This window comes from Ochotona princeps, chromosome 6 (genome assembly GCF_030435755.1).
Source record: "Ochotona princeps isolate mOchPri1 chromosome 6, mOchPri1.hap1, whole genome shotgun sequence".
In the NCBI taxonomy this organism is placed as follows: Eukaryota; Metazoa; Chordata; class Mammalia; order Lagomorpha; family Ochotonidae; genus Ochotona; species Ochotona princeps.
The window spans coordinates 3,856,529-3,991,353 of record NC_080837.1 but is presented as its reverse complement, the minus strand read 5'-3'; the positions used below and the strand labels follow the sequence as shown (position 1 = coordinate 3,991,353).

General features: G+C 56.6%; 9 protein-coding genes and 1 non-coding gene across 14 annotated transcripts in view; 4 read left to right on the top strand and 6 right to left on the bottom strand.

The window, feature by feature from the left end:
* The first annotated feature begins 10,355 nt into the window (after positions 1–10,355).
* Positions 10,356–23,518, top strand: LOC101529724 (cytochrome c oxidase subunit 5A, mitochondrial). Its single transcript, XM_058665480.1, has 5 exons — positions 10,356–10,553; positions 17,818–17,934; positions 20,374–20,495; positions 21,542–21,661; positions 23,345–23,518. The coding sequence occupies exons 1-4, from the start codon at positions 10,451–10,453 to the stop codon at positions 21,653–21,655; spliced, it is 456 nt and encodes a 151-aa protein (XP_058521463.1). The 5' UTR covers positions 10,356–10,450; the 3' UTR covers positions 21,656–21,661; positions 23,345–23,518.
* A 2,848-nt stretch (positions 23,519–26,366) lies between these two features.
* FAM219B (family with sequence similarity 219 member B) lies at positions 26,367–29,195 on the top strand. Of its 2 annotated transcripts, none has more exons than XM_036495600.2 (5): positions 26,367–26,624; positions 26,757–26,844; positions 27,148–27,225; positions 27,428–27,476; positions 28,757–29,195. In XM_036495600.2, the coding sequence occupies exons 1-5, from the start codon at positions 26,417–26,419 to the stop codon at positions 28,916–28,918; spliced, it is 585 nt and encodes a 194-aa protein (XP_036351493.2). In that variant the 5' UTR covers positions 26,367–26,416; the 3' UTR covers positions 28,919–29,195. The 2 variants fall into 2 exon arrangements, with proteins under 2 accessions (XP_036351493.2, XP_058521461.1); XM_058665478.1 differs by having other exon boundaries at positions 26,369–26,624; positions 28,754–29,195.
* A 2,502-nt stretch (positions 29,196–31,697) lies between these two features.
* Positions 31,698–37,407, bottom strand: MPI (mannose phosphate isomerase). The gene is made up of 8 exons (XM_012929684.3): positions 37,269–37,407; positions 36,723–36,850; positions 35,764–35,964; positions 35,023–35,164; positions 34,718–34,900; positions 33,271–33,444; positions 32,484–32,692; positions 31,698–32,240 (listed from the first exon to the last, which is right to left on the bottom strand). Exons 1-8 carry the CDS (start codon positions 37,285–37,287, stop codon positions 32,022–32,024), a joined length of 1,275 nt encoding a protein of 424 aa, XP_012785138.2. The 5' UTR covers positions 37,288–37,407; the 3' UTR covers positions 31,698–32,021.
* On the bottom strand, positions 34,045–34,144 carry LOC118759379 (small nucleolar RNA U13). Its single transcript, XR_004996169.1, has one exon. It is a non-coding gene; the product is annotated as a small nucleolar RNA U13 (small nucleolar RNA).
* Positions 37,408–42,065: 4,658 nt separating the features above from the next.
* Positions 42,066–62,310, top strand: SCAMP2 (secretory carrier membrane protein 2). 2 transcript variants are annotated; one of them, XM_058665475.1, is made up of 10 exons: positions 42,066–42,241; positions 51,459–51,527; positions 51,908–52,006; positions 52,638–52,766; positions 53,685–53,802; positions 54,211–54,339; positions 54,681–54,840; positions 58,405–58,506; positions 61,199–61,319; positions 61,404–62,310. In XM_058665475.1, exons 1-10 carry the CDS (start codon positions 42,185–42,187, stop codon positions 61,536–61,538), a joined length of 1,119 nt encoding a protein of 372 aa, XP_058521458.1. In that variant the 5' UTR covers positions 42,066–42,184; the 3' UTR covers positions 61,539–62,310. The 2 variants fall into 2 exon arrangements, with proteins under 2 accessions (XP_058521458.1, XP_058521459.1); XM_058665476.1 differs by lacking the exon at positions 52,638–52,766 and having other exon boundaries at positions 42,069–42,241.
* Positions 62,311–62,745: 435 nt separating this feature from the next.
* Positions 62,746–67,815, top strand: ULK3 (unc-51 like kinase 3). Of its 2 annotated transcripts, XM_004594624.2 has the most exons (16): positions 62,746–62,920; positions 63,246–63,386; positions 63,478–63,598; positions 63,873–63,977; positions 64,541–64,684; positions 64,847–64,929; positions 65,266–65,421; positions 65,509–65,614; positions 65,765–65,805; positions 65,983–66,085; positions 66,181–66,245; positions 66,349–66,427; positions 66,505–66,545; positions 66,865–66,912; positions 67,160–67,226; positions 67,354–67,815. In XM_004594624.2, the coding sequence occupies exons 1-16, from the start codon at positions 62,819–62,821 to the stop codon at positions 67,368–67,370; spliced, it is 1,419 nt and encodes a 472-aa protein (XP_004594681.2). In that variant the 5' UTR covers positions 62,746–62,818; the 3' UTR covers positions 67,371–67,815. The 2 variants fall into 2 exon arrangements, 1 of the variants encoding a protein (XP_004594681.2); XR_009245570.1 differs by lacking the exon at positions 66,505–66,545 and having other exon boundaries at positions 62,763–62,920.
* Positions 67,816–71,722: 3,907 nt separating this feature from the next.
* On the bottom strand, positions 71,723–74,038 carry CPLX3 (complexin 3). Its single transcript, XM_004594625.2, has 3 exons — positions 73,869–74,038; positions 72,756–72,843; positions 71,723–71,983 (listed from the first exon to the last, which is right to left on the bottom strand). The coding sequence occupies exons 1-3, from the start codon at positions 74,030–74,032 to the stop codon at positions 71,759–71,761; spliced, it is 477 nt and encodes a 158-aa protein (XP_004594682.2). The 5' UTR covers positions 74,033–74,038; the 3' UTR covers positions 71,723–71,758.
* Positions 74,039–74,858: 820 nt separating this feature from the next.
* LMAN1L (lectin, mannose binding 1 like) lies at positions 74,859–82,547 on the bottom strand. The gene is made up of 13 exons (XM_058665269.1): positions 82,370–82,547; positions 81,091–81,245; positions 80,874–80,981; positions 80,735–80,793; positions 79,559–79,658; positions 79,214–79,334; positions 78,926–78,981; positions 78,413–78,548; positions 77,999–78,150; positions 77,012–77,136; positions 76,265–76,388; positions 75,750–75,877; positions 74,859–74,988 (listed from the first exon to the last, which is right to left on the bottom strand). The coding sequence occupies exons 1-13, from the start codon at positions 82,545–82,547 to the stop codon at positions 74,859–74,861; spliced, it is 1,572 nt and encodes a 523-aa protein (XP_058521252.1).
* Positions 82,548–92,499: 9,952 nt separating this feature from the next.
* On the bottom strand, positions 92,500–106,946 carry CSK (C-terminal Src kinase). Its single transcript, XM_058665471.1, has 13 exons — positions 106,807–106,946; positions 96,197–96,276; positions 95,885–95,998; positions 95,672–95,784; positions 95,338–95,557; positions 94,695–94,788; positions 94,502–94,567; positions 94,318–94,417; positions 94,148–94,238; positions 93,941–94,014; positions 93,647–93,842; positions 93,455–93,541; positions 92,500–93,325 (listed from the first exon to the last, which is right to left on the bottom strand). The coding sequence occupies exons 2-13, from the start codon at positions 96,209–96,211 to the stop codon at positions 93,143–93,145; spliced, it is 1,353 nt and encodes a 450-aa protein (XP_058521454.1). The 5' UTR covers positions 96,212–96,276; positions 106,807–106,946; the 3' UTR covers positions 92,500–93,142.
* A 26,283-nt stretch (positions 106,947–133,229) lies between these two features.
* Positions 133,230–134,825, bottom strand: part of LOC131480510 (cytochrome P450 1A2-like) — a 4,576-nt gene continuing 2,980 nt past the window's right edge. The window contains exons 5-6 of one of the 2 annotated variants that reach the window (XM_058665464.1): positions 134,425–134,511; positions 133,230–133,863 (exon numbers count right to left, since the gene is read on the bottom strand). In XM_058665464.1, the coding sequence (XP_058521447.1) occupies positions 133,566–133,863; positions 134,425–134,511 (385 nt within the window). In that variant the 3' untranslated portion in view covers positions 133,230–133,565. The remainder of the gene's footprint in view (positions 133,864–134,424; positions 134,512–134,825) is intronic. The other variant, XM_058665465.1, reaches the window with a different exon arrangement.

Here is a 134,825-nt window from a genome sequence, read left to right as displayed (position 1 = left end):
TCCAGAAGCCTTTTAGGGAATAAGCAGCAAATGGAAGACCTTCTCTTTGTGTCTCCTTCTCTATAAATCCACCTTTCAAATAAAAATAATAATAATAATCCTAGACAAGGGAGAATTGTACTGCCCTTGCATCCAGGAAAGGGGACTTGCATCCTTGCATCCAGGAGTCAGGACTCTCTTTAGGCAAAAACTCATCCTGGCCAGGACCTGGCCTGCTTGGATGACAGTCCAGGGCACCTGCAAACAGGGAGGGGGGTTGTCTACAGCTTCAAACTGTTCAAAGTCCCAGCAACTATAGTCCATTGGCCCCAAGTCAGCTCAGGGAAGGAGGAACCCCACCTGCGCTTGCGGTTTGGGTCCTTGCTCTCCCCACATTGGCCTCGAGGGGGTGCTCTTGCTCCCTTTTCCATTTGTGTGGTTTGGATGAAACACAGCAAGTCACCCAGAGGGCCCAGGCAGAGAAAGGACGGGATAGAGGGATGGAACTACAACAGAATGGAGAGGTGAAGGGTTGTAGAGATGGATGGGGGAGCGATGAGAGGATGGGATGAGGAAGGGAGGGAGGGAAAGATGACAGGATTGAGAAGACAAAGCACAGATGCTAGTGTGTAGTGTGCAGCGTGACCAGGCACTAACTTCTTCATCATCCGGACCCCCACAACTGCCTGTCTTGCTCCCTGGCAGCACCTGGCCACAAGAAGCCTCCACAGAGCTGTTCATCGAATGCAGAAAGATTTGCTGAGCTAGCTCTCCCAACTGTCCTAATGCCATGACAAAGCCCTTCATGTACACTTCAGGGGCAAGAAAAGCAGCTGCCCTCGTCCCAGTACAGCAGTGTTCCAGGAGCGAGGGCTGGGGCTGCCCCTACCAGCACTGGCTCCGGGGGCGAGGGCTGGGGCTGCCCCTATGCCCAGCACAGCACTGGCTCCGGGGGCGAGGGCTGGGGCTGCCCCTATGCCCAGCACAGCACTGGCTTCCTCGAAGCTCCGAGACCTCCTTGTATTTTGGAGACACTGGGTCTCCTGCTGGCTGAGCTTCTATATTCAGCCTGAATATGCCCGTTGTTGCTGCTTCTCCTTCTTTTTAAAGATTTATTTATTTATTTTATTATTATTTTTTAAAGATTTTATTATTATTGGAAAGCTGGATATACAGAGAGGAGGAGAGACAGAGAGGAAGATCTTCCATCCGATGATTCACTCCCCAAGTGAGCCGCAACGGGCCGGTACGCGCCGATCTGATGCCGGGACCAGGAACCTCTTTCCCGGTCTCCCACGCGGGTGCAGGGTCCCAAAGCTTTGGGCCGTCCTCGACTGCTTTCCCAGGCCACAAGCAGGGAGCTGGATGGGAAGTGGAGCTGCCGGGATTAGAACCGGCGCTCATATGGGATCCCGGGGCTTTTAAGGTGAGGACTTCAGCCGTTAGGCCACGCCGCCGGGCCAGATTTATTTATTTTTATCGGAAAGGCAGATATGCAGAGGAAGATCTTCCATCTGCTGATTCAACCCAAGTGGCTGCAATGGCTGGAGCTGCGCCAATCCGAAGCCAGGAGCCAGGAATCTCCTCCAGGTCTCCCATGTGGGTACAGGGTCCCAATGCATTGGGCCGTCCTCGACTGCTTTCCCAGGCCACAAGCAGGGAGCTGGATGGGAAGTGAGGCTGCCGGGATACGAACCAGCACCCATATGGCATCCTGGCACGTTCAAGGCGAGGACTTTAGCCACTAGGCCACGATGCCAGGCTCCTCTTTTTTTTTGTTGTTGCAGACAGAAAAGTTTATTTGCGAAGGGACCAGGTAAGCAGGGAAGGGAGAGAAGGGAAAGCACCTCCGAAAAGCCAGGAGGTGGGGTGCCTCTCGAAAGAGGAGGGAGAGAGAGACACCAAAGGTTTGAGGAAGGGTCTTGGGATTTTATGCCTTCCTTGACCCCTCCTTGTTGGGCGGGGAACCTACAGGTAAGATGGTCCCCATTGGTGGTCTCTTAATTAATTAGAAAATGGGTGGGCAATGCTCGGGCCCCTCTTTTTTAAGGTTTATGTATTTGTTTTTAATTGGAAAGTCAAATTTACAGAGAGAAGGAAAGGCAAAGATCTTCCATTAGCTGATTTATTCTACAAACGGTCGCAATATCTGGAGCTGAGTCAATCCAAAGCCCGGTAGCAGGAGCCTCTTCCCAGTCTCCAATGCAGGTGCAGAGTTCCAAGTACTTGGGCCATCATTGATTGCTTTCCCAGGCCACAAGCAAGGAGCCAGATGGGAAGCGGGGCCGGTGCTTATAATGTATCCCGGCACATTCAAGGCAAGGACTTTAGCCACTAGGTTACGTTCCAGGCCCAATAAGTGAAAATTAATTCAAATCAGGTAATTCTGGGCAGAGCTGTGGGTGTGGATCATCCATGTGCCTGTGGCTGGGAGTATCTGAGCTGCTCCAGGCTTCCTGCTGGGGATTCTAGGTCTCCATCCACTGCTGCCAAGTGGTGGGAGAATTCTGAGCTTGTGGATGGCCAGAGCAACAACAGAGCTGGGCTTTGCCTGCTGGCTACCCACCGATGAGCCCTGGGGTCTTAAGGGTGTGGCATAACTGCCTAGGGACATCTGCTAATAAGGCCACAGTACATGTAGGTGAGGAATGAATCCTAAGGGACACCCTATGACAGGCCACTGTACTTGCAGCTATGCGAGGGGACTGAGACCTGGTGGTTTGGAGGGGAGAGACTGGAAGATCTGTTTGGGTCAGACTGATACATCAGCCCACATGGCAGTCCTGAGGTGGGCTTGTTGGCATGGAACATGGTTGACCACCACACGCCTTTCCATGTGAAAGCTAGGGCTATGGGCCTGTCTACCAGAGCTTGATTCCAGTACCTGACTGAATATCAGAACAGGGGATGGGTCACATTAGGCAGGGTCATGACACTAACCAGCCCACGAGAGAACCAGGGGTAGATTCTGTGGGGATGTGTGGGCCAAACCCTGTGGAAATACAAGTCCACAGGTTAGCTCAAGAGTTGGGGTGTTGATGGGTTGAGAGTTAGGGCCACAAGAAGCCTCCACAGAGCTGGGTTAGGGCTAGGGTTAGGGTGATTGACCATGGAACCTGCCAACACTCACGGGTACAAGAACTGAGAATAGTCTGGGCAGGTCCAGGCTGTAGCACCCTCATGTGCATCCTAAAACGGTGTGGAGCAAGCTGGGATGCAATATTTACCAGCTTATACAAGACCCAGATGGAGGGGGCAGGCTTAGCCTGGCAAGGGCCTAGCACCCACTGGCATGCATGAGATCTGGGTCTGGGAGTGGGCCGAGTAGGGGAACTTGGGTAATTCCCCTAGTAGGTCATTAGTTCCCACTGGTGAGCCTGTATTCTAGGCCTGGGGATCAGGCAGGTTGGATAAGGTAGCTCCAGCTTTTGGCAAAGGTGTGGGTTGATTTTGGAAGTGGGCAGACTGGGAAGAACCAAGCAAACCTTAGCTCACTGGCAAGTGCACAAACCAGGCTGGAGTGCAGGTCATGTCGGGCTAGGCTGTCACACCTGCCAGTCTGCATGAGCTAAGGATGCAAGCAGGCTGAGCAGGGTCAGGTTCCAGCACCTGCCAGCAAGAGTTGGGACTGGGGGCAGGCCAGGTCAGGCCAGGCTACAGCATCCAAAGGCAAACGCCAAGACAGGTTAGGGTCTGACCAAGCTGGGTCAGAGCAACCACAGGCACGTGCAAGATCTATAGCTGGGAACAGACTTGCCTGGGGAAAAAAGGGGATGCTCTGGCTGGGTTGTGGTTCCCACTGGTGAGTGTGAGAGCCAGAATGAGGGCTGCCGTCAGGTCTGGATATGGCTGCAGTGTTCCTCGGGGCACAAGTGTGGACTGGGTCTGAGATGTGCCAGACTGGAATAAACTTCACCCACTGGTGCTCATGAGAACCAGGATAGGTATGAGACAGACTGCATTAGGTCTCTGCCCCCTGCTGAGCTGTGTCTGGGTGTGGACCAGGTTTGGCTGTGGTGTAACACCAACAGTAAAAACAAGAATGGGTGAAGGCTGGTCAGGGAAGGCCACTGTTCTGCTAGAACAGGAGGTAGACTAAGTTGGGCTGGCCCGTGGACCCACCAGGGTGTGCTAGATCTGGAACTGGGAGAAGTTCTGATGGAGGAGCTTGTGAAACTCCTCTGTTGGGATACAGTCCCTGCAGGTGAGCACAAGAATCATGATAGGGAGCAGCCCAGACCAGGCCAGGGGATGGTACCCACTGGCATACAACTGGCGCAGGTTGGGGGCAAAACTGGGCAAGTTCATATCATCTGCTAGCAAATCTGAGTATCAGAATGGAGTATGAGTCAGGCTGGGCTGGGCTGCAACACAAACCAGTTCACATGAGGGCCAGGACTGGGGGTTGGCTGGGCTGGGCTAGGTTGTAGCCTCAACCAGTGTGAGCTGGAATTGGGGGTGGGCCAGACCTGGCCAGGCTACACACCCACTGGCAAATACCAAGGAGAGGTGGGCCATGCCAGACTGGGCTACAGCACCCAACCAGCACATGTGAGACCCAGGGAAGGAGGGGGCGAACCCTGGTAGGGGGGCTGCATGGGGTTCTACTGCTGCACCACCACTCCCTCTTGTGGGCGTGAGAGTTACGATGGGGGCAGACCAGGTTGGGCAGGGCTACAACACCTATTGGCCTCATGTGAGCTGGATCAGGGGAAAGCCAGGCTGGGTTGACTGTTCCTACTGGTACATGCATAAGCCAGAGTGGATGTGGGTTGGTTGGGCTTTGCCACAGCATCAGTTGGCAGATGCTGGCACAGGGGGGGTGCAAATTCTGTCAAGTTAAACTACAGCACTACCTGGAGAGTGCAAGATCCGGGAATGGGAGAGGGCCCAGTAGGGAAACCTCCTTCTTGGGTTGCCACTCCAACCGGTGAGCATGAGAACCATGACTGGGGCAGGCATGGCTAGACAGAGAGTGGCACCCGTTGGCAGGTGTGTGGGCTGGATAGTGAGGCTGGTTGGGTTGAACTAGGCTTCAATACACATTGACATGTATGAGAGATGAATGGGATGTGGGATAGACTGGACCAGTTTGCTGTACATACTGGCAAGCATGGGATCCAGGGTAGGAAGCAAGCCTGGTGGGGGTTACTGCTGATTGCTTTGACTAGGTTGTAGCTCCCACTGGTTTGTCTGAGGGCCAAGTGTGTGATGGACAGATTGGGCTGGGCTGCAACACCCATTGGTTTGTGTAGAAGACAGGGCTGGAGACAGAACTGATCCAGCAATTACAACCACCAGCATGTGCATAAGCTGATTGGGGCGAATGACTGTGCCAGACCCTATATTGACAAGCACATACAAGAATCAGGTCTGGGATCACCTCAGATGAGGTTTCTTTGGGCATCCCCCCAACTGAACCACTGGACTCAGAACCCCAATCATGGCGAGAAGTGCAGGTTCCATGGTCTGACCGTGGAGTGCATGTGTCAGAACTGAGCCTCCTCAGTGGCTCAGCCAGAGCAGTGGACAGCATATCCAGGTGCACATGGAAGATGTGGCAGTACATTGGAGTCTGCAGAGGACACCTGCTGCCACAACAGAGGATGGAGGACAGAACAAAGGGATCAACTATCCCAGCCAAGTGTTGAGTGTGAATACCTGGGCAATTGGAGACTCTAGGATGGACTATGTCAGCCAATGGAGAGATTTCATCGTGATACGAATGGCAAGACTGGCAGTAATTCAGAACTGTTGAACTATGGAAACCACTTGAGCAGGACCCTCGGAGCATGCCCCACATCAGGGACCCCAGGGACACCCAGGTGTTGGATGGCTGTCCTCCATCCCAGGGTACAAAGGTGTTTGGGAGGGACACCCAGGTGTTGGATGGCTGTCTTCCATCCCAGGATACAAAGGTGTTTGGGAGGTTGAGTTTGGCTTTTCCCCTTATCTCCCTCCTTCCCCCAGATACAGGAAGAAAAAAAAGAGAATGTGGAAATAATGGTCTCACCCACCTTCTTGTAGCCCTTGGCCCTTATCACCCTAATCAACTATGTAAAATCATCAAAAAATAAAGATAATTCAAACAAAAATTCATTCAAATAATAGAGATCATCCGTTCTCTGGGCTCACCGCCTCCACTCCCCCAAATGCCCACAAGAGCAGGTGGTGGGCTGGACTGAAACCAGCAGCCAGGTGTCCCACGCGGATGAGAGGGGGTTAAACACTTTGGTTATCTTCTCCTTTTCCCAGGCCACTAACCAGCACGCGAGAGAACTTGGTCTGGGGTAAACTCTGTGGGGGGAATATGGGCCCAACCCTGTGGAAATATAAGTCCCACAAGTTAGCTCGCGAGCTGGGGTGGTGATGGGCTAAGCTAGGAGTGACCACGGCACCTGCCATCACTTACAGGTAAAGGAACCGATGGCAATCTGGGCAGGTCAAGGCAGCACCACCCAAAGGTACATCCTAAAATAAGATGTGGGGTGGGCCGAGCTGCAACTGGAAGGGGGTGGACCGGACAGGGCCAAGGAAACTTCAACTCACAAAAAAGATAAGAAATCAGGATGGAGCACATGTCATTCCAACCTAGGTCCTTACCCCAGCTTGTCTTCATGAGGCAGGGATACTATGGCACAGCATCGAAGGCAAAGGCTAAGACAGGTAAGGGGCTAAGCCAACTGGGTCAGAGCACCCATTGGCAAGCGCACAATCTAGGGTTGGGAATAGATTTGGTTGGGGAGCTGTGAAAGTACACCCTTGGGCCCGGCGGCGTGGCCTAGCAGCTAAAGTCCTCGCCTTGAAAGCCCCGGGATCCCATATGGGCGCCGGTTCTAGTCTTACCAGCTCCACTTCCCATCCAGCTCCCTGCTTGTGGCCTGGGAAAGCAGTTGAGGACGGCCCAATGCATTGGGACCCTGCACCCGCGTGGGAGACCCGGAAGAGGTTCCTGGTTCCCGGCTTCGGATCGGCGCGCATCGGCCCGTTGCGGCTCACTTGGGGAGTGAATCATCGGACGGAAGATCTTCCTCTCTGTCTCTCCTCCTCTGTGTATATCTGGCTGTAATAAAATGAATAAATCTTTAAAAAAAAAAAAAAAAGAAAGTACACCCTTGCTGGGTTGGGATTCCCATGGGAGGGTGCAGGGGCTGGAGTGGGGGCTGTGTTCTGGTCTGGATATGGCTGCAATCTCCCTAGGCACAAATGTGGACTGGGACTGGGCGCACCTAGCTGGGCTAGAGGCCAGCACCATCTGGCGTTCTGGAGAACCTGGGTAAGATGTAGGACAGACTAGGCTGGGTCTCTGCCCCTACTGAGCCATGTGTGAGCAGTCTCTGGGTATGGACAAGCCTTGGCTAGGGTGAAACAGCCAATACCAAGAACTGGAATAGATGGAAGGCCAGCAATAAGGGCTGCCCCATGGAACCACCAGTACACACAAGACCTGGCATAGGGAGAGGTTCTGACAGAGGAGCTCGGGAAACTCCTGTCGAAACACAGCCGCTACAGGTGAGCGCAAGAACCACAATATGGAGCAACCCAGACCAGGTCAGAGGAAGCAACCCACAATCATACATATGGCATAGGTGGGGGGCAGACCAGGCTGAACCTGTTCACATCAGCCGCTGGCAAATCCGAGCACCAGCATAGAGTGTGGATCAGACCAGTTTTGGTTGCAACACATACCAGTGCACATCAAGGAATGCCAAGGTGAGGTGAGCTGTACCAGATGTGGTTGCAGCACCCAAACAGCACACGCGAGAACCAGGGGTGGGGGGTAGGAGGCAAAGCCAGCAGGGGAATGTGCACTCCCCTGCTGGACAACCACTCCCATTGGAGAGCATGAGTTGGGATGGGGGCAGACTAGGCAGGGCTACAACACCTGTGTGCCTCATGTGGCCTAGATCAGGAAAAAGCCAGGTTGGGCTGACTGTTCCGACTGGTGCAAGCAAAAATTAGAGTGGGTGAGGACTGGTTGGGTTTTGCCAAATCATCAGATGGCAGAGGTTCGCACTGGGGGCTAATTCTGTTAAGTTAAATGCCAGAACCACCTCGAGAGTACATAATCTGGAAGTTGGAGTGGCCTAGTAGGGAGATAGTGGGTAACCACTCCCATTGGAGAGGACGAAAACCAGGACAGGGGCAGGGGTGGCTAGACAGAAAGGCACCTGCCAGTATGTGTGTGAGTTGGATAGTAGGTTGGTTAGGTTGAACTAGGCTTCATTGACAAGTACGAGAGCTAACGGGATATGGGACAGACTGAACAAGCCTGCGGTACATACTGGAATGCATGGGAACCAGGGTAGGGGGCAGGCCTGGTGGGGGTTATAGGGAGTTGCCCCAACTAGGCTACAACTCCCACTGGTTTGCGTGAGGATCGAATGTGAAGTAGGTAGGATCGAGCTGGACTACAACACCCATTGTTTCAAGTGGAAGACAGGGCTGGAAACAGAACTGACCCAACAAGTGCAAGGACCAGCATGTGCATAAGCTGATTGGGACGATGGACTGTGCCAGACCCTGTACTGGCAAACTCACGCAAGAATCAGGTTTGGGATCTCTCAGATGAAGTTTCTTTGGAGATCCCTCCAACTGAACTGCTGATCTCAGAACCCCAACCATGAAGAGACTATTTCAGCCAGGGGATTCTGAATAGGTTTTATCATGATTGGAACAGCAAGACTGGCAGCAATTCAGACCTGTTGAACTATCAAAACTGCTTGAGCAGGACCCTTGGAGCGTGCCTCACATCAGGGACCTAGGATGGGTGGGAGGCTGGGTGGGGCTTTTCCCTTTGTTTCTCCCCTGACCCAAGATACAGGGGAAAAAATTGTATTAGTATGGAAACAATGGTATTGCCCACTTCCCTGTAGCCCTTGGCCCTTTGTACCCTAATCAACTAAGTAAGATTATTTAAAAATACAAATAAAAATACATATATTAAAGAAATCGGCACCAATATAGCGTCCTGGTGCGTGCAAGGTGAGGACTTTAGCCACTAGGCTACCACCCCGGTCCCCTGGTATCCCATCTAGGGAGTGTGGGAGATCCCAGTCCTGGCTACTCTGCTTCCCACTCAGCTCCCTGCTAATCCATCTGGGAAAGCAGCAGAGGACGGCCCAGGTGTTTGGCTGCCTGTCATCCTGGAGAGTGAACCCGCAGGTGGAAGACATCTTTTCCTTTCCGGTTTTTCCCCTAACTGCCTTTTCAATGAAATGAATAGATAAATAAGCAAATATGTAAATAAAACTCCTATAGTACAGTGGACTGGGATTCCTTCAAAACACAATCCAGTGCTTTCTTGCTCGTGGGTGGGCTGCCAGCTAGCAAAGGGCTTTCCTGGACAGCAAGTGACCCACAATGTCCTTTGCCTTCGGTGGGGGGGTGGGGTAGGTGCGAGGCTATCAAACACACCTTCATGGTGACTCAGGCAGGTTCACATCCTAAAGCTACACTAATAGGAAGGAATACTGACAGACACGCAGGCCCAAGAGGGAGAGAGTGTGAGCTGGAGATCTAGCCATTGAGCCATCACGCTGGGCCCTGAGCCAGCTGGAAGAAAAGGGGCCCCAACTCTATCTTTCCATTCCCCAGTGGGTGCAGGGGTTGAGGACAGGTCCAAGATCAGTGGGACAAGCCTTGTTACCTCTGGGAGGCATCAAGCCAGTTCCAGCCTGGGAAAAGCCCCTGATACCTAGGGGCTTACCGCAGGTGGCTGTTAGTACGGCCAGGAGGGACCCTCCTAGAGCAGCCCTGCCAGCCAACAAACAAGCGAACAAAAAGCTTCTGAGTCTGTTTCTGCCGTCCGTGCTCCTATTTTTAGTGTAAGCATATCCACCATCGCTGTGGACCCCATCCCATTTTTTTTTTTTTTTTTTGAATTGCAAAGTCAGATATATAGAGAGGAGGAGAGACAGACAGGAAAATCTTACGTCTGTGCGTTTATTACCCATGCAGCAACAATGGCCAGAACTGAGTCTATCCGAAGCCAGGAACCCGAAGCCTCTTCTGGGGTCTCCCACGCGGGTGCAGGGTCTCAAGGCTTTGGGCCATGTTTTGCTTTCCCAGGCCACAAGCAGGGGGCTGGATGGAAAGCAGGGCTGCTCAGGATTAGAACCGGTGGCCATATGGGATCCTAGCGCGTGCAAGGAAAGGTCTTTAGCCGCTAGGCCACCGCACCGGGCCCACCATCCCCATTTTTGAGGGTGATGCAGAGATAAGAGGAAGCGGGCCTTCCGGTTGGGCCAGGGACTCGAACTCCGATCCTCACCTTGCCGGCATCCTCTCTCCTCAGGGCGTATGTCCTCAGCGCGCCGCCGTAGGTCGCGGCGTGGGCCGGCCCGCGCGCCTCGCACGCCGTGCGTCGCTGCGTGCGTCGGCTGCGCCCGTTCCCCGCCGGCCCGCCGGAGCTGCCCGCCCGCCTCCCCGCCGGCTGCCCTGCGCCCCGCCGCGCGCCGCCATCGCCGTCATGCTGGGCTCCGCTCTCCGCCGCTGCGCCGCGGCCGCGGCTGCCCGAGCCGCACCGCGAGGCCTCCTCGGGCACCCGGCCCCGGCTCCCGGCGCTGCCGCCGGTAAGGTCCCCTGCCGCCCGTGGCCGCGTGTCCTTGCGATGACCTGGGCCGGGCTCCTCGGCGGCCTAACCTCCGGCGGCCGAGCCGGCTGGCCGTGTGCGCCGCCGCCGGGAGCGGAGGACGAGAGGACGGGGAGGACGGGAGGGCGCGACCTCCGCCACCGGCCAGGTGTGCGGGGCTCCCGGGGGGCGCACGGCGCTACCCCTGCCCGGCCACCGTGCCCCATGGACGTGTCCCGGCCCCTGGCGCCCCGGTCCCTGCCGGCCCTTGCCCCGGGGTCGTGCCCCGGGGTGTCGGGTTCACCCCCACTGCCCGGCGGCGACCTCTGGGCGCCGTGGTGAAGGTGACATTGAGCCTCCGGGCGCAAATGCGCAGGGGTGCAGGTGACCTCCGCGGGGGAGGGCGGACAGCGTCTCGCCACAATAGGCTTCCTGTTTTTGTTTTATTTAAATGTGCCTTTGTAGGTTAGCGGTTTGGCGTGTGTGTGGGGGGGGGGGGGGGGAGTGTGTGTGTCACCTTCCCAGCTCATTCTGTTCTTCTTAGGGGTCTTGTGTGAGACACAGACGGGGTGGTGATGGTGGTGCGCATGAGATTGTCTTGCCATAGCTGGACACCTGCTTGTCCGTCCCTCTTGGGATAAGGCTGCTGCTGTTGGGAAAGCGCTGGGCTTTGACCACGAGGAGCGCCCTCGCGGGTTCTTGTCGTGGCTCGTTTTGTCTCTTCCTTATATGCATTTGGGGAGCGGGTGGTTGCCTAGCGCCGAATGGGCACCTTAGACCTTAGTCCGTGGTGACGGCACATGTTAAGTTACCGAAATAGCAAATAGTGTCTTGGTCCCTTTGGGAAATGGTGGAGGTTTGGGCCAACTCTTGACTGCTGGGTTTTCTTGCCTTCCCAGGCACCCTGTTCAAAAACCAAAAAAGCAAAACACTACATACACAAACCCACGTTGTTGTAGACGTCTCTGCCACAGGGAGGCAGTGTTGGTCCTAGGCCACTGTGACCTTGGGTATTTTATAGAACCTTTTTAAGGCTTTTTTTTCCTTACCTTTTTTTCCTCCTTAAATACTCCTAAGCATTGTAGGAAATCCCATAGCTCTGAACACCTCGCCTGGCTGTGTGGGATTCACTTCCTTCCACAGCGCGGCTCGTGCGTGAATGTTCTGGTTGGGGTTTATTCACTGGTGTGAGCTGAAGAGCCCTCAGGTCATACTGGTCAGAGGTTGAGCCTCCACCTGTGACCCTGGCAGTCCCAGCTGTCCCACTTCCAGCTCCGGAAGGTCTCTCTGCTTGCCCCTGGAACTCTGCATCGAGACAGAGAGAAGGAAGGTTCTCTGGTGACTGACAAGGTCGTGTACTTGACAGAGCAGTCTGAGACCCAAGAGACCTCCAGTTGGCAGTCAGCACTCCATGTCGGGGTGGGAGGAAGCCTCCAGCTTAAAGCTTGATTGTGCCCCAGGAACTGCTGAGTCCAATGATTTACTGCTTTAAAATGCTGGTAGGCTCTATTTGGTGCTTAAAATCCAAATTGCTACCCCAGACCTCAGGAAGCCCCAGGGAAGTGGGGTTTCCTCTCGATGCAGGCGCCACTTCTGCTGCCTCCCTGCCCTCTCTTTTACACTGCCACTCCTGGCCAGACGGCTAGCCCAGGTCCCCGAGGCCCAAGGCTGCAGCTGGCCAGCCTTGCACTGTCAGCATCCTCACGAGCTTTGCGTGGGACCGACCATTAGTGTGCCGTCCACGTCACCAGCCGCTTCCTCCCGTGCCTGCAGAGACGGGTACCACCTGAGCTCATCAGCTGCCAGTGTCCTTGGACTTAACTAAGTATAAACCCAAGGAATTACTGAGCCCCTGTGTTTTCTAAATATGTTAGCTTTTCAGCATTTTTAAAATGTATTTAAGGGCAGAATGACTAAGAAAGAGAGTAGAAGCAGATCTTCCCTCTGCTGTTTATTCGGCCGATGATTGCAGCAGCCAAGCTGAAGCAGTCAGGGACTCCATCGTAGTCTCCCATGTGACTGGCTGGTGGGCAGGGCTTCTCAGTCAGGTCAGAGGGAGCAGGATCTGAAACCAAGTAGTTAGGGATTGCAGGTCGGGGTTTGCTTGACTCCCTGGGCTACAATAGGGGCTCCTCTCCCACCTGCCTTTGTGTTTTATATAGACCACCTGACGGAATGTTGAAAAGCAATGTTAGAAACTTGAGAAACATTCCTATTTTTCTTTTGAGATTTGATTTTTGTTGGAAAGGCAGATATACAGAGTGGAGGAGAGACAAAGATCTTCCCTATACCCATCCGATGATTCACTCCCCAGGTGGCCGCAGTGGCTGGAGCTGAGCCAAGTCTGAAGCCAGGAGCCTCCTCTTGAGGCTCCCACGCAGCTGCAGGATCCCAAGGCTTTTGGCCGTCCTGGACTGCTTTCCCAGGCCTCAAGCAGGGAGCTGGATGGGAAGTGGAGCTGCTGGGACACATACTGCCACCTGTATGGGACCCCAGCACTTGAGGGTGAGGATTAGCTCTTTGAGCCCCTGCCTCAGGGTCCCAGTTGCTCCATTTCAGGATAAGCTCCTAGATGATAACAGTGCTAGGGCTCCTGGCGCCTGGGTGACCTGATGGAACTGCCGGCTGCTGACCTCAGTGTGGCCCAGTCTTGACTGCATGGCCATCTGGGGAGTGAGCCAGCAATGGAGGATTTCTTTCTCCCCTTCTGTGTCCTCTGCCTGTCAAATAAAGCATTCAGTCTTTAAAAATTATAGAATTTTTTTTAATGTATCTATTTGTGTACATGAGTCCTGGTTTGCTTGGACGTGACATGTGGGAATTTAACTCTTTGGCAAGATTGGAGACTTGGGTTCTTTTTTTTTATATAAGACTTATATTTTTATTGGAAAGGCAGATATACAGAGAGGAGGAGAGAGAGATCTTTCGTCCAATGGTTCACTCCCCAGGTGGCCACAACGGCTGGTGCTGAGCCAATCCAGAGCCAGGAGTCTCTTCTGGGTCTCCCACACGGTGCAGGGTCCCAAGGCTTTGGGCCGTCCTCGACTGCTTTCCCAGGCCACAGGCAGGGAGCTGGATGGAAAGTGGGGCAACCAGGATATGAACCAGCACCAATATGCGATCCCAGTGTTTTCAGGGAGGAGGATTAGTAATTGAGCACAGCACCAGGCCCTGGTAAAATAATCTAAAATTACCATTGCTTTATTGGGATGTTCAATTTATTTTGGAATATAATGAGGAGGATAATGTTTTGGGGAAAAAAATTAAACAGAAAAAAAGCCTATTTGGATGGCAGAATGGCAGAAGGGGAGAGGGATCTCCCATCGCTGTTTTATTTGCCGGATGGCCACAAAGGCCAGGACTTGCCAAGGCCAGAGCCAGGAGCTCATGTTTTCCAGGTTCCTGCTCAGGGAGCTGGATTCAAGGTGGAGTGCCCAGGACTCAGACCACTGCCCAGGGTGGGGAGGGGCTTGGCTGCTGCTTCCCACTCGCAGCAATCATTTTGGGTCCTCTGGAGCTGTAGGGGGTTGTGTTTTGGGCATAGTTTTCCAGGAATTTGGTGGCTGCCCAGTTTCTGGCCTTTTCGTGAAGTAGCGTCGTGTCAGGTGTGTAATGGAGAGGCGTGTCAGCCGCCGTGGTTTTATTGTGATGATCTTGTGATAGGCTGGAGGACATTGTGGGAATGGAGTCAGCAGTCCCTCCCACCCCCACCCCTGCCTTAAGATTTATTTTCTTTATTTGAAAGGGAGAGGCAGATCTCCCACCTGCTTGTTCACTCCCCAGATGGCATCAGCCTGGCACAGCTTCAGCCAGCACGGCCCGAAGCCCCAGCTCGGTCTCCCGATGGGCAGTCTTCTCTGCTTTGCCAGACACCTACCTCATCAGGGAACTGATCAAAAGTGCAGCACCTGGGACTGGAACTGGTGTTCCAAGATGGGATGCGAGTGCCAGCTGGGGCAGGACTTAGAGGCAGCCCCGGGGAGGCTGTCCTGACAGATTCCCTCTGGCTGTTTCAATGATCCCTCACCTCAGAGATATTCACCCTTTCATGGGAAGTAGAGGGAGGAGGTCCCTCTTCTGCCTCGCCAGTGAATGACACCCCTGCGTAGGTACGTGGGCCAAGAAAGAGCAAGAGTGAGGACCGGCTTAGATCGGATTAGCTTAGATCCGGCCATTGTGGCCACTCTGGGAGTGAACGGCAGATGGAAGATCTTCCTCTCTGTAAATCTGACTTTCCAATAAACAGAAACAAACCTTTTAAAAGAGAAAGAGAACCACTTTTTTTTAAAAGATTTTTTTTTATTATTATTACTAAGTCAGATATACAGAGGAGGAAAGACAGAGAGGAAGATCTTCTGTTGGATGGTTCACTCCCCAGGTGACTGCAATGGCCAGTGCTGAGCCAATCCGAAGCCAGGAGCCAGGAACTTTTTCCAGGTCTCCCATGCGGGTACAGGGTCCCAAGGCTTTTGGCCGTCCTCGCCTGCTTTCCCAGGCCACAAGCAGGGAGCTGGATGGGAAGTGGAGCTGCTGGGATTAGAACCGGTGTCTGTATGGGATCCCGGGTGTTCAAGGCGAGAACTTTAGCCACTAGGCCACACTGCCGGGCCTTCCCACATCCCTCTGCTACCATCCCTGTGAGCCTGAGTGCGACAGGGCATGCTGACCACTATGCGTCCTCTGTCGGTCCCACTGCACTGCAGCTAGGAGGTCTAAAGGGCCTGGCTGGTGGTCCTGGTGGAGCCAGTCAGCGGGGCAACAGAAATGGAGACTTCGCGGCTAGCGGAGTAGATGGACCACGTGGGAGAGAAGGGGAGCTGCAGTGGCAGTTTACTGAGGAGGCGGGTCAGCTGGGAGGTGTGGTAACCCTCTGTCTCCGAGGTTATGGCGAATTTGCTCAGCTTCTGCTCTTTGAAAGACAGACTGGAGGCCTTGCGTTGGCTCCCTGGGTCGACCAGGACCCCTCTTGGCTTTCCTTCTGCTGCCTGGCTTGCTGGAGATATTAGGGGGTGGGAGGTCCTGGTCTTGTCTCTGACCCACGAGACAGCGGAGGACAAGTGAAGGTAAATCAACACAACGTGAAAGTCCACAGACCCACACTGACGCGCTGCTTGAGAATGTTACCAAAAAAGTTACGTTACAGGTTTATTGAAAAGGTTTTTTCTTAACAACTAGAATATACCTTATTTTTTGTTAGAAATTCATAGTCCATTAAATGTGAACATTCAAACATTATGGATTTTTTAAAAGACTTATTTATTGCAAAATTAGGTATACAGAGATGAGGAGAGACAGTAAGATCTTCTGTCCGATGATTCACTCCCCAAGTGACTGCAACAGCCAGAGCTGAGTCAATCCAAAGCCAGGAACTTCCTCCAGGTCTCCCACGTGGGTGCAGGGTCCCAAGGCTTTGGGCCATCCTTCACTGCTTTCTCAGGCCACAAGCAGGGAGCTGGATGGGATTAGAACTGGTGCCCATCTTAGATCCCGGGCATGCAAGGCAAGGGCTTTAACCGCTAGGCCACCGTCCGGGCCCGGATGAGTATTTTTTTTTTAAAAGATTTATTTATTTTTATTGGAAAGGCAGATATACAGAGAGGAGGAGAGACAGAGAGGAAGGTCTTCCGTCTGATGGTTCACTCCCCAAGTGGCCGCAATGGCTAGAGCTGAGCTGATCTGAAGCCAGGAGCTCTTCCAGGTCTCCCACGCAGGTGTAGGGTCCCAAGGCGTTGTGCCATCCTCAACTACTGTCCCAGGCCACAAGCAGGGAGCTGGATGGGAAGCAGGGCTGCCGGGATATGAACAAGCGCCCATATGGGATCCCGGTGCGTTCAAGGTGAGGACTTTAACCACTATGTTATTGTACTGGGCCCCCAGATGAGTATTTTTAAAAGCCAAAGTTTTCCTTCCCAAAGATAGCCATTATTAACAATATGAAGCTAGTATTCCACATGTAGCAGAAACATAACAAATATACTTCTGTAATACCTTTTCTTCTATTTACTGTTCTTATTTTTTTTTAAGATTATTTTATCAGCAAGTTGATCTTGTAGCTGTGACTGTGATAATTTAGGGAATAATAGTGAGGGGGGATGGGGAAGAAAAAGGGGAGGAGAAGCCCTATAAGTAGGAGTCTGTCATGGTAAATAATAAATACACCTTATGAGAGATTTATTTACTTACTTGAAAGGCAGAGTCACTGAGGAGGGGCAGATGAGAATAGTCTTCATCCACGGGGTCTCTCCCCAGCTGATTTTAGTGGCCAGAGCTGGACTTGTCTGAAGGCAGGAACTTCCCTGGGGTCTCCCACATGGGAGCAGGGATGCAAGGACTGGGGCCATGTTCCTCTGCTTATATGGCAGATTATCAGGGAGCTGGATCAGAGGAGAGAAGCTGGGACTTAAGCTGGGCACCACAGATGGCGGCTTTACCTCCTATACCACCACAGACCCGGTTAATTTATAAGAATTATGTGTATATCTATTTATTTTAAAGATTTATTTATTTTTATTACAAAGTCAGATGTACAGAGAGGAGGAGAGACAGAGAGGAAGATCCTCCGTCCGATGATTCACTCCTCAAGTCACCACAACGGTCGGTGCTGCGCCGATCCGAGCCAGGAGCCAGGATCCTCTTCCGGGTCTCCCACGCGGGTGCAGGGTCCCAATGCATTGGGCCGTCCTCGACTGCTTTCCCAGGCCACAAGCAGGGAACTGGATGGGAAGTGGAGCTGCCAAGATTAGAACCGGCGCCAATCTGGGATCCCGGCACGTTCAAGGCGAGGACTTTAGCCGCTAGGCCACACTGCCGGGCCCTATATCTATTTATTTATGTCAGTGACAGAGAAAGAGCACTTCATCTGGTGTTTCATTCCCCAAAATGCAACAGCCAGGACTGGGCCACGGCAAAACCAGGAGCTGCATCTGGGTGTCCCGCATGGGGGCAGGGCCCAGGTATTGGGACTATCTACTGTTCTTTCCCAAGAGCATTAGCTGGAAGCTGAATTGGAGGCAGAGTAACCAGGACTCGAACTGATGCTCTGTATAGGATGCCTGCTTCACGGATGGCTGTTTAAGCCACTGTGCAGCAGCACCTGTGTGCTGCATTCTAAAGGCGTCTCCTCTATCAGTGCGCAAGAGTTCTTTCGGTTGGCTTCTGGAATATTATTTGCCACAGCACATAGGGTGACTCACAGCTGTCATGCGCTGTGGGAGGTGAGTCGAGGGCTGTTCCAACCTCTCATGGGGCTGCGCTTTATGTTACAGCTTGGCAGGCCGCCCGCTGCTACTCCCATGGCTCACATGAGACGGACGAGGAGTTTGACGCTCGCTGGGTGACGTACTTCAACAAGCCAGACATAGATGCCTGGGAACTCCGCAAAGGTACATGAAGCTGTTTGGTGTGCAAATGCCAGCTGTTTCCACTGCTTTGTTCAAAAATGTACATCATGTAAAACTGCTTGCTGTCCTGTGGCTTGTAGTTAGGAAAATGTATCTCTCTTATTTTTATATGTGTGTGTGTATTTATAGATAGATATAAATCTAGTTTTGTGGGTTTTTTTTTTTTTTTTTTTTTTTTTGGAAAGGCAGAGTGACAGAAGGAGAGACAAAGAGAAATCTTCCATCCACTGGGTCACTTCCCAGATGGCCGCAGTGACCGAAGCTGAGCCAGTCTGAACTTGTGAGCTTTGAGGTTCTTCTGGGTCTCCTAAATGGGTACGGGGAACTATGGACATGGGCCATCTTCTACTGCTTTGCCAGGCCATTAGCAATGAGTAGATTGGAAGTGGAACGGCCAGAACACAAACAGTGCCCATTTAGGATGCTGACATTTGCAAGGGGAGGATTAGCCAATTGAGCCATTGCTCTGGGCCCTGTTTATTTTTTTGTTTTGTTTTTATTTTTTTTAAGATTTATTCATTTTATTACAGCCAGATATACAGAGAGGAGGAGAGACAGAGAGGAAGATCTTCCGTCCGATGATTCACTCCCCAAGTGAGCCGCAACGGGCCGGTGTGCGCCGATCCGATGCCGGGAACCTGGAACCTCCTCCAGGTCTCCCACGCAGGTGCAGTGTCCCAATGCATTGGGCCGTCCTCAACTGCTTTCCCAGGCCACAAGCAGAGAGCTGGATGGGAAGTGGAGCTGCCGGGATTAGAACCGGCGCCCATATGGGATCCCGGGCTTTCAAGGTGAGGACTTTAGCCGCTAGGCCATGCCGCTGCCGGGCCCGGCCCTGTTTATTTTTAAAATATGCTATTATTTGAAAGGTAGAATGGCAGAAAGAAGGAGACTGAGAGCCACTTCCATCCACCAGTTCTTTCCCCAGATGCTTGTACCATTGGAATCTGAAGCCAGGAGCCTGGACCTCCATGTGGGTTTCCCATGTGGGTGTTAGGAGCCCAAGGATTTCTGCCATCATCATCTGCTTCCCAGGCCCACCAGCAGGGAGCAGGATGGGAAGTGAGGATAGGCCATGAGTACAACAGGTTTGTAGCAGGTGCTGTTGGCATTTGGGGCCAGAAAGTTCTTTCTTGTAGGAGGCTATCTTTTTTTTTTTTTTCATGGTAACATTTCTGTGATTTCGCTGCCTTTTACCCGCTGGGTGCATTACATGTCTGTAGTTATGACAACCAAAAATGTGTCTGTACTGCCCAGTGTCCCTGGGGAATGAACCCACCACTGATTAAAAACAGTTGCTACAGGGCTCAGTGCAATGGTTCAATTGACTAATTCTCCCCTTTCAATCACTGAAATTCCATTTGGGCACGGGTTCATGTCCCAGCTCCTTCACTTCCCATCCAACTCCCTGCTTGTGGCCTGGGAAAGCAGTCAAGGATGGCCCAAAGCCTTGGGACCCTGCACCCACGTAGGAGACCCGGAAGAAGCTCCTGGCACCAGATGGGTTCAGTTTTGAGCATTGTGGTCATTTGGAGAGTGATCTTTCTCTCTCTTTCTCTCTGTAAATCTGCCTTTCCAATAAGAATAAATTGTAAGAGAGAGAGTAGCTGAGTGACAGAACTGGGTGAACCCTCAGGTCACAGCTGTCTACACATTCATCTGTCATTTTCCCTGTGGATAATGGTCTGGATTTTTCATCAGTCAGCTCTTGAGTATTTAATGTAAGCAAGTGATGTGACTAATAAGTAGTCACTAATTTTTAAGTATTGGGTGATTTATGGTCAGACTACCTTCAACATCCTAGCATCGCCTGCTCCTTCAGTTAAATACTGTTAGGATGCTGACGACAGCAAGTCTCAGTGCTTCCACCTGCCTGCCACAATGTCATGATTCTTTAGTGCTGTAACCAGGGGAGACCTAATGAATAATCTTGAGCAGAGTGAGGAGGCAGGTGTGCCTGCCCGAAACAAGACCTTCGATGTGTCATTTGAGCAGAGAGCAAGTAATGGGGCCCTGGGATTTGCTGGTTGAATGTGTTGGAGTCTGTGCTCTGATGTGTCTGTTTAACATCCCCTTAATGTCCTCATTCAGGCTGCATTAACTCTCTTTCAGCACTTCTCTCACTGTTTTTAGATCGCTTTCCAGTTGAATCTTTTTTAAGGCTTCCAAAATCGACACTTGGTTTGGAAGTTAGAGATCTGAATTGGAAGTGGCCCTCTTGTTTGGAAAGAACCAGGTGTCTCCCAGGTGACCCCCTGTGGAGGGTCCCCTGTCATACCATCACCTGGTGGTGTTCAGAAGCGCAGGAGGCCCCAGTGGGTGAAATTGCATGGCTGTGCCTGGGCACAGGTAGGGACAGCTCTATTGCTGTTTACCTTAGGAGAGTCCCCGCTGACCAGCCCTTCCCTTTTATCTTGACAGGGATGAACACACTTGTTGGCTATGATCTGGTGCCAGAACCCAAGATCATTGATGCTGCTTTGCGGGCGTGCAGACGGTTGAATGATTTTGCTAGTGCAGTTCGCATCCTCGAGGTTGTTAAGGTCAGTGTCACCAGTGTTCCGGAAGCCGGTTTGGTTGTTGTTCAGGTGTCAGAATGCTGTTGTGCTTCTTAAGATGGGGCCTCCCAGGGTGGGTGTTTCTGCGCAGCTGTCAGCAGGCACCTTCAGACATTTCAGGGGAAATGCACATTAAAGAATTAGCCTTGGACTGCAGATTGTTTTCCCATCAAAATAGCATGTTTAATTACATCTTCCACACGTTTAAAAGCACTCTTGTATACAACTCCTTTCCCTTTTGTTCCGATTTTGTTTATTTTCCCATATGGAGCACATATAATGCATTGTTTCTCATGGCCTGAGAGCATACTTTTTTTTTTTTAAATCAAAAACAAAAGGGACCACGGCCAAAATTATGACACATACTGTGCATTGTAAGGAAAAATCTAATTGTAAGAATGCAGTCGAGGAGACCTAGAAAGTCACGCAGGTAGAGGAACAGCTGCTACTTCATGGCTCATTTCTCTTTTTCACATTTGCTGCTGAGGGAGTGTGCGCCGACACAGGTGTGGGCACCAGGCACTGTGGTCCCTGCAGCTCCCCGGGACGGGAGCGGCTGCTCCGTGAGACACGGAGAATCTGTCAGGAGGGGCCTGCCTTCACCCCAGTGCCAGGGGTCTGTAGGCTGTCAGTCCGCTCAGCGCTGGGGGCTAATTCAGTTAAGGTTTCAAATTGGAGGCAAATTACAAAAACACTTTTCCTGTGTTAACTTAATTATCGCTGTTGCCTGCCGGGCATGTTCAATTACCACTGTAGAGTTCTGTCATCACCACATTCTTTCCTAGGAATTCCAGGCTTGCAGATACTCTGTGGATTTCATCCAATTGTCTGTTACTCTCTGGGCATCTTAACACCTGCCGTAAGCAGTACCTCTCTAGGATGGCCGTCTCTGTGGGTCACGGGCAGATGGAGGGACATTAAAGTAGGCAGCCTGTGATAGTCCTGTGCTGCTGGCCTGTGCACCTGTGATCAGCCAAAGTTCATCTCGCTTCTCAAGACAGTGCAATGTGACTGTTCTCTCTCTTGGCCAGGACAAAGCGGGACCTCATAAAGAAATCTACCCCTACGTCATCCAGGAACTGAGACCAACTTTAAATGAGCTGGGAATTTCTACTCCAGAGGAGCTGGGCCTCGACAAGGTGTAAGCCCCTGTGAGTAAGCCTCTGGTCGCCGTGGGCCGAGGGTGGAGGGGGGCCAGCTGTTCAGTGTGAGCACTGCAAGGTTTTGGGAGGGGGCCGCCTGAGCACGCAGGGTTCAGAGTGGCAGGGTGCGATGCAGGGAGCTGCAACCATGGTTTCCAGTAAGGCAAGTACAAGCCGCCCTACCTAAAGAAGTGCATTATCAGATGTTGAAGTATGAAGGGAAGCACAGGTGGGAGTGTCCCACACTGAGGTCTCCGGGTGGTAGCCTGCCACGTTTCCTTTGAGTCCCTTCATTGTCTCCCTCCTCTCTCACAAGAAATGATTGGGCTCGTATGGACTTGGAGGTGTCTAAGTGCCCTTGATTTTAAATATCAGCGTTAACGTGAACTTTGATAAAGAACATTCACATTAGAATTTAATAGTCAAGTAACTATCCACCATTCAGCAGTAAAACTTCCTTGATATCTTATTGTCTGTATAAAGAGATTATTAGGTAATGAAAGCAGTCATAGGGTTATTTAGGCAGTAAGGATGTGGAAAATCATTCATAAAACAAAAATGTGAGCAGCAAGCTGTGTTTTTATTAAGTAAGCACATGCAGTGTCTATAGCTGTGACTGTGCCAGGCACTGTGTGGAGTGCCCCTGGTGTGGACCAGCTGCCAGTCCTTGGGGTGGCTCTGTTACTGTTTCACTGAGGAGACAGGAGTGCCCTGTGCAAGGTTGGGGTGGAGGGTTCCAGTGGCAGGAAGTGGGCAGCACCCGGAGTCCGGGGCCCTTGCCACCCTCCCTGCGCAGGGCATCTCAGGCGAGTGTTTCAGGACTGGGCCCTTGACCTACCATGCTGCTGTTCCTCAAGTCCAGGAAAGAGCATCCAGGGGAGGACTTACTTCCGAAGAGCCAGAGGAAGTTTATTTTTAAAGGTGGAACTAAACTGTTCTTCAGAAGTTTCCGCTTCAGTGGAAAAAAGTTCTTCGGGAGGCTAACATCAGATTGCTCAGGAGGCAGCCGGCTGAGTTGGGAGCTTGCAGCTAGCAAGCCCCTCTTGACACACCTCCAAACCTCCGAGCTCCCCATCCTCCCAGCAGCCTCCAGGCTGGCCGACCAAGCAGAAAATGCAAGGGCTGGGTCATCTACTTTGGGGGATCCTTCTTGATGCCTGTCGTCAGGCAGTGGGGTCTTTTCATTTTGTCCCTGTCCACACGCCCCAGCACATCTGCTGGGATCCCCAAGTTCTCCTCGAGCACCTTCAAGGTTTGTGTAGTTCTGAAGCTCTCAGTGAGGATGTGGAGAGAACACAAAGGCCCTCAGAGTGAAGGCTTTTCCAGTTAGAAGGCTGCAGCTCCTGCCTGTGGTGCCTGCTCCATGGTGCTCTCTCCCCGGCGGACTCAGCCATGCTCAGCTAAGTGAGTTTATCCGGAGTACAGGAGATCTTCACACGAGATACAGTCTAGCCACGGGTGTATGTCTGAAGAAAAATCTGTTTCAGAAGAGGGCAATTGCTGAACACTTTCTGATGGAAAAGATGGGCCAGCACCAGGGTGTAAATGTTGGTGAAGCCACACGGCTCGGTCACGGGTAAGGCTGGCAGCAGGAGTGGCTGCTGGCCCGGCCACACCCCGGTGGTTTTCATCAGAGGCACACCTTCTCTCTGCACTTTCCTGGCTAATAATTCTTTATGCTTTCTCTTCCAGGTGGTTCCCAAGCACTTCCTGGTATTACTACTTGATTGTAACCATCACCTGGAAATACTGATGATAACATATTACCTTATTCAGACCCGTTTTCCTTTATTGAGTGCTAAACCATATCATGGTAATGTGAACTTTAATAAACGGGAAATGAGTTTGAACTGAACTCACACGTCATCCTGTGTGTTTGCATTGAGAAGCAGAAGATAAAAGTGCTGACAGGTTGTTTGTGTTTGTTACCGCTGCTGTTTTTTGTTTCTTTAAAAATTTTGTTATTTTTATTGGAAAAGCAGACTTACAGAGAGAAGGAGAGACAGAAATATCTTCCATCCACTGGTTCACTCCCCAAATGACTTCGATGGCTAGAACTGAGCTGACCTGAGGCCAGGAGCCTCTTCTGGGTCTCCCATGTGAGTGCAGGATCCCAAGGCTTTGTACCATCCTCGACTGCCTTCCCAGTCCACAAGCAGGGAGCTGGATGGGAAGGAAGCAGCTGGGACATGAACCACACCCATATGGGATCCTGGCACATGTGAAGTGCAGGCATGGGTTCCTTTCTTGGTGAGAGAATTATGAGAGCAGGAATTTCATCTGGCCTCCTGAGCAGGGACTCTGGGCAAGGAGGCTGTCTATGCTTTGCTATAGAAGAGGCAGAGCCCAGGAAAGAGCGCACATCTGGGATTACACAGAGGGGCTTACCTGTGTGGTCTGGTGGCCACAGGACCCAGGTCCCTGTCCCCAGGCCAGGACGGAGGGTTTATGTGTGAAGCTAGGCAGTGATGGCCCAGAGCTAACCTAATGAACCAAGGACTGCCCCCCACCCCTGATCTTAGATAATGGCCAATCTTGGGGCTTGTGTGTGGGACAGGCTTACAGTTATCTTGTTGACTCCCGTTACTCCATGGAGTTTGGAGTCACTGTCAGGGTTCTGTCCCGGGATGGGTGGGTGACTACTGGTGTCAAGCTGAAGCCCCACCTGCTCTCTAATTCCAGTGGACACAACGGTCCAGCTTGGTGAGCTCCAGCATGAGTGCCTGCATTGCAAAGATTTTTCATCCGGCTCTGTGGGTGCCTGCTGTAGTAGCAGCAGTAGCCGTATCGTGGTCCATGGGACCTGCCCTTCCTGTAGCTTCCTGGTGAGATTGTGATGGGAATGAAGGATAAGGAAAATGTTCTCGTACTGGATAGCCATCATGTTCCGGTGGTCACTATATCCCTTCCCTACACCAGGTTAACCAGACACTGCGGAGCTTGTCCTAGCTGTCTGGCGTCCACCTTCCACTTAGCAAGGTGAGGAGAGACATTCCCCAGCTGTGGCCGGGACTTCGCAAAGCATTTTGTCAAGACCTAAGTGTTATTTTGGGGGATGTTATTCTCTCTATTGCTCTTTGAAATAAACCTTTTTTTTTTACCAATACTTTATTTTTATTGGAAAGGCAGATTTACAGAGAGGACAGACAAATCCTCCACTCACCAATTTACTTCTGAAGCAGCCACACAGCCATAGCTAGCTGGTCAGGAGCCAACAGTTTCTTGCAGGTCTCCCATGCGGGTGCTGGGTCCCAAGGCTTTGGGCCGTCCTCCACTGCTTTCTCAAGTCGTAAGCAGCGAGCTGTATGGGAAGGGGAGCAACTGGGACACAAAACAGCACCCATATGGGATCCCAGCACTTGGAAGGTAAGGGTTCAGCCATTGAGCCATTACAGTGGTCCCAATTTTTTGGTAATGATTTATTTCTTTTCATTGGAAAGGCAGGTTTACAGAGATCATCCATCCAATTTTTTCACTCCTCAAATGTCCACAATGGCTGAAGCTGAGCCAGTGCAAAGCTGGGAGCCAGTGATTTTTTTGGGTATCCCACATGGGTGCAGAGGCCCAAGAACATGAACCATCCTCTGCTCCACTGCTTTCCCAGGCTGTAAGATGGGAGCTGGATCAGGAATTAGAGCAGCCAGGACAGGATTCAGCAGCCAAATGCAGTGTTGCCATTAAAGGCAGATTAGCCGATGAGATCACTGTGCTGCTTCTGAAGATTTGAGAGTGGCCAACATGGTCCAAGTGGCCACAACAGCCTGGGCTGAGTCAGGTTAACCAAAGCCAGGAATGGAGAACTCCACCGAGTCTCCCAAGTGCATGGCAGGGACCCCAGCTCTTGGACACTGCTTCCCCAGGCCCATCATCAGGAGCTGGATGCTAAGTGGAGCAACCAGGGCTCCAGGCTTGGCCTAGGATGCTGAATGCAGGCTGTGCCTTAACCCGCTCTGCCACAGTACAGGCCTGTGCACTTAATGCAGTTTTCAGGCTTTCCCCATGTTCCATCACAGAGCAGCCAGACGAGTCACGTGGCCACTAGTGAATGCAGCAGCGAGTGGGTTCACCTCCCCGTTTCCCTCATCCGACTCACAGGCGCACAGACATTGGAAGCGGGTTCTGGTGCTGCATTTTCCACCTGGTCAGACTGAACCCCATTGTGTGACCCGAGGGCATGAGGAGTAAGGCTGTGTCACGTGATATCGGTGTTTCTGGAGGTCTTGCAGGTGGTCCCCTTGCTCCACCCAGCCGGCTCTGGGATAGATCCTCCCTGTGCCCCAGCCCGCGGGACTCCGAGGGTGCAGGCTTGACCGGCCCCGGGAGGCCGAGCAAGGCGCCAGGCCCTGCAGCCGGCTCCCTGGGGCCTCCAGCGCCCTCTTGGGAGTCCTCCCAGCTCCGCACGGGCTCCTCCCTCTCGTCCAGCGCACGCCGCGAGCAGCGGGGAGAGCGCGTGCACATCAGAGCCTAAACGCCTATTTCCATGGGAGACCGGCATCCTCCGCAGTTCGGTAGGTGTCCCGGCTCGTGAGACAAGCGGACCCGGAACAGCCCAGCCCCTGGAAAAGCGGAACTTTGGGGGAAACCTCCCGCCACAGCAGACGCAGCCATCTTGCCGTGGCAGGCCCCGCCCCGCGCGCCAGCAGTGGGCGGGGCCACGTCAGCTGTGGGTGAGGCTCGTCGGCTGTGGGCGGGGTCACGTCGGACGTGGGCGGGGCCTGTGCCGCCGTGAAGGCCGCGCCGCCGGCCGCGGGGAGGGGCCGAGCCATGGCGACCGCGGATCCCGGCGTGCGCGGGGCGCGGCCGTCGGTGCCCGGAGCCCGGCCTGGCGGGGTCCCGGCGCGCGCTGCGGGAGCGGCGGGGCCGGCCCTCGGACGGAGCGGACCCCTGCGTTCGGGAGAGCGCACTCCCGCCGCCGTGGAGAAGCGAGGGCCCTACATGGTGACGCGCGCGCCTTCCCTTCAGGCCAAGCTGCGTGAGTGTGCGGCGGTACGGGGAAGGGTCCCCAGGGGCCTCGCCGGGCTCGGCACGGGGAGAGGGGTCGGGCTCAGCCCTCTCCGCCCCGCGTGGCGGCCGTCCGGCTGACCCGGTTCCCTTCAACTTCCAGAGAAGCACCGGGACCTGGCCAAGGCCGTACTGCGGCGGAAAGGCGTCCTGGGGGCCCCGGCGGGACGGCCCGACTCTGCAGGGAGAAGGTCTCGGCGGGCCCGGCTCGGGCGGGGGTGTCCGGCTGCCGCCGGCCAGGGAGGGGCGTGGAGGCCCGGGCGTCTTAGGGGCTGGAGCAAGTCCGGTTGCATGCGTTTGACACATTTGCGGGAGGACCTAAGTGAGGCGGGGGTGTGGGGTGGGAGGGGGTGAGCTGGAGGGCCTCATCCAGGAGGCTGGATCTCCGGGAGTGGGTCCTTTTCCCGGGAAGACGAGGCCTCTGGCTTCCCCAGAGGAAAGGCCGGCGATTTCATCTGCGCTTGGCCTCCGCCCCCCCATCTCGCCCTCGCCAGGCCCGTGAAGTTTAACAAGGGCTACACGGCTCTGAGCCAGTGTCCGGATGAAAACCTGGTGTCCCTGGACTCGGACAGGTGAGTGGTCGTCTGCGTCCCTCGGGCTTGGTTGTCGCCGCCTTGGCGCGCCCGGGCCAGAGTGGCTGAGCTCCTGCAGGACGGTGCGGGGAGGGTGTGGGTAGGATCGTCCCTGCTCCCATGGGTGTCCGCGGGGCGCGGTCTGGGCTGCCCCCACCACTCCTCCTGCCCGCTGCCCACCGTGAACTGTCTCCTCTTGTAGCGACGGGGAGCTGGGATCCAGATGCTCATCCGGGTACTCCTCCTCAGAGGCAAGTCCGGGGCGCCCTGCTGCGGGGGGCACCGCCACTGCCAGGGGCTTGTGTGGTGCCTGCCGGTGTGCCCACGGCACTGTCCCAGGGCTTCCGTTTTGTTCTCCAGTCCTCCACTCTGCCTTCTTACCCCAGCAGAGGTATAAGACACCGAGGAAGGCTGTGGAAAAACCCTCAGGGCTGTCAGTATCCAGGCCGCACCTTAGGAACCTTCCCATCCACTTGAGTGCTTGTTGTAATGGGGTGCTCACCACTTCCACTGCCAACCCCCCTTCCCCTCGTAGTCACACAGTCCCTCTTTGGAGGTGGACAAGCCTTGTTCATCACAGCTATTCCCAAATGCAGCCTGGACTGACAAGGCCTAGGCTTGCCTTCCAGCAGCACACAGTAACCCTAGCAACTTTTCAGTTGTTTTGAAAAGTTATCTGAAACGTTCAAACACACATCCACACATCTCCTATCACTTGGTTTATTCCCCAGATGCCTACGGCAGCCAAAGGCAGGCCAGGCCAAAGCTGGGAGATGGGAACTCTGAATCTCCCACCTGGGTGTGCAACCTGCTGGCCCCCCAGGACACGTTAGCAGGAAGCTGGGGGGGGGGGGTGGAGCCGAGACTCAGGTCTGGGTACCCAGCTGTGTGCTGCCAGTCTCCCAGGCATCTGGGGTCGGCTTTCCTGGCCCGCTGCTGCCCCTGTGCCACCAGGCTGTGTTCCTTCAGGGCTAGTTTGTGTCTCCTGTGTCATCCCTCCTTTGGGAATTCGGGCAGGGCTGCTCAGACGGGCTGTTTCCTGTCTTCTGCTGGACTTTGGATTTCTGAGTGTCTGAGATTGTTCAGTCTTGTGCCTGGGCCACAGGAAAGCTACATTTTTTTTTCCCTCCTGCTCAAACTAGGCTGACTGGTTCCACCCTGCACAGGGGAGGCCACAGCGCCACCGGCCTGGAAGAACAATGTGAAACAGGCAGTGCGCACAGCACCCCAGCCCACTCTGCTGGAACACGATCCAGCCCATTCTGTCTGCCTCAGCCTTGAAGGAGGCCATTTTGACCCCCCACTTGGGATGGTAGGGGTACTGTGATATTGCCATCAGCAGCCCAGGGTTCTTCAGTGGAATAGCTCAGTGGTGGGGGTGGGGTGGGCATTGCAGCCTGGACAGTGCCAGCTGGAGCTCCTGGGTGTCCCTCTCCTGCAGCCCAGGGCCGTGTGGACAGGATGTCCTAGTGGTCACAGCGGGATGCAGGCCTGCTCCCTGGCTTATGCTTCCCTCCTCCACTCTTAGCAGGTGAACCAGGACGTGAGCCGGCAGCTGCTCCAGGATGGCTACCACCTGGATGAGATTCCTGATGACGAGGACTTAGACCTCATTCCCCCGAAGCCCGTGGCCGCCTCGGCTTGCTCCTGCTGCTGGTGCTGTCCTGGGGACTCTGCCTGCACCCTCCAGTAGGCGTGACCCTCCCTGGGACCCCTGCCCACAGCCTGTGACAGGGCCACTGCCACCTGGCAGCTTCGGAGTTGCTGACCTATGCTGGCCCCTCCCTGGTACCTCTCAGTCCAGAAGGCCTGTGGGGGCCACGGAGGGGCAGGTGGAGTTCAAGATCAGGCCTCCGAGAAGCCACTGAGGACGGAAGCTTCTGAGGAAAGCACTACAGACCTCTTGACTGGCTTCAACACGACAAGCTCAGGGAGGGCGAAGGAAGGTGGCCAGGCCCGGAGTGCTGTGTGGTGGCACTTCGTGGGTTCAGCTGAGAATGGAACTGTTGGGGCCCAGTTCCTAAAATCTCACATACCCTCCTTTAGCTTGTACTTGCCTGGCTGTGGTAGGAACACAGCAGGCTGCCCCATGGCTTCCACAACCCCCAGGCTTGGAGCTGTCCCAACTGAGGCAGCCCATGACTGGGTGTAGTGACTGTTCAGCCCCTCCCCAGCTAGAGAGGAGCTGCTCTGTCCTGACATGCACTTATTTATTTGTATTTCCTTGGCCACAGTGCAAAGGTGGTTGGTTGTGGTGCAGGCCCTGGACACCTGCAGTTGTTCTGGTCACCAGCAGAGGGCACCTTCCTTCACAGCTGTTGAGACTTTGGAAGATGAGAGATGCGGCTGCTGCTATGCAGCATGGGTTTAGGCCTACCCCGGGGCTTGCAGACAGGATGGGGAGAAGGGAATATAAAGCAAGGCCTGCCCGAGGGAATCCACGTGCCAGAGCAGAGGGTCCTCCAAGATCCCCAGGACCCCACAAACCCTGGGACAGCATAGCACAGCACATGGACATCGTTTCTGCACAGGGTTCTCAGGGCAAGGCCCAAGGTAGTCTGGAGCAGGAAATTGGGTCCACAGGGCTTTGCTCAGTGTCACCCAGCAGGAGAGGCCTCCCGTTACCTGCCAGCTGTTCTCAGGAGGGGAATCCATAACAGGGACTCCCTGGTGTCTAGGCCCATGCTGACTTGTCCTGCTGGTTATGTCACATTGAGGAGGAGCTGACAGCAGAGCCTGCCACTTGGGGTCTGGGCTTCTACAGCTCCACCCAGCTGCTCAAACCCCTCCATTCAGAATCCTTGTCCCAACTGCAGGTCCATGTCCGGCCTTCCTGGTTCTGCAGAGGCCAGGTGCCCATGTGGGAAGTAGTTAGATGTCAGTGCAGCCAGACAGGCTCTGGTGGGGGTGGCCAGGGTGCCAGGGAGCTGCTGCGAGCCAAAGTGGTAAGCCCCCTGGGTGGCTATTGCTGCGGACAGCCCCATGTGAGCTTTATAGAAAAGGCAGCAGGCACCTGGGGTAAGTGACTGCAGTGAGGCCTGGGGGGCCACACTACCACCTATAAAGGTACCCTGTGCCCGTGTCACACCTCCCTGCTGGGTGACTGCAGGTAGGACACCACCCAGGCGGTGCTTGCTCCTCACACTTGGCTTGCGCTTGTCTGGCTCTGTACGTTACAATAAACAGTCCTGCTGCTTAAGTGCTTGAGTGGTGTCCCTGTTGCAGCAGGTGTACCTGGGGTGCCCGTGCTGTTCCCCGTGGGCACCCCAGGTTGTGAGGCCTGCACTGAGAGTGCAACAAGCTTTTGCAGTCACTCCTCCTTAGAGCAGGCTGCTTTTCTAGCTCATTTTTATTCTCTTAACTAAAGGGAATTTGGAGGCCAAAAACAAAGAAAAAAAAAAAACAAGCACTTTCGAAGGTGGCTTCCTGGGGCTCCAGCACATAGGAGTCTAACCCCACCCAGGGCCTGTAACAGAACCCAAGACTACAGGGCAGTGCCCTATGTAGCAGCCACCAGCAGAGGGTGGCAGAGATTCCCCCACACCCTGAGGCACTGCCTGATGGCTCTAGAGGAGTTCCTTTCTCCTGGGTCCACTCCTGAGGCCCTGTGACCTAGGAAATGAATGGTCCTGGGATGGGGCTGAAGGTCAGTGGTGCTGGGTTTGGAGCAGTGACCCAGGTGGCCTGCAAACTGCCAGGTGGTGCCCAGACCCACAGAGCAGCAGCAGAACCTCACACTGGCACCTGGTATGTGTGCCGAGCCTAAGGCCCACCTGTAGGCTGTAAGGGAGGCTACAGCTGGCCTCCCCTCCCACCCCAAAAAGTTCCTGGAACCCAGAACCCCAGGAGGCTATGTGAATTAGAGTAAAGTAGAAGTGATAAGGGGTGGGCATTGAGTCTAGCAGTTACAGTGCCCTCCTGTAGGGCCAGCATGGTACACAGGCTTAAGCCACTGCCTGCCATGCTCACAACCCCTGGGAGCACTGGTTCAAGTCCTGGCTGCTCCACTACCAATCTAACTCCCTGCTAGTGTGCCTCAGGAGACAGTAAACGGGGCCTAAGTGCTTGGTGTCATGCCACCCACAGGTGAGACTTGGTGAAGTTCTGGCTTCTGGCTTCAGCCTAGCCCAGCCCACAAGCTGTTGTGGCATCTGCAGTGAACCAGTGGATGGAAGTTCCTGTGACCCTTTCAGTCAGACCTTCAAAATAAGATGCCCTCATCCCATTGCAGTCCCAGCTTGACTTCCTGCCTACACAGCCCTGGAGGCAGCGGCAATGATTGGGTTCCCATGATCCACGCAGGTGACCCCAATGGAGTTCCAGCTCCCTGCCCTGGCTATCATGGTCAGATGGGGAGTGAACCAGCAGATGCAATCTAACTCTCCAGTAAAACTTCCCAACTAAACAAGATCCAGGGTAGGGGCCTCTTTCTGTTCACTCCAGGGACAGGAATGTCAAAAGCCACACAGGGACCACTCACACAGGTGGCCTTTAATTGCTTGGGGCAGGCAGCACACCGCCAGCTCCCCCTTCTCCACAGTGACAACTGTCCTTAGAGGCTGACCCAGAGCCTGACTGTAGGCCAGGGCAGGCCTGCTGCCTTCTGAGCTGAGGCCTGGCCCAGATGTTGGTGAGACTAACAAGTGGCACATGGGGTTCTCCTCCCTAAAGGTGGCCAGCCTGAGGCTGCTCTAGATTCGCTACCTACAACAAGCCCACCCCCTCTACTCTTACTCAGGAAGGGTATGTCTGCAGTCCAATGCTGGGCCTGGGCTGGGCCCGAGGGTGCCCAGCTCTTACAGCAGGCAACAGGCCCGGAACATGAGTAGGTCCTTGGGTGCGGTAAGCTGCAGGGAGACACTCTCGTTGGCCCCAATGAAGAGCACCCCACCGCGCTGCAGGGCAATGGCTGCTGGGGCGGTGGGTGTGATGGCCATCACCGTCCCCTGCACCATCAGGAGGATGCTGGCAGAGTCCAGTGGCAGCACCTTGTACTCCAAGACAGAGCCAGGGACCTGGGCAGGAAGAAGCAGTAAGACAGCATGGCATGGGCAACCCCCAGGGTAGCGGAGGCTGCATCTGTGTGTCGCTGGAGGAGAGGAGAGGGCGGGTCTGGCCACACATCCATCCATCCCTCCCCTCCCCAACTGGGCAACAGGTGAGCTGGACAGGAAGGAAAGCCAGTCCCAGGGGGGACCTCACACCAGGGTTCAAGCCACGTGAAGGATGCCTGCCCTGCCCGCACGCCCGCCCCTCACCTCCATCTTCATAACAGTGAAGTCTGGCACCGGGGGGTCATAAATGGAGAGGTAGGGATCTTCCTGACTCCGTGTTGGAGCAAAGAGCCTGTCCCGGCTGGGGCTGGGACTGTAGCTCAACATCTGGCACAAGGTGGGCACATCGATGAACTTGGGCGTGAGGCCGGCACGCACGGTGTTGTCTGAACATGCCATGCATTCCACACAGTCTGGGAACACACAGGGACCTGCGCTGAGCTGCAAGAAGATGGCTTGCGAAATTCTAGGCTCCTGGCCTGGGCTCTATGAATGCCCTGCAGACTAGTTGAAGGTACAGGACTAGCATTCTCTAGGATGGGGCTGAAATGGCGGGAATGCAGGTGACATGTCAACCCGCCTTTGTGATGGACATCATCCTAACCACGGGAGGCGGGGCCCAGTCCTGGACCCTGCGACTTCCCACGCTTAGAAGTTTAGAATCCGCTACTTGAGTGGATGGATGATCATTGGCAAACCGAGACGCCCCTGGGTGTCTACACATGTGCTATATTGTCAACAGTCCCAGGAAGACAGAGGACATGAGCTAGACAACCAATGGCCTCATGCCACAGCAGCCTGGGACCCAACAGGGAGGATGCAAATGGCACCCCACACTAAGGTAGCACCCACCATCCCTCCTGGCCGTTGCTCTGTTGAGCCAGGGACCCTTGGAGGGCAGAGCTCAGACCAGGCCTCCTCCCTCTCCCTCTCTTTGTTCAGATGTGGACATGGACTTGGATAGTGGACTCGCTGCGCAAGTAGAACTCACCTCCCTTCAGGTAGGCATGGGGCACGTTGGCCTCCAGGAACATGGCCTCGCCGGGCTGCAGGGTGAGCAGGTTCAGGAAGTAGATGGCAAAGCAGCCGATGTCCCCCGGGTATTGCTGGTGCAGCTCCAGCAGGAGCTCCCCGTGGATGTCCTTCATGTGGTTCCCAGCAGACACTGGAGGCCACAGCACACCCCACGGCCACTCATGAGGGTGTAAGGGGTCTCCCGGTCCCAGCCCGTCCAGCTCACACAATGCCATCTTTCACTGCAGCATTGGCTAGCACTGCCCGGCAACACACCAGCCACTCAAAGGGCTGGAGCTTGGTCCCTCTCAGCACTGGCAATGCTTGGGGCCAGACAATTCTTAAATGTGGGGGGATGCTTCCTAGGAACTGTGAGATCCCCCCACTGCTGCCATCTGGGTCTGGCTCCTGGTGACAGCAGCTGTGCCCCGGCTGTACACCACTGCCCTGGGAATCTGTGAGGGGAAAACCCATCTACAGGCTGTGCATGTGGGGGACCCCAGAGAATCTATGGAAACTCAGAGTCCCACATCTCAGGCAGACTCAGTCCTGGGCAAACTGCAGGAGCAGAGCATGCCAAGGGGACAGCCTGTGTGCCGGGGACCGAGCAAGAGGGTGAGCTTGGCTGAGCCGGAGGGGTGAGTGCTGGCTTCTGAGGGTGGGCTGAGCCAGATGTCCCCGCCTGCAGCCGGGGGCAGAGCACCAGCAGGTGAATACCAAGTGGGTTAAGTGCCACAACATGTCTGTTCCATATCAGGCGGGTCATGTGCCCCTGGTGCAAGGCCTGAAGGAGGCACATCTCACACAGGGGTGGGAAAATGACCCACCTTACTTGAGAACCACAGAAGGACCTGCTGATGGCTGACTCTGCCACGCACAGGAACGAATCCCCCAGTTCAAAAAGCCAAGCTGAAGAACCTCAGTGTTAACAAGTGCACATGACAATATACCTGCTCACAGGAGCCATGAGCTGTGCCCATGTGAGCAGTGCATTATGGGAACTCTGAGCAAAGGCTTATGGAGGAGGGCCTGTGCCACTTACTGCCAGCATGGACTCCGGCCCATGGGGGCATGGTCACACCCTCACAGGCACTTCCTGGCCTCTCCTTAGTTAGCACAAGGTTGGGCATGTTGGAGGAAAAAGCTAATGCATCAGCAATCCAGGCAACAGATGTCCTGAGCAGAGGGAGGCTCCCCGACCCCCTTCCTGCTCTGGCGCCCCAAAGTGTAAGCTCATGTGTGCAGGTGGGGGGCAGAGCTCAGAGTGCCCCAGGTCAGGACAAAGGAGTGGTCCCACTTTGCTCCAGGCTAGTGCACTTACACCCCACAGCAGGAAGCAGCACCAAACCCAGGGCCTAGTAGTGCCAACAGGCCATGGTGGGTGAACCACACCAGGACCCACCCCCGACCCAGCCCCAGCCCACCTTGCTGGGAGACACGCATCACCAGCAGTTTGAGCTGCTCCACCACCACTTTCTTCTCACTGGTCATCAGCTGGGAGAAGCAGCCTCGCAGAGCCGAGGCCACAGCCTGGGGCCCTCGGTCCACGCTCTGCTGCAGCTGCGTAGTCTCCGCCTCGCCAGTCAATACCTGCAACTCGGGAACCTCTGTGGGAAGACCGGGCCCAGGCTCGGATCAGGACGGGCAGGGCAGGGAACCTCTCTGCCTAACACCCTCTCCATGCACAGAGACCCAGCACGCATGCCCAGAGCATTCTGCCCAACCTTACTCTGCAGAAAGGCCACAATCTCCTCCACTGGCCGGAAGCCACACAGGCCCTGGAAGGGAGTGAGGGCAATGGCCATCTCGGGCTTGTGGTTGGCATCGGGGTAGTGCTGGGGAGCCTGGAGGTGCAGCCTCTCAGCCAGCTCCTGTGGATGGGTGGCCAGGGGGAGAGCACAGTTAGGACACGGCCATCACGGACAGCATTATTCTTCAGCTACCAGTGGCTGCCTACGCTGGCAGCAAATCTCCCACAGGGACTCGGAGTTCAGCCACCCCAGGGCAGGAGGTAGGCCCAGCTCCAACACTGATGGGCCATGTATCTCCCTGCTCTGCCTCTGTCTTTGCATGCCTGGAGTTGAGTGGGCAACTGTTCATGCTGGGACTGAGAGGCCCACCTGGGACGACTCCACGGCCCCGCCCTGGAAGTGAAACCCTTCTGAGAGCCAGGTGAGAAGGCGGCAGGCAGACAGGCTTGTGGGGAGCAGGGGAGGGGAGTAAACCAGGAACAGGTCCTCAGGGCTGAGCTTAGAGAAGCATGCCTGGGCCCTGGTCAGGCCAGCTGGCCCCGCGCAGTTAGCTGCTTTTGCATCTCAGCATTAGGCCTGCAGGGCTAAATTGGGAATCATCACATCTAGATTTAGCACTGGGCTGGAGCCTGGGCTGGGGCAGAAAAGGACAGTAGGCAACACTGCCTTTCTCTGCCATGACCCCTGCCACCCACCCCGCCCCGCCCCACTTCCTCTACCTTGTTGGGGTGCGCCTGGATGGACAGAGCCGTCTCCACCGAGAGGACTTTGAAGAGGAAAGGCAGCTGGCCGTGGAAGGTGGCCCGCACCTTGGAGCCCAGGCTGTCCTGGTTCTCGGCGATCCACTGACCTAGGGTCTTTGGCATCATGCCGCTGTCCAGGATCTTGGCATCCCCCCGGGGGTGTGTCCCCATCCACAGCTGGAAAGACAAGAGGATCCTGGAAGTCCCAGGCTTTCAGGACAGACACCCAATCCCGGGGCAATAGCAAGGACGGCTGGGCCCTGGGTCACGCTGGCGCATGAACCATCATGGACACACAGGCAGCAGAAGACCCAGACCCTTGACAGGGCTCCCTATGGAAGGAAAGGATTACTAGCCCTCTGGGTGTGGGGGAGGCGTGTCTCTTGTCTGACAAGGAGACCACCAAGTAAAAAACACTTGAATTGTCAGCCAATAAAAACTCTACAGGTGCTGGGCCCGGCGGGATAGCATAGTGGTTAAAGTCCTCGCCTTGAACGCGCCGGGATCCCATATGGGCACTGGTTCTAATCCCAGCAGCTCCACTTCCCATCCAGCTCCCTGCTTGTGGCCTGGGAAAGCAGTGGAGGACGGCCCAAAGCCTTGGGACCCTGCACCCACGTGGGAGATCCGGAAGAGCTCCTGGCTCCTGGCTTCGGATTGGCTCAGCTCCAGCCATTGCAGCCACTTGGGAAGTGAACCATCAGATGGAAGATCTTCCTCTCTGTCTCTCCTCCTCTCTGTATATCTGACTTTCCAATAAAAATAAATAAATCTAAAAAAAAAAGATTTATATATAAAAAAAAGAAAACTCTACAGGTTCTCACAGCTGCTGGGGCAAGGAGGACACAGGGAAGCCCAGAGGCCTCCTCCACCCTGTCCCCTATCCCCACCCTGTGCGGCTGACCTCTCTGACTGCCCAGGCCCTCCCCTCTCACCTCGGCATAGGGTTTGTCCTCGGAGATCTGGACCGAGGGGTCACTACTGGCCAGCAGCCGCGCCACCTCGCTGCTGGAGCCTGTCTTCCCCCAGGCATACTGCTGTACCACGCAGGACAGCGCAAAGACTGCGAGCACAGATGGGGAAAAGGGGTCGGCTGCCACGCGCCTGCACCCGACCCCTGCCGACCCGGGACACCCGGCGCGCGCTGAGGGCTGACGGTTGCGGGCTGAGATTGCTCCCACCTGCCCCGCCTCCATGTCCCCTAAGTGGGATGGGCAGCGGTCATCCTCTGCTGCCGCCCTAAGTGGAGAGCTGCGCTGGAAGATGCAGGCCAGGGAAGCCAGCGCAGCCGGGGGACGGCGGACAACCCCCGACCCCACACCGCACCCCCAGGCGGCTGCAATCCCCCAGTGGCAGGTGCTCCCCCTCTGTGCAACGCCCACCCATCTCTCAGCGGAGCATCGGGGCAATGCGAGGGATGGGGTTCGATCTGGCAGATCTTGCCAGGCAACGACTCGTCACCAAGGCGTCGCACAGCTCACCTCGCTGACCTGTCGCCATCCCGGCTGCTGAGGACCTGGCTAGGCGCACGTCGACCCTTCCCGGCGGCCCCGCGGGCTGCGCCCAGAGCTTCACGGGAAATGTAGTTCTCCGAGCGCCCAGCGCCCTCCCCGCGCCTGCTCCAGCCTGCACGTCCCTCTCCTGGCCTCTGCCCATAAATGGTACCTTGGGACCCAAGGGTTTCTGGCCACAAGCTGCGATCTCAGAAGCAAGTTCCTTCCTTCCTTTCTTCCATTGTATACTTATACAGAATCGGCAAAGTACCACTGTTTGAGGCCCGAGAATAAACAGAGAGCAAAATAACAGAGCTTAGGTTCCGATTGTCAGGGGAAGGCAGGAGTAGTAAACTATATAGCACAGAGTAAGCTAAAGGCAAACTAGGGCTGGTGTGGTGTACTTTAAAATTTGAATAGTTGAGGGCCTGGCACAGTAGCCTAGCAGCTAAAGTCCTCGCCTTGTACACGCTGGAATCCCATATAGGCCTTGGTTCCAACCCAACAGCTCCACTTCCCATCCAGCTCCCTGCTTGTGGCCTGGGAAAGCAGACGAGGACGGCCCAAAGCCTTGGGACCCTGCACCCACGTGGGAGACCCTGAAGAAACTCCAGGCTTCTTGCTTCAGATTGGCTCATCTCCAACCATTGTGACCGTTTGGGGAGTGAATAATTGGATGGAAGATCTTAATCTCTGTCTCTCCTCTACTGTGTATATTTGACTTTCCAGTAAAAATAAATAAATGGTTAAAAAAAAAAAGAGTGGTTGGGCCCAGTACAGTAGCCTAGTGGCTGAAGTCTTTGCCTTACATACACCAGGTTCTTAGATGGGTGCCGGTTCTAACCCCGGCAGCCCCGCTTCCCATCTAGTCCCTGCTTGTGGCCTGGGAAGGCAGTGGAGGACGGCCCAAAGCCTTGGAACCCTGCACCCGCGTGGGAGACTCAGAGGAGCTTTCTGACTCCAGGATTCTGATTGGCTCAGATTCCGACCGTTGTGTTCACTTGGGAAGTAGATTAACAGACAGAAGATCTTCCTCTTTCTCTCTCCTCCTCTCTGTATATCTGACTTTCCAATAAAAATAAATAAATCTTAAAAATCTTCTTTGTTTCTTTTTTTTTTTAAGATTTATTTATTTTTATTGGAAAGTCAGATATACAGAGAGGAGGAGAGAGAGGAAGATCTTCCATCCGATGGTTCACTTCCCAAGTGAGCTGCAACAGCTGTGCCGATCTGAAACCGGGAACCAAGAACTTCTTCCGGATCTCCCACGTGGGTGCAGGGTCCCAAGCCTTTGGGCCGTCCTCCACTGCTTTCCCAGGCCACAAGCAGGGAGCTGGATGGGAAGTGGAGCTGCTGGGATTAGAACTGGCGCCCATATGGGATCCCGGCACATTCAAGGCGAGGACTTTAGCTGCTAGGCCACTGCACTGGGCCCAAAAATAAAATAAATCTTAAAAAAAATTTTATCTCCTTATCTCTGTAAATCTGCCTTTACAATAAAAATATTTTAAAAAATAGGTTATTGGGTGGGAGACTGGAGTTGCAGTGCTATGGGTTAAGCCTCTACCTACAACTCCAGTATCCCATGTGAGTTTTGGTTCAAGTCTCAGCTACTCTACTTCCAATTCAGCTCCCTGTTAATGTGCCTGGAAAGGCAGCGGACAATGGTTTGAATGCTTGGACCTCTGTCCTACTGCCCCCCACCCTGGGAGACCTAGACAGAGTTCCAGAAGCCTGCCTTTGGTTACTCCAACCCTGATCATTGCAGACAATTGGTGAGTGAAGAGTGAACCAGCAGAGAGAAAAATTCTATTGGCATTCAAATAAAATTTTGTAAAAAATGGTTATTGGGAGGGGCATTTGGTGCAACAGTTAAATCACTACTTGAGACACTTGTATCCTACAACTGAGTATCCAGGCTTGAGTCCTGACACTGCCTCGTATTCCAACTTCCTGCTCACGGAGCCCTAGGAGGCAGCAGGTGACAGCTTAAGTACTTGAGTTCCTATCACCCACAAGGGAAATCCAAACTGACTTCTAGGCTTCTGCTTGGCCCAGCCCTGGGTGCTGCTGACAATTCAGAAGTGAATCAATTAACGGAAAATCTGTGTTCCTCTCTGTCTTTGCCTTTCAAATAAATATTTTTAATTTTTTTAAAGATTTATTTATTTTTATTGGAAAGTCAGATGTACAGAGAGGAGGAGAGACAGAGAGGAAGGTCTTCCATCCATCGATGATTCACTCCCCAAGCAGCCGCATTGGCTTCTGGGTCTCCCACGCAGGTGCACGGTTCCAAGACTTTGGGTCGTCTTCAACTGCTTTACCAGGCCACAAGCAGGAAGCTGAATGGGAAGCAGAAACACCAGAACTTGAACTGTTGCCTATATGGCATCCTGGCATGTGCAAGGCAAGGACTTTAGCCACTAGGCTACATCGCCAGGCTCAATGCTTCCTATTTCTAATTAAATCTTTCAGTGCCCATTTCTCAGCCTTGTGCCTGGCAGGACCATTGCGTGCAGAGGTCAGGGGTGGCAGAGTCCTTGAGGAGTTTGAGGTTTGTCTCCGAGACACTGGAAGTCCTACCAAAGAATTGGTGCCATCATCAGGGGCTTGGTGGCAACGGTGATGGCAAACGTCACAGCATGACCCTGAACTTGAGTTTTGGTCCGTAGCCTCTGCAGAATTTGGATGACTGTGTCAACCTGACGGGCATGGTGGTAGGACCTACGGCCCTGTAGGGACAAATCATGCTCTGTCTCCCCCGGTGTCCCCTATGCTGAGTGCAATGTGAGCTCAGAACCCTGCCCCTCCTGAGGACTGCGTTCACGGATGTTGGGTGTCCCAGCTGTGGAAGCCCGGGGCCCCGGCCTCGGCTGTGTGGCTGCATCCTATGGAGGAGAGCCTGCTTGGTCAACGGCTCCAGCTGGCAGTATCCAGACAGGAGCAGGCTCCTTGCCCCCACCACCGTCCCCAGGTGAGGTCGGCCCGCAGCAGGAAGCCCCCAGATCCCCATGACTCCTTCTCAGCTGCCTGTGATCCCTCCACCCCTGAGTCATACTTAGGGGAGCGGGGTGGAGTGATGGGTAATGAAGCTCAGAAGGTTCCCAGTGCAGCTCTTCCACCCGCTTGACCAGTGAGCAAGGACCAGGACAGCTTTCCCTGAGGTCTGTGGGTTCACTTACTGAACCCGAGGCGGTCGCGTTGTGAATACCGATTCTCAGCTGGTTGCTCAGAAGCTACAGGTGGGGTTGTGACTAGCTTCAGAAACTAGGGTCAGTTGTGACTAGCATCAGAAACTAGGGTCAGGGTGGTTCTGCTGGAATTGTTGACGGTTGTTTGAGAGACTTGGTGTTGGGGAAGTCACCCAAACCATCCCCTGCCCAGACGGTGTCAGGAAGAGCTGTGTTGGGTGCAGGCCTTCAGGTTAGTGGCTAAGATGCCCTCAGCCCATACTGGAAGCCCTGGGCTCAAGTCCCGGCTCTGCTTCTTCTTTTTTTAAAGATTTACTTATTTTTATTACAAAGTCAGATATACAGAGAGGAGGAGAGACAGAGAGGAGGATCTTCCGTCCAATTATTCACTCCCCAAGTGAGCACAACGGCCGGTGTGTTGGAGTATAGGTTAATGCTATGATAGTATATTAGTATGCTAAAACAGTATGTTTTTGTTGGGCAGTGTGAGAGTCCTTTGTGCTAAAGAAAACTGCTACTTTGCTAGGCCAGGAGGCGCCTGGACTTTGGGAGGATTCCGCTTTAGCGATAAATCTGTTCTTTGCCCCCTTCCAACTTTGTAATCCTGGTGCAGGGGGTTGGGGGGGAGCAAGGATGCAATTCTTCTCTGGTCCCAGGAACAAGAGGAAGATAAGGGTGTGAGAATGGGATGAGCCATGAAGATAGTGGGTATGGGAACTGAATGGGCTCCCTGTGCCTGAAGGCCATAAAATAATGAACATGTCTAAGGTTGTTACTTTTGATGTATTTCCCAGCCCCAAAGGGCCTATATAAGCTACTGTCTTGGCTGTTCGGGGTCCAACCGCCCGGCTTGGCTGGCTTGCGTGTCCCAAGTGCGGTCTGTCCCCAGCATGCTGGCGCAATAAACTGTTTGCTGTTTGCATTACCAGCGAGACTCTTTGTCGTTCTCTGGGGGCTGACTAGCTCACACCCTGACGTCCGGGGGCTTTGGCAGGGACGCTAACAGGTGTGCTGCGCCGATCTGGAGCCAGGAGCCAGGAGCCAGGAGCTGCTTCCAGGTCTCCCATGCAGGTGCAGGATCCCAAGGCTTTGGGACATCCTTGATTGCTTTCCCAGGCCACAAGCAGGGAGCTGGATGGGAAGTGGAGCTGCTGGGATTAGAACTGGCGCCCATGTGGGATCCCTGCAGGTTTAAGGTGAGGACTTTATTCGCTGTAGGCTACCGCGCTGGGCTCCCGGCTGTGCTTCTGAGTGTAACTTCCTGCTGTGTCTTAAGTAGCTGGATCCCCGCCATTGACCTGGACTTCCTGGTGTCTGGCATCAGAGCAGCTGCAGGCACCACGAAAGGGGACAGGCAGCTCCTTCGGGACCTTTACGCTCAACTAAGAATTTGAAAGGACGCAAGAAAAATGACCGAAAGATTTTTAAGCAGCATCTCTGGGATAACTGTGTCCCCTTTCCACAGCTCTCTGGTCATTTAAAGCAATAAGCAACAGACAACACACATCCCCGCCCCCGTCCCCGCCGCCACCGAGCAGAGGGCGGGACGCGCCTCTGTGACGCCACAGGCCGCGCCCGGCGGGGCGGGCGTTGCGCCTGCGCACAAACGGCCGCCTGGCTCCCGGAAGTGGAGGGTCTGTTCCGAGCGCCGCTGGGTCTGCGCGCCCGGAGGCAGCAGCGCTCGCGGAGCTTGCCTGCCGGTGCCCGACCGCCATGTCGTCCTTCGACACCAACCCCTTCGCGGACCCAGTGGACGTAAACCCTTTCCAGGTAGAGCCCAAAACTCGCAATTCTCTTCAGGGCCGAGGGCCGCCGCCCGGGCCTCTTCCACCGTCGCCGTGGCGTAGGAGGGACGGGCTTCTCGCCCAATGGGAGAGCGGGCTCTGCGAGCTGACCTATCGTAGTGTCCGGAGGGCGGGCGTAACTAGCAGGTGGCACGGAGGAGGGGCGGGGCGCTGTAGGTGGGTTGTAGGGTGGGATTTTTCCGACTCGGTGCACTGCAAGCCCCCTGTAACTGCTGGACACTGCTGGGCAAAGGGCCCTGGAGCAGGCACAGGCGGACCCTTGGGGAGGCCCTGGCGAGGGGTGACTGTCATGTGCCTGCCCGTCCTGGGAAGGCACCTGTCTTGAGTCACTTTGGGGAACAGGAGCTGACAGCAACTCCTTGAGGAAGTGGTAGGGGAGTCTCCGACGAGATGAAGAAAATACGGAAAAGCCCAGAACATCCCCGGCCGCCGGTCATCAGCAGCGGTTAGACTGCAGGAGAGTCCCCTGAGATTCCCAAGAAGAGAAGGCTAAGGGGTGGGTGGAAAGTTGGCCCAAGTTTCAAAAATGGCCTTGGCTCCCAAGACTGTCCAACACGTTGGGCGTGGGTCTGATGCGAAGGGGTTTTGAGCAGATGAGAGAGCTGGAGGAAGGAAGGGAGGGAGCGAGAATTCCTGAAAGCTCAAGGAATGCTGGTGGATGGCCCTGTGTGCACTGGCAGAGCAGTGGAGACACACACTGACCCACAGGCTTGCCTGACCTTTGACCATACACTGAAGGAGAAAACTGCCTTTGCCTGAAAGCAAAACCTTTGGAGCAGGAGCCCAGGGATTCCACCCCTCTCCGCCTCCCTGTTGGTGAAGAGCTGGCTCTGCTGTGAGATCCAGAGCCCTTGGGCAAGGCTGGCTCTAGAGCGCTCTGTTTGCATTGACTGATTTCTGAGCCCTGGTGTTCCTGCCCTGTGGAGGTGTCACACGCTTTGGTGCAAGGGACAGCTCCAGTGTCCTTGCACGTGTCGGGGAAGTCCTGGGAGAGGTCAGAACACACACAAAGGGGACTTGGAACTAAATAATCGCGCACGTTTGTGAGTTGGAAATTCTGTGTGTCTTTCTGAGTCTCAAGGTGACTTAGCCGACAGGTGCCCTTGAGGCAAGTTTTGGGAGCTTGTTTGTGTTTCAGCCAGGAGTGCTGGGCCTTCCAGTAGTAGCTTAATGCTTCCAGACACAACCTTTGCAAGGACCTCCTCTCTCAGGCAAGGCCAGCAGTCCTGTGTCTTAGTTAAGAAAGAGCTCTTTGCTTGTTTTATTTCTGCCTTTTGGGTAACTTTTTGGCTTTTACTTGCCATACCACTGTGTAATAGTAGAGTTTGAATTTCAGTGAGAACTAGTAAGCTTTTTTCCTTTTGTTTGTTTGTTTGGTTTTGGTCCTATCTGCATCAGAAATAGGTTGGGTGCTGTTATCTGACCAGGGAGGTGATCAGCTGTCCTGAGCTTTCCTGGGGCACCAGTGGTGGGGCGTGCTCATTTGTATAAATAGCTCCATGAAGGCCTCAGACCGCAGCTCCAGCCCCCAGCAATGATTTTGTGGACGGCAGCAGAAGTAACTTCTGCAATTCAGGCCAGATAGTCCGTCCAGCGGACAGGCCCCAGGATATGCAGGGCAGGAAGCGGCTGTGCTCCCGGAAACCAGCAACATCTGGTGGGGAATCCTGTGTGGGAAGGATAGAGTTGGCCGGCCACGATCCTGTCTCTCTACCCGACGTCCTCCGGGGCAGGCTTTTCCGCTGCTGGCAGGCAGCCGCAGCTGTGTAGAGCGAAGCAGCCTTAGGTGTGAAGCGTGCGTTCCTCTGGGCTCTCCTGCTTTCCCTTCCAAGAATGGAGCCTGCCCGCCTGCCTCCCCGGCTACAGGCCTGGGGGCTGGGTGTGAGCCCAGAAGCTTCGTTTGCTCAGGGTGTTGGCGCTGCTGAACATAGCAGGTGAGCGTGGGGACGGACGTCAGAACTGTCCACCTTGGCGACTTCCAGAGCAGGGTTAGTGTTCCGGTGTCACCCCACCTAAGGGTCAACTGTAGGAATGCGCCTTTGGGGGTCCAGTGTCAGGGGGTGGCTGCTACGGCCAGGAACATTCTCAGACATCAATTGCTAACTTCTGCAGTTCAGAGATGGAGACCCCAGGAGTGTAGGGCAGGCCGAGTGAGTCACCGATGCCTGCTCGGCAGCAGGAAGGGCCCAGACCCGGGTCACATTTCCACAGCAGTGTGATTTTATTTATTTATCTATTTATAGCTTATTTATTTAAGAGGTGGAAAGAGCAAGCAAGGGAGTTCCCACTACTGGGTCACTCCCCCAAATGCCCGCAGTAGCCAGGGCTGGACCAAGCCAAAGCCGGGAACCAGGAACTTCCTCCAGGTCTCCATGGGAATGGCAGAAACCAAGTTAGCCAGGAAGTGCTGGAGTTGGAAGCAGGAGTGGGGAATGTGGACAAAGCCCCTAGCCAACACTTAAGACATGAGCGGCTCAACTGCTGGGCTAAGGGTCTACCCTGACACAGACTCTGGTGTTGGACAGCCAGTGCGGGCTAGGGGCTTGTTTTCCTCTTGCTAAAGAAAGAATGTAACAGCATCACCCTTGTCACTGTTCTTGAAAGGAGAGTCCTGCTGTGGTGAAAGTCACACATTGGCACTCCTCCTTTTTGTGTTTTTTTTTTTTTTTCCCAGTGTGAGAGGATAGAATAGTCCCAGTGTGTGTCCTGCCGTCAGCTGTGCCAGGCTTGGGAGGCGCCTGGGGCTCTGTGCTCCCCACCCCATGAGCCACTGCCGACGGCTTAGAGAAACTCCACAGTTAAAGCACCTGCTTAGCTTTGTCAGACCTCTTGTTTCTCTGAGCCACTCAACCATGGAACCCCATTTCTGCACACCCTGGTGACATCTGGTGCAAGTCCCAGTGTGGGTGGGTTCTTCCGCATCCAAGTGCCTTACCAAGCCCCTGTTTGTCCACCCCAGCTCCGAGGTGTAGTGCGGCCATGGGCTTTAACCACCCTCTCCTCTTTTGCATGTTGTTCAGAAAACATCCTGCAGAGTAAAGAGCCCCGTGTGGGACGTTACACCACAGGGGAGCAGCCGAGGCCCAGCTCCCAGGGGGAAGCAGGAAGCTGCCCTCCAAGCGGGCCTGTTTCCCAGCCTTGGCACGTCCTCATTCCTGTGCATTATGGTGCGTCTGCTGCGGGCCTGCCAGGTGTCCAGGCTTCTCACCGAGCCTCTTCTGGCGGTCAGGAAGCAGGAAGCCAAAGGAAGCTGCTGTTCCTCCTTGTAGTTTCAGAAGTCTGCGGAAATCAGACCTCCCAGCAGTTGTCAGGGCAGGCTCCCCGCCCCCTCCACCTCATGGCCCAGATTGTGCCAGCTGCCAGCTTTACACACACGCACGCGTTGTGCTGCCTCCTCACACTGGAACAATCCTGTGCTGTGGTGCTCCTTGCCCTGTGGGTGGAGAGACATGATTTGGGTGTGAACAGAATTATACAAAGTCCCCTGCATGCACACTGGACACCTGGCTGCTTCCCAGTGCAGTGTGCTGCAGCTGATTGGCAGCTCCATGACCTGTCAGAGCCACTTGAGAAACCAGCAGTGTGCCCCTGCATCCACCCACGGCCGAGTTCACTCAGCACAGAGAGGGCTGTTGCTGGCCTTCTGGTTGGCCCCTGCAGCTGGGCTGTACATGAGGAGGAGCTTGGCCAGAGACATGGGGCACAAGGAGCCTACACCTCTGTTTCCTTCGGAGCTGCTTGGCATGGGGAAATCCCGCGTTCAAAGACACAGTGGCATTCAACCGGGACAGACCCGGGACACTGAAGGAACACCATGCACAACTGCAAGGTGTGACCTGCATGCCAGGTGCCCCTCGAGACGCTCCCCCTAGAGTTCCTGTCGCTGAGGCCCACCGTGGTGGGCACAGTGAGCACAGCCAAGCAGGCAGTGCCTGCCCGCGTTTCTCATCTGGCGGGGAAGCCTGGAACGGTCACCCGTGAGGACAGGACGCGCTGGGCAGGAGGGTGGTGTTCCAGTGTTCCTGCGTGCTGTCGCGCTGCAGCCCCGGCACCTCCACACTCTTAGGTTCTGAGGTCTCCCGGGACACACAGCTCCTGCTTGTGGCATGCATGCTTGCTGTGCCAGTCTTGTGTGCATTCATCCCTGCCATGATGATATTCACCTCAGCCCATCCTCCCGCTGCCAAGGGCCCTACAAGTCTGTCCTCAGCCACGCTTTCCTCACCCTCCCACTGGGCCTCCTGGGAGCATCCTCACACCCAGTCCTGCCCTAGATCCTGCTCCCACTACCCTCCTGAGCTTCAGACCAGCATCCCACTTCACGGGCTTCCCTGAGGCGCCTTTCACCAGGTGAAGGTTCTGCACCTCGCCTCCCCTCTCCTTTCTCTCCTCTCACCCCCTCTCTGCTCTCCCTCCCCTTCAATCATCCTACAGTACTTCATTCCCACCCGACCTCTGGCCTTGGCCTAAGGATGGTCCATGGGGTCTCTCCCTTGTCCATCACTGTCAGTCATGTCAGCCTTCCTGTGCCACCCTCCTCCCCTTACTCCCTATCTCACATTTTACCTGATGGCAGACCTCTAATTCTCCCTTAGGATCAAGTCCAGAGTCCTTTTTCTGCCCCTGCCCTCTTTGGGCACTCCTGGCTTTCCTCCCTACATACTTCCCTCCCAGGCTCCAGGACTGCCCGTTTGTGGAATACGCGCGTGCGCGCACATACACACAAACACACACACACACACAAGCAAATTGTTTACCTAAATTTAACAAGCTGTTTACCTAAATTCTGTGCCTTGTCGGGATGTCTCCTGCTGCCCTCTTCCTGCACCTCCAGGCTAACCTCACAGGCCTGACCAGCTCCCCAGGCTGTCTGGGGAAGCCTTGGGGCCAGCTGCCCTGGCCTTGCAGCTCCGGCACTGACCATGCACCTCCCCGGCCTGCCTGCCCTCTGTTGGAGCTTTGTACTCTGCTTCCCAGGGACAGGAACTAGGACGTTTTTCCTGGTGCTCAATGTGGACTGGTTTGTGCTGGGAGACCAGTAAGGGCAGTGGGAGGGGCTGACCTATAGCTGTGCTCAGAGGAGGGGCGTTCGGCTAGGCAGATCCATTTCACTTTTCCGGACAGGGAGGGAGGCTGGAGGGTGCCCCTTGGTCCCCGTGGGTCTCAGGCTCTCATCTGCAAAGTTGCAAAGCCTGTGGGGAATGCACCTGTGAAGTGACGTCATCTTGTAAAACCCAGGAAGGGCAGAAGCTAGCTTTCCACCAGGGTTTCACAACCTTTATCACAAACCATGGTCTATAATTATGGTTATGTCTTTTTTGCAGCTATAATTTGGTATTCATATAGTAGAGTCTTTCTGTATCGCTGCACTACCTTCATATAGCCATATTTTTGTTTTTTGTTTTAAAAGAGAAAAAGCAAGTGAGCTTGCTAGTTCAGTCCCCAAATGCCTGTAAGTCAGAACTGGGCCAAGATGAAGTCAGAAGCCCAGAGGAAGGTGGGTGGGGCAGGATGGGAGAGCAGGGAACAGGTGCAGAGGCCTGCGCCTGGTGAGGACCTGCGAGGCACATGGGAGGAGAGTGCAGGCCAGGCCAGCCAGTGTGTGTTCATGTCCTGCCTGGGTGCTGCAGCCCATCCCTGCCGGGCACTTTCCTTCCGTGGAGGAGTTGGGCAGGGCTGCTGACCCACACACCTGCTGCCCCCTTGCTGTCCCTCTCTAGCCCCCTTTGTCCCCATCATCACTCTGCACCTAACTGTGGCCCCTGGCCCCTCTCAGGCTGTGTCCATGGTCTCAGCTGCCTGACTCTGGTCCCCAGAAGGGGACGACCACCTCCCTTTCATTGAAGCATGTTGCCCAGGCGCACTGTTGACTGGCTGTGGAGGCCTGTCATTTAGTCCTCGTCTTGGCTGGTCAGAGCGGAGCAGCACTGAGGGGGTTTTAGCTTACTTCTCCTTCGAAACTTGACCTCGCTATCCTTCCAAGTAACTTTGACTCACTTCAGAGGCAGGCGGTGCCCCATGAGTGGAAGGAAGGCTGGTGACTTGGTGTTGTGACCTTGTGACCCAGTGGAGTTGGCTCCCCCCCATGCAGTCTCTGTGGCAGGTGACCCTTCCGTGTGTGTCTCACTGGGGCTTCCTCAAGGACCACCTCCTTTAAAAGAAAATTCTAGAAAGGTACACAGCCAAGAAAACCACTGATTAGGATGGGGAGGGTCAAAGCATGGGGAAAGGTAGGTGGGACAAATGCTTCCAATTTTCCTTTTCTTCTGTGTCGGGGGAGAATGGAGAAAGGGGGTCTGCCAAATTGTATGAAGACCCAGGATGGGGATGTCCACTTGATGTCATCTTAGAAACCCCGATGTGGAGAAGATGCTTTGAGGGGATCAATTGAGTGATCTTAACAGTTCTGAGATGCTGTTGGTTTCATTGCTGCAAGGTTGAGAAAATCCATCCATGGTCCATTGACTGACAGAGTTCACCCTGGTGCATCCACTCACCCAGACACTTGCTGCCAAGCTCAGTCAGGAGAGCTGTTCCAACCCGTTCTGTGCTCTATCTTCTGCCGTGGCACTCAGCAGGCCCAAATGAGCTGGCCGCCTCATCCCCTGTATGGACCTGGACATGCCGTCCACTGCACAGGCATCAGCAATTGTGGAAGCATGGAGGACTGCCTGTTTCAAGTAGCTGGGAAGAGGCCTCTGTCTATTGCCTCCTGGGGTGGCCACGTTGACTGGCACCTGCACTTTGGCCAGCATTGTCCTGGACTCTGGGTGCTTTCCCTGCCTTTGGCCCAGGCAGAGGGACCTGAGTCATCCTGGCGTGGCCTTGTCTTTGGGGGGTGAGCTGACACAACATCCTGCCTTGCTAAGCCAGCAGACATAGGCTCCTCCCCCGGGCTCTGGCACAGCAGCTACTGCCTGGCAGGGCCCGGGTCTGGTCCCATCTCTGCTTGCCATCCCCACCTGCTAGGGTAAATCTAGGGAAGCTGGGATGGAAGCCCACGTAGTTGAGCTCCTGCCACCCCTGTATGACATCCAGTTGGGATTCCTGGCTCCTAGCTTTGGCCTGGCCATGCCCCGGCTGGTGCCAGCTTTTGGGGAGTGAACCAAAAGGTGCTGTGTCTCTCCCTCTGCCTCTCAGTCTGCCTTTCAAATAAATAAGTGCATTAAAAAAAGCACTAGTGCCGCTGTAGAAGCAAGCGGTTAAGTGGCTCTAGACAGCGGATCCCAGGGCCATGGGCAGACATCTCCCGAGGTTTGGAGTTGAGAGAGACTGGTGGGGCGTCTCTGTGGATGCTTGTCCCAGGGGCCTCTGCTGCACTGTTGGGTGATTCTGGCCCTCAGTGTCAAGTCCCCGCCAGACCTCAGCTTCTCTTGAGCCCATCACAGCTTTTAGACAGAACCCAGGTCTGGTGAAGAGTGAGGCAGCTGGAGTTTCAGTGTTTTCAGCTCCCCTGCCCAGGCCACGGGCTCCTGGACCCTCGGGCCCCCACCATTCTGCAGGAGTGCCCTCCTCCACTCCCTGGCATCTGGTCAGAGCTTCCAGGGAAAGCGGAAGCCCTGCAGTGGGTACCATTGATCCTGAAATGTTGGCTAAGCTGGGCTCTGCCTCAGGCCCTTCACCAAGCACAGGGGCAGGTGGGGTGCAGTAGAAGATGCAGAAGGCAGACTCCTGGTCACAGAGACCAGTGGGTATTTACAATGAGTCTGGACCACGTCTCAAAGATTTTACATTGTGTAGACACAGCTCACACACCCTCCTCCCACTTCCTGTCCCATACCCAGGACCCCCTCAGGCTGCCACAGTGGAAGATTTGCAGTTCATCTGTGGTGCTGGAGGTCGCCTGTTGGCCACGGGTGTGTGCGCCAACACCTGAAGCTGCCCCCATAACCGGCCTCTTAGCCCTGTCCCGCGCTGACTCAGACTGGAGGAGCCTGTCCCCTGGGGTGGGGCAGTGCTCTCTCTGACTCTGCCCGGCATCTCAGGTGTGGCCAGCATCTGCTGGATCTGAAAGGGGAACAGGCACTGAGCCCCAAACCTTGCTGCAGGAAGCCAGAGACCTCTGAAAAACCACGAGCCACTCGGGCATGAAGTCCCCAGCCCCTGCTCAGCAGCAGGTGGACACCCAGACCTCACCCTGTCCCTTTGTGTAAGCTGCAAGAGCCACTGTGTGTGAAGCAGAGGAGGCTGGGAATGGGGACTTGTGGAGGGTGAGACTGGCCAGACACACTAGACCCACAAAACAGGTTCAGGCGGTGTGCCTGCTGCGGGCTGGGTCCTAGGGACAATCGGGCACAGCCTTGCCCTCTAGCAGATGTAGTGTCTGGAAAAAGCTGGACGGCACGCCAGGTACTGACTTCAGCTCTGTGGCCAGTGGGAATAGGGAATAGCTTGCTGTGACAGTGTTGGCCTCGTCCCCTACCAATCCCCCAGGCTGCTGTCTGAGGCTCAAATGTTAAGCTTCCTGACATAGGCAAAGCTAGGGGGCAGGGAGAGCAGAGACTGAGCTGGTGGTCCTCTGGCCCCCTCAGACCATCCCTCCCAGAGCCTGGGAGTGGCTGTGTGCTGCCCCTGTGCCTTCATTCCGTTTCCCAGAAGAAAAGGGTGCCTTGTTGGGTGGGGCTCAGGGTGAGGACAGACCTACCTAGGCCAGCAGGTGGCCCATGAGCTAAGAGATGGCGGGAGTCTTGGACCAAGCCTGGGCAGACATCAGATGGGAGAACCTGAATAAGGCCATGTTCTGAGGACATTTTTATGTTTTTTTTTAAGAGAATCCAAAAGCAACAACCAAAAACGATTTCCTATCTTTTCCCATCTCTACTCCCAGCAAGTATGCCTGACTTCACTTAAGTCGGCACTGGTGGCAATTTATGTTCCAGAACCTTTGCTCTCCTTTGAGAAAGTGTAGGAATAATGAATGAAGCAGCAATGAAGGCTGCTTCGCCCCCTCCCTGGAGGGAGGCCCAGAGACCACTTTGAGCCTGCGAGGCTGCTGACAAGACCCTGGGCGGCACCTCAGTCCACGTCAAGCCTGTTGTGGGAGGCTGTGGGTGTGGCCTTTCCAGGAAGGACAGGTATGCAGCTGTGCCACAGGAGGGCATTTGGCAGCTGCACCTGTGCCCAGTGTCCCCAGGGACTTGCCCACCTGTCACCGCATCTAATATGTCTCTTTGACTTTCTAGGACCCCTCTGTGACCCAGCTGACCAGTGCCCCACAGGGTGGCCTCGCTGAATTCAACCCCTTCTCCGAGGTGGGTGCCCACGCCCTTCCACCTGTGGTTCTGGGGATCTCAGGGCACAGGGTGCAGCAGAGACCCCTGCACATCACAGCAACCACCGTCCATAAGGGTTGGTCTCCGTGTGCTCTCAGGGTAGGGGGAGGACATGGTGGTCACCACAGGTTTCCCCTGGAACCTGTGACCTGAGGCCCCTTCTGAGGATGGGGTCCGGCTGTGCCCCAGAGCTCTGGCTCAGGGTCCTGTGTTTGGAACAAGCTGGGAATGGGCCTGGAGGGTGAGGCTGGCCAGATAATGGCCAGAGGGCTATGGAGGGAATCCCCTTTAGCAAGAAGGGACAAGTGCTGTGTTCTAGGCTTGACACTCACTTCCCTCCTGGGATCTGTCTCGTGCAGACAAATGCAGCGACAACGGTTCCTGTCTCCCAGCTTCATGGGCCCTCACAGCCAGCGGTTCTGCAGCCCTCAGTGGAGCCCACCCAGCCGACCCCCCAGGTATTGTGGGCAGGGGTTCCTGGAGCGTTCTGTACAGTGAGGGAGGGCAGCTCTGTGGCCACTGGGAACAAGGAACAGCTTGCTGTGACAGTGTTGGTGGGAGCCGCAAAACACTGTGGCCAGCCTGCATGGTAAGCAGACTCCTGGGCCCTGGCCACCCTGCCTGGCACAGAAGAGGGGTGCCTTGCTGGGGACAGCTCAGAGGGAGCGAGAGGTTGGGATGCAGAGCTCCTGCCCTCACCCTAGGCAGAGCCATAGCCCCAGCTCCCACCACTACTCTCTTTTGCTAATGTGTTTGCAACCATCACTTGCAAGGGAAGGGCTGCCTTCCCCTCTGATATCCTCAGCCCCTGTCCCCAGCCCTGGCCACCACCAACCCCAACACATAGCTCAGCCAGCAGTCTGGGCAGTGGTATCCTCAGCAAACCTTAGCCCACGGAGCGCACACTCTCCTGCCCTGGGCCAAGAGTCTCTCTCTCCTTGACCTCGCATGGCCCAGCTTGCCTTCCTGTGTCCCTCTGTCCCCACACCATGTCCTGTGACTCTTGTCTGCTCTGTGCCCAGTGCTCAGCCCTGTCATGTGCTGCCCATTGGCCTATGAGCATGGCCCACAGCCGCGTGTGTGTTGCAGCTCCTGCTTAGGCAGGCCAGCAAGATCCTGCCTGCACGGTTCCTGGCAGTGGGTGAGCTCTCAGAGAGGCAGATGCTGCTAGCAGGAGATAGTGTGCTCAGACACAGCCACATGCGAAAGCTTCCGCAGGTAGGCCGAGGCTGGGCCAGCAGGTGCATGGCCCTGCAGCTGTGCAGGTGAGGCAGCCCCTGGTGCAGGGCGGCCCTGTGTCAGTGGTGGGCTGGGAGACCTGCGACCCGCCCCCAGAAGGCTTCTCAGTGCGGTCTACTGTGGTCAGCTGCTTCATCCCCCAGCTGCCTGCAGCACCTGCTGACTGCCTCTCAGACACCATGGCAGTCTGGAGTACCCCCTTTGAGGGGAAGTGCGCGTGTGGGTACATCTGTACACATGTGCCCGGCATGTCTGCATGCCCATGTGTATACACATGTCTGTATACACACTCTCCTGTCATTGTAACCAGTAGGATGTCTGCTCAGCAGGCAGCAGCAAGTCCCTGGACAGGAGCCTCTGAGCCCCTTACTCAGAGAGACCACCACCCCAGAATGGGAAGAAAGCTGGGACAGCGCACACTGCAAAAGCCAAGAGGAGGGCCTATTCCAGTGGGGGTGATTGGCTCAGGTCCAGCGGGCCTGGTGACAGCTCCTGGGGTTGGGAAGAAGGAGTGCTCAGGCCCTGCCCTGAGGTCTGGGCACACGGTGACCCCTCTGAGGCACCCTTCCCCGCGTGGCTGCTGGCCATTCCCACCCCTGCCAGGCTCTCGGGCTCCAGCTATGCGTCAGTCTCTTGTTCGTACCCGTAGAGGTCACTGCAACTGAATTCTGCCTGGACTCCCACTCCCATGGAAGGGTGGGAAGCTCTGGGGATAGTTCCCTCTCTCGGACCTAAGAGTGAGGGGAGATGAGAGCTATGGTGACACTGAGGGGCTGGGTGGGGTGGGAGCAGCAGCGGTTGAGTCACCTTAGCATATGTGGGACTTGCCCACCTGGGCTGGCACTCTGCTCCTGGTTCCCCTGAGTCCAGTGTCTCCCTCCTCCCCGTTCTCTACAGGCCGTGGCTTCTGCGGCACAGGCAGGCCTGCTCCGGCAGCAGGAAGAACTGGACAGAAAGGCTGCCGAGCTGGACCGCAAGGAGCGGGAGCTACAGAACACTGTGGCCAGCCTGCATGGTAAGCGGGCTGCTGGACCCTGGCCACCCTGCCTGGCACAGAAGAGGGGTGCCTCGCTGGGGGCAGCTCAGAGGCAGAGGGAGTGAGAGGCTGGGATGTGGAGTTCCTGCCCCCACCCTAGGCAGTCACCCCATTCCAGAACTAGATTCTTGGGTTTTGGACAGCATGGGGGGGTCTCTGGTTGGCCCAAGTCCCCTACTTGTTATGATAGCCTGGTTGCCATACTTGGGGGCTCATGAGGAGTGAGAATAATCTTGATGCAGACACGTTCCCAGTGCATTTGGTCTTCCCTGTGGCCTTGGGCTGAGCCCTGTCCCCTCCCAGTCCATGCTCCATGAGGACCTGACTCAGAGATGCCTGGCTGGTGGGGCTGGACCTCACCTCGCCCTTCCTCCCCGTTCCACACAGTGAGAGAGAACAACTGGCCGCCACTGCCCTCCTGGTGCCCAGTCAAGCCGTGCTTCTACCAGGACTTCTCCACGGAGATTCCTGCCGACTACCAACGGATATGCAAGATGCTCTACTACCTCTGGATGTGTGAGTGCTGCACGCAGCCTGCGGGCCCTGGCCCTCCCCCAGGGGCAGCCTCATCTAGGACCTTCCTGAAAAGGGGCCTGCAGGTCACAGCGTGGGCGGGGGAAACAACTACCCAAAGACCCTGGTGCTGGTGGAGCTCATGGCACTAAGGGCCCTCCTTAGGCAGCAGTCTCCCAGGTGTGGGCCCCAGGTGCCCAGAGGGTGCAAGAAAATCCTGCGTGGGTTCTTTTGGACCACACAGGCCCTGGGAGGAGGGCTGCTGAGCCGAGGGCCAGCCTGTCAGGAGGGAGTAGGCCTGCCATGCTGGGGTCCTGAGCAAGTGTTCCCTCTGCTCTTCCCAGTGCACTCAGTGACCCTGTTCCTGAACCTGCTCGCCTGCCTGGCCTGGTTCTCGGGCGACAGCTCCAAGGGTGTGGACTTCGGCCTCTCCATCCTGTGGTTTCTGATCTTTACCCCCTGTGCCTTCCTGTGTTGGTACCGACCCATCTACAAGGCCTTTAGGTGAGTGGGGCTGGTGGCGGCAGGGGGGAGCCAGCATCCCAGAGAGCAAGCCTAGCTGCTAGGCAGGAAACCCGCTTTCCCATCCCCCAAACAGCTGGGGGTTGGGCCACCATCTGCAGCTGTACCTGTGTTGTGTCTTTGGTTTTGTGTTTTTTTTTTTTTTTAAGATAGTTTTATTTTCATTAGAAACGCAGATTTCCAGAGAGAAGGTGAGACAGAGAGAAAGCTCTTCTATCCACTGATTCACTCCCCGAATGGCAGCAACGGCCAGGGCTGGGCCAGGCTGGAGGTAGTCACCAAGACCTTTTTCTGGGTCTCCCACCACAAGCATTAGGTTCATCTGCTGCTGCTTTACCAGACCCGTTAGCTGGGAGCTGGATTGGAAGTGGAATCACTGGGAGTGAAACTAGTGCTCATAGGAGGTTCTGGCATTACACACAGCAACCTAACTCACTGTGCCACCATGCTGGCCCCCTGTGCTGCCTTTTTTTAAAAAGATTTTATTTTTTTTATTTATTTATTTTAAGATTTATTTTCTTTTTTATTGGAAAGGCAGATGTACAGAGAGGAGGAGAGACAGAGAGGAAGATCTTCCATCCGATGATTCACTCCCCAAGCACCTGCAACGGCCAGTGCTGCCCCGATCCGAAGCCAGGAGCCAGGAACTTCCTTCAGGTCTCCCACACGGGTGTAGGGTCCCAAGGCATTGGGCCGTCCTCCACTGCTTTCCCAGGCCACAAGCAGGGAGCTGGATGGGAAGTGGAGCTGCCGGGATTAGAACCGGTGCCCATATGGGATCCCAAGCCCATTACACTATCGTACCAGGCCCAAGATTTTATTTATTTTTGTTAGAAAGGTAGATTTTACAAAGAAGAGGCAGAAAGACCTTCCATCTCCTGCCTTACTCCCCAAGTGGCCGCAATGGTTGAAGTTGAGCCAATCTGGAGCCAGGATCCAGGAGCTTCCTCTAATTCTCCCACACGTGTGCAGGATCCCAAGGCTTTGGGTTGTGCTCTGCTGCAGTCCCAGGCCACAAGCAGGGAGCTGGATGGGAAGTGGAGCAACCGAAACACAAAGCAGCACCCGTATGAGATCCCAGCGCGTGCAAGGCGAGGATTTAGCCACTAGGTCATTGTGCTGGGCCTCTGTGCTATGTCTTTGAACTAGGCCTAGGGGCCCAGGAGGGTGGGTGGGATCTCGGTCAGGTCGCTCTCCCACTGGTCACAGTCCCTGAGAGGTGGAGGGTTCTGTGTGAAGGAGGTGCTTGCTCAGGGCTGTCCTCAAGCCCGGTTCCACCCCACAGGGCTTTGTGCATCTGCTCAGCACCAGTGGCTGCAGCGTTAGCAGTTTCATCTGACTGACCCCAGGAGGATGGAACTGTGCCTCAGAGTGAGTGCCTTCAGGGCTTGGACCACTGAGCAGGATCTGACCCTTGCTATGTTTTGGCTGCCAGGACGTGAAGAAAGAAATATGCTCAGGCCACATAGTGAGGCCCACGTTCCCTCCCCCACTCTTCTCCCCACCCCCACCCCAGTCATCCCAGCCCTACAGTTTGTTGTTGTTGGTTTTTTTAAGATCTATTTATTTATTTTATTGGAAAGTCAGATTTACAGAAGAAAGAAGGAGAGACAGAAAGATTTTCCATCCACTGGTTGACTCCACAAGTGGCCACAACAGCCAGAGCTGAGCCAATCAGGAGCCAGGAGCTTCTTCCAGGTCTCCCATGCGGGTGCAGGGTCCCAGGGCCTTGGGCCGTCCTCGACTGCCCTCCAGGGTCACAAGCATGAGGTGAATGGGAAGTAGAGCAGCCGGGACATGAACCAGTGCCATATAGGATCCCAGCGCATGCAAGACCAGGACCTTAGCCATTAGGCTACCACACAGGACCTCTTGTTTTAAAGATACGTTTTTTGAGTCACAGATCAATAGAGTGAAGGAAAGACAGAAATCTTCCCTCCCCTTGTTCACTCCCCAAATGACTGCACTAACCAGGTATGGGCCAGGTTGAAGCCAGGCCAGGAACTCCACCCAGATCTCCCACTTGGGTGACTGGGGCCCAGGAACTCGAGCCATTATCTGCTCCCCTCTCAGGCGCATCAGCAGGAGCTGGTGGGAAGTAGGACTTAGATAGCACTCCAGTATGGGATCAAAAGCAGCGGCTTACCGCACTGACTGCGCTGCTGCCTCCAGGCCTCCAGTTGTGCTGTGGCTTATGCCTTTGCCTCAGATGTTCTTTCCTGGTGTGCAAAGTGAAGAAACTACTCCTTGGGCTGGCACGATGGCTCAGTCAGCTAATCCTCCACCTTGTAGTGCCGACATCTCATACGGGTGCTGGTTCATGTCCCAGCTGCTCCATTTCCTATGTGTCTCCCTGCTGTGGCCTGGGAAAGGAGTGCAGGATGGCCAACGTCCTTATGACCCTGTACCCACGGGCCTGGGATGATAGCATAGCGATTAAGGTCCTCGCCTTGAACACACCGGGATCCCATATGGGCTCCAGTTCTAATCCCGGCAGCTCCACTTCCCATCCAGCTCTCTGCTTGTGGCCTGGGAAAGCAGTGGACAACGGCCCAAAGCCTTAGGACCCTGCACCTGTGTGGGAGATCTGGAGGAAGTTCCTGGCTCCTGGCTTCAGATCGGCGCAGCACTGGCTGTTGCGGGTGCTTGGGGAGTGAACCATCGGATGGAAGATCTTCCTCTCTGTCTCTCCTCCTCTCTGTACATATGCCTTTCCAATAAAAATAAATAAATGTTTTTAAAAAAAATGACCCTGCACCCAAATGGGAAATCTCGAAGAGCTTCCTAGCTCCTGACTTCGGATCAGCTTGTCTCCGGCTCTTGCAGCCACTACTTGGGGAGTGAAGCAGCAGACGGATTTTTCTCTCTGTCTCTCCTATCCGTAAATCTGATCTGCCTTTCTAATAAAAATAAACCTTCTATGGCCCGACGCAGTGGCCTAGTGGCTAAGGTCCTCACCTCGAATGCACCAGGATCCCAGATGGGCACTGGTTCTAATCCCAGCAGTCCCGCTTCCCATCCAGCTCCCTGCCTTTGGCCTGGGAAAGAAAGCAGTCAAGGACAGCCCAAAGACTTGGGACCCTGTATCTCTATGGGAGACCTGGAAGAACTTCCTGGCTCCTGGCTTTGGATCGGTGCAGCACCGGCCATTGCGGTCACTTGGGGCGTGAATAATCAGACGGAAGATCTTCCTCTGCCTCTCTTTCTCTCTGTATATTCTGACTTTGCAATAAAAATTAAAATAAATCTTAAGTAAATAAATAAACCTTCTAAATAAAAATATAAACTCCTCCAGGAATCAGGGTGTTGGGTTTCAAGGGGCAGCACAGCCAGTTCTTTGAGGAGGGTACCAGCCCCAGGCCTTAAACAGAAGGTGAGCGAGGCAGACCCTGCCTGATGGTGGTTGATGTCTTGTCCTTTGGGGCGCTGGGATCTGTGTCTCCTTGTCCCTCCTGTCTCCCCAGGAGGTGAGCTGTCACAGCCTAAGTGGGATACTGAAGCACACAGTCCCAGCGCCCGCTGACTTCTCGTGTCCTCTCTCCGCAGGTCCGACAACTCTTTCAGCTTCTTCGTCTTCTTCTTTGTATTTTTTTGTCAAATAGGGATCTACATCATCCAGTTGGTTGGCATCCCTGGCCTGGGGGACAGGTGAGACTCAGGGCGTCCTGGAGGGTGCTGGGCCATGGCCGTGGGGCTCAGCCTTTCTCGCAGTCTCCTCTCCACCTCCTGGAGCGTTGGAAGTGACCTGGGCCAGCACCTGAGGGCCCCAGGGCTGTATCTGCTCCCCTTGGCACGCCCCTTGGAGCACATGGCTGGCTCATCTCCCAGCTTCCTCAGTTCCAGGCTCCCACTGCACCTCAGAGCAGCTGGCTGACGTGTGCGTTTCTGCCCTGGTGCACAGGGTACATCGCAAAAAGGTCAGGCTGGCTAGCTCGCCTGCACCTCTGCCTGTAAGGGATGTACTATTTTGGTCCTCTCCCTTCAGCGCAGCTGGCAGGTCTGGAACAGTGAGGAGGGGGCTGAGCCCCCAGCACCCCTCTTCCTTCTCACCCTGCTGTTGCTCATCTGGCCCCTTTTGATCAGTGACCTGATTTCCTCACTCGGGAGCGGGAGCCAGGCGAAACCCTGATGGGAAGGATGCGATTAGTCACTGTTGTGCACACCCTGGGCCAGCAGGCAGGGCCCGGAGCTCCAGCACTGCCTGCCCTGCCTGGCTGAGCCCTGTGGCCCCCAATTGTGTTCCTCACTCAAGCTCCCCTGCCCCCACCCCCCGTGACTATCTCTCCCTCCTTTTTGGTTCCTTCCGGTAGAATATACACCCCATCAGATTCACCCTTTTTCTTGGCACTAAAACCACGCGGAGCTGCATATCTCTGGCTTCTGGTGCAGTTACCACACTGTCACCATCCCCAAGAAATCCCTGCTCCCCTCCCCTTCCTTAAGCCCTTGGCAGCCATGAGCCTGCAAGGTGGGTCTGGGCCCTTGATCACACTGTGCTGAGGGTGTAGCAGTGCCTCACGGCATCAGGTGGACACGCTGCTCTCCATTGGTCAGCTGAAGGGCACGGCAGCTGGAAGCGTGTGTGCGTGTGCAAGTGTCTGTCCTCTGCATACCTGGGAGCAGACCTACTCAGCTCTGTGGGAATTCTGTGTTTTACTTACTGAGGCGCAGCTGCACCAGGGACCCTGAAGTGTCCCTGTCATCCATGCTTGGAATCGTTTTTGTGTTTTGAGTTTTTTTTAACTTACTTATTTTTAAGATTGCTTACATAGTTGAGAGTGATACTTACCTATGTGGACCCCCAGTTAGGGTGGGGAAGTTTGAGGTGTGGAAGAAGGTGGGTGAAACAAATGCTTCAGTTCTTCTTTTTTTTCTTCTTTAACTTATCCAACTAGAGATGTGGTGTTTCCTTGTATCTCTTATTTTCTGAATAGATAATGATGCTGAGCATCTTTGTGGTGTTCAGCCATTTGTGTCATCTTTGGAGAAATGTCTATTCAAGTCCTAACTTGTTTTATATATATTCTGGATGCTAGAGCCTGATTTACAAATTATCTTCTTAAAAAAAATAGTATTGGGCTCGGCGGCGTGGCCTAGCGGCTAAAGTCCTCGCCTTGAAAGCCCCAGGATCCCATATGGGCGCCGGTTCTAATCCCGGCAGCTCCATTTCCCATCCAGCTCCCTGCTTGTGGCCTGGGAAAGCAGTCAAGGACGGCCCAAAGCTTTGGGACCCTGCACCCGTTTGGAAGACCTGGAAGAGGTTCCAGGTTCCTGGCTTCGGATCGGCACAGCACCGGCCCGTTGCGGCTCACTTGGGGAGTGAATCATCGGATGGAAGATCTTCCTCTCTGTCTCTCCTCCTCTCTGTATATCCGACTTTCCAATAATAATAAAGCTTTAAAAAAAATAGTATTTCAGGGAAAGACACAGAGCTCTTCCATCTGCTGGGTCACTCCCCGCATGGTTGCGATGGCCCGGGCTCTTCCAGGCTGAAACCAGGAGCCCAGAACGCCATCCCGGTCAGCCGTGTGGTTGGTGTGGGTCTGAGCACTTGAGTCATCCTCCGCGGCTTCCCCATGCACATACACAGGAAGCTAGACCAGAGCGGAGCAGCCGGAACTCGGACTATCATAGCTAGGCTAAGGGATGCTGGCAGTATCACAGGCAGCACTTATTAACACACCATACCACCATTCTGGTCCCTAAAATTTGTTTTTCCATTCTGTTTCTTGTTTTTAGTTTCCTTGATGACATCCTTTGGTGCCTAAAACTTTAAAAAAATGTTTTTTTTGGTGCATCCCAATTTTGTGTTGTTCTGCGGCTGCTTGTGCTTCTGGTGTTGGGCACAAGGAGCACTGGGGACCAGCTGGCAGAGGTTGGAGTTGTGGCCCTGCCTTGTGCTGCCTAGCTTCGTTCTGCAGCCACATCTAAGGTCATGAGGAGGTGCCCTTGGGCTCTTCCCACCATGTCGAGGTCCTCCTTGTCTGTGGCTGGAGTCATGGGCCACGTTGTGGGATGGCCTGCTGTTTCCTCCTTGGCTGGCTTGGACGGCCTCATGCAGGCTCACTGGCGTCTGCATGTCCGGGTTTATTGCTGCTCTGTTCCATTGACCTACACGTGTGACCCCTCTGCCAGCTCCACAACTATCTGGAGATGAGCAAATGGAATGCTCACGGAGGGAATGTGACTGGCCGAGGGCCAGGGAGGCTGCCCCTGCGGGCCCTAGCTGGGCGTTGGTGAGGGGACACAATGTGAAGCCCTAGTGGGGACTGGCAAGGGCAAGGGCAACGTGGCCTGCGTGTGGTCCACTCCCAGCGTGCCTTGTCTCTTGCCTGTGCAGTGGTTGGATCGCAGCCCTGTCGACGCTGAAGCAGGAATCTCTGGCTGTGTCCATTATCATGATGGTGGTGGCCGGCTTCTTCACACTCTGTGCCGTGCTTTCCCTGTTCCTGCTGAAGCGGGTGAGTGGGGGGTGGGGGTTGGGCAGGGTGTTGGGCTCCCTGTTGCCTGGAAGGGGGCTTCTCTCACCTCTGCCTCTCCTGCAGGTGCACTCACTGTACCGCCGGACAGGGGCCAGCTTCCAGCAGGCCCAGGAAGAGTTCTCCCAGGGCATCTTCAGCAACAGAGCCTTCCGTGGCGCCGCCTCGTCTGCCGCCCGTGGTGCCTTCCAGGGCAACTAGCCCAGTGGCCCTGGGCCCTCTGCCCCTGCCCTCGCTGTCGCCTGCCTTCTGAGCTGCACTTTCCGTGGGTGCCTTAACACGGTGGTCACGGCCACTACAGGCCGTGTTGGGAGGGTCTCACCGGTCTCACCATGGCTCTCCCTCCTCCCCGGGAGGGGCTATGGGCTCTCCTGTCCACCCAGGGAAGGGGCGGGAGGGACAGGGACTCTTTTTTTTTTTTTTTGACATGGCAAAAGAAATCATACAAAACTGTTTTCCCTTCTCGGGCGGGGCCTCAATAGGACTCTGGACTCAGTGGGGACAGAAGCTCTCAGGGGTCGCTGGTTGACCTGGGCCCACCCAGCCGGAGTGTCTGCAGGGGTCCTGGGGCTCCCCGCCTCCCCGCCCCCAGCAGGCCTGTCTGCATCTGGTGCCACACAGAGTCCCCCCCTGCCCAGGCCAGGCTGGTCCAGCTGCAGCCAGAGCTCTGACCACCTGCTGGGGCAGCAAAAAAGGGGTAGGGAGGGGGAGGACACACTCCTGGGAGGACAGGGTATGGAGTCTTTCTGAACCCCAGGCAGGGTCACCAACACTGGGTCCCGTCTGTCTCCTCCCACCCCCAGCTCTGTAGCTGGGCCCCTAGAGAACTTCTCCCCAAGCCTTCCACCCCTGCCTGTGGGAGGCTCAGCGGAGCCACCCGGGTTTTATAAACTCCTTTTCTGGTATTTTCTCCTCCGTGTACAAATGTATATGTCTCAATTTTTGTGCTTAAATAAAAGATTTTCTGACAACACCGGTCGTGATGTAGACTGTGGGTGACCTGTGTGCTGGGTGGTGGAGGGGTTGCCGGGCGGGGGTACGTTAGGGGGACAATTCTCAAGGCCCCACTCTGAGGATGAGCCCCTTCCCCTGGAAGACCTCCAGCCTTCTTCCAGAGACCACCTTCTCCTCCCCATACTTCCTACTAGAAGGCAGGGATGGGCCTTACGAACGCGGGCGAGCTCTAGGGCGCCATGTGCGCCTGGGAGGGCACCCTCAGCCGCTGGGGCGCACCTGCTGGCCTCGGCTCACTTCCGCCCCGAGCGGGGAGGAGCCCGCGGCGGCCGAGGGGCGGGGCCTCGCCCGTCCGTCCTCCCCGCGCACTTCCGGCAGGCGGCGCTGGGGGCAGCGGGGATTCCACCCCGCGCACCCCGCGCACCCCGCGCACCCCGCGCACCCCGCGCACCCCGCGCACCCCGCGCACCCCGCGCACCGCGCCCGGCCGGAACCCGGCGAGCACCGGGCGGGCGGGCGTGCGCGCGATGGCGGGGCCCGGCTGGGGGCCCCCGCGGCTGGACGGCTTCATTCTCACCGAGCGCCTGGGCAGCGGCACGTACGCCACGGTGTACAAGGCCTACGCCAAGGTGCGCGCGGCGCCTTGGGGTGTCGGGCCATGGCGCGGCGGCCGCGCTCGGACCAGACGCGCGCACCGGCTGCCCCGGGGCCTCCGTGGCCGCCGAAGCCGCGGGGTCTCCAGCCCGAGGCCGCCCCGGGTGGGCTGGGCGGAGTCTAGGCCGCGACCAGTGAGGAGGCGGGACTGGGACTTGGCCGTGCTAGGTCGCTGTGGGGCTGGGAGGGTGGGGGTGTCCGGCCGGGGGAAGCCCACCCTGCTAACCGGGCCTGGGTCCAGGACCCCTTCAGCACGTGGGCAGAGTCCCAAGCCCCCGTCCACCCTCTTCCACACCCCAGAAGGACACACGCGAGGTGGTGGCCATAAAGTGTGTGGCTAAGAAAAGTCTGAACAAAGCGTCAGTGGAGAACCTGCTGACGGAAATTGAGATCCTCAAGGGCATCCGACACCCCCACATCGTGCAGCTAAAAGACTTCCAGGTGGGGTCTGGGCTGGGGGCTAACCCCAAAAAGGGGGCTGGGGCAAAGGGGACCTCCAATCTTCAACCCACCTTTCCTCTCCAACCCGCAGTGGGACAGCGACAACATCTACCTCATCATGGAGTTTTGCGCAGGCGGGGACCTGTCCCGCTTCATCCACACCCGCAGGATCCTGCCGGAGAAGGTGGCCCGGATCTTCATGCAGCAACTGGGTGAGCCCCCTTCTTCCTGGGCACTGGTCAGGAAGCCCTGGCTAGCATGCTTGGCTGATGCCTTCTGCCCAGCTCGGTCTTAGGGCCCCCAGAGCCTGGATGCTGTGAGAAAGGTGGGGGGAGGGAAGGAGACTTAAGGCAGCAGGCAGAAACTCTGGGAAAACCCTTAGAATTGACCGAATCCTGTGCCAGCTCCTGTGAGCTCAGGGAGGAGCAGAACGGTGGGCAGGAGACACTCCTCTGACCTGGCCCTCCTCTGGGTCTTGCTCTTCAGCCAGCGCCCTGCAATTCCTGCATGAACGTAACATCTCTCACCTGGATCTGAAGCCGCAGAACATTCTGCTGAGCTCCTTGGACAGGCCGCACCTGAAGCTGGCGGGTAGGTGGCTTGGAGAAGGCGGTTATGCTGGGGCCTGCCCGGGGCCTGGGCGCCCGCCGCAGCCCTGGCTCTCATAGGGCTCTCTGTTGAGTTATCAAACACGGACAGAAACTCCAGAGCTGTCTGGGCCTTTCTCAGGTACCCATGCTGGCATCCAGTGGCTGCAGTGTGGGAGGAGTTAAGGCTCAGTGTGCGTGTCCCGTTTTGGGGTTCCTTGTGGAAGCAGGCCAGGGTTAGGGGTAAGAGCAGTAAGTAGGTGCAGCCTGTGTCACTGAAGGTGTTAGGCAGCATGGGGCGGGGCAGGCAGGGGCTGTGGCCCCTGAGAAGACTGGAGGGGGAGAACAGGTCAGCCAGGAGGTAGAGCCTCCCTGTGTATCGCCATAGTCCAAGTATCAGATGGGTTTCCTGGGAAGAAGGTTCCAGAAGGGGATACCCAGGAGGGTCAAGCTAGGGAGGAGGGCAAGCCGGGGGCAGGCGCCCTCCTTCCTGGCTGGGCTCCTGGGAGGTGAGCAGGTGCCAGGAACACTGGCATTGACCCCTGTGTGCTGGCCTATCGTCTGCAGACTTTGGCTTTGCGCAGCACATGTCCCCGTGGGACGAGAAACACGTGCTACGCGGCTCCCCCCTCTACATGGCACCGGAGATGGTGTGTCGGGGGCAGTACGATGCCCGTGTAGACCTGTGGTCCGTGGGGGTCATCCTGTATGGTGAGACCCCCAAACTCCCACCCCACCAAAGTGGGGCCTTACTGGGCTTCCCCTGACTTTGCCAACCTGGAGGTTGGGGAGGTGGGTCTGTCCAGCTGTGGGCGGGGCCTGGCCTGCCCCCCCCACGCCCCCTTCAGCTTCCCCTCTCCCTGGCATATACAGAGGCCCTGTTCGGGCAACCGCCTTTCGCATCCAGGTCCTTCTTGGAGCTGGAGGAGAAGATCCGGAGCAGCCGGGTCATTGAGGTGGGTTTCAGCAAGGTTGTTGGGGCTGCTCTGCACTTGGATTTGCACCTGTGCAGACCTCAGCGTGGGCTCTGGTCTGCTCCAGGGGCCCAGCTCAGCTCGCATGGCCAGTGCAGGGGAAGGCCAAGTTGACCTGGGCCCAGCTTCCCCCAGGGCATAGCCTGGATGGGGGGAGGGAAGCAGGACCCTCATCAGGTTTTCCCCCCCGGAAAGGGCTGGGAAATGCCTCCTTGGACTGCCTAGTTCCTCCCAGCGTGGGTTCTCGCAGGGCCTGGGACTGGAGGCCAGGGATCGCAGGGTGATGTGTGCCTGTCCCCCACCCCTGGTCTGGAACAGCTTCCCTTACGGCCACCGCTTTCCCGAGACTGCCGGGACCTGCTGCAGCGGCTGCTGGAACGGGACCCCAACCGCCGCATCTCCTTCCAGGACTTCTTCACCCACCCCTGGGTGGACCTGGAGCATATGCCCAGTGGGGAGAGCCTGGCCCGAGCCGTGAGCAAGCGGGAGATGGGGTAGGGAGGGGGCAGGAAGGGGGTTGAGCTGGGCCTGGCCCCCACACACCATGTGCCTGTTGGTCAGAGTGCCCTGGTGGTGCAGGCTGTGAAGAAGGACCAGGAAGGGGACGCGGCGGCTGCATTGTCACTCTACTGCAAGGCCCTGGACTTCTTTGTGCCTGCCCTGCATTGTGAGCAGTGGGCAGCACCCTGTGTGGGCGTTGTGGGAGACCAAGCAGGGTGCATACTTATGGAATGCGGTGTTTGTCGGGGAGGAGGTGGGGTACTGGGGTCCCCACCCTGCTGTCCCAGACACCTCATACCAATAACGCCTTCCACAGACGAGGTGGATGCACAGAGGAAGGAAGCGATCAAGACGAAGGTGTGTGCAGGGGTCCCCCATGCAGGCAGGTGGGGGCAGGCACAGGGAGAGGGCCAAGGAGGATGTGACGCTCAGAACCGGAGCTTCCTCTCAGTGATTGATTCTGCTGAGGCCTTGGCGGTGGGAGCTGGGCAGGGTGGGGGCTGCAGCCCTTCCTCAGCACCTTGCCTCCCACAGGTGGCTCAGTATGTGTCCCGGGCCGAGGAGCTCAAAGCCATTGTGTCCTCCTCTAATCAGGCTCTGCTGCTCCAGGGACCCTCCGCCCGCGACCTGCTCCGAGGTAGGGCTTCCTCCCCTCCCCTCCCCGGCTTGGGGTAACAGGAGCAGCAGGTTCGGGTCCATGCCCTTCACCCTGAGTTTTGTCCCTTGTCCCAGAGATGGCCCGGGACAAGCCACGCCTCCTGGCTGCCCTGGAAGTGGCTGCTGCTGCCATGGCCAAGGTCTGTACCCAGTGAGGGGGGTGGGAGGTGGTCCCAGCAGGGGTCGCGGAGGAACCCTGGCACAAGCCTGATTTTCCTGATGATGTCCCCTGTGTCTCTGCAGGAGGAGGAAGCTGGCGGGGAGCAAGATGCCCTGGACTTGTACCAGCACAGCCTGGGGGAGCTGCTGCTGTTGCTGGCAGGTGAGGCCCCACCCTGTCCCCACCCCTGGGCACCGGGCTATGCCCCCACCCTCACCAGCTGCCCTCTCCCTCTGCAGCGGAGCCCCCAGGCCGGAGGCGGGAGCTGCTTCACACTGAGGTGCCTGCTGGGTTGAGAGGGTTGGGGCTTCATCTTCCCCTTGCTTGGTCTGCTCCTGCTCCTGTCTGCGGTGGGGAGGGGGGTACACTCAGGTTCCCTGTGGAGCCCCCACCCTCAGGGGGCTCCAAGTCTGGCACATCCATCTACTTGGTGAGTCAGCAGGGATGGGGCGCAATCACAAGTTGCTCAAGTCAGGCCATGGGAGCCCAGCAAGGGGCTGCTGCAGCCAGGAGGGCTTCCCGGAGGAGGGGTACAAAGGGTGCTGGATGGGAAGCCCCTCCACCCGCATCACTGGCCTGGGCCTATCTCCTTTATGCAGGTACAGAACCTCATGGCTCGGGCTGAGTACCTGAAGGAACAGGTCAAGGTAGGCAGATGGGGCTGCACCGGGGCACACACAGGTCAATGTGGGCACATGGGGTTGTGCTGAGGAGGCACACTGGGGTCAAGGTGGGCACATGGGGCTGTACCAGGGCATGCACAGGATCAAGGTGGGCACACGGGGCTGTGCCAAGGAACACACAGTCATGGTGAGCACATGTGGCTGCGCTGGGTCACGGAGCTGTGGCTGCCCGGCCAGCCCACCCATCCTTCCCTGTGCCTTTCCCACACAGATGAAGGAGTCCCGCTGGGCAGCAGAGAGCCTGGACAAGGAGGGGCTGTCGGAGTCTGTGCGGAGCTGTGAGTGCTGCCCTGGGGCTGCCCCCCATAGGGGAGGGCTGTGCGAACTGCTGGTGGTCCTGGTGTGGCCTCTCTGGCCAGACACCTGGGCCTCAGGCCTCTCCCTCCCCTCCTCTCCCCTCTCCAGCTTGCACCCTGCAGTGACCCTGCAAGCCTGGACAGGGAGACTGATGCCCAGGAATCAGTACCCCCTACAAGCCAGGAGTGCCTCGACTGGGCCCCTCTGAGACACTCCCCATGTCCCCAGAGTCTACAGCCTCACTCGGGGCCCCCTGGCCTGGCCTCAGCATGGGGCTGGACGCCACAAGGACACTTTCCTGGGAGACCCCCGGGCCTTCATCTCACCTTGCACTTTTGCTTAGGGCGCCTCTGCCCCAGCCTCCAGCTGCCAGTGGGCAGCAGCGCCCTGGGCTGCCCCTTTCTGGTCTCCCTCTTACACTGGAACAAGGCCCTTCAAGACTCCTCAGGGACCACCCCACAGTGTACTCAGCCCACAGCCCTGTCGTCTTCCTGAGTGCTGGCCCAACCGCCAGCGCTGAGCACTGTCAGTGCTCCTGCGGACAGGGAGTCCACTCCCTTCCCCGGGGGTAGGTCCCTCCCATCGCCGGGCCCTCAAGCCACCATTGGGACATGGATGTAGGGGACCCAGTGCAGCCCTCGGCTTGCTCGCAGCACCCTGGGCACGCCCCTTCCCTCTCCTGGGCTGACAGGGACAGGGCCAGGAGTACAGTTGATCGTTTCTCTATTAAATTATTTTCTGTACTTGTGTGTGTGTCTCTTCCTGCCTGGGAGAATAGGAGAGGTGGACCCTGTTCATAAGCTGGAGCTCGGACAGAAAAACCTGGGGACACGGAGATGAGGCTGTTGGGGTTCCCTGGGCTCTGCCCCAGCCCTTCTTAGCCTGTACTGGTCAGAGCAAAGAGCTGAATTGGAAGAAGGGCATCTTTTGGAGTGTTTTGTACTCATACCCAAGGTCCCAGAGAATACCCCCCAACCAAGAGACCATTTCCAATGGGCTTTGCCCTAACCCCCCCAGGTTGGTCTAGCCTGGTCGCTGGGGGGCAGTGTGGAGCAGCATCTCCCAAGGCGGGGAGGGGGGGTGGGGGATGGTGAGCACCCAATCTCTCAAGCCCAGAGTTCAGACTTGAGTAAATTCAGACCTGGAGCAAGGCTCATTGCAGCAACCTGCTGGAAATGGGCTGGACAGAGGGGGTTTGTGAAGGAGGGAGAGGAGAAGAGAGGAGAGGGATGAAGACCTGGTGGGATGCTGGGCCAACAGGGAGGGGATCGGAGGGGTGGGCCTGGTTGGGCAGGGGTGATCGCTGGGGTGGGGCTTGAGGCCCACAGGAACTCTTCTCACTGGCTGCAACACATTAGGAGTGCCCACTCCAGGAGCGAGGTGGATGCCATCCCCTCTGCCCTCCTTACCTTCAGCTGACCGAGCTCAGAGTCCATGGAAGGTAGAGGCCCCATGTCCCAGGAGCCCACCTGTGCCATCCTGGCTAGGAGGAGATCATCTACAAGGCCCCCAGTATGGGGAGCTGGGCCTAAGGGAGGGACAGGGACACACCACTGGCCACTTTCCCCAGGTCACCCAGACGCACAGAACCCCATGACTGGCAGCCAGGCATGGAAGGCTCCCCCCACGCCTGCAGACCCCAACAGGTGGCCTGCACACTCCTTTCCTTCACTGTTATCCCCAAGGCTTCACAGGACTCTGCCAATGGTGTGGCTGGAGGCTTCCCACCCCAACACGAGCAGTTTCAGACTGGGGGACAGAGGACAGACCAGATGCTCCCCTTCGCAGAGCTGAGCATCAGCTGGGTCAGCAGGCAGTGTGGGCAGCCCAGCTCAGCGAGTAAGCAAGCCCCAGATGTCCCCCCAAGCCTTCTGGGACCCTGCGGGTGAAGGACCATCTGGCCATAGGGATTGGCAGACCCTGGACCATGTGAACTTGGGTTCTTCCTGCCACACACACCCTGCTGCTCTGTCTGCAACCTCCTTCCCATGGGTAAACCAGACACCCTGGAGCCCATGGACGCCACAGACCTCCCCAAAATCCTCCACCAGGCAGAGCCACAGTCCCTGAGATGCTGGGGACCCAGGCAGGTGTCAGCCTGCTCTGTAAGAACATGGAGGAGGGCCGAGGGTTTCTGCATTTTCTGTGTTCTTGTGACTCCCCCAAACAGGAGGAAGGACAGATTAAGTGCAAACCCTTGGTGTCTTAATGGCAGAGTTCGGACACCATGAAAGGGAAGTTTCAGTAGCAGGTAGCTTTTCTGACTGTCTTGTGTCACAAGGGAGGAGTAGACCATTGGGGAGCAGGGTGTTGAGGTCCAGAGGGGAGGGCAGGTGGCAGAATGTTTAAATTGTTGCTTGGGAAACCCACAGGCCAAATCGGGGTGCCTGGGTTCAAGTCTGAGCTCCGTTTTCAAGTCAACTTCCTGCTGCTGCACTGGGAGGCAGCAGGTGACGGATTAAGTAGCTGGGTCCCTGCCACCCATATGGGAGACCCAGAGTGGGTTCCTGGCTCCTGGCTTCCATTTCATCTAGTTCTGGATTGTGGATATTTGGGGAGTGGACTTGCAGAGTAGAGGATCTTTCCCTTCCTCCCTCTTTGCTGTTCAAATAAACAAAAATAGATTTGAAAAAGAGAGAGTGAGAGAAAGCAGCAGCAGAAAGAGGAGAAAGCAGGAACCTTTGGGTGCAGTGCCTGAGGGCTTCGGAGGGGGACAGGTCAGCCCCCAGCCGGGGGCCGAGCTCCAGCCCTGGCTCTCCCAGATGAGAGACCCAGGGAGCAGGGGTGATGGGCAGAGAAAGCAGGCAGGAGGCACGACCTGGCCAGCAGAGCCAGGCACCCCACAGCCTGTCCTGTCCTGTGTGCCCAGGCAACCATCTCTGTGTGGCTCCCTGCGTGCTGTCCCCCTCCCCAGCCCTGCCAACCACAGACATGGAAGGGGCTGTCCAATCCCATTAAACAGAAGGTGCCTGGGGCGGTGGTGCTGACGCGGCCTCTCCACTGACGTGGCTCAGCAGCCTCGCTGTGGCCCCGCCTGGCTCAGGCCCCGTCAAGGTCAGGAGGGGTTTGTTGGTGCCCACCGGGGATGCCTGAGAGAGAAAGGGGCCCAGGGTGACAGCTCAAGCTGCCCTGTCCTTGTCTTGTGTCCTTCGGGGCCCTCTCATCCTCCTCCTGCCCTCCACTGCCCCAGCACTGGCTCTGTGTTCCTGACTTTACCCAGAGTAACCCTAATGGGAACTTGCCGGTGAAACCTGGCCTGGGCAGGTGTTGGCGCCAGAGACACTGGCTGCCTCCCTACAAGCCGGCACCTGAGCAGCAGGCCGTGGTCCCAGACCCTTTTATGGGGGATTGGCGAGGGGACTGGTAGCACCTGCTTCCTGCTGTGGGCCCCACTGCTTGGGCAGCTGCCGGCCCCCAGCACAATGACTGAGGGGAGACTGGAGCCCTGTCCTGCTTTGGAAGACTGAGTTGCACTTTATTGGTGAACAGTTGCCAGGGCTTTACAATAACTGTTGATCCTCCATGACGTGAGATGGGGAGGGCTAAGTGGGCTTCTAGGAAAGGGTCTCTAGGTCTCTGCAATCGTGTTGTATCTCCTGTGTCCAAAACAAGGAGTGGGCCAGGCACAGTGCCCAACATGGCTTTGGGGTGAGCTGTGACCCTCCCTGTCTCATTTGATGCCCTATGAGCAGCCTCATGTGCTCCCACCCCAGGCTTGGCCTGGGCTTAGTCCCTGCACCTAGAGTCTGAATAACTTGTGGGGGGGATGCTACTGTAGTAGGGGAAGAATAGGGGGGGTTCCTAGCCCTGAGGACAGCTCCCTCCAGATAATGGCAGCTGAGGGGATGAAAGCCACCCCTCCCGGCCAGGGGACGTCCACCCTCCCAGAAGTGGGAAAGAAGGGAGAATGTCAGCATGTCACAGGATTCTTTTATTTTTCACAGAGCTGGAAGAAAGGAGACTCCAGCTATGGAATCTGGAGAGAGCTCTACAGGAACAGAAACTCACTGGGCCCTGGGCCCAGATGGGGCCCGGGAACCGCCTGGGCTGCTGTTCTGTGCCAGCTTCATCCTTGGCTCTGCGCCCCTCGCACAGCAGCGCCCAGCCTGCTGAACTGCCGAGGCAGCCACTGGAGGACTGTGGCTGCAGCTGCCACCCTGACCAGGAGATGGGGAAAGGGGGCCATGCCAGACCTGTCCCATGCATTCCTATTTTACAGATGGCCAAGGGAGGCCCAGAGGCCTTTTCATGTCTATAGAGGATGCCTGTCCAGAGCCACTGCAGGGGGGTCTATGTGTTGGTCTGCAGGGGCTGTGCCCAGGTCCCTGCGCTCCAAGAGTGACCAGAAGGCTGGCCTGGGGGCTTGGATCTGACAGGTTCTGGGTTCGGATGGGCAGGGGAAGCAGCCTCCCCAGGTGGGGTTCGGTCCCCCAGGGGGCTGAGACACACTTAGAGCACCACCCTCTCTGGACCATCCCCAGTGGACCACCCCAGTTGGGGGTAGGGAATGTGGTCACATGATGTGGCACTTCTCAGCTGACTGCTTGAGGTCCCCCAGTGTGGTCTGGGCCTTGTCCTTGATGGAGCTGAAGTCCACGCCTGGGAGGCTGGCCAGCTGCCCGAGCACGGAGGCTTTCTCCTCCTCCTCCTCTGTGTCCTCCTCAATCATCTTGGCCAGCTCCCGGGGCAGCTCCACATCTCCCCCTGCTATCTGGATCTGGCTCTCGTCCGTTTCATTCTGCAGGGAAGAGGGGAGACAGGGCTGTGAGTGTTGGAGTTGAGGGTACAGGAGGGGCCCAGACGGGCTTCCTGGCCCTGAGCTCTCAAGCCCCACATTGCAGGTGGGAGCTAAGCAGCTGATGTCATTGAGAGCACAGAGGACCCAGCAGGTCACCTGCCAGCTGAGGGGCGTGACGGATGATGGCCTGTCTGTCCATTGCTCACCTGTGCTGGAGCCTGGGCCCTTTCAGTTCTCACGATAACCCTGTGAGGTGGACGAAGACATTACACCTTACAAATTAGGACATGGGTGCTCAGATGGGTCAGCAACCTGCCCAAGTGTGCAGGCAAGTAAGCTGGGAGCTCAAGCCAGAGACCCCCAGTGCTCGTTCCCACAGTTGTGACCACTGCACAAGACACTCCACTAACAGTTCACTCCACTTCCCTATTCTTGTGATGGAGGGGACCTAGGGGCATCTCCACCCTTCCCTGCCCCCTGCCAGAGGCTCCCCAAAGCTGGGAACCCTGTGTGGAGCCCAAGGCCTGGGCCACAGCAAGTTCAACAAAATGAGTGTGACATCTTCCAACCTGGATCACCTGTGCCTGAGTTCTGTCCTTCTGGTCCCCCTCCAGGCCAGTGTAGATCTGGGCACGTGGAGAGGAGGAGTGGCCAGGACCTCTCCATCTGTGGCCCTCTACGGGTCCAGGCCATGCATGGCCTTCTCCCTTACCCAGGCTGAGAGCTGTAGAGCTCAGGGTCTGGGGTGCCCCTGGCAGCTGTGCCCACTTACCTTGGGTAGCCGGTACTTATCCCGGAAGTGGCTCCGCAGAGTGGCACGTTCAGCCTTCCTTTGGGCAAACTGTGCATCCCGTTCCATCCTGCAGCATACAGAGCAGGGGTGGGTGAGGGTGGACAGCATAACTATCAGGGTTGAGTGAGATACCACTCCCCACCCCAGGCCCACCTGTGCATAGCCAGGGCTCTCCAGCCTGGCTGTGGGCTCTGTGCCTGTCCTAGTGTCCATTGTCCCACTGGATGGAGCCAGTGGGGGCATCAGTTGAGCTGGCCACTGAGATAGGAGTCCCATGCAACTCCCCACCTACTCTGTCCCTTCCTGCCCTGTCGAGCTGTGCCCGGGGCCAGGCCAGGGGTGGGTGGGAAGTATTGAGGATAGGCTTGAGTTCATCAGCACTTTAGGGATTGTCCTTCGGGAAACATTTTGCAACTTAATGCAATGTTTTCAGGATTAAGAGGTGTGACAGCTGGCCAGTGTTTAACAGGGATGAAGCAACATGCTAGGCAGTTGGCAGGTGTCAAGTCATTCACACTCTCCATCGCGTAGGGTGGATAGTACCTCACTGTCCAGAGAGAACAGGGGCAGACAGGCTGAGGAATTTGCCTAATGTTACCCAGAAGATAAGAAAAAGTAACTTCAGGATTTGAACCTCAGCAGCATAGCTCTGAGGTCCTGTCCTAATAAGCCCCTTCCCACTCTCCTGGCCTTGTTCCCCTGCCCCAGCACTGGGGGAGGGGAGCACAGACAGTTTCCCTGCCTCATAGTGACCCCATCCCAATATCAGCCTCCCATGGCCACGAGCTCCCTGTTCCCAGTTGGAAGACAGGCAGCTGGGACCAGATCGGATTAAGGGATTACTGGTTCTGTAGGCAATGCATGTGCGAACCCCTCCCCCTTAGCCCCCATCCCAGACCCCCTACTCCTCCTGAGCAAGAGTGGGATCTGGAGCAGGGTCGTGCAGTTGAGATGGGTTGACTCCGGGGGCAGCATGGAGAGTGCGTCCCAGCCCCAGCTAATACCATCTTGTAAAGTGGGTTGAGGGCTCAAGGCTGAGCCGGCGGGAGGACGGAGCAGGGGTCACTAGAGCCCGGAAGGGTCCCCACTCACTTCTCCTCCACCAGTTGTCTCTGGTACTCCTCATACTCTTCTCGGCTCATGCCGTGTGCTTCGGCCGCCGACTTCTCCCCTTCTCCCTTGTCCTCGCCGCCCCCCAGACTCCCCGTGAGGTTCTTCAGCTGGCCGCCCACCATGGTCTTCACCATGAACGCCATGGTCCTCGCGGGGCCCCGGGAGCCGGCCTCGTCCGCACCTGCTTCAGCACTGGGCCGGCGGACAGCGCCCGCCGCGCGCGCTCGCTGCCCGCCTCCGCCCCTTCCCCAGCGGGGCGGGGGGCACGCACGGGGCCGGGCAGCGGGGACCACGTGCCCGCGCCCCACTCCCGCCTCTCCCACGTGCCTCCCTCAATGCCAGCTCCGCCGGGCGCCGCCGGCGGCGCAATCGGGGCCCGCGGTGTGTTCCTGGAGTGCCTGTCCCGGGCTCCCCGACCCTGCCTCCGACGCCTTCAGCTGGGAGATGGGGTAGCAGCCAGGCGACCCGGTTCTCCCATTCCCCGTATTTCCCGATTCCCCTTATTCCCCTCTCCCCACCCAACACATACACCCTGCCCCAACAGCAGTTGCCCAAGGAACTTGGCCAGAGAATGGGAGAGAGACTGGCTGCCCCAGGCGAATCCCAATTAAGGCTGCGGGGGTGGCCTTGGAGCTGTGGGCAGAGGCTTGCCGCTGGCAAAGGTCAGCTGGGACCCTGAGCCCCCTGCTTTTGGTGCCTATGGGGTCCAACTGATACCCAGCCTGATTGCAGTTAGCTTAGCCCTGGGCCTCCTTGCTGGCCAGGAGCCCACACCTCGCTCCCAGCCTGGCGGAGGTGGATGCCTTTGGGAGAGATTAAGGGAAGCTTGGAAGGTCAGTGACAGTATCACAGCCTGGGGATCCAGGAGATCACTTTTAATAAGGCGGGAGCTTGCCAAAAGCTGAGGCGTGAGAGGCAGCTGGGCACACAGCGGATTCAGGCAGCGGAGCACCGCCCACTTGGTTGTGGTCAGGCTTGGGAGCTGGGGTTGAAAGGCTGTCTCCTGAGAGCACCGAGGGCCCCCGCTGGGTGTAGGGCAGGGCCCAGAGGAAGGGCACCTCTAGACAGACACTCCCGGAAGCGCTTGTCCAGCTCCTGTCTGCAGCCGGAGATGGGGGCAGGGAGGTGGGCAGAGAGAAGGAAGCTGAGTCTCTGTGCCATTGGAACAGAGCCCCCAGCTCTCACCTCCTTCACCCCACAGCCTCTTCCGTCTGTGACCGTCCTGGGCACTCCCCTTACTGCTGTACATAAGGCATTTCAGATCTGTCGCCTGTCACTCCGTTGCTCCTGCCCAAGCCTGTGACTGTGGCCAGCTCGTGGCCTCAGAAGCTAGACACACTTTGCTACACATTTGGGATCACCCAGGACCTTCCTTTCTGGGGCCCTCTGTGCCCCAACTCTTAACTGATGCTTATTTACTCAACAAACACCCACTCAACACACATACCTCTTCATTTCACACACTGGCTCCTGCCCTTTGCTGCAAGACTTGCCACTGTCTATGTCCCCCATGCCTTTTCTCACGTCTGCGACCCCACCCCCCGCCCCTGCCGCCATCCCATCCATCGGCAATCTCCTTGTTGTCACATGGTGGCCCTTATCAAATGTCCCTGATGTCCCCGGGCTGGGTCCCAGTGTCCTGGCCACACACTGTGCAAGTGCCCGCCCATGAGCTCCATGAGGGTAGTACACAGACACAGACAGGGCAGGGGCTAGCCTGGGCTGCTCCCAGCCTATATTGTTTGGCTCCAGCCCCCTACGGCATGCTGAGCAGCTAGCCGCCCTCTGGGCCTATTCCACAGCCCAGGACCAGAGATGCCTGGCTGTGAGCGCAGGAAGGCCTGCCCAGGGAGAGCCTACCTGAAGTGCAGGTAGCAGAAAAAGCCCACGGTTTGGGTGACCAGAAAGAGCAGAAAGACTCCAGGCCGCAGGCATGAGGAGGCCCTTGGGCGCCCACCAGGGAAGCGGGGGGTCTGGGATGCTGTTTTCTGAAATGGGCAAAAGCTACAGTCCTGCCTGGCTCCACTTCTTACCCCATAGGAGGGAGGGGAGCCTGAAATCTGGGCGGCGAGGGGTCCCGTGTTGCTCTCCCAGGCTTGGGGGTGGGGGGTGGGGACTGCCCAGGCTGTTGTCATCCAGAGAGCCTGAAGAAGGGGTGGCAGACAGAGCCAGCCGCCTCTCCCACCCCCACCCCAGCTCCCACGGCTCCATCTGTGGGAACAGCTGGGAAGAAGGCCCAGGGCCTGGGATCACAGGGGTGCGGGGAGGAACAGAAGCCCACAGCACCAGGCAAGGGGGAGGGGAGGGGAGGCAGCAGGTGCTGCAGGCAGGGCTGTGGGCTGGGCCTCCGGGAGGGGGCTTTGTGGCTTCCTCACCACCACACCCCGGAGGTCCTTGTGTAGGAGGCTGAGGGTCTGCTCCAGCTCTGAGAAATGGTGTGCGGTGCCCAGGGGCAGGAAGGACCCCCGGGCACTGGAAGCCATCAGAACTGCCCGGTTCCTGGCAAAGTGCAAAAGGAGGGAGCTGCATTCAGACAGGCTATCCCTAGGGGTGGGCCCTTTTGAATTCACTCCATACTTTCTTTTTGGACCCTGGGTCAGCTTCTCGCTTCCCTAGGGCTGCCAAAACAGTGGTCCCAGCCCCAGGTTTCCTGGGCCCTCTGCCTCCTCCCATCTGTCAATACCCTTGTGGGGGGGTTGGCCTCCAGCCACAGGGTCCACACCATGCAGGGGATCATCTGTCCTTGTTCCCGGAAGGCCTGTAGACAGCTCTAGGGGGTGGGCCCACAGGGACTGGCTCCTCCCACTGGACCGACCTTGGTCCCCCACTCTCTTCCTTCTAAGATTGCTTCAGTGTCCTGATACCCCTTGGAAGCTGGGGAAGCAGTTGCTTTTGAACTTGGCCTTTGAGGACCTTAAACTTAGCTCCATTCAAATTCAGGTCAGCTCAGCAAATCTCCCTCTACCTCCAACCCCTGCCAGGGGGCCAGCCAGGCTTTGTGCTGGGAAGTGAGGAAGGGGGTTGGGGAGGGAGAGGAATTCAGGCACAGAAGGGAGATGGTGGACCTCACCCTCCGCCCCCTCACCTGGGTCATCCTCCACCTGCTAGTCCCCTGCCCTCACCTCATCTCTTGCAGGGCCTGGAGCAGAGTCTGCTGTGCAGAGAACAGGGTGCTGAGCTTGGCAGAGTCCTGGGGGTCGAGTAGAAGGACCAGCCTGTTGCCTAGGGCCACAGCCATGGCCCTTGCCTTCTTGGAGCCCCCCCCACGCCCCCCAGGGGCATCAGCCCATCTCCTCATTTTGGACACCTGCAAACTTCAGGGGCTGCTAGAGTTCCCCCCTCCAACCCCTCTCCCCAGGGGTCTTCATACAATCCCTTTCCTTCTTAAAAGTAGTGCTGCCCCACCCCACCAAGGGAGATCCCTTTTCCCCAAATTCTTCTCCCATGGTGGCATCCAAGGTGGGGCCATTGCTGACGAAGCCCTCATGCTTGGGTCCCCATCTTGTGACCTGGAACTGAGGGCGTCACTCTTGGAGGTAGACAACAGAATCTAGCAGGAGGGGCTCTGGACTGTGGGCCCCCACTCTCCCACCCTCCCGGCCACACACACACACACACACCAGGACACTGGGGAACGCCGTGGAGCTGCCAGAGACCAGCTGGCCTCCCTTGCCTGTGCCCTTGCCTGGTTCCTACCACCTGGGCCGATGCAGCCCTCAGGCACCCTCTGGGCTGGGTTTATACTGGGGGAGTAGCTGGGCCAGCGGCAGCAAAACCACCCAAACGGGGATTCCGGGTGCAACTGAGCATGAAGCTAGCTGTGTGCATGCTGTGTGCTCCGTGCAGATTAGCACCTGGTCTATTTCTGTCACTTGCCTGCGGCCCCCAAAAACCTGACCTCCCTCGCTCTCCCGGTGCCAGCTAGGGACTCCGTGGGTATTCCAGTGCATGGAGGCGCCCTCCCACACATGCCCTGTTTCCCTCTGCCTGACCTTTTCCTGATTTTTGTATCACCTGTTCCTCTCCCAAGCTTGTCGGAGCCCAGCCTACCCAGTACCCTTGCCCCAAGCCAGCAGGTGGGGTTTTGGTCGCTCTGGGGGGCAGCTCACCCAGCCGCCTTCTGGCTTGACCTGGCCTGGAAGGCCCAGCTGCTGCTTCCACTGTCTCTCAGCCTGGACCAGCTGTTCCGAGAGAGCCCGAAGGGCCTGCAGGGCCTGGCTGTTTCTGCTGAGGGTTTCCTCCAGCTCAGGCAGTCTTTCCCCTGGGGGTTGGGACAGCCCAGGGTCAGGCAGGCAGGGGTGCAGGGTGAAAGGTGCTGAGTGGGAGGATGTGGGGAGGGGAATCAGGATGTGTAGCTTCTGTCCCTAGCGCCACCCCTGTGTTGCCCTGGGAAACGTGCCTGGAGGGAGGGGTATGTCTAGACCCCAGTCCCCAGGCCTCTCTTTCTCTCCATTGAGTAAAGGGACGCCTTTTCCCCACCACACCCCCACCCTGCCTTACTTGCCCACTCCCTGGATCCTCACCCATGTCCTGGGCTTTGAAGTCCAACTTTGGAACAACAATGTCCTCCCGAGTGCCCAGGGCCAGCCTCGCGCGCAGCCCTTGCAGCTGCTCGGCCAGGCGGAGCTGCTCCGACTCCGAGATGGGCTGTGGGGGATCCTGCAGCAGGAGACTGTAAAGTCCAGCCGGAAGCCCAGGGAGGGGGAGAGGCAGAGGGTGCCTTCCCTAGGGTCCCCCAAGGACCAGCCAAGCACCAAGCCAGTCTCCACAGCCTCTCTCCTCACGCTTGTGTCCCCCCAGCCTCACTTGCTCCCCGAGGCTGTCCTCATGCCCCCGCCCCACCCCACCCCACCGCTGTGCCCTCTGACTTCTGGTCTGGAGCAGGCAGGGCTCTGAGCTGCCAGCCTGGGAGGCCGTAAGAACGAGACCTGGCGCCTGCACTTTCCACCCAGCACCAGACCTGAGGTCAGCTGGGCATAGGAACTGGAGCGGCAGCTCTAAGGGCTGACACATCCAGGGGTACGGGGGTGAATCACCTCTGGACTTGGTTCCTGCAAGCTGAAGGTCAGGAAAGTTAGCACGTCATGATCATCTGGAAGGCAGAGAGCAGGTGCGGCCTCCAGCCAGCAGCCCCCACCCTCCTGCCCACCCCAGGCTGCTCCCGGACCCCTGCGCTGGTCATGTTGCAGGGCAGGTGTGAGGTAGGGCGAGCAGTGGGCAAGAGTGAGAGCTCACTCACATGGGGAATAACAGGTGGCTAGGGAGCAGTTGCTAATACCGCCCCCCCAACACCTTTTACCTGCCTGATCTCATAGAAGCCCTACCTGCCAGGGTGCCGGTGGCTGCTGAGACTCCAAAGAAGCCTCCAGAGGGCAAAAGCAGGGGCCCCACATCCACGCAGAACTCTTCGGGATCATAGGGGGTGAGGCCGCTGTTAGAGGATACCTACAGAGGGCCAAGGAGAGAGGGGTCCGAACCGCCTGGAAGCTAACTTGGGGTCTCCCAGGAGCTACACACACACCCATCACAGTGTGTGCTAGGGCACCCCTCGTGGGGATCAGCTTGTGTGTGCTAGGGGCCCCAGACACCTACACGGTGTAACACACACCTGTCTTCTGCACTGCCCCCCTCCATAACCCCTGCAACAGCAGAGGGGGTTACCCACTCACACGCAGTCTCTGCTCCCAGTAGGTGATTCGCACTCGGAAGGGGAACGGCCAGTTGCGGAAGTTCCGGTGACACAAGCCCAGCACCCGGCTGGCTCCGTCCCTGTGGGCACTTGGGAAGTCCAGCAGGGTCAGCAGCTTACTCTGCCCAGGCCTGCAGTGCCACCCTCCTTGACCGTAGGGACTTGGTATCGGTGGGGGACATGGACCTGGAGTGGCTTTCCAGTGTCCCACAGAAGTCCGGGGCAGCCCAGAAGAAAGGGGAGGATGGGGGTGCCTCCCTGTGTTTCTCTATCTCCCAGCACCTTGTCTATCCCACTGCTCTTCCTCCCAGGAGCCCCCTTCAGCTCCAGGCTCCCTCTGGGTGGGACCTCTCTCCCTGCCCCTCTGCTCCAAAGGGCCGTTAGCGGGACGTGACCGACAACGTGACCAGCCCTCCCCTAACGGGTGTCAGGGCAGATGGAGAGAAGTGTCGGGGTGCCTGTCCCTGCAGCCCTCGGCCAGCAGGGGGCAGCACGGAATGGCAGGCTGTCCCTGGTCTGTCCCTAGGTTTGGCGTGCACTGTGTGACCTGGGGCAGTGGCCTCAGCCCTCTGAGCCCGCCCTGGTGTTCCTGCCTTTATGAGGAGGAGGAGGAGGTTGACATTAATTGCAGTGACCTCCTAAAGATGTGACCAGGGTTAACCAAGCTGGCCAGGGGAAGGCGTTGGGCACAGTGCCAGGCTACCAGCAATTATCCTAATTGTTATGAGCCAGCCAGTGGAGTGAGGAGCGAGCCAGGGGCTATTTGCTGAGACGAACAGACAAACCGGCTCAGCTAGGGCTGGGGAGGGTGGGGATGCCACGCCAGCTGCGTCATCTCCCAAGACTGGAGATGGATGGTGCCTTTGTGGCACTGTATGTCCGAGGGCAGGTTGCTTGCCTTCTCTGGGCCTCACTGTGCCCCGGGATGTGCCAGGGAGGCTCCTAATCCCCACTTACTGGCAGTGACAGTGGCTCTTGGGTGTGAAACCCTCACCCCAGACCTGCCCCTGTGGTGCCCCTCCTCCCCCTGGGGACAGCCCACAGCTCAGAGGCCAGTGAGAAAAAGGAGGGTAGCTGGGATTGTGAGGGTGGGAGTGCCTGGGGTTGTGCCAGCCTAGCCCCTTGGTCGGGGGGGTGGGTCCTTCCAGGCCCTTACCTGGACTGTGCACTGGGGCTGCGGCCGTCTGCAACCAGCACACGAATGACAGGGCTGTCCTGTGGGGAATGCCACCATCAGCCGAACTGGGGGTGGGAGGTGCAGGTGGGGGGACAGTGGGGGCGGGGCCTCCACTCACCTGGGCATCCCCGGCTGAGGATTCGAAGAGGATTCCTACGCCGTCCCACTCGGCTGGCCCCCCAAGGATGGGGCCTTCTTTGCTCCTTTCTCGAGTGTACCACACGGCCTGCAGGGGCCCCAGTCCTCAAGTTGGGGGTCATCTCCAGCTCCCTGCCTCATCCGCACTCAAGGACCCCGGGCTAGGAGTGGCAGGGGTGGGGTGAGGGGGCACTCACCATGCCCTGCGTTCCTCGGCGCCCTGGCCCTGTCACCCTCAGCTGCACCTCCACCTCCCAGGACGGGAACAGGACAGGGGCCCTGGTCCACACGGCGCCGCGCCGGTCCCGCAGGGAGGGCACCAGGCGCACTTCCTCCAGGCCCAAGATGGCATCTGTTGATGGCACAGCTCAGGCCCAGCCCCAGGTCCTCACTCCCACTGGCCTGGGCTGAGTTGCGGGCAGAGGGCATGAGGCAGCAGCAAGGCTGGCTCTGAATGAAGGCTGGGGGGTTCCAACATCAGAGTGGCTGGGGCCAGCTGGTCTGGCCACAGGACTGTGGGATCTTCATCTTCATAGGGGAGAGAGCTGGAAGTTTAAAGCTAAGGCAGGGGCTAGAGACCCTTTCCCCTCGTGTCCCACCGCGTTGTGGACTTGGCGAACCCTTCCCATTCCTTCAGCCCTGGGAATGCAGCCAGGGACAGGGACGTGTCCCACAAGGCCACACCCGGCTTCCTGTTGGAGGGGACCTGAGTGGGGGTGGCAAGAGCCGCACCTTCACCTCCCAGTGCCCCTCCTCATGTGCAGGAGCCTCACTCACTTGGACCTGTGTGTTTGAGCTTGGCACAAGGGGCACCAGACAGGTGTCGCGAGGGTGGTTGCTAAAAGACCGGATCAGTTCACTTAATAGACAGGGTGGTTGTGCTGGGTGACCTTGGCATGGCACTGAACAGCCAGGAGGGAAGCAGAGCACCCTGTGAGAGGCTGCCCACTTCCGTCTCCACCAGTACCGCAAAGGGCCAGCCCTGCTCCCTTGCCAGCCCTGCTCCTGCTGGCCTGGAGGGTCTTCGGGGCTGGCCTCAGGCAGGAGTCATATCTGTCCCCAGAACTCGGCAATGCACCGACTGCAACACACAGCTTGGCTGTTGTTTCTCTGCCTGCTGGGAGGCTCTAAAAGCAGCAGCTTATTTCCCCAGCCCTAAGCTCCAGGGAGTCACCACCAAACGTTTTGCCAACAGGAAGATCTGGTGGGAAGCCGACTCGCTAAGTCGTTTCAGACTGTGCCCCTGTGGGTTGGACACTCCTGTGCCTGCTTCTACTCTTACCTCCCCACCCTTGTGCCCCGGCGCAACTCCTAGGGAGGGAGAGAGGCAGACGGGAAACTGAGGCTTGGAGGGGGGAGATAGTAGGGTAGGAAGTGAGTCTGGGAAGGGTCTTTGAGCAGGGTCTGGCTCCTTTTTGCACCTACTACCCAGAGCACCCAGGGCATGGCCAATCCCCCCGCTCCCCCGGTCCTCACCTCCATGGTGGCTCCAGAAGGGTATTCCAGCCCCAGGAGGTGACCATCTTGGTCCTTTGAAGCTGAATTTGTACTCGAACCTGCGGCGTGGGGCCCGCCTCCCACCAGGGCCACAGAGTCCTGGGAGCAGCAGCAGGAGACCAACCAGCAAGGGCACTGGCCCGCGGGTCCCCAGCATCATGCAAGGAGCTGCGGTAGGAGCCCCAGGTGGCTGGTGGCTGGGAGGCCGGGGAGGGGCTCCTGGGGCTGGGCCAGGCCGGGAGGAGCTGGAGCCGGAGCTGGGCACTGGCCAGGGGCTGGGTTCTGGCCCTCACCTCCCTCCACCTCTCCTATGCACACATCCTGTTCCTTTGTGCCCCCTCACTCCTTTCCACAGCCTGATCCCTCCCTGACATAAGCCCAACCCACTACCACCCCCAGCCAAGGCCACCTGGCCATTTACCCTGGGCTCTGGTGGCCGGGCCAGGGGACTCAGGGATGTAACCCCCCTGGCCAGTGCTCCCTCAGGGGTGGGTGGTGACCTCTGCATCTTGCCTCTTCCCACCTCATGTCCCGGCCTCCACTTCCCCTCCCCCACTCCCAGTATTTATCCTTGCCAGCACCTGATCTCTAAAATAAGTACATGCCATGAAAACAGGGAGGAGCAGGAGGCAGCGCTGTGGTGCAGACGGCTAAGCCAATGCCTAGGATGCTGGCATCCCATATTAGAGTGCTGGTTCAAGTCCCGGCTGTTCTACTAATGTTCCACGGGAAAGCAAGAAAAGATGGTCCAATTTGTTTGGGCCCCTGAACCCACATGGGAGACCTGGATGAAGTTCTGGGCTGCTGGCTTCAGCCTGGACCGGCCAGATGAGTTCAAGGAACTAGTGGACAGAAGATCTGTCTTTACCCCTCTTTTTATGCCTTTCAAATAAATAACTGAATGAATTTTTAAAAGAGCAAATAAATGCAAGGCATGGGTCTTGTTTAGAACTTATATGTTCTGAAAAGCTATTTTTTTAAAGATTGATTTGGGCCTGGCGCAGTGGCCTAGCAGCTAAAGTCCTCGCCTTGAATGCGCTGGGATCCCATATGGGCACCAGTTCTAACCTGGGCAGCTCCACTTCCCATCCAGCTCCCTGCTGTGGCCTGGGAAAGCAGTCGAGGACGGCCCAAAGCCTTGGGACCCTGCACCCGCGTGGCAGACCCGGAAAGTTTCTGACTGCTGACTTCAGATTGGCTCAGCTCCAGCCGTTGCACTCACTTAGGGTGCGAATCCTCAGGCAGAAGAACTTCCTCTCTGTCTCTCCTCTCTGTATATCTGATTGCAATAAAAACAAAACAATCTTTAAAAAAAAGACAGACATGACAGAGACAGAGATGATCTTCCAACTACTGGTTCTCTTCCCAAATGGCCATGACAGCTGGAGTTGGGTTAGTCAAAAGCAGAGGCCAGGAGCTTATTCTTCTAGAAAAAGATTTATTTATTTTTATTGAGTAGTCAGATATACAGAGAGGAGGAGAGACAGAAAGGAAACTCTTTCATCCAATGGTTCACTCCCCAAGTGGCGGCAACGACTGGAGCTGAGCCAATCCGAATCCAGGAGCCAGGAGCCTCTTCTGAGTCTCCCACGCGGGTACAGGGTCAAGGCTTTTTTTTTTTTTTTTTCAGGTAGGTAGGGCTGCTTTCTCCCATTTTTTTCATTTTTTTTAAATTACATTTTTGACAATCTTTACATAGTTAATTAGGGTAAAAAGGTTCAAGGGCTATAGGAAAGTGGGTAAGACTATTATTTCCACATTGTTTCCTTCATGTATCTGAGGTAAAGGGGAATATTGAGGGAGAAGCCCCATCCAGTCTTCCACCCACCCAAGGTCCCGGATGTGGGGCATGTTCTGAGATACTTCCTCAAGTGGTTTCGATAGTTCACCAGTTATGAATCGCTGCCAATCTCGCCACTCCAAGCACGATGAGGTCGTTGAAGAATCCACTGATTAACAATAATCCATCCTAGAGTCTCCATTTGTCCAGTATTTCACTGCCAACATATAGCTGAGGTGGTTGATTGACCTGTTCTGTCTTCTGTCTTGGTTAGGGTTCTGAGTCTGGCATTTCGATTGGGGAGATCCCCAAAGAAACTTTATCTGAGGTGTTCCCAGACCAGATTCTTGTATATTCTAGCAAGTACAGGGCCCGGCACAGTCCATCGCCCTGATCAGCTGGTGGTTGCAATTGCTGGGTTGGTTCTGTTTTCAGCCCCGACTTCCACTAGAACCAATGGGTGTTGCAGTCCAGGCTGGTTCTGCCCAGCACACACTCGACCCTCGCATAAACCAGTGGGAGCTGCAGCCTAGTCAGAGCGACCCACAATAATCCCCACCAGACCCGCCCCTACCCTGGTTTGCCAGTATGTGTAGCAGACTAGTCCAGTCTGTCCCACATCCCATTTGGCTCTCATACATGTCGAAGGGTATTGAAGCTTAGTTCCAGTAACCAGCTCAACTATCTAGTCCTCATGGATGTTGAGTGCCTCTCTGTCTAGCCACCCCAACTCCTGTCCTAGTTTTCCTGCCCTCCTGTGGAAGTGGTAACCCAAGAAGGAGGAGCCCACTATTTCCCTCCCGGGTCTCTCCCACTCCCGGATTATGCACTCTCCAGGTAGTTCTGTGGTTTGACTTGACAGAATTATTTCCTAGTGCCAGTTTCTGCCAGCTGATGCTGTGGCTAAGTCCAAACAACCCTCACCTACTCTAATTTTGTTTGCACCAGTAGGAATAATCAGCCCAGCCTGGCTTTTCCCTGATCTAGTCCACATGAGGTGCACAGGTGTTGTAGCCCTGCCTAGTCTGCTCTGCCCCCATCCCAGCCCACGTTCTCCAGTGGAAATAGCTGTGCAGCAGTAGAACCACCCCTTATTCCCCTGCCGGCTCTGCCCCTCCCTTCCTGGTTCTCACGCGTGCTGGATGGGCACTGCAGTCACATCCAGTACAGGCAACCTCACCTTGGCATTCCGTATTGTGCATTGGTTTTTGTCGCGACCTAACCTGGCCCGACCCACACTGTTCTGGTGCTTGGATTTGCCAGTGGATGACGTGAACTGATTCAGCCTGGTCTGCCCCCGACCCATGCCAAATGTATGCCAGTGGGAACTTTCCATGGCCTATTCTGGGCCGTTTCCCTATCATGCTTCTTGCACTTACCTCCAGGGATTGTGTCCTGCCAGAGGAGTTGCCCAGGCTCCTCCATGAGAACCCCTCCCGGTGCCAGGTTTCGCGCATACCAGGGGGTCCATGAGCCAGCCCTACTCAGTCCACCTCCTGTCCTAGCAGGAACAGTGACTTTTCTTGACTGGCCTTCAACCCAAACTGTGGGTCGCTCTGACTAGGCTGAACCCGGGGTTCTTGCTGTTGGATGTTTCAGCCCAGCCATGGCTCGTCCATACCCACATATGGCTCACACATGGCTCAGTAGGGGGTTGAGACCTAGCCTAGTTCATCTCACATCTACCCTGGTCCTCCAGGACACCAGATGGTGTTGGAGTCTGGCCCGGCTCGGTGCGTCCAATCCCAGTCCACACTTGTGCCAAGGGAGACTACAACCGTTTCCTGATCAGAATGCAGCCCCCATTCCAGCCCAAGTGCCCTTTGGTGGGAACTTCAACCCAGTTAGGGTGTCCCCTTAGCTCCCCAACCGGGCCTGTTCCCAGCCATAGATCACGCGCATGCCAGTGGTTGCTCTGACTCAGCTTGGCTCAGCCCCTCACCTGTCCCGGTCTTTGCCTTAGACACTGTGGCTTAGCGTCCCTGACTCACGTAGACCAGTAGGTGCAAGAGCCTAGCTTGTCAAGGGTCAAGGCTTTGGACCATCCTCCACTGCTTTCCTAGACAAACAGGGAGCTGGATGGGAAGTGGGACTGCTGGGATTAGAACCAGCACCCACATGGGATCCTGACACCTGCAAGGTGAGGACTTTAGCCATTAGGCTACTGCGCCAGGCCCCAGGAACTTCTTCTGATGTCGGGAGCACTGCACGTGTGCCCTAAGATGGCGCTGAGACTTCTCCTCCTCCCGGAGCTTGGCGGTACACAGGTTTCAGGAAGTGCCTTCTGATTGGCCTGTAGCTGCATGCTTAGCGCGTGTCTTACGCGTGATCAGAGCTATGATTGGCGTGCCTGCCGCGTGCATCGGTGACCTTTAAGCTGATTGGACTAGGATTGTATTTAGCGGTGGGGGTTTCAGGAAGAAGGGACAGGACAGGAAGATGGAGACAGAGACAGAGGACAGGGTATGACTGGGACAGACGGATGGACGGAGAGAAGAAGACTAGGGGCAACGAGGAGACTGGGAAATGAAGCAGAGAGAAGCGGAAGAAAAACGGGAGGTAGTCGAAGTCCAGTCAACCGGCTGGGAAACGGACTGGTTGGAAAAATAAAGTTCCTCAAGAAACAGCGCCCTGGGCCCGGCGGCGTGGCCTAGCGGCTAAAGTCCTCGCCTTGAAAGCCCCGGGATCCCATATGGGCGCCGGTTCTAATCTCGGCAGCTCCACTTCCCATCCAGCTCCCTGCTTGTGGCCTGGGAAAGCAGTCAAGGACGGCCCAATGCATTGGGACCCTGCACCCGCGTGGGAGACCCGGAAGAGGTTCCTGGTTCCCGGCTTCGGATCGGCGCGCACCGGCCCGTTGCGGCTCACTTGGGGAGTGAATCATCGGACGGAAGATCTTCCTCTCTGTCTCTCCTCCTCTGTGTATATCTGGCTGTAATAAAATGAATAAATCAAAAAAAAAAAAAAAAGAAAAGAAACAGAGCCTGGAGTGTCGGGTGAATTCTTCTGCGGGACGGAAGACCCCGACATTCTGAGTCTCCCATGTAGATGCAGGGGTGCCAGCACTGGAGCCATCTTCCACATATTTCTTCCGAGATCAGACGAGATCGGGCGCGTTCAGGGTGGTATGGCCGTAGACCATCTTCCACATATTTCTAAGACCATGACCAGGAAGCTGGGTATAAAGTGGAGCAGGTGGGACTTGAACTGGTGTCTACATGGAATGCTGGCATCACCGGTGAAGGATTAACCTGATATTCCATCGCACTGGCTCCAGGAACCTAAATTATTTTTGAAGATTTTATTTGAAAGGCTGAGTGATAGGGAGGGACACAGAGAGATTTTCCACCTGTTGCTACACTCCCCAGATGGCCAGAACAGCTGGCACTGTGCCAGGCTGAAGCCTGGAACCGGGGTTTCCAACCAGGTCTCCCACAAGAGTATTAGGGGGCCGGGTACTCGCACCATCATCTGGTACATTTCCAGGCACACCAGCAGGAAGCTGGGCTGGAAGCAGGGTAGGAGCAGGCACTGATATGGAATGCTGGTGTCCCTAGACCCACAATGTTTGCTGTGAGTGCTAATTTTAACACATTAACTTGCAAAAAAAAAAAAAAAAAAATGAGATGGCAGAAATTCAATCAATATTTGACTAAATAGCTATTATTAACACTTTTAGATATAATATGGCATGGCCACATTTAAAAAACTTTATTTTTATTGGAAATGCAGATTTATAATGGGAAAGAGAAACAGAGAGAAAAATCTTCCATCTACTGGTTTACTCCCCAAATAGATATCATAGCCGAGCCTGGGCCAGGCTACAGCCAGGTGCCAGGAATCTCATCCCGGCCTCCCACAGAGGTGGCAGGGATGTAAGTCCCGAGTCGTTTTCCTCTCCTTTGCTAGGCACACTACCAGAGTCAAGTGAAACAGTTGGGATCTGAACCAACACAAACAGGGGCTTAACGTGCTATACCACCACGCCAATCCCTGTGGTTACATCTTTTGTCATTTGTCATTTAGAGAAACACGTGAGGGCACTCCAGAAGTTGTGTGGAGAAATGACATGAAAAGGTTAGTCCAGGAGCAGTGGAGGCTCCAGGCGAGGGCCCCACCCACGCTGGGAGTGCTTCCGTTCGGTCTGTGCCGTGTCAGCACTGACTCTGGGATACAGTAGGGCGGCTCAAGCACTGAGTTCCCTACGGATCACACAGGACACCTTAGAGTCCTTGCTTCCTGTCTCTACTTGGTCCAGCCTCCTAGGATAAAAATAATAATAATTTAAAAACTTTGTGAATAAAAGGAGTTGTAAGCTGCGTGGATAGGACTCGTGCTGTTTCAACAGGCAATTCCTCCACCTGCAAGCACTGGACTCTTACGTGGGCACAGTCTCGTGTTCCGGTTGCTCTACTTCCATCCAGCTCCCTGTTTGTGACCTGGGAAAGCAGTGGAGGACGGCCCAAAGCCTTGTGACCCTGCACCCACGTGGGAGACTCAGAAGAGGCTCCTGGTTCCTGGCTTCGGATCGGCTCAGCTCCTGCCATTGTGGGCACTTGGAGAGTGAGCCAGTAGATGGAAGATCTCTTTCCCTCTGTAAATCTGCCTTTCCATAAAAATAAATCTTTTAAAAGATGCATAGTGATAAACAGAATCAGAGATAATTTTTTAAATGTTTATTTGAATGGCACAGAGAGAGAGGTAGAGAACCATATTCCAAAATGGCTGCCAGGCCCAGCACAGGAGCCTAGCAGCTGAAGTCCTCGTCTTATACTTGCCAGGATCCCATATGGGAACCAGCTATAATCCCGGCAGCCCTGCTTCCCATCCAGTTTCCTGCTTGTGGCCTGGGAAAGCAATCAAGAACGGCCCAAAGCCTTGGGACCCTGCATCTGCGTGGGAGACCTGAAAGAGGCTCCAGGCTCCTGGCTTTGGACTGGCTCAGTTCTGGCTGTTGTGGATGCTTGGGGAGTGAATCATCAGACGGATGATCTTCCTCTCTGTCTCTTCTCCTCTCTGTATATCTGACTTTCCAATAAAAAAAAAAAAATGGCTGCCAACAGCCAGGGTTGGACCAGGCTGAAGCCAGAAGCCAGGAACTCCACCCGGGTATCCCACATGGGTACAAGGGTCCAAACACTTGGGCCATGTTCCTTCAGTTTCCCAGGTACAATAGTAGGGAGTTGGATCAGAATGGACTCATTGAACAGGTGCTACAATGTGGGATGCTGACATTGTTACAAGTGGTTGTGGAGGTTTAATCTGTTGTGCTACAACACCAGCCCCCAGTTGTTCCAACTTTCTGAACTCTAGAACTTGACCCTGGTGCGAGTCTTGTGAATGAATTGATACAATGTCTGCAATTTCCTGCCTTTAGGAAAACCTCTCTGAGCTTGGGAGGTGGGGAGCAAGGTACGGTATACACTGCCAGAGCTAACTTTTCTCTCTTAAAGATTTATTTATTTTTATTGGAAAGTCAGATATACAGGGAGGAGGAGAGACAGAGAGGAAGATCTTCCATCCGATGATTCACTCCTCAAGTGACCACAACAGCCGGTGCTGTACGGATCCGAGGCCAGGAGCCAGGAACTTCCTCCAGGTCTCCCGTGTGGGTGCAGGGTCCCAAGGCTTTTGTCCGTCCTCGACTGCTTTCCCAGGCCACAAGCAGGGAGCTGGATGGGAAGTGGAGCTGCCGGGATTAGAACCGGTGCCCATATGGGATCCCGGGGCACATTCAAGGCAAGGACTATAGCTGCTAGGCCACTGCGCCGGACCCCAGAGCTAACTTTGAATGGAGACCCTGGAGGCCCCATGTGGGGGCCGGGTTCCAGCATATTCTTCTCCCTCCGTTTGTGTTTCCATTTGTGTTTAATGTCTTCCCAGGCAAGCTTTTCAAAGTGAAGCAATCCTACATGGCATTTTGGGAATAAAGGCTGGGTCTCCAGAGTGGCTTGTCAGTTCGTTTGCTACTCGACTCCCAGCAGGAGCCGGTTCCTGAGGCTCCAGGGATTGATCAAAGTCAAGGCTGTAAATGGAAAAACTGGAGGACGCCTTAAGAAAAGTCCTCTCATGGGGTCTTTACTGTGGCAAAGCGGCTTAAGGCTGCCCCCTGCCTGCAGCGCTGGCATCCCACACGGGCGCTGGTTTGAGTCCTGGCAGCTCCACTTCCCATCCTGCTCACTGCTAACGTGCCTGGGAACCAGCAGGTGATAGCTCAAGTGCTTGGGCCCCCTACACTCCCGTGGGAGACCAGGATGCAGTTCCTGGCATCTGTCTGGCCCCGCCCAGGCCATTGCAGTCATCTGGGGAGTAAGCCAGGGACTAGTCTGTCTTACCCTCCCTCTCCAACGCTGCCTTTCAAAAAACAAAACAGTCATATTTCCACAGGAAGCCACAGACCACCCAGACTGGCTCTGCCTTCAGTCAGCGGTCCAGGCTTCCTTCCATGTTCCCCATCTCTTGGCCTCCAAGGACCTTGTCCCCAGAGGCTGCCACACTTCGACTACTTGCCTGCTTCCTTCCCGGCATGCGCCCTGCTCTCAGGCTGAGCTGTGCATGCCCTGGCTGTATATGGGGCTCCCAGGCCCAGGTCTCAACATGCAGCCCAGCCTCTCCCTGGAGCGCAAGCCAGAGTGAATGTCCTTCTCTGCAGGGGACAGCTTGCCTTGTCCTCACCAGCCCCCAGGGGCATTCTGCTGACTCATCCCCTACGCCCAGGCCTCAGCTGACTCTTCAGGTCACTCACTCATGCAGGTGACCTGCATCCTATACAGCCCCAGGGCCTCAGTCTTCTTATCTGAGAACTGGGGACAATAGCAGCATCCACTTCCCAGAGTCTGGGGGGGGGGTTAATTGGGAGCCCCTCAAACCTCTCTGCTCTCCATGCTCTGTCCCCTCCAGCCTCCTCGCTGTCCCCATGTCCTTTCTCTGTCCTGGTCACCTCTGCAAGTTGAGCCCCTCATGGGGCCTGTAGATTCTGCTTTCTCCTGGGTCCCACTTACTCCCACTCCACACCCCTTGGCACCTGTGTTGTCTATGCACGCACCTGCCTGGGGCCCCACACCTCACTACCTCTCTGCCCAGCACCTGCAGTGCCTCCCTGGCCAGAAAGCATCTCCTTGCCTATCTGTGGCATTTGCCCTTGTCCAGTCCCCTGCCAGCTTGACAGGCTCCCATGTAGCCTCTGGTGCCCCTTTCCCCTCCTCTCTGGCCTTGCCTGTGTCCACCTCTACCCACTGCCATCTGGGATCAGCCTATCAGCCACAGGCACCGCCAATGTCAGCAAGGTCCCCTCTGTGTAGGAAATGCATCAGGTTGGCCCTGCTCCTATATTCCCATGGGGTTTGCATCTGGGTTATCCCCTCCAAGTCTGCTCAGCCCTGCCCCTTTCCTAGCTTCCTCCTCTTCGCCACTCCAGGAAGAGGTGCGCACCGCTTCTATGTCCTCCCAGCCCGACATCTGACCCCTTATCCTTCATTTCCCCTACACGTCTACCACACCTGACCCTGTCCTCACTGCCCGCGCCCCGTCCTGCAGGCTCCCTCTGCTGGCAGCCACAGCCTGTCACCATTCTCTTCAAATATCCCTCATGACTCCAGCTGGACAAAATCTGGCTCGGACTCTTGGTTCTGGGCTGTGTAGCCGCCACCCATTCTCTGGTTCCACCTTGCAGAAGTTGCTAACTCCTGTCCTGATCTTACTCCCAGACTGCAGGAGCCTCTTCTAGGAAGCCCTCCCTGGTCTGCAGAGAAGGTCCCCATGATACAGGTGTCTTCCCCAGCACCCATCAGCCTGGCCCTGTCCAGGTGAATTCCACAGGGTCACTGCTGACCCCTGGACGAGCACAAGCAGGTGGCAGGTACTGGTGGCAAATGAAGGGTGCATGTGTATCCAGTGGCTGTACTGAGCCAGATGAGGGTGGCTGGAGCCACAAGGCATGGCTGCCATCAGAACCAGCGTTTCTGGTCCAGCTGGCTGGGGACCCAGAAGGCACAGGGTGGGTTAAGCCTGGCTGTGTCACTGAATGAAGGATGCTTCTGATGGCTGCCCCCACCTCCTGTGCTGACCGCTCAGCCCACGGGTCCCTAAGATGCTGAGTGCTGGGCTAGCTGCCCATACCCCCACAGCCAGGTGCCTGGATGCAGCCTGTACCAGGCCACTGGGGTACACAGTAGGCAGGCGGGCACCTTGTCCCAACCCAGGGCAGACACAGGACACTCACTCGTGCAGTTGACACAAAGCGAGGCTACATTTCCCAGCCATGCTACCCACCCACAGACACAAGGGCACACACAAGATGGTGGCGGCGGAGGAGGTGCAGGCTGCGGGGCAGTGTCCGCATGGAGGGTTTATTACGCTTCCGGCTCACAACGTGGTGACAGTGGTGGCGTTGGTGGTGGTGGTGGCGGCGACGGTGTGTAGACCCCAAGCCCTGGATAGACGCTGCCACAGGCGCATGCAACAGTGTGACATGGTCAAGCGCAGACACGGGCGACCAAGAGACGACACGGGACACGGGACACTGAGGGTGGGGGCCGTGGGTCTCTCTGCGGGGGTTGGGGTTGGGGTCCCAGTCCCCATAGTGCCCCCTCCCCACCCTCACCCCCACCCGCACAGGCAGGTCAGGGGAAAAATAAGATTCGTACTTCTTGTAAAATGCCCACTTGACTGGGTATTTTCTTTGTCCTTATCTTGAAAAATCATAAAAAATAAACACACAGAAAGAAAAAAAAAATCTCAGAAAAAAAAAAAGGAAATAAAACTCTAAAGGCGGCGAGTGTGGCGAGGCCGGGAAGGGCAGCCCCTGGCAGCCTCCTCCTCCTCCTCTTCTTCCTCGACCTGCCAGGCAGGTGGCAGGTCCAAGAGCAGGGCCGGCGGCGCTGGGGCGGGGGCTGTGCCCGCCTGCCTGCTGGGCTCAGTTCAGGAGCGGCCCTGGCCAGGATGGTCCAGGCTCAGTCCCCACAGGGCGAAGGTCACAGGTGCAGCTCGTGGCTCTTGATGTGTTCCAGCTGTTCCCGCAGCTGCAGGAAGGAGGGCCGTGTGGCTGCATCCAGGCGCCAGCAGTTCTTCATGACATCGTAGACGACAGGCGGGCAGCCGTCGGGGGCGTCCATCTTGTAGCCCTTTTCCACCCGAGGGACCACGTCCTTCAGGGGCTGTGCAGAGCCGGGTTGGGGGGAAGACAGGAGAGGGTTGCCTCAGTGCTGGGCCTCAGCCTAACCCTAGACCCAAACCGGAAGTGGCTGGGGACCCCCTCCCCGTCCAGGGCCAGGCCCCACACTTACAATTCTTGGGTAAGGCACTCGCCCGAAGGAGTAGATCTCCCATAGCAGGATTCCGAAGCTCCACACGTCGGACTTGGTGGAGAACTTCTGCAGGGGGAGGCGGGTGAGGGGGTCAGACCCTGGGGAGGGGGCAGGAGGCAGACTAGGCTGAGGTGCACCCTGGCCCTGCCCACTGTCCCTGTGGGACCCCACCTTTTCCCGCAGGGCTTCTGGCGCTGTCCACTTGACAGGCAGCTTGCCCGTGTCCTGGGTGCTGGAGGCCTCCTTGGTGAGGCCAAAGTCGCTGACCTTGGCCATGTTGTCCTCAGACACCAGCACGTTGCGGGCGGCCAGGTCACGGTGCACGAAGTTATTACCCTCGAGGTACTCCATGGCCTCACACACGTCTCTGGGGGCAGCCCAGGTCCCTTCAGACAGGGCTGCCCCCTCCGAATGCCAGACCCACTCCCCAACCCTCTCCCTCTCTCCGGGGGTGGCCTCACTCACAGCGAAAACTTGAGGAGACAGTCTCCGCCCAGCACCGATCGGCCCCGGGACCGTAGGTAGTCCACCAGGCTCCCCTGTGGGCAGCAGACAGATAGGGACTCAGGCTCAGACCTGCCCCAGCCCTGTCAGCAGTGGGCACAGGGGAGGGTATACAACATTCTCCCCCCACCACTGAGGGAGGAGCCAGGAGGGAGGGGTGGGGCCCACCTTGGCCATGTACTCGGTGACGATGTAGAGGCCGCTCTTCTCCTCCACGATCACACCCAGCAGCTGAACCAGGTTGTTATGCCGGAGTTGCCTGGGGTGAGGCAGGGTGGGCGTCAGGGTCAGAGCTTGCCCAGCTGCCCACCCGCCCTGTCCCAAGCCCCCCAACTCACGTCATGACCGAGGCTTCAGCCAGGAAGGCCTGGGCTGTGGCGTCGTTTTTAATGCACTTGACCGCAACCTTGTTGCCTCGGTAGTCACCCAGCATGACGTCTGTGGAGAGGACAGGTGCTGAACCCCGGCCCGCCCGAGCCCAGGCCTCTCCTCGGGTCCCTGCGCCGCTGGCCCCCAGCTCACCTCCGAACTCCCCCTTCCCTATGGTCTGCAGCAGCTTCAGCTCCTTCATGTTCAGCGCCCAGCCGCCTACGGAGAGGCAAGTGTTGGAAGAGAGTCACAGCGGGGAGGACTTCAGTGGGTCTCCAGGGGCTGGGGACTGAGCAGGCAGTACAGGGGAGTCTGGGCGGGAGAGGCACAGGCCGGGGACACTCACTGCGGTAGAACTCGTCCTGGGCAGCCACCGTGCCTTCCATGACCTTTGGTTTGATGAGGCGTGTGCAGAGTCCATCAGCGTCCGAGGTGTAGTGCTGGGAAGGGCAGGCAGGGGGTGCTCAGCCAGCCACTGGACACCCCTTTTCTGGCAGCTGGCACGCACCCACCCAGCTGTGACCACCAGGGGGCGGCAGATGCCGCTTCCGCACTGCCTGGATAGCACCCTATTTCTGGTAGGCCAAAGGTTGGGGAAGTTTAGCCTCTGGCACATGGCTTGTTCCCGGCGTCTCCCCACACCCGCCTGTGTCTGCCACTCTGGGCCTCACTGGCATTCTGAGGCTCAGGGCAAACTCTGGCTGGGTTCTGACACCAACCTTCAGTCAGGTGTACCCCCAGGGACCCTTACCTCCCCTGCCTCAGGCCAGAAAGCAAGAGGCTGGGGCGGTGAGGGGGGTGGTTGGAGGGAGAAAGCATGGGCATCAATTCCAGGCAAGTGCAGGCGCCTATCCCCACCTGGTGGCCTGCAGTTTGGGAGTGGCTGCCATCAGGGCTGCTCCCCCTTGCGGTAGCACAGTGGGACATGCGACAGGTATGTGAAGACACTGAGGCTTGAGGGGCAGGGTGGTGCACAGTCCCCTCCTCACCTCCACAAGCTGCATGAGGTTCTCGAAGTACACCTCCTCATCGATGCTGAGCTTGCTGGAGTGGTACATGATGCGGTAGTGCTCCACCTTGCCCTCACAGCTCACGCACAGCGTGTAGTCTCCCGGGTAGTTGGTGCTCTCCCGCACCAGGAACAGGCCGGTCTCCGGTGGGTACAGGAGTCGCTCGGCCTGCTCCCGCGTGATCTTGCCATGGAACCAGCTGGGGGGTGGGGATGAGGTCCAGGGTTCACGGTGGCTCAAGGCTGCCCTCGGTCCTGCCTTCCTGCCTCCCACCCTGCCCTCCTGGAGGCCCTGCGCCCTGGGCGGTACTCACGGCATGAGGCTGAGCTTGGTGCCTGCCTTCACGCCCTCGCGCTTCTGGACATAGTTGGCAGGGATGATGCCCTCCCGGCCCACCTTGTTCTTGGCTTTGTACCAGTTGGGGTCCTGGGGAACAGGGAGGCCCAAACACTCTCAGGCTCGACCTGCCCCATAAGAATCTGAATTCAGAGCAGGGGCTAGGGAAGCCGCAATGTGCTCCCATTACCTTGGTGACAGCCACAATTGTGAGCACGTCTCCTTTGCAGAATGGCAAGTCCTGCTCTGCGGTGCCGTGGAAACTGTACTTGGCAATGCACTCGGTGCCGGTTGGCCAGACGGCCTGTGGAGAGCGGGGCTGCAGGTGGGCGGGGCGGCCAGGACTGTCAAGGTCACCGTCTCTTTCCTGGCCTTCCACAGGCCTGGATGAGGCGCTCCTTGCAGCCAAGTCCGTTAGTGTTCCCCTCCCCCCTCTAAGCCACCACTGACAGCCCGTGCTGGCACTGTCCCTTAATGTCCTAGACCCCCCGCTTGCCCGTACCTGTATAGCCGACATGGTCCCAGGAGAGCGGGTGTCCCTGAGTCACAGGAGGGCCGGTCTATCGCTGCGTACCATCAGAGCTGCAGGGAGAAGATAACATGAGCAGGGCTGAGGGCAGAGGGTGTCCTTCTACCAACACTGTCAGGAGTGTGACAGCCACTGGTGCTCCCACGGTGGGGACCCAGAGCCAGCCTCTTGCTGTGAGTCCAGTGGGCTGAGGGCCCAATGTGAAGGGTTGGTGGTGCTGCAGGCACTGCCCACCGCCCCGCCTGACCCAGGCAGCTCCAAAACAGCCCTTGGCCCACGTGGGTCCTTCCCAGACATGCATGACCAGGTGTTACCCCCAGACCCACCAGAGCCCATGTCTTGGTCTGCGCTGTGAGCTCAACCATGGCATGTGTTCACTGATGGGCACCACCAGCTATGGCTGGATTGATGACAGACCTCACCCCAGACCTGCCTGGACGCTCACTGAGGGAAAGGGGGGCCATTGGGGCGGTGGTGGCCTAGCACGGACACCTCCTGGCAGCGAACTCGGGCAAACCCAGCTGTGAAGCGAGCGGGTGCAGGAGCTGCTGCAGAGCCTGGCCTGAGCCTCACAATGCAGGCTCTGGGGCCTGGGCAGGGGAGCAGGTGGCCTTAGGGGCCAGCTGGAGTCCACGAGGAAGGGGCACACTCACTGCTGGGTCACAGCCAGGCAGAGCTGAGCCTGACTGGGGAAAGTGAGTCCCACGTCCCTCACCCAGCAAGGGGACCCCCTGGAAGCGGGCCATGGAGAGCCACATGGCTGAGCTACCATGAGTACCGGACCCTTCCACCCCGTCAGCCCTTTGCAGTGCCTGGAATGGGAGAGCTCCTTGCTCCATTTTATAGAAGTGCAGGCTGAAGTTCTAGCCAGAGCAAGCTCTCTCTGGCTTTCCCTGAGTGTGTGCCACCGCGGCTGCAGCCACAGGAGGGCGCGCCGGTGGTGTGCCGGCTGTGCGCGACCAGTCTCCCTCAGCTGTCAGTTTGCAAACACTCCTTCCGACCAGCAGCTGCTGCTGCCGACACCTCCCCACTGCCTGAACGACAATCATAAAAATAATAACAGGCCTGTGTCCCGGGCGTGGGGTCTGTGCCAGGTCCGGTCCTTGGCACAGGCGGCTGCCGCAGGGGCTGTTATTACCTCTGTTTTTGTTTTTATTTTACAGATGAGGTTCCCCCTTGCCTGAGGCCACCCCTCCAGGCAGCTCCCTGTCCTGCCCAGTCCTCCTGGCCTCAGGCACGGCCCACACCAAGCTGGGAGACAGATGGGGGAGGAGAGGAAAAGAGGGAGAGGCGACTCAGGGAGGGTGGGGGATAGTTAGGAAGGGGAGAGAAGCTGCCAGTCCATTTCCTGTGCCCCTGGGACTCTCTCCCCATCCGGGCAATGGGCTGGTGATGGTCCTGCCGCCTTTTAGGGCCAGGCTTGGAGGGTTCCTCTCTACACCTTGGCATGGTCACTGCCTCCCCATCTTTCCACCCAGTCTTGGGGGGTGCAGCTGAAAATGCAGCTCCCAGGAGGCAACCCGCAAGGCTGTTGATGGGGTCGGGGTGTCAGGTGTCGTCCTGCTTGTGGTCAGCTCAAGCCACCGAAGGAAATGCTGGTGGTGGCCAACAGCACAGGGGAATGGCTGTGGAGTGGCAGCCTTCACAACAGGGAGACCCGGTGGACATGCCTGCACCAAGTGACACAGCACCCACCAGAAAAAGCTGAGGCCGTTGAGCCAGTGTCTGTGGCTGTGACATGCCAGGGTGGCCACAGCGCCTGTGTGCTACCCTTGCTGGGCCTGTTTCATCCAACCCAACTGGGAAGCCACACGCAGGGCCCCCAAAGCAACTGGCTCAGATCCTAATCACTACCAAAGATCCCCCCCCCAAAAAAAGCAGGAGAATATTCTAGATTGTTCTAGAGTAAATCAGATGCTAAAGAAACATGTCACAAAAATTGCAATGAGTGATTCTGAAATGGATGCCCTTGACCAGGGAAAAGCTGCTATGAGAAGCACTTTTCTGGACAAGTGGGGGAATGGAACAGGTTTAGGGTCACCGTCAGTGTTCCCATTAGGACCATGTAACAGTAACATGACCACCACCAGGCGTGTGGGTCTGGCACAGCAGGGAAGACACGGCTTGGGAGGCTGGTAATCCTCACTTCTCATCCAGTTTCCTGCTAACGAATACCCAGAAAGCCAGCACATGCTGGGCCCTGCCACCCACATGGTGAGATGCAGGTGGCGTTCCTGGCCCCCAGCTTCAGCGGGACCGCTGCAGGAAACGGGGGTGGGCCAGGGGATGGACGCCCTCCTGGTCTCCATCCTTCTTGCAACAAAGACATATACAAGTAAAACAAGTATACAGATGGGCCAGCCCTCCACTTTCTCAGGTTTCTCTGTGGTAGATTCAATTAACTGTGCATGAAAACCATCCAGGAAGCAAGCTGCATGTGTCCCGAGCACACGAACGCCTTGTCATGTTCCCCACCAGCCTCTGTGCGCCTAGTGCGGACTCTGCGGAGGCCTGGCCCCGACTTCAGAGCTGGGGTCAAGTACACAGATGACATGCACGGGGAAGTGACAGGCAAACATGTGGCCACTTGACAGAAGGACCCCAGCATCCATGGACACTCCCGTCTGCAAGCAACCCTGGAACCCATCGCCTGCAGACTTGTCCACATTGCATACAAGAGGTAGCAGGTCACACCACAGCCTTCAATACCCACCATCCAGGTCAGAGCATCAGTTTGAGCCTCAGCTACTCTGCTCCCCATCCAGCCCTCTGCTAATGCACCTGGCCAAATCACAGAAGATGGCCCAAGTGCTTGGGTCCCTGCCACCCACGCTGAGACCCAGATAGAACTCCAGACTCCTGGCTTCAGCCTGGCCCAGTCTCCCCTGTTGAGGTCATTTGGGGAATGAGCTGGCAGTTGGAAAATCACTCTCTCTCTGTTGCTGTTTTTCAAATATATAAATCTTGGGCCTGGTGCGACAGTGTAGTGGCTAAATTCTCGCCTTGCATCCACTGGGATCCCATACAGGTGCTGGTTCGTATCCTGGCTGCTCCACTTCCCATTCAGGTCCTTGTTTGTGGCCTGGGAAAGCAGGAGGTCCAGAGCCTTGGGACCCTGCACCTGCCTGGGAGACCTAAAGAAGCTCCTGGCTTTGGATTAGCTGAGCTCCAGCAGCTGTACCTAGTTGGGAAGTGAACCAGTGCATGTAATATCTTTCTCTCTCTCTCTCTCTCTCCTCCTCTCTGTATATCTGCTTTTCCAATAAAAATAAGTCAAACAAACCTTAAAAAAAAAAAAAGGCCCGGCATGATAGCAGCTAGAGTTCTCGCCTTGCATGCACTGGGATCCCATATTAGCACCAATTTGTATCCCCGCTGCTCCACTTCCCCTCCAGCCCCTGCTTGTGGCCTGGGAAAGCAGTCGAGGACAGCCCAAAGCCTTGGGACCCTGGCCCAAGCTCCTGGCCCCTGGCTTCAGATCAGCTGAACTCCGGCAGTTGCTCAGGGAATCACTTAGGGAGTGAACCAGTGGCCTGAAGATATTTCTATCTCTCCTCCTCTTTGTATATCTGCTTTTCCAATAAAAAATAAATACAACAAGTGTTTAAAAAAAAATTAACAATACCTCTTCATAAATGCATAAATATAAATATAAAAACAAAAAAGCTAGGTGTAGCCCATCTGTAGAATCTGATTCTACTTCAAAACGCCCTTGGAAAAAAAACTGGAAAAGACAAGTTGATCTTAGTGCAACAGAATTCTGAAATCCAGGGTTTTTGATAACATTCAGTGCTAGAAACTTTTTGTAACACCCTGTGTACACACGGATTGCACCTTCTTTTATGTGAAACTAGGCTTTTGTTTCTGTTTTCCAGACTTCTTCGGGTTGTGCTGCCAGCTGTGTTTGTAAAGACATGCGCACAGCCCGTGCTCAGCTGCCTCTGGAAACACACGGGAGACTGGGAACAGAGCAGGGGTCAGGCACAAGGAAAGGGAACTTTTAAACTGGATTGCTGGCTGTCTCATCTTTATTTTTATTGTTTTTTAAAGATTTATTTATATTTATTGGAAAGTCAGATATACAGAGAGGAGGGGAGACAGAGAGAAAGATCTTCCTTCTGATGATTCACTCCCCAAGAGGCTGCAACGGCTGGAGCTGAGCTGTGCCGAAGCCAGGAGCCAGGAGCTTTTCCGGGTCCCCCATGCGGGTGCAGGGTCCTAAGGCTTTGGGCTGTCCTCGACTGCTTTCCCAGGCCACAAGCAGCTGGATGGGAAGTGGAGCTGCCGGGATTAGAACTGGTGCCCATATGGGATCCTGGCACATTCAAGGTGAGAACTTCAGCTGCTAGGTCACTGCACTGGGCCCGATCTGTATTTATTTTTTGAAAATTTGCCCGCAGGAGGCCTTCCAAGGCCTCTCTGGTGCTACTGGGTTCCGGGGAGAGCTGGCTGCCAGGGCCTGGGTCAGGGTGGAAAGTGACTGTGATTCCTACCTGCCTCCTAGGCACGGGCTGGGCCTGAATGACCCATGGGGAGCCCAGGCCGGCCAGACCCACTGTGTGCACCAAGGTCCCATGAGCGTCCAGGAGGGCCAGACTATATTTAACCCCACTGGGACAGCAGCTGCTACACACACACACACACACACACACACAGCTCCTGGGACAGACCCTGGGGATGTGGCAGGGCAAGCTCTGAGCTCTGACTTCCTGCCCCAAAGCCTGCTCCCAGCAGCCCTTGTTCCGGGGTCCTGGGGGAACAGGCCGGGCATTGTGCCCGGGTGCTGAGGTCAGCGGCCACGGCCTGGGACAGGCCTTTCTTGGTAGTGCAGACTGCCGGGGAAGGGAGGGGGACCAGGCAGGAATTGGGTCCAGGGCTCCAAGGCTGCACTCTCTCCCCCTTATTGGCAGCTGTTAGATGCCCCCATCCCCTCCCCCCAGAAGCTAGACACGTGCCAAGTGCCAGGGGCAAGCAGGGGACTCTCCCCCAGTACCCCTCTCACTGAAACTTCATTGCTTAAAGGGGCGTGGGAGAGTTCCGTAAGTGTTTACACCCAGCTAAAAATACTTGCTGAAAAGGGAAGTGTACAGAGACCTAGGGGCACACACAGCCACTGCCCTCAGAGACTGGTGCAGCCACAGGACCTGCTGGACGTCGGGGGTGGGGACGACAACCAGAAGGTCTCGGCCTGCTCAGGCCCCACACAGCACTTCGGGAGCTGCCCCCACCCCTTTGCACCCAGCTCCCAGGTTTGCTGGGCTGCGTTGGGGCCAGAGGAGGAGGGAGACACCCCCCAGCAAGACATGGCTGACCCTCATCCAGGCACATATGGGGGAGGAGAATACCAGGGCCAGGACAGCCTGGGAGAGGGTTGGGCCGCAAGTTCCCTCCAGGCTCCAGGACAGCCAGGAGCAGCCTTGTGGGTCCGGTTTGGGCACGCAATTGGGAAGGCTGGTGCACCTGTGGGCGGGAGCCAGCAGCTGGGCTGGTTTGGCAGTGGTGAGATCCAGGCCCAGCCCTGAGTCCGCACGGGGCACCTGGCTGAGGGACACCTGACACCCTGGGCCACACTGGGCGGAGCAGCTTCACAGTCCACTGACCCCAGTGCCCCACCATACAGTGGGGCGGTCTCAGGGATACCACTGCCTTCCCAGGCAGGCGTCTGGCAGGACCGGAAAGACGAACCCCCCTCCCCCACCCCAGGCTCTCTCAGCCTTGGCACCCCCAGCCTAAGGGAGAGTGGCAAGTTTAATGGCTGAAAAATGTTCCCCACCAGCATGACAGCAACTCGCTGGCCCCAGCAGCTAAGGGGTACCGGAAATCCTGTCTAGCGGTTTGGGAGAGCTGGGGGCTGGGGTCAGAGGCAGCCAATGGGGTGCTGCCTCCCTGATTCTCCCCCCCCCCACACCGCTGACTGCAACTGACTGACCCAGAAAGCCTTCTAATTACCGTTCAGGAGCCTAATTACCTAAGTCATTGGCTGCAGGGACTGTGGGCTCCCTAGGGTCCTCACCCAGGCCCTGTGCCCCCCTCCACCCCTGCAGCCCGGGCTGCAGCCTTTGCATCTCAATTTGCCTACATTTGCATACCCCCTGGGGCCCTGACCTGTGACACCAGCACAGAGGTCTGAGGCCTGGAGGTCCTGAGCAGTCTAGATTGCCAGATTTCTGACCTTCCCATTTGAAAACGGGGACCTGCACAGCTCTGGCAGACAGGGTTAGCAAAGCTGTCCCCAAGCAGGCCTACTGCCCTGGCCCTGTGTGGCCTTGCGTTCAAAACCTCCCCTACCCCGTAGACCCTGAATGATGAGGGCCCAGGGATGGGCACAGCAGGCCTCTCTTCCTACCCTTCTTCATTGGGCAGGTCAGAGGACACCTGATGACAACATGCAGACACTTGACAGTGTCTGTCCCAGGTGGGTGGGCAGGGAGACACTCTGCCTCAAGCGGCACAGAGCAATGGGTGCCCACCTTGGGTTCCTCTGCAGACCCCCTGCTGGCCTTGTATAGGGAGGCCACGGGTGTGCCCAGGACCATCCAGCAACAAGGACATCTCAATTCCCATCCTGCTGCCTTTTCCCTTCCAGGAAGTCCTCCAGGCTGCTCCAGCCCACACGGCTCTCCAGCTTCTGAACTCCCACCAAGCCCTGCCAGGAAATCAGAACCGCAGGCCTCCCTGTATGACAACCTCAGGCCTGGCCTCCCCTACCGGCCAGCAGGGGCCAGATCCTGGGCTGCGAGGGGCTGAGCAGGAGCAGCAGCCGCCAGGGGAGGGGGGAGCGCCTGGGGTCACGGGACACCCAGGTTTTCATGCAGGCAGCTGGACCACAGGAGCAATCTCTCTGCTGCTAGCTCCCAGACCCGGAAGGGGAGGGCCGTGGCGGGAAGCTGCGGTTGGAGGGGGTGCAGAGCGAGCAAGTGATGGGAAACTGCCCTCCTCACTGCACCTCAGAACCAGGAAGAGAAACTGAGCAGGCTTCAGAATGGGAGCTTCCTTTCTGCCCAGGGTCACAGGACAAACCCTCAGGCCTCAGTTTCCCCAGGTGGATTAAGTAGATGCCTCTTCTACTCTTTTGGATCCCGCCAATCTGCTGGATGGATGTGTGCAGGCTGCATCCAGAGGGTGATACAGGCAGCCTGATGCCCAAGGCGCACACTTCCCAGGGTCTAAGGCCCTGGGCAGCCGCACCCTGCTTCCTCTAGCCATGCAGGGTGCATTGCTGCTCCCCTCTCTGACTCTTTATTTTTAGGTCTAAATTTGACTTTAATCATTACTTAGCAGATTCTATTTCCAGCTCTTGGATGAAGGGACTGTGAGAGGAGAGAAAGAAGGGAGGAGGCAGTGCTCCCTGCTGGGCGTGGGGGGCGGCCCGCTCCTCCACCCATCCTGTCCCCAACTGAGGGCAGAGGGAACTGAGAAACACCCAAAGGGCTCGCCACAGCGGGGGCCAGCGTCTTTAGGGTGGACCGCACCCTGTGACCTCATCGCAGCCTGAGAGCTGTGAGATGGACGGGAGGGCAGCTAGGGTGCCCACATCCCCTGCACTGCCACCAGAGAGGAGGAGATGGCAGCAAGCAAAGCCTGGCATGGCAGAGTCCAGGGAGTCTGCTGGGGTTAGGCCAGGGCCTTCTGAGGGTCAAGCTGGGCTACGAGGGGCTCAGGGCCAGGCCAGGTGCCCTCCTCCTGGTGCTTGAATGCTCGCGTGAGGCACACCTGCTGCGGAGGCTGCGCACACACTCCCTCCCAACGCGCAGCTGGGAACCAGTAGTGCTCCTGCCCAACACCTTCGGGCACTGGGAAGGGGCTGGGAGGCCAGGCTGGCTGGCAGGGTGGTGTCTGGGCTGGGGGGGCCCTGAGGGAGGCCTCTGTTCTCCAGGGAAGTGCTGGGCCGGGCTGGCCTCGCCCAAGCCAGGAGGCAGCTGCTGGTGGCAGCAACGAGGAGGAGGCCTCCTCCACTCAGCTTGGATGCTGGGAGACCGGAAGGAGGATGGGTGGGGTCAGGCCGGACACCAACCAGCGACCGTCTGCCCAGGGCCAGCCCCATGGCCAGGGCCAGCCAATCACAAGATGATGGCGTGGGTAAGGCAGGGAGGCCAAAGTGGCACAAACCCTCGGATTCCTAGGCTAGGGACCCCTTCTCTGTCCCTGACCAGGGGTCCCTCTCTGCATGCCGAGGCAGCTGGCAATGGGGACTTCTTCAGCACCACCAACCCCTACTCACTTGGGGCAAGAGGAAAGGGGTTGTGCCAGGCAGGTACCCATGGCTCTGCAGCAAGTTCACACGGCCCTCACCCGTCCACTGAAGCAGGTGCTGTCACCCCCTCCCCATCCCGTTACAAAAAGGAACCTTATTCTAGGGTCAGGGACCTGTCCAGCATCCCTCCTTCCACCCCAGCCTATGTGGCATGGCTGGGGTCAATTTATCTCCTCCCCAGGCTGCTCTCAGAGCCCACGGGGGTGACTACTGCAGTCACAAAGGTGCCCAGTGTGGACCCTGGGCATGTAGCACCCATGGCACAGGGTCTCTTGATGCAACGTCCAGAAGCAAAGTTCTTTGGGGTGTCTAGCACTGAGAGAAAATGCTCAGACACACTAACCGTACAGCAACCAAGGGGTGAGCTGGGGGTGGGGTGGAGGGAGTGGGGGGACACTGCCAGGGAAGGCAGCAGCACTCCTCCCCCTCTAGGGAGGGGGGATTGCTATTTTGCATCCTGTGTTTCCCTGAATTGGGAAAATCATCACCAGACATAACCCTGGGACCACGAGCTCACAACTCTCTCCTGGCTTCTTATCTGCTCCCCAGCTCAGGCCCAGGTGCCAGGGTGGGGGGACATTTCTACCCTTCAGAGGGCAAGGATGTTACCCTGTGGCCTCTTGCCCAGATCACGTGCTGAGGTACCAAAACTCAAGAGGAGGGCCCTAGCATAGCACCCCAGAGGCTCTGCCCACATAGGCTTTTTGGGGGCAGCCCCGTCCGTCACACTATGGCCATCTGCTTGCGCTAGTTTGGGGAGGCTGAACTCTGCCCCTCTCCCACACTTTAGGGGTTGTGGTTTGTGGCTCTGAGTGGGCGCTGGCACACACTGGCACCCGTGGCACTGGAAAAGGTGGGGGAATGTATGTATGTGTGTGTGTGGGGTGGGGGGGGCTGTTTTCTGATCTCTATTCAACCCTGGTCCAGTGCAGGGAAATGAGTGGCCACTTTGAGAGCAAGGAGGGCCCTAATCAGCACCCTGACAACCACTCAAGGCAAAGGGGGCAGGAGCAGCTGTCCCCAGCCCCCACCCACCCTGCTCCGCTTGGGTGCGCGGCAGTAGGCAGGGGCAGGAGAGGGGTGCCTCACAGCCCCCTGTTCTTCCGCTGCTGCTGCTCCTGTGGTGGCAACCGGAAAAACCCTACAGCTCAAGCAGGGGCCTGCGCAGAACAAAACCCCTGGTGGCTCCCCACAGCCCAGACATGGCAGGAGGGGACTTGGGGGGCTCCTTCAAGGAACAGCCTGGCCTTCTGCTCCCCACCCACCTTCCTGCTGCCTCTGTGCCCCTTCAGGTGACCCTGCTTCCCCCAGACTGCTGCTGTAGCAAGGTTCCCACTTGCTCATTGCAGCACACTCCTCCCTGGTCACTCCAGTGTGGACAGAGCAAAAGGTGTGGGGAGGACTGGAGGTGGCTCCCCCTACACACACCCACTCACACCGTCCCCAGCAGGTGGGAGCCACCACCACAGGCACCTCACAGGGCTGTGCAGAGTCCGACATGGCCGGAAGCCCCCTGCTCCCCACTTCCAGCACATGCTCAGCCCCCCATTAGGCCACCATGGGACCAGACTGGGTGAGGGCTTCCTGCCACCAGCAGTGTCCAGCCCTCTTCTCTGAGCTGGGGAGGCAAGAACTGCCTACCTCATGTCAGGCAGGGGCTGCTGGGCCCTCACCTCTCACCCTTACCACGCCAGCCTCAGAAACTGGCCAGAGGAAGGAGGCCCTTAGTTCAGCTCCCAAGATCTGCTGGCTGGTGGCTGGACACACCCCTTCTGACACCTGGGCACCCCCGCCCCCCGGGGGAGGGGGCCTGAGCAGCTCGGGAAAAGGGGTTGACCACCAGTGTCAGGAGGTGGGGGCATGGAGACCAAGCTCGGTATCACCGCCACCCAGTACTCAAGCCCTGCCCGGTGTTCCCATCCAAGGGTCACAGGTCTCTGCGGGTGACAGGTTCAGGCCCTGAACTTGGGTTTCTGGCTGGCTTCAGTGGCACTTCCGTGTGGCACCGAGAGGCGAGGTCCGGACTAGGCAGGCTGGGGCACCTGCAAGGGGGGCCCCTACTCCCCACACGGATGCTCTGGTCCCCACCCCACTGCCGCCCCGGGCTCCCACCACCACCACCATCACCACGTCCTCCTCCTCTCCCTCTCCACTCTAAGCTCCGGGATGGAGAAAGAGACGGGTCCTCCCTCCCGCCCCGGTTCTGACAGGGAGGATTCGAACTCGCGAAGGACGGGGGGGGGGGGTGCCCGCGGGCAGTGGGGGCGGGACCCGCGACCTCCGCGCTCGCCTCCCCCCTCAGTCCGCCGCGGGCCAGCCGGCCACTTACCTCGGTCGGTCGGGGACACTGCGGTCCGGGCGACATCAGCGGCCTGCGGGACGCTCCATGCGGCCGGCGGACAGGGGCGGGGCGGGGGTCCCCGCGGGCGCGGCACAAAGCCGGGCGGCCCGGCGGAGGCAGGGGGCGGCCGCGCGGCCCGGGGCCCGGCGCGAAGAAAGGCGGCGGAAGGGGGTGGAAACAATGTGGCCCGCGCGGCCCGGCGGAGTTCCGCTTCCCCACGCCGCCTCGGGGCTCGCCGGGCCGGGGAGCAGGGGACCGCCCCGGACGCACGATCGGGGGGCCCGCGGGTGGTGAGGGGGTGCTGGGGGGGCCTCGAGCTGCACACCCCGGAGGCTCGGAGGTCCGGACGCGGGGCTGGGCAGGGCTGGGCTGGGCTGGGCGGGCGGGACGGGCAGCCGGGGACGCCCCGACGGAGGCGCGTGCGCGCGCGCGCGCGCGTGGACAGTCACCGCGCTCGGACCCCGCCCGACAGGACCCCGGGGCGGCGCGCTGCGGCGGGCGGGGACGCGGCGGCGGCCACCCTCGGCTCTCGCCCGGGCTCCGCGGGAGGAAGCTCGCAGGCCCGAGAGAGAGGAAGCGCGGCCCGGATCTCCGCCCGCCGCAGCGCGCCTGCGCGAGGGCCTGGCCCCGCGCGGTGCGGCGGGGCGCGGGCGGCGCCCCCTGCCGGGCGCCGGGGGGCAGCGCGTGAAGGGGAGTGTATGTGTGTATGTGTGTGCTGTCCCGCGCTGGCCCTCCGCTGGCCGCGTCCCCCCGGGGCGCCCGTGAGGGTCCCTCCCAGCGCGGGCCTCGGGGTTCCGGGTTTGGAGAGGGCGGCCGCCTCGCGCGCAGTGACCGCTCCTGGCTTCGCTGCCTCGTGCGCCCTTAAGCGTCTCCTACTGGCAGGATGGTGTGTGTGTGTATGGGGGGGGTCCCCTGTCCCGGAGTGTCCTCGGCGGGTGGGCAGCTGACTGACCCGGCGTGGAGACTCTCACCCAGTCGGGTGGTGGGTACAGCAGGGGAAGCAGCCAAAACGGGAGGCTCCCGGGGTATCCCAAAGCTGGGACCCAGCCCCGCGGCGGTCCGAGGCTGCACGGAGGGAGAGCGGAACGGTCTCCTACGCTGAAGCTTGCCTCGCTGCAGTTCTCAAGGGCTTGAATGGAAGCTTGGAGATGATAATAAGGAAGTGGCCCCTGGCTGCGTGACCTTGGACAAGTTACTTAACCTCTCTGTGCCTGAGTTTCCGCATTTGATAAAAGCGGGGGTGGTGGTGGTGAGGGGATAACAGCTTCTACTTCTCAGGGTTTTGTGGGGAGGAAATGAGTTAATATGTTTAAATTGCTCGGCTTGCAGCCCGCTGCTGACACACGTGGCGGGCCCTGGGTTCTGTGTGGGCTGGTATCCTGCTTGGCCCCGGAGAACGAGCTGAGGACGGAGAGGGGATGGGGAGAGCTGGGCGCTTGGAGCAAGGGTCAGGTGTAGGCACTAGGAGGGCCATGCCCACTGGGTGACGTGAAGTGCATTGGCAATGGACTTGGCCAGACTGAATAGAGGAGGGGGCAGAGGGGGGGAGGGCCCAGCGGCTGCAGGCTGCAGGAGAGCCTGCCATGCCAGGATCTGGCGTCCCTGAATGCCAGGATCCCTGAATGCTAGGATCTGGCATGCCAGAATTGGCTGTCTCTGCCTCCCACCCAGGCTGGTCCTGACACCCCTGGGAGCCGTGACCCAGCAAGTCCCAGAGATAAGTGGGGGTGGGGGTGATGGCGAGAGCATGGATTTGGCTGTAGACCCCAAGAGCTGCAGTCCTAGGTGCCAGGAACTGAGCTGGGTGACCTTGGGCTGGCATGGTCTCTGGGCTGTTTATTAAAACAGTGAGGCTGACAATCCGGGGAGGGTGCAGATTCAACAGATAAGGGCTGGCGGGGAGGGGGTGCGTGCTTGATCTAGTCCCTATTTCCTCTGAGGGCAAGATGGACGGATAACAGAGGGAGGCAGGCAGGCAATGCCCGCCCACCCCCAGCCTCTGGGCACTGCAGAAGCTTCTGGAAGGGAGTGATTGACATTGCCCCTCCCCTGGGAGCCCCAACCAGCTAGCAGAACAGAAAGCAGCCATGGGGTGGGAGGATGGGGGAGTGGGGGATCCATGCCCTGTCCCCAGGTGGTCACCAGTTCCTCTCTCCTGACCACCCCCAGACACCCCGTTGTGCTGTACCCCCTTGCCCCGCCCCTGCGGGGTGGGGGGAGTTGAACTTTGGAACCAAACAGACCTGCCTTTGAGTCCTGGCTCCACCTTGTAGAGTGAGCCTTTTTTTTTTTTAATCCTTCCTGAACCTTAGGGATGAAATCAGTAAAGTTGCCTACGCACATACACACACAAACACATATACACACACATATACCAGGCTATCCCCTGTGTGGCAGCCAGTACACACACACACACACACACACACACACCGAGCTGACCCCTGTCGGCAGCCAAGGGCCTCTTGACCTCTCTCGCTGGCTCCTTCAGTGAGCACTGCTCTGGACGCTGGGATGGAGAGAGCAACATCTCCATGGGGTTCCCCGAAGAGGACAAACAGCCACCAGCCAGGAAGGTGTGTGTAGGGGGGTGGGTGGGGGCAAGTGCCTGCAATGGAGTGAAGCTGTCGCCCTGGGTCCAAGAAAGGACTGGATAGAGTAAGGAAGGTGTGAACCCAATGCCTCCTTAGGGAAAGAAGGCCGTGGGCTTCGGGAAGAGGGCAGGTGCAGGGTTGACACTCCAGGTCTCGGCTGAAGACAGAGTCTGAGGCAGCGTGGAGTTGGTGGGCTTGCCCAGACTGGGCCACTTGGGACAGGGGGCAGCCCCGGGGTGGGGGCAGGGGTTAGCGGTTGGGGTGTGGAGAGGCCATGCCTTGAGGACCTGAGCCACGGTTGCCCACGCAAAGCTGGGTTGGTGGCCAGGCGGGGCCCAGGTGGCCTGCGGCCTCTGCTGTTCCCAGGGCAGGGGTGGAGCGGGAGAGGGGAGGGCCTGCCCCTCCTTCTCTGCACCCAGACCTCCCTGCTCCTAGAAGAGGACGACAGTTTAGAGAAGCGGGTGTGAAACAGCTTGAAACTCAGCCGGGTCAGGGCAGAAAACAGGAAGCCAAGATTAAAGGCAGATTTCCAACAAAGTCTCCTTCTACTTCCTGTAGTGCAGGTGCTGGCGGGAGGGGGTGGTTAGCGTAGGCAGGCTGCACACAGAAGAGGGACCAGGGCAGCTTCCCTGGCTGCTAGCACCTCTCAGCTCCCTCCCTCCAGCTGCTGCTCTTTGGCCTTGGGCTTTTTAAAAACAAGGGTGGGGACAGGGCATGTCCAGGGAGACCAAGTTGCCAGGGAGAAACAAGTGGCCACCCAGTGCCCCACAGCAACTAGGTTGGATGGCCAATCTGATATCCGTCATGGGTCCTGGTGCCAGGGCCCAGGATGGGGGACTCCCCTTTTGCCCCTCTGGACTCAAGCCAGCAGGCACCTGGCGACTCCACTGAGGGAGGCAGCCGAGCCTGGCTCCTGTTCCACTGTCCACCTGACCCTCCCTAACTCTCCCTGCAGGCCTGAGTACCCACATCCCAAAGCTGCCCTTTGCAGGGGTTGCGGTGGAGGGGGAAGCACAACAGCACAATGAGAGAGAGAGAGAGAGAGAGAGCTCTCTTCCATCCTCTGGGTCACTCCCCAAACGGCCACAACAGCTTGTGTTGGACCAAACCTAAGCCTCCAGGAACCTGGAATCCATCTAGGTCTTCCACGTGGGCGCAGGGGCCCAAGCACTTAGAGCCATCATATGTGTGTTAGCTGGATAGAAAGTGGAGCAACTGGGACTTGAACTGGCGTGTCTATCAGTAGAAGCCAGTGCTGCAGGCCAGTGGCTTAACACGTGCACACCTCCCTCCTCAGGCTGGCTGGATTTATCACGGGACTGATGCCTGTTCCGTTTTGGGAACAGACCTTGCTTCTAACTTGGGCAGGACCATACGTGGAGGGGACTCAGTCTCCCCAAGTGTTGGATAAGGTCATGTGTAGATCTGAGGCCTTGGGCACAAGTAGGAGGCTCTGGGAGAAGGTGGGACCACCACACAGGGCTCCAGGTGGCCCCACATGGCCAGCTGGCTGACCCCTGACCCCTAGAAGCACCATCTCGGAGTCTTCCCCCAGCCAGCACAGGTGCACCCCCCCCCCGGGTCCCTGTCTCCTGGAACTTTTCTACCTTGTCAGGGGTGGTGGAATTGGCAGGGAGAGCACACAGAAGCTCAGCCAGTTCCTAGGAGGGTTGGGTGACGTCCTGGGAGCCTTTAGAGCCTGCTGGAACAGAGGGGCCTGGTGATAAGACGAGGGCTTGAGAAGTCCTATATTTAATGATGAGGCTGGAAGATGGAGTGGGCAGAGAGATGGCAGCTAACTCTGTAGGCAAAACCTATGTAAGACATGTTCCTGAGTGTGTGTGGAAACCCTGACTTAACCCCCCCTACCCGCACCAGGCCTGCTGCTTACCACCCACTCTGGCGGGGGGGGGGGGTATGGGGTGGTAACTGGCACTGTGGCTGACACCTGCCTCGCATTCAGAGGGCCTGGGTTCAAGTCCCAGCTCTGCTCCCCATCCTGTCCTCCTACTGCTGGATGGATGGATGCCGCAGGTGGGTGGGTCCCTGTGCCCTGTATGACTCCCCCAGTTCCCGGCTTTGACCTGGCTGCTGTGAGCATTGAAGGAGTGAACCAGTAGAGAGAAGACCTCTTGGGCCTGGTGGCGTGGCCTAGCGGCTAAAGTCCTCACCTTGCACGCCCCGGGATCCCATATGGGCGCCGGTTCTAATCCCGGCAGCTTTGTAATAAAATAAATAAATCTTTAAAAAAAAAGACCTCTCTGCCTTTCAAATACATAATGTTAAATTTTTTTTAAAGATTTATTCATTTTATTACAGCCAGATATACACAGAGGAGGAGGAGAGACGGAGAGGAAGGTCTTCTGTCCGATGATTCACTCCCCAAGTGAGCCGCAACGGGCCGATGCGCGCCGATCCGATGCCGGGAACCTGGAACCTCTTCTGGGTCTCCCACGCGGGTGCAGTGTCCCAATGCATAGGGCCGTCCTCAACTGCTTTCCCAGACCACAAGCAGGGAGCTGGATGGGAAGTGGAGCTTCCGGGATTAGAACCGGCGCCCATATGGGATCCCGGGGCTTTCAAGGCGAGGACTTTAGCTGCTAGGCCACGCTGCCGGGCCCATAATGTTGAAATTTTTAAAAATTATTATCATGTTACTGGAAAGGCAGAGAGAGAGAGCTTCCATTGACTGATTTACTCCCTAAGTTCCCACGACAGCCAGGGCTGGACCAAGCTGAAGCCAGGAGCCAGGAGCTCCATCCTCACGTATATGGCAGAGTCACCATCTGCTGCCTCCCCCGGGCTATACTGGCAGGAAGCTGGGCTGGAGCGGAACAGCCCCATATGGGAGGAGCGTTTTCCCACAGTAGCCAATTGCCCACCCCTCTGCCCTTTGCAAGAAATTAGGGAGTAGATGGGTGGAGTTCAGTGACCCTGCCAGGGATGGATCTTGGGCAGCTTTGGGCATGCTCAGGGTCATGGCTCCTCCTACTGTCGCCATCTTGGTAGGCAGAGTCCAGGTAAGTGAGAGCAGCAGTCCAGGTGACCGGATCCCGCAGCCACATGGCTGTGGTTGGGGGTACCCATACTGGCCCAGGCTTCCTGCTGGGAATCCTGGCTCCCCACCCACTGCTGCTAGGTGGGAGGAGGGTCCTGGGCTTGTGGGCAACCAGAGTGCCAACTGGCACCGGGTTTTGCTGCTGCCACCTGGCAGTGAGCTCTGGAGTCTTGAGGGTATAGAATTGCTGCCTAGGGATGTACATGGATAAGGCCATTGTACATGTAGTTGAGGAATGAATCCTGAGGGACAGCCAATGACAGGGCCACTGTATTTGCAGGTAAATGAGGGGACTGAGATCAGGTAGTTTGGAGGGGAGAGACCTGAAGATCTTTATGGGTCAGACTGATACACCAGCCCACATGGGAGTCCTGGGTTGGGTTTGTTAGCATGGAACATGGCTGACCACCACATGCCAGAGCGCACGCAAGCTATGGCTGAGGACCTGTCTGGCAGGGTTAGATCCTAGTACCTGATGGTGAGTGTTGGATCAGGGGATGGGTCACATTAGACTGGGCTATGATACCAACCAGCACTCAGGAGAACCAGATCCAGGGGTGGATTCTTTGGGGAATATGTGGACCCAACCACTGGTTAGCTTGAGAGTTGGGATGGTGATGGGCTGAGCTAGATGTGACCATGGAATTCACTGACACTCACCAATGTTGGGTCTGGGAACAAGTGAGGCAGGTCCAGGCTGCAACGCCCATATGAGTACCCTAAAACAGGGTAGGGGGTGAACTGGGCCCCACCAGCTCTTACAAAGACTGGGATGGATGGGGCAGGCCATGTCGGTAGGGCCAAGCACCCACTGGCATGTGTGAGATCTGGGTCTGGGAGTGGCCCAAGTGGGAAAACCTGGGAAACTCCCCTAGTGGGTCAAAGCTCCTGCTGGGTGCTGGGCAGATTGGACAGGGTAGTTCTATCTGTCGGCAAGTGTGTGAGTTGGTTTTGGAAGGGGGCAGACTGGGCAGGGCTGAGCAAACCATAGCCCACTGGCAAATGTAGAAACGAGGATGAAGTGCAGGTCATGCTGGGTTAGGCTGCCACAGCTACTAGTTTGCATGAACCAGGGATGAGAGCAGACTGAGCAGGACCAGGTTGCAGCATTAGAAGGCAAAGACCAAGATAGGAGAGGGGCTATGCCAAGCTGGGTCAGAGCAACCACTAGCATACTGGGAAACTCCTCTGTTGGGACACAGTCCCTGCAGGTGAGCACAAGAACTAAGAAAAGGAGCAGCCCAGACCAGGCCAGGTAATGGTACCCATGGGGCTTACCTTTGGCTCAGGTCTGGGGCAACCAGACTGGGCCAGTTCATATCACCCACTAGCAAATCTGAGAGCCAGAATGGTGTGTGGGTCATGCCAGGTCAGGTTGCAACACCAGCCAGTTCACATTAGGACTGGGACTGGGGACTAGCTGGGCTGGCTAGGCTGTAGTCTCCACCAGCGTGAACTGGAACTGGAGGAAGGAGTGAGAACCGGGCTGAGACAGGCTACAGCACCCACTGGCAAACGCCAAGGAGAGACAGGCCATACCAGACTGGGCCACAGCACCCAAACAGCACATGTGAGACTCGGGGGAGAGTGGGGGAACTCAGTAGAGGGGCTGCAGGGAGCTCTCCTGCTGGATCACCATTCGTACTGGTGAGTGTGAGAGCTGGGACTGGGAGCAGACCAGGCTGGACAGGGCTACAACACCTGTTGATCTGCATGTAAGCTAGATCAGGGACAAGCCAGGCTAGGTAGACTGTACCTACTGTTACATGCATAAGCCAGAGTGGATGTGGGTTGATTGGGCTTTGCCGCAGCATCAGCTGGCAGCTGCTGGCACGGAGGGCAAACTCTGTCGAGCTAAACTGCAGTGCCACCTGGAGAGTGCAAGATCCGGGAGTGAGAATGAGTCCATTAGGGAAACAGTGGGCACCTGCCTCTTAGGTTGCCACTCCGACAGGTGAACATGGGAACCAGGACTGGGACAAGCATGGCTAGACAGAGAGTGGCACCCACCAGCATGTGTGTGGGCTCGGTAGTGGGGCTGGTTGGGTTGAACTAGGCTTCAATGCCCATAGACATGTATGAGAGCTGAGTGGGATGTGGTACAGACTGGACTAGTCTGCTGTACATACTGGCAAGCACTGGAACCAGGGCAGGGGGCAGGCCTGGTGGGGGTTATTGCCAGTTGTTCTGACTGCAGCTCCCACATGTGTAGGTGAGGGCCGAGTGTGCAGTGGGCAGGATCAGGCTGGACTGCAACACCCATTGGTTTGCATAAAAGACAGAGCTGAAGGCAGAACTGACCCAGCAACTGTGTGCGCCTAGGCCGATTTGGGCGACAGACTGTGCTGGACCCTGTATTGGCACGCACACGCAAGAATCAGGTCAGGGATCATCTCAGATAAACCCCTACTAAACCACTGGACCCAAAATTTCATCCATGGAGAGAATTGTAGGTTCTATGGTCTGACCGTGGAGCGCATGCGTCAGAGCTGAGCCACCTCAGTGGCTTAGACAGAGCAGTGGACAGCGTATCCAGATGCACAGATAAGGCAGTACACTGGAGCCTGCAGAGGACACCTGGTACCACAATAGAGGATGGAGGACAGAACAAATCGACTAACTACCCCAGCAAAGAGTTGGCAGTGAATACCTGGGCAAGCGGAGTCTCTAAGTGGGCTATGTCAGCCAGTGGAGTCTGCAGAGATTTCATTGTGATTGGAGTGGCAAGATTGGCAGCAATACAGAACTGTCGAACTATCAAAACCACGTGAGCAGGACCCTCGGAGCATGCCCCACACTGGGGACCCTGGGATGGTCGGGGAAGCTGGCTGTGGCTTCTTCCCTTATCTCCCCGCTTCTCCCAGATACAGGAAGAAGAGAATGTGAAAACAATGGTCTCACCCACTTTCCTCTAGCTCCTGACCCTTTGTACCCTAATCAAATATGTAAAAATTATCAAAAGTAAAATTTACATAATTAAACATAATTAGTGAATAAATCCGTTAGCTGGCCAGCCAGCCTGGAAGCAACAGGACTATGTTTTCTCCCCTGCATGGTCCTCCATCCCAGCCCTGGCTTCCTAGCTGGTCCAAGCGGTCTTTATGGAACTACTGCCTGCTCCACTCCGGGTCCCTGGGGACAGCTTTGGGGGGGGGGGACTTTAAGGGGGCTGTTCTGGAGGGAGGCAATCTGAATCCTTGCTGCTGTTTAAGGAACTTGTCCCAGGGCCTGGGCCTTTCAATGAAGCCTTTTGTCACACTCTGCAGCCTCCTCCAGAGCTTTGGGGTTAACCCCAGGAGTGCAGCCTGAGGGAGCAGCAGCAGAAGCCCTAGGGCAGGAAAGCAGCTGGGTTTTGAACTTCCAGAGATGGGCAGAAAAGGGAGGACAGAGTGTTGGCGGGACAGAGTCCATGCTGCTCTCCAGACTCAGCAGATATAACCTACAAATGACCAGGAACAGTCCAGTGCAATCAGTGGCTATTAGCTCATCCTCCTCTTGTAAGTGCCAGGATCACAAATGGGCATCAGTTTGTGTCCTGGCTGCTCCATCTCTCATGCAGCTTCTTGCTTGTGGCCTGGAGAAGCAGTGAATAATTGCCCAAGGCTTTGGGATCCTGCACCTGCATGGGAACCCTGAAGAAGTTCCTGGCTTTGAATCACCTCAGCTCTGGATGTTACAGCCATTTGGGCAAGAGTCAGTGGATGGAAGATCTTTCTGTCTTTTCTCTCTGTAAATCTGCCTTTGCAATAAATATTTTAAAAATTTTTGGTAAAAAGTTAAAAAAAAAAAAAAAAACCAAATTACCAGGATCCCAAGGCCCCTTTGCCTGCTTGAGTCTTAGCCTGTAGCTGGGTTCTCTCAGTTGCCAGAGGCAGGAACAGGTGAGCGGCTTGCAGGCAACTGTCTTCATCATCGGGGGAAGTGCTAGCATCAGTCCCAGAACATGCCCGTGCCAGTGGCAGCCCAGGCCTGGGGGCCTGCCCAGATGTTCTCCCTGCCTGTCAAGTGCCCATGAAGATATGGAAGGGGGTTCCAGCAGAGGACTGGGTCCCACGCTTCTCACTGTCTTACAGCTTCAGGGTTCTGCTCCTGCCAGCCCTCACCCCTGCCTGGCTGCGCCACGTGGTTTGGGATGCCTGGGCTCACCCCCGCAATGCCTGGGTCCAAGGCGCTGCTCTCCCACTTGCTGCTGATCCCGCACACCCTGGGAAGCAGCAGCTGATGGGTGGCTCACCAGCCCATGCGGGAGACCCAGATGGAGCTCCCTGTTCCCAGCTCTGGGCTGGCTCTGCCCCTGCCTTATCTCCGTCTGGGTCTCTCTGTCTTGCAAACAAATACAGTTTCTGATAGGCGCATGGATAGCTACCCCGAGTGGAGGTTCTGGCAAGTGTCCTATTTTCCGGGTAATGCTGGAGACTGAGGGCGGCCAGCGTGGCTTCTCACCTGAGTCTCGGGCTCCAGAAGCGTCCATAGCTGCAGCTGCCTGCCCTCAGCACTGGCCCCATCACAGCCCAGGAGTTCCCAGGCTCTGTGTAGCACTGGGGCTCCTCGCGGTGCTGGGTGAGGGTGGAAGGAAGGTGCCAGAGGTGGCCTTGGGTGTGACTCCTGTAAATGACATACAAATCCTTGGCCAGCTGAACTGGACCTGTGAGGTACCTGCCAGACTGCAGGTACAGGTGACCTGGAAACAAACGCCCCTCCTTCCGGTTCTGGTCTGGGGACATGGGTGTTAGCTGCTCAGCTTGGCATGCCAGTCATCAATGGGTGTTGACCATGACCTCTGTGGGTGGTTGAATCGTCTTTGGGGTTCTCCAGCCGTTATCCCTGCTCCATGGCCTAGGGAAAGGTCCTGGCCTGCCGGTGGGGGCTCCCTCCAGGTCTCCCGTGTGGATGGCAGGGACGCAAGTCCTCCCTGAGCCTGGGAGAGGGAAAGGTGAAGGGGGGGAGGTGGTTTCCAATCACTTGACCTTGAAGCCAAGGCCAGCACTGACTGGACAGAGGAGCCTCTCACCCCAGCCATGGCCTGGTGACTGGCTGCCACTGGCGCTGGCGAGAGCTCCCCACAGGGTCAGGAGCAGCTCGGCTGGAGAGGGGCAGGGGAGGGCAGGAACAAGGCGTGGAGGAGCTAGGGGCTTCAGATCAGTGAGGGTAGACATCCCAGTGAGGGTGGAATCCAGGCGCCGCTCTCCTCTTCCTCTTAGGGACAGCCCCTTCCCCAGCCCCAGGGGTGAGTGGGAGGACGAGACAGGGTCTTGCGTGGGAAGGACCGAGCTGCATGAGACAAAGGCCATTGTGCCGCCAGGCTGCCGGGCTGGCCTGGCCTCCTGCCCTTCCTCGGGGCTTGCGGATGGCCTGCGCTGGTCTGAAGGGCAGCAGCGCTCCCTGGTGGTCATAGCGCATCCCCCAGACGCGTGGCTGTCCCACCGACCCTGACCCTGAGCTGTGGGTTCCAGAACACTGCGCTGTTAGGGGACCAGGGCCAGGGCGGGGGCTTAGCGTCCCCTTCTGGCCAGATGGGGGTGAGGCCAACAAGCCGGAAGGGACGGAGATAAGGCCACTTCCGGAAAGCATGGGCTCCGAGAAAGCAATTCCTCTGCAAGGGCAACGAAGAGGGGCCCTGGTAGGGAATGGCCAGATCGGCACGTGGCTGCTCGGCTCCCAAAGAGTTTCCTCCCTTGGGCTGCTTCCGGCTTTTGTGGCTACCGCCACGCTGGCCCCTGGGGCTGCTGGACTGGCCTTGTCGATACCCTTGGGATTGTCCTGAATAGCAAGGGCAAGACCAGATGGGGCAGGAGGACACCTTCCCTGGCCGAGTTCATCCGTTGTCCTTCTTGGACAAGCCCAGCACCCAGATCTCAATGGCATGGCAAAGGAGGTCCCCCACCCCAAAGCCCACCGCCGTTCTCTCTCTCCAAGCACAAAGGTACCAGCGCCCCGGGGCCTCCTAGAGACAGCTGGGGCAGGAGGGTCTGGAGGTAGTGGTCCTGCGTCCTCGCCATCGCACACACACACACAGGGCGCAGAGCTGAGAAGGAGGTTAGAGCCGAGCAAAGCTCCATGGTCTGCCCTGAGCAGGCTCTGGCTGGACCCAGGCTCTGGGAGGGGGCAGCACAGGGCCCTGGTCTTTAGTTGTGGGGTCAGTTGTTGTTACAGCTGATTGTGCAGGTGCCACCAGCCAGCCTGGGGTCCGAGCCGACTCCCCGAGGGAGCAGAGGCATCATGCTGGGTGGGTCTCTAAGTCCCTTTCTGCTTAGGGGACACCAGCATGCAGTCCCTGCTGCCCCCAGACCAGGGTGCAGAGGCTGACTGGGGGGCACCTTCCCAGGAAAGCCTGGCTCAGAGCAGGTTCCAGGACCTTCAGCTGCTTCCCAAATGGTGGCCTGACTTTTCTGAAAATGAGAAGCCTGACAAGAGTTGAGGAGGGGGTCTGGCATGATGGCTCCACTGGCTAATCCTCCCCTTGCAAGCATCAGGATTCCATATGGGCACTGGTTCATGTCCCAGCTATTCCACTTCCCATCCAGCTCCCTGCCTGTGGCCTGGGAAAGCAGCAAAGGAAGGCCCGAAGCCTTGGGGCCTTGCACCCGTGTGGGAGACCTGGAAGAGGCTCCAGGCTCCTGGCTTTGGATCGGCACAGCTCTGGTTGTTGCAGCCACTTGGGGAGTGAACCATCAGATGGAAGATCTTCCTGTCTGTCTCTCCTCCTCTCTGTATACCTAACTTTGCAATAAAAATAAATCTTTTTTAAAAATCTTAAAACTAGGAAGAGAAATGAACATGGGATGGGCATTTGTCTGGTAGTTAGGACACCTACATCCCATATCTGAGGTCCTCCGCTTAATCTCTGACTCCCCAAGTGGCTTCCACAGCCGGAGCTGAGCCGATCCAAAGCCAGGAGCTTGGAGTCTCTTCCAGGTCTCCACATGGGTGCAGGGTCCCAAGGCAATGGGCCGTCCTCAACCGCCCTCCCGGGCCACAAGCAGGGATCTGGGTGGGAAGTGGGGCCGCCGGGATTAGAACCGGCGCCCATATGGGATCCCGGCACATTCAAAGCAAGGACTTTAGTCGCTAGGCCACTGCACTAGTCCCTAAAGTAAATAAATGGTTTTTTTTTAAAGGTTAAGTAGAAGTATGTTTTCCTGGTAGAGGTGGCTGCTTCGAGCTCTGAGCCTTGGATGCTCCTGCAGCCCTCGCTGACTCACCTGTTGCCAGGTGAACGGTAAGCAAGCCGCCAGAGTCCAGGAGGCGGGGCCGGGCTTGCACCTGCAGTGTGCCCACTATGCCTGTCCTAGGAGCGGCAAGTTCTCTGTCCCTGTAAGTTCGGAAACAGAAGTTGAATGTCTTAAGATTTCTAGGTCTATGTTTTGCTTAAAGGCAGAGAGGGACAGAGAGAGAATGATGTTGCGTCCTCTGTTTCACTCCCCAAATAACTGCCAAGATGGATTGGGCCAGGCCAAAGCCAGGAGCCAGGAGCTTTTTTCCAGGTCTCCCACATGGATACAGGGGCCCAAGCACTCGGACCATCCTCCACCGCTTTCCCAAGTGCATTAGCAGGGAGCTGGGTGGGAAGTGGAGCAGTCGGGATTAGAACCGGCTCCCATATGGGATCCCGGCGTGTTCCAGGTGAGGACTTTAGCCTCTAGGCCACGCCGCTGAGCCCAGAAGGAGCTAAGTCTTGCCTGCATTTGAAAAACAGACTCACATATGCTCAGTTGGCCTGTTTAATTTTGGATCTAGTGAGATGTCAGTGATCAACTTGCATTACTCCTGGCGGCCAGGAGGGGGCGGCGCAGACTGCAATCTCACTGCTGCAACTTGCGGCATCCCCAGGGTCAGAGTAGGTCTGAGAGGGTGCGGGATGGGGGGCCTTGGCTGAGACCAGAGGCAGGAAGGAGGCCATGGGGTTGTGCAGCTGGGCTGGGCCGGGGAGGACTTTTTCAGGGGGTCCCGGAGAAGGTTTGGCAGAACCAGAACATTACAAGTGTTATGAAGGCCCAGAGCAGCTGCTGGCTAGCAGCGAAGAAAGTGAGAGGCCCACTGCCCAGAGGAAGCCTGCAGGGCAAGGTGAGGCGGTTCCATCTGCTGGTCCTCTCTGGAGTGGCTGGAACCAGGCTAGTCTGAAACCAGGAACTTCTTCCGGGTCTCCCATGTGGGTGGCAGAGGCCCAAGCTCTTGGGTCATCCTGCCCAGCTCTCATGTACACTGGTGGATGCTACAGCTCAGCAGAGGCATCCCCATGGATCCCCTACTACGTCTGTCTCCAGCCCCAGTTCTCAAGCATGCCAATGGGTGTTGCTGCAGCCCAGCTAAGCCCAGCCTGCCCCCAACACCAACCTATGCTAGCAGGTGCTGTGGCCTAGTCGGGGTGACCCCAAGGTACCCTTACCAGACCCACCTTCAAACACAGCTCTCGAGAGCACGGTGGGTTCTGCAACCTCACCTGGGCCTGTCTGCCCCAGCCCTGGCTCCTGTGTGTGCAGGCAGGAGCTGGGGCCTGACCTGGGGGCCTCTGGGTTCCCCCTCTGATCTACCCCAGCTCAGCTCCCTCGATGACCCGTGGGTGCAGTGGCCTGCTCCGTGGAAGCCTCCAGTAATCCTTTTACGTATGTCAATCAGGCACTCAGTGGGTCCCATTCTGACCCATTCTGAGTCCACATACCCTACATGCATTGCAACAACCCCCACATGCTTGTAGCAACAGTGATGTAGTGGGTGTGGCCCCAGCAGCATGGCATGCACTCTGCTCCCTTCTCTCTACATCTTTGGGGAAAAAAATAGAATAGGCAACAATGCTGGCATGCTGGCACAGTTAGCACAGACTTGGCACTAACCAGGCCCAGAATGCCTGCCAGCTACTGGCTGCTTTTCTCCCAGCAATGTAACATTTACCTAGGTACAAGGCAACCGAAGCAGTTGCCTACACCTGAGGGAAAAAATTGTTCTTGAATTTTTTTAAAGTAAAAGTGGGGGTTAGTGTGGGTCACTCCATCTAGGCTGCAGCTCCCACTGGTTTATGTGAGGGCTGAGTGTGTGCAGGGCAGAATCAGGCTGGACTACAACACCCACTGGCTTCAATGGAAGACAGGGTTGGAAACAGAACCGACCCAGCAATTGCAACCACCAGCTGATTGGGGCGATGGGCTGTACCGGGCCCTGTACTTGCTAGAACATACAAGAATCTGGTCTGGGAACACCTCAGACAAAGTATCTTTGGGGATATCCTCAATTGAACTGCTGGACTCAGAACCCTAACCATTAAGAGACAGAGGACAGAACAAATCAATCAACTACCCCAGCCATATGTTAGCAGTGAAAAACAGGGCAAAAGGGGACTCTAGGATGGACTATGTCAATCAGTGGATTCTTCAGCGACCTGTTCGTGCTTGGAATGGCAAGATTGGCAGCAATTCATAATTGTTGAGCTATCAAAACCACTTGAGCAAGACCCTCGGAGCATACCCCACACTGGGGACCTGGGATGGGTGGGAGGCTGGGTGGGACTTCTCCCTTTATCTCCCCCTTAACCCCAGATACAGGAAAAAATGTGAAAACAATAGTCTTACCCACTTCCCTGTAGCCCTTGAACCTTTGTGCCCTAATTAACTAAGTAGATTACCAAAAATAAAGAAAAAATACTAAAAAAGAAAGAAAGAAAGGGAGTATGTTGAAAGAACATAGGATTGAGACAATATTTTGTTTTAGTTTTTAATATGAGAGAATTACTATGCTTTCTTTCTTGGGAAAGATCCCTTGGTGCAGGGGAAAATAAGATTTGTTAATAAAAACAAACATTTTTTTTTTTTAGATTTATTTTTATTATTTTTATTACAAAGTCAGATATACTGAGAGGAGAGACAGAGAGGAAGTGGAGCTGCCGGGACTAGAACCAGCAGCCACATGGGATCAAGGCGAGGACCTTAGCCACTAGGCCACACCGCCGAGCCCAAAAAACAAACATTTATTAAGCACACACATTCACACACACACACACACACAAAAGTTAATGTGGGCTCTGCTTAGGTGACACTGTGCCTTCTTCCTTGGCAAGTGGTCATTTCAGAGGGCACGCAGCGTGCTCTGCCTGCCCAGGGCCTTTGCGCACGGCTCTTAACTGCCCCCGCTCTGGCAGGCCTGGCCAGGTCCCAGGTCCTCACACCTGTCTGCCTCCGCCCGGCAGCACTGCTTCTCCATGGCCGTTTGCAGTCAGGCTGAGCTCTGAGTGTCCGTCCCTCCCCCAGCCTGGCCAGGAGCTTCCTGAGAGCAGAGCAGAACCCGCTGAGTTTGCCCACCTCTGTGTTCCCACCCACCGCCTGGCACGCTCTTCCAGGGCTCCTGTCAGTATCAGACACTTTGTTCATGTGAAACATGAAATACGTACCCGAGGCACGAGGCCTGGAAATTCCCAAAGGGTGACTCCAGGGCTGCTGTTATGGCATAGCGGGCAACACCTCGGCTGCAACACAAGCATCCTGAATGGATGAAGGTTCAAGTCCTGGCTACTCCACTTCCGATTCAGCTCCCGTCTAATCCATCTGGGAAAGCAGCAGAGGATGGCCCAAGTGCTTGGGTGCCTGTATCCACATAGAAGAGCCCTTTGGAGAGTGAAGGAGTAGATTGGAGGTGTCTCTCTCAACACTCTGTCATTGCTATCAAATAATGTATTTAGTTGTTTTCTCCCTTGTTAAACTCAGAGAGACTGCTGCAACACACCCGTGAAAGTGTGAGCTTTCCTGAGGGACATATTCTACAGATGGGATTGGCAGATCAAGGGGAATGTGCTTTTAATATGTTGATGAATATTATTTTAAAAGATTTATCTATTTTATTGCAAAGTCAGATATATAGAGATGAGGAAAGACAGAAGGAAAGATCTTCCTTCTGATGATTCACTCCCCAAGAGGCTGCAACGGCCGATACTGTGCTCATCTGAAGCCAGGAGGCAGGAGCTCTTCTGGGTCTCCCACGCGGGTGCAGGATCCCAAGGCAGTGGGCCGTCCTTGACTGCTTTCCCAGGCCACAAACAGGGAGCTGGGTGCGAAGTGGGGCCGCCGGGATTAGAACCGGCGCCCATATGGGATCCTGGCGTGTTCAAAGCAAGGATTTTAGCTGTTAGGCCACCGTGCTGGGCCCTGTTGATGAATATTGTAAATCTGTTTTGTAAGAGCTTCCCCCCCCTTACATGTATATTTCAAGATTATTTTGTTTGAATGGTATAGTGGCCAAGAGAAGGACAGGCAGGAAAAAAGATATCTTCCATCTGCTGGTTCCCTTCCTACTGGGTTGCCATGGGAAGGGCTGGGCCAGGCTGAGGCCAGGAACCAGTTGCTTGCTGCAGGTCTCCCATGTGGGTGTGGGACCTAAGCACTGTTCCATCTTCTGCTACCTTCCCAGAGCCACAGCGGGGAGCAGGATGAGAAGTGGAGCAGCTGGGACTCGGGCCAGCGCTCCAATAAAGGATGCTAGTATGCAAGCATCACTTTAACCTGCTGTAGCACAATCCTTGCTGCCTTGTCCCAATTCTCATCTTGATAAAATGCACATACAGTAAAATTTATCACCTAACCAATGTTGAATGCACAATTTGGTGGTAGCCATGTTGGGCCCCTGTTGCCACCCTCCATAGCCATGTCTTCTTTTTTTCTTTTTAAAAGCATATTTACAAAAAAAAGAGAAGGCGCATTTACAGAAAGAGACACAGAAAAAGATCTTTCAGCTGTTACTTTACTCTGCAAAATGCTGCAACATCTGAAGTTGAGCTTTCCAAACCCAAAAACAAAGGAGCCTACCACAGGTCTCCTATGTGGGTGCAGGGTCCCAAAGCCCAGGGCCCTCCTCGACTGTTTTCCTAGGCCACAAGAAGGGACTAGATGGGAGTGGAGCAGCTGGCATATGAATTGGCACCCATATGGGATTGCAGCACTTGCAAGGGGAGGATTAGCCAATTGAGCAGTTGCACCAGCCCAGATAAATATTTCTTTTAAGATTAAAACTCTACACCATTACACAGAAGCTCTGCCTTGCTTCCCGCCTCCACACACTGACAACTGTGACTGATTTTTAAAACAAATTTAAAAGATTTAAAATTGGCAGCAATGGCTGGAACTGAGCCAAAGCCTGGAGCCAGGAGCTTCTTCCAGGTCTCCCACACGGGTGCAGGGTCCCAAAGCTTTGGGCCGACCTTGACTGCTTTTCCAGGCCACAGGCAGGGAGCTGGATGGGAAGTGGAGTCAGTGTGATACGAACTGGCGCCCACATGGAATCTTGGTACTTGAAAGGCAAGAGCTGGCCAATTTGAACCATTGCACTGTGCCCTGTAGCAACTGTTTTCAATCAGGGACACTGAGCAGTGTAGGGACATTTTTGGTTGTCATAACTACAGACACGTAATGCACCCAGCGGGTAGAAGGTAGCAAAATCACGGAAACGTTACCATGAAAAAAAAAAAAAAGATAGTCTCCTACAAGAAAGAACTTTCTGGCCCCAAATGCCAACAGCACCTGCTACAAACCCATTGCATTCCTGGCCTATCCTCACTTCTCATCCTGCTCCCTGCTGCTGGTGGGTCTGGGAAGCAGATGCTGACGGCAGAAATCCCTGGAACCAGAGCCAGGAGCTCTTTCTGGGTCTTCCACACGGGTGTAGGATCCCAAGGCTTTGGGCTGTCTTCAACTGCTTTCCCAGGCCACAAGCAGGGAGCTGGATGGGAAGTGGAGCTGCCGGGACAGAAACTGGCATATATATGGGATGCTTGTGAGGGTAGGAATAGGAATTGAGTCATTGTGCCAGGTTCTGTGAAATTTTTTTAGGATTCATTCTTATTTATTTGAAAGGCAGAGCTACAGAGAGAGATATATGAAGGACATTAACCTCCCATCCATGCCTCACCTGGGGCCAGGAGGCCACAGATGCAATGCTAAGCCACGGGCTCCTTGGAAGGTTTAGCATGGGGATTCTGCAGAAGGCAGTAGGAAGGGAGCAGAGGGAGGAGGTTGGTAAGGGACTGCTGTCCACAACTCCCCTGAAGGCCCACATGGGATCCTAGCACATGCAAGGGAAGGACTTTAGTCACTAGGTTACCGTGCCAGGTCCTCTGCCTGCAGCTCTTAAGAACACAGAGCTGGTTGGTCCATGTGGGCTCAACTTCATCTTCTTCGTTGTGGATTTGGTGCCCCATTGACTGAGAGGTGAATTTTCCATGACAAGCATCACAGATGAACAAGCTGGCCAGCAGTCTCGCCATCACCCACCCCACAGAGGGCATGGCTCCAGGGGTCTCACAGCCTGTAGCACCTGCACAGGCATGCAGGTGCGAGGCCTGGGTGCAACAGGGTGAGCCTGTGAGAGGCATGAGGGTGAGTGCACGCACACGGGCAAGCATGGGCCTGCTTGCACACGGTTTGCATGAGTCGGCCAGGTATGTGCTCAGGTGGATCAGCACGGCAGCCAATATGTGCATGCTCGCAGGTGGGGGCATGTGTCTGCAGGTGTGCCACCCTGACCCCGTCCTGTGCCCTCAGTCCTTCTCCTCTGAGTGATGGGTTAGGGGCTAGTTGCAAGGCAGAGTGGCTGTCCGGGTGTGTCTGCTTCTCCCACTCCTTGGCTGAGATCCCACCTGTGGTCCTAAGGAGCAGGCCAAGAACAGAAGGGGTGTGGCGGGAAGATGAGGAGCATGATGCAAGCCCACCTCTGGGGCCAGCCCTATCCTTTTGGCCACCTGCCTGTGAGGTGAGGATCACTGGGCTCTTGTGTGGGGTGTGTGCCTGGCAGCCCGTGACCCTGCCTCTTAGGGCACCAGGTCTGATGGGGGAGGCACAGGAGCCACCTGGAGCCTGGAGCCAGCGTGCCTGCACACGTGCAAGAGAGAGTGCATGTGGCAGGAGAGCTTGCTGCCTTGTGGGGATCTGGAGGTGCCCTGTGTTCCCTACAAGGAATTCTGTCCCCAGTGTGGGAGCCCCGGCTGCCCCAAGCTGCATCATTTCCTGTCATCTCTGCTGCTCTGCCCCTGGGCCCCTGCCTTCCTTCCCCAGGTCATTGCCTTAGTGCCCAGCACCCATGGATATTGCTATAGACCAGGCAACACACTGGGGAATGGGGGAGTGGGGGAACACCCAGCCCAGGCACAGATGTGGGTTAACATGCCCAGGTGGGATGAACTCCTCAAAAGTGGGAGTGAGAGGGCCCAGTGCGGTGGCCTAGTGATAAAGTCCTTACTTTGAATGTGCTGGCATCCCATATGTGCGCCAGTTCTAATCCCAGGAGCTCCATTTCCCATCCAGCTCTCTGCTTGTGGCTTGGGAAAACAGTCAAGGATGGCCCAAAGCCTTGGGACACTGCATGCATGTGGGAAACCTGGAGGAGAATCCTGGCTCCTGGCTTCAGATTGGTGCAGCACCGGCCGTTGCGGTCACCTGGGGAGTGAATCATTGGATGGAAGATCTTCCTCTCTGTTTGTCCTCCTCTCTGTGTATCTGACTTTGCAATAAAAATAAATAAATCTTAAAAAAAAAGAAGAAAAAAGTGGTAGTGAGTGAGCTTGTGCTGTTGGTGGGGACAGGAAGCACCCAGGGAATGTCCTGGGCCTCCCTGGGGCAGGCGGCAGGGGGCAGTGGCCCGTCCCTCTGGGAGTTGAATTTCCTGCAACAGCTCCTTCTCACGCAATGAGCCGGAAGGGGTTGGGGGCCCATTGTTCCTTGGCACGCCAGCACCCCAGCCCTCCCTAACTCCTGGGTATGCGGGGAAGGGAGCAGTGAAAGGAAGTGGGCTGAGCCCAGGCCCTGGCAGGACCCCACGGACAGTGTTCTGGGAATGCTGCGTCCCCCTGTCCTGGTGGATGCACCAGCCAGAGACTGGCATTCCTGGTGTGCGTGTGTTTGCACGTGTATGCCTGCACACATGGGAACCTAGCACTTTTTACAGCCTTCTACTTACACCTCCTGCCAACCCAGGTGAAATAATCTCTATGCACAGAGCTCAGGTGAGCAGCCCCAGCTGAGGGGTGAGGGATCTGGGCTGTGCCATGCCAGGGTTCCCTTTCACTGCCCTGCACCTGCTGGGAACCGGCCCTGTTAGTTCCCATGTCCCAGGAGAAGGGTGGCCTGGCGAGCTGACAGGTGTCACCATGGCTTGCTAAGAGCAGACAACCATTACCTCTTTAACCAAGCACACAGAGCTACCTCCAGAGCCCACAGGAGGTCTCCATGAGGGACCAGGTGGAGCTCAGGTGAGCTCCTCAGGTGCGCTCATCTTCCCAAGTGCTCAGCCAATGCTGTGCTGTTTTACTGCCTTTTGGTTTGCTTTACTAATGGTCTTTTTGTTTTTTAAGATTTATTGATCTTGTGGCTGGGTGAGTTTGGGAGGGGTTCGGGCCTTGGGTTTGGGGGCAAGTGCGCTCCTCACAGTGTGGCGGCTGTGGGGGGTGCCTCTGCCAGGTCGGACCCAATGCTGGGGGCTCACGCCAAAGACACTGCTGCAAGGCAGTGAAAGAGTCCTCGGCCTCCCCCAGGGCGGCCAGCGCACCATGTGGTGCCAAGCTTTGCCTGCTGGCCGCCCGGTGGCAAACCCTGGGGTTTTTAAAGATATTTTTGCTGCCTGGGGACACCCATGACTAAGTCCAATTTTAGTGTATGTGAGTAGTGAATCTTGGGTGATTCCCAGTGACAGGGTCATATAAGTTATAGGCATGTGTGGGGACTGAGACCTGGTGGGTTGGAGGGAAGTACCCAGGAGACAATTACGGTTAGTCAGATACACCAACCCAATTCAGAATACAGAAATGGCCTGTTTGCCTAGAACATCACTGATAGTCACACACCAGCCCACACCAATGCTATGGATGGGGGCCTCTTTGGCAGTGATGGGTACCATTACCAACTGTTTGGTGGAGTGGTAGAGTGGTCACATTTGGCAGGGTCAAGATTCTATCCAGCACGCAAGAGAACTTGGTCTGGGGGTAGACTCTATGGGGTTGTGTGGGCCCAACCCTGTGGAAATACAAGTTCCCCTGGTTAGCTCGCAAGCTGGGGTTGGGATGGATTAAGCTAGATGTGACCATGCCACCTGCCATCACACATGGGTGCAGGAACCCAAAACAGTCAGCGCAGGTCTAGGCAGCAGCACCTGAAAGTGCATCCTTTAACAGGAGGTGGGGTGGGCCATGCTGCCACTGGAAGGGGACAGAATGGGCAGGGCTGAACAAACCTTAACTCACAAGAAACAACAGAAGTCAGGTTGGAGCACAGGTCATGCCAGGTAGGTCCTTGCACCTACTGATCTGCTAAAGACAGGGATGCTAAGCCACAGCATCTAAGGGGACAGGACAAGAGAGGGGCTCTACCAAGTTGAATCAGAGCAACCACTAGCCTTCACGAGATCTAAGGCTGGGAATAGGCCCAGTTGGGCAGCTAAGGGGATACTCTAGCTGGGTTGAGTTTCCCACCAATGAACGCATGGGCTGTAAATGGGGCTGTGTTCCGATCAGGATACGAGTGTAATCCCACTTGGCACAAGTGTGGACTGGGAATGGAAGCACCAAGCCGGGCCAGACTCCAACACCATCTGGTGCTCTGCAGGACCAGGGGAAATGTATGACAGACTAGGCTAGGTCTCAGCCCTTACTGAACCATGTGTAAGCTGTATGGGGGTATGGAAGAGCCATGGCTGGGTTGAAACATCCAACAATAAGAACCAGATTGGGTTGAAGAACAGTCAGGAAACACCACTGTTCCTGCTAGGACAGGAGGTGAACTGAACAGGGCTGGCTCATGGACCCACTGGTATGTGCGAAACCTGGCACTGGGAGAGTTTCTGATGGAGGAGCCTGGGCAGCTCCTCTGGCAGGACACGGTCCCTGCAGATAAGCGCAAGAAGCACAATAGGAAACAGCCCAGAACAGGCTATGGAAATTATCCCACTGGTATACACATGGCATGGATTGGGGGCAGACCAGGCTGAACCTGTTCACATCACCCGCTGGTGAGTCCGAGTGCCAGAACAGAGTGTGGGTCGAACCAGGTTTGGTTGCGACACATACTAGTACACAATAAGGAATGCCAAGGTGAGATGAGCCGTGCCAGATGTGGTTGCAGCGCCCAAACAGCACAGGTGCTAATCAGGGGGAGGAGGCAAAGCTGACAGGGGAACGTGGGCTCCCCTGCTGGACAACTACTTCCATTGGAAAGCGTGAGTTGGGATGGGGACAGATCAGAGTAGGCAGGGCTGTAACACCTGTGGGCCTCAGGTGGGCTAGATAAGGGAAGGGCCACGGTGGGCTGACTGTTCCGACTGGTGCAAGCAAAAACTAGAGTGGGTGAGGGTTGGTTGGGCTAGCCGCAGTACTAGCTGGCAGAGGCTGGCACTTGGAGTTAATTCTGTCAAGTCAAATGCCAGAACTACCTGGAGAGTACATAATCTGGGAGTGAGTGTGGCCTAGAAGGGAAATAGTGGGCACCTCCCTCGGGGCTTCCACTCTCATTGGACAGCACGAACACCAGGACAGGGGCAGGGGTGGCTGTACAGAAGGGCACCTGCCAGTAGGTGTGTGGGCTGGATAGTAGGTTGGTTGGGTTGAGCTGGGCTTCAATGCCCATTGACATGTGCGAGAGCTAAACGGGATGTGGGACAGACTTGACAAGCCTGCGGTGCGTACTGGCAAGCATGGGAACCAGGGTAGGGGGCAGAACTGGTGGGGCTTATGGGGAGTCGCCCCAACTAGGCTGCAGCTCCAACCGGTTTGCGTGAGGACCGAGTATGAAGTGGGCAGGATTGAACTGGACTACAACACCCGTTGGTTCACGAGGAAGACAGGGCTGGAAACAGAATGAAGCCAGCAATCCCAACGACCAGCATGAGCATAAGCTGATTGGTGTGACGGACGGTGTCGGACTCTGTACTAGTAAACTCGCGCAAGAATCAGCCTGGGATCATCTCAGATGAAGTTTCTTTGGAGATCCCTCCAACTGAACTGCTGATCTTAGAACCCCAACTATGAAGAGACTGTCAGCCAGTGGATTCTGAATAGGATTCATTGCGATTGGAACTGGGAGATGGGCAGCAATCCAGAACTGATGAACTATCAAAACTGTATGAGCAGGACCCTCAGAGCGCGCCTCCTGTTGGGGATCTGGGATGGGTGGGAGGTTGAGTGGGGCTTTTCCCATTGTTTTTTTTTTCCCTGACCCCAGATGCAGGGTAAAATGATATTGATGTAGAAACAATGGTATTACCCACTTTCACCCTGTAGCCCTTGACCCTTTGTTCCCTAATCAACTAGTAAGATTATTAAAAAATAATTAAAAAAAAAAGAAGTCAAGTAGCCTGGGCTGGAGCTGGCATTCTGACACGAGATGCAGGCATCCCGAGTGGTAAACTCACCTACTCTGCCACAGCATCCACTTGGGTGTTTTGTTTTTACCAGTTTAATTAGTGCATAATCACATCTTAATGTGGTTTCAATCAGCTGTTCTTTAATGCCTAACAACAGCAAGCATGTTTTCTTGTGCTTATTTGCTATCTGCTTATATTGTTCAATGGTGTATCTGTTCAGAAGGTTTGCCCATTAAACTGGTTTGTTTGTTTCCCTGTCAAAAAAAAGATTTATTTGTGTATTTATGTGTTTATTTATTTATTTACTTACTTATTTTTTATTGGAAAGGCAGATGTACAGAGAGGAGAACAGAGAGGAAGATCTTCCATCTGATGATTCACTCCCCAAGTGACCGGGAGACAAGAACTTTCTTCTGGGTCTCCCACGCGGGTGCAGGGTCCTAAGGCCTTGGGCCATCCTCGACTACTTCCCCAGGCCACAAGCAGGAAGCTGGATGGGAAGTGGAGCTGGCAGGATTAGAACCATTGCCTGTATGGGGCTTGGCGCATTCAAGGCGAGGACCTTAACCACTACGCTATAGCGCTGGGTCCCACTAATGGGCCCTTGGGGTTAGGGTTTTAATTTTAGGTTATAGGAACAATGAAGGAATGGCTGTTGTTGGAGGGCAGCAGCTTAAGCTGCTCAACCTCTCCTATACCAGGGCCAGTTCAGGTTCTGATTGCTCTGTTTATACTGGCTCCCTGCACACACACCTTTGGGAAAGCAGTGAAGGATGGCCTAAGTGCCTAAGCTTATATGCCCACGTGGGAGACCTGGGTGGAGTTCTTGGCACCGGGTTTTGGAGCAGATATGGCTAACGTAACGTGTTCATTTAAGAAGTGAACCGTTTGGTGCAAGGCATCTCTCTCTGCCACCTGACTTTCAAATAAAGGAATAAGCCTCGCCATGTTAGCTCAGTGGCTAAGTCCTCACCTCATAAGTGCTGTTATACCATATGGGCACTCATTCACGTCCCAGCTGTTCCACTTCCCATCCAACTCCCTGACTGTGGCTTGGGATCGTAGTGGAGGATGGCGCAAAGCCTTGGGACCCTGCACCGACACGGGAGACCCAGAATTTGCTCCTGGCTTCAGATTGGCTCATCTGCTGTTGTTGCTTCCATTTGGTGAGTGAACCAGCTACTAAAATATTTTCCTTTTTGTTGTCATTCTCTGTTTAAATCTGTCTTTCCAATAAGATTGGGGAATTTTTTTTTCCAAGAAACAAATAAACATAGAAGAAAATAAATAAAGCTTTAGGAAGAAAAAAAAAAATTTGGAATCAGATGGCTTCCTTGTACCCAATCCTTAACATCTTATACCACTGACACCACCTATTTTAACCGATGGCAAAAGTGAAATTTTAAAAAAGGATTTCTTTATTCATTTAGAGGACACAGGTACAATGAAAGTGCAAGAGGAGGAGGGGAGGAAAAGGATCTCCCAGGCCCTGGGTCACTACTTCAATAGCCAACAGAGCCAGGCTGAAGCTAGCGGTCAAGAGCTTCTTTTAGGTCTTCCACATTTTAGTGCAGAGCCCCAAGGACTTTGGGCATGCTCTGCTGCTTTTCCCAGGTGCATTAGCAGGGAACTGGATCATATTTGGAGCATCCAGGACTCAAACTGGTGTCCATCTGTAGGGTGTGGTACCGCAGGCAACCACTTATCCCGTTGAGCCACAAAGCCAGCCCCCACTGTCACTATTTCAGCATGTGATTCATGGATGTCAATGACATTCCCAGTGTTGTGGGCACACTGCCTGTATCTATTTCTAGACTCTAGTCTCCAGACAGAAGCTGCAAACAAATCCTGTCTTCTCCACTCTCAGCCTCAGTAAAATTTTGTTGTTTACTTATTAAAATATTTACTTCTTTTTAATTGACAGGCAGTGTTACAGAGAGAAGGAGACACAGAGAGCACTTTGATCTACTTGATTCACTCCCTGAATGGCTGCAAGCGCTGCAGCTAGCTCGTCCAAAGCCGGGAGTTGAAGCTTCCTCCAGGTCTCCCACGTGGGTGCAGGGTCTCAAGGCTTGGTCCATCCTCTGCTGCCTTCCCAGGTCCCAAGCAGGGAGCTGCATGGGAAGTGGAGCAGCCAGGACTTGAACCGGCACCCTAAAGGATGCTGCCATGTGATAGCTTAAGCTGTGGTGCCTCCTCTCAGGTGCTAGAGCTCAAGGATGGGGCATGAAGAATCTCCATTCATGCACCAGGGATGGTCCCTTCCTCCCGTTTCTCTTCAGGCGTCCCAAAACTGGGGCCAGTGATGAGAGCAGTGAACAGAGAAAGAGGTGCCTGGGAAGTAGGTAGCCCAGGCGCTGGTCTCAGGACTCAAGAGAACAGACCCCATCACAGGCACACTGGAGCATGAGCAGCCAGCAGAAAGCCACAACATACCACAGAGTGGGCAGTTTCATTTATAGGACGTGCCAGGATCTCAAAACCACAGCAGGAAAGTAAATGAACAGCTGCTTAGGGTAGGGATGGTGGGAGGCTGGGGCAGCACGGTCAGGGAGCTGGTGACTGCTGTGGGCATGTGAGGGGAGGTGACATAACTGCACGCACGGTGCAGGCAGATCACAGGGGTGTGGATTTCCTCCAAGAGAGTGGGCTGCATGCATTGAGGGGGTAATGACCAGTGTGAGAATCCACTTAGCCAAGGAAAGCAAGAAAGGAAAGGCTGGGACCCTCCTCCCTCCCCAAGGTGACTGTCCTGCCCCCGCCCTCTGCTGGCTGCTTCACTGGGTGGAGAAGCGCAGGGTTGCCTGCACGTGCTTGCAGTGGGGGTGCTTCATGGTCAGCCCGTAGATGGGGGTCAGGTCCACGGGCAGGCCGGGGGGCACACTGAACTCCAGCCGCTGCAGCAGGATGGCCAGGAAGAGGAAGACCTCCCAGCGGCCCAGGGTCTCTCCGATGCACCTGCGCTTGCCCATGCCGAACAGCATGACCTTCTCACTCAGGGGCTTGTTGAGGGCCACGCCACTGGTGGTGAGGAATCGCTCGGGCCGGAACTCCGATGGATCTCCCCACACCTTCCTGCCAGAAGGAAGAGAGGAGGCGGGCTGTGAGGGTGGGCCTGGAAGCAAGGTGCCTGGACAATCCATGCTGGGGGCGGGCTGGGGTACTCCAACAGGGGCCGCGAACATCTTCACTGCTGAGCTCAACACCTGCTCCCCGACTGCCACTCATGGCAGCGAAGTCAGAGAAACATGGACTTGAAGCTGGTCATTTGGAAGAGGCTGTCCTGCCGTGGGCCCTGCGCTGTGCCCTCTGCTCTGCCCTCTGCCCTCTGCTCTGACCTGTGCCTACCCTTGTGCCCACCCCTGTGCCATATGCCCTTCTTTGTGCCATGTGTTCTGCCATGTGCCCTTCCCTGCTCTCTGTGCTCTGCATGCATGCCCTGTGCCGTGCTGTGTGCCTTCTGCCCAATGTCCTGTGCTCTATGCCCTGTTATGCCTTGTGTCATGGCATTTGCCCTGCCTTGTGCCCTCTGCTCTGCCCTATACTCTGTGCCATGGTTGGAGTGGGGACAAGCAGCCTCTGGGCGACTCAGCCCATCAGGTCTCCCTCCCATCACCCCGAGGGACGGGCACTCACGGGTCGTGATTGATTTGCCACTGGTTGATGAAAACGCAGCTGTCCTTGGGAATGTGGAAGCCATTCAGGGTGGTGTCCCGGGTGGTGCTGAGCAGGGAAGAAGGATGCCGTCAGGAGCACTCAGGCTGAAAGCTGGAACCACTCTCCCTCCTGTGCCCACTGTGCTCCAACTTCCTCCCTTGAAGTCACGGGCCCCCACCATGGGAGGCAAGGTGAGGGGCAGGGAAGGGACAAAATCTCCTCCCCATGCCTGAGCTGCTGGCCAGCCACTTAACTATCTGCAGTTCTCCCTCCCTCCACCTCCCTGCTAACACCCTCCCAGGAAGGATACAGAGGTTGGCCCAAGGGCATGGACCCCTGCCTCCCACAGGAGAGACCCGGTTGGAGTTCCAGGCTCCTAA

Excerpts from the sequence above, each read along its gene's own strand:
- LOC101529724 (XM_058665480.1), top strand. The coding sequence starts at position 10,451 with ATGCTGGGCTCCGCTCTCCGCCGCTGCGCCGCGGCCGCGGCTGCCCGA. Across the intron at positions 17,935-20,373 it reads TGCCTGGGAACTCCGCAAAG|GGATGAACACACTTGTTGGC; the intron begins GTACATGAAGCT and ends TTATCTTGACAG. Across the intron at positions 20,496-21,541 it reads GCATCCTCGAGGTTGTTAAG|GACAAAGCGGGACCTCATAA; the intron begins GTCAGTGTCACC and ends TCTCTTGGCCAG.
- FAM219B (XM_058665478.1), top strand. The coding sequence starts at position 26,417 with ATGGCGACCGCGGATCCCGGCGTGCGCGGGGCGCGGCCGTCGGTGCCC. Across the intron at positions 26,625-26,756 it reads TTCCCTTCAGGCCAAGCTGC|AGAAGCACCGGGACCTGGCC; the intron begins GTGAGTGTGCGG and ends TTCAACTTCCAG. Across the intron at positions 27,477-28,753 it reads CCGGGTACTCCTCCTCAGAG|CAGGTGAACCAGGACGTGAG; the intron begins GCAAGTCCGGGG and ends CTCCACTCTTAG.
- MPI (XM_012929684.3), bottom strand. Across the intron at positions 34,901-35,022 it reads GATTGTGGCCTTTCTGCAGA|AGGTTCCCGAGTTGCAGGTA; the intron begins GTAAGGTTGGGC and ends GTCTTCCCACAG. Across the intron at positions 33,445-34,717 it reads GATGCGTGTCTCCCAGCAAG|TGTCTGCTGGGAACCACATG; the intron begins GTGGGCTGGGGC and ends TGTGGCCTCCAG.
- SCAMP2 (XM_058665475.1), top strand. The coding sequence starts at position 42,185 with ATGTCGTCCTTCGACACCAACCCCTTCGCGGACCCAGTGGACGTAAAC. Across the intron at positions 53,803-54,210 it reads CACTGTGGCCAGCCTGCATG|TGAGAGAGAACAACTGGCCG; the intron begins GTAAGCGGGCTG and ends CGTTCCACACAG. Across the intron at positions 54,841-58,404 it reads CCCATCTACAAGGCCTTTAG|GTCCGACAACTCTTTCAGCT; the intron begins GTGAGTGGGGCT and ends CTCTCTCCGCAG.
- ULK3 (XM_004594624.2), top strand. The coding sequence starts at position 62,819 with ATGGCGGGGCCCGGCTGGGGGCCCCCGCGGCTGGACGGCTTCATTCTC. Across the intron at positions 63,978-64,540 it reads GCCGCACCTGAAGCTGGCGG|ACTTTGGCTTTGCGCAGCAC; the intron begins GTAGGTGGCTTG and ends TATCGTCTGCAG. Across the intron at positions 64,930-65,265 it reads GGAGCAGCCGGGTCATTGAG|CTTCCCTTACGGCCACCGCT; the intron begins GTGGGTTTCAGC and ends GGTCTGGAACAG.
- CPLX3 (XM_004594625.2), bottom strand. The coding sequence starts at position 74,032 with ATGGCGTTCATGGTGAAGACCATGGTGGGCGGCCAGCTGAAGAACCTC. Across the intron at positions 72,844-73,868 it reads AGACAACTGGTGGAGGAGAA|GATGGAACGGGATGCACAGT; the intron begins GTGAGTGGGGAC and ends TGTATGCTGCAG. Across the intron at positions 71,984-72,755 it reads ATAAGTACCGGCTACCCAAG|AATGAAACGGACGAGAGCCA; the intron begins GTAAGTGGGCAC and ends TCTTCCCTGCAG.
- LMAN1L (XM_058665269.1), bottom strand. The coding sequence starts at position 82,547 with ATGCTGGGGACCCGCGGGCCAGTGCCCTTGCTGGTTGGTCTCCTGCTG. Across the intron at positions 80,982-81,090 it reads GCCGAGGAACGCAGGGCATG|GCCGTGTGGTACACTCGAGA; the intron begins GTGAGTGCCCCC and ends GGGCCCCTGCAG. Across the intron at positions 77,137-77,998 it reads TCAAGCCAGAAGGCGGCTGG|GCAAGGGCCATGGCTGTGGC; the intron begins GTGAGCTGCCCC and ends GGCTCCAAGAAG.
- CSK (XM_058665471.1), bottom strand. Across the intron at positions 94,015-94,147 it reads TCACCGAGTACATGGCCAAG|GGGAGCCTGGTGGACTACCT; the intron begins GTGGGCCCCACC and ends TGCTGCCCACAG. Across the intron at positions 93,843-93,940 it reads TGTCTCCTCAAGTTTTCGCT|AGACGTGTGTGAGGCCATGG; the intron begins GTGAGTGAGGCC and ends GGCTGCCCCCAG.